The sequence below is a fragment of the Patiria miniata genome, unplaced genomic scaffold (genome assembly GCF_015706575.1).
Source record: "Patiria miniata isolate m_02_andy unplaced genomic scaffold, ASM1570657v1 HiC_scaffold_3, whole genome shotgun sequence".
NCBI classification, from domain to species: Eukaryota; Metazoa; Echinodermata; class Asteroidea; order Valvatida; family Asterinidae; genus Patiria; species Patiria miniata.
Window position 1 is genome coordinate 14,568,301 of NW_024037069.1, and position 112,641 is coordinate 14,680,941.

At 41.4% G+C, this 112,641-nt stretch overlaps 5 protein-coding genes and 1 non-coding gene across 9 annotated transcripts; 1 reads left to right on the forward strand and 5 right to left on the reverse strand.

Moving 5' to 3' along the window:
• Positions 1–9,000: 9,000 nt before the first annotated feature.
• Positions 9,001–42,084, reverse strand: LOC119737266 (phosducin-like protein). Of its 2 annotated transcripts, none has more exons than XM_038211464.1 (8): positions 41,929–42,084; positions 37,493–37,676; positions 36,842–36,967; positions 36,414–36,550; positions 33,846–33,948; positions 24,608–24,721; positions 21,184–21,308; positions 9,001–9,954 (listed from the first exon to the last, which is right to left on the reverse strand). In XM_038211464.1, exons 2-8 carry the CDS (start codon positions 37,664–37,666, stop codon positions 9,864–9,866), a joined length of 870 nt encoding a protein of 289 aa, XP_038067392.1. In that variant the 5' UTR covers positions 37,667–37,676; positions 41,929–42,084; the 3' UTR covers positions 9,001–9,863. The 2 variants fall into 2 exon arrangements, with proteins under 2 accessions (XP_038067392.1, XP_038067393.1); XM_038211465.1 differs by lacking the exon at positions 41,929–42,084 and adding an exon at positions 41,752–41,776.
• Positions 42,085–43,108: 1,024 nt separating this feature from the next.
• LOC119737267 (histone H2A-like) lies at positions 43,109–43,642 on the reverse strand. The gene has a single exon (XM_038211466.1). The coding sequence runs from the start codon at positions 43,619–43,621 to the stop codon at positions 43,244–43,246; it is 378 nt and encodes a 125-aa protein (XP_038067394.1). The 5' UTR covers positions 43,622–43,642; the 3' UTR covers positions 43,109–43,243.
• Positions 43,643–43,958: 316 nt separating this feature from the next.
• LOC119737268 (histone H2B) lies at positions 43,959–44,583 on the forward strand. Its single transcript, XM_038211468.1, has one exon. The coding sequence runs from the start codon at positions 44,008–44,010 to the stop codon at positions 44,374–44,376; it is 369 nt and encodes a 122-aa protein (XP_038067396.1). The 5' UTR covers positions 43,959–44,007; the 3' UTR covers positions 44,377–44,583.
• Positions 44,584–49,019: 4,436 nt separating this feature from the next.
• On the reverse strand, positions 49,020–53,726 carry LOC119738019 (peptidyl-prolyl cis-trans isomerase-like 1). Its single transcript, XM_038212734.1, has 3 exons — positions 53,474–53,726; positions 50,856–51,010; positions 49,020–50,649 (listed from the first exon to the last, which is right to left on the reverse strand). The coding sequence occupies exons 1-3, from the start codon at positions 53,518–53,520 to the stop codon at positions 50,360–50,362; spliced, it is 492 nt and encodes a 163-aa protein (XP_038068662.1). The 5' UTR covers positions 53,521–53,726; the 3' UTR covers positions 49,020–50,359.
• A 550-nt stretch (positions 53,727–54,276) lies between these two features.
• Trnag-ccc lies at positions 54,277–54,347 on the reverse strand. The gene has a single exon. It is a non-coding gene; the product is annotated as a tRNA-Gly (tRNA).
• A 6,981-nt stretch (positions 54,348–61,328) lies between these two features.
• LOC119738544 (fibrillin-1-like) lies at positions 61,329–100,728 on the reverse strand. Of its 3 annotated transcripts, none has more exons than XM_038213452.1 (26): positions 99,854–100,728; positions 92,467–92,523; positions 90,571–90,722; positions 86,320–86,412; positions 85,707–85,823; positions 85,116–85,232; positions 82,982–83,116; positions 82,477–82,605; positions 75,295–75,423; positions 74,570–74,728; positions 74,026–74,154; positions 72,373–72,540; positions 71,957–72,085; positions 71,488–71,658; positions 70,386–70,514; positions 69,675–69,836; positions 68,342–68,470; positions 67,505–67,660; positions 66,694–66,966; positions 66,369–66,485; positions 65,835–65,957; positions 65,349–65,534; positions 64,783–65,044; positions 64,223–64,470; positions 63,870–63,952; positions 61,329–63,440 (listed from the first exon to the last, which is right to left on the reverse strand). In XM_038213452.1, exons 1-26 carry the CDS (start codon positions 99,907–99,909, stop codon positions 63,300–63,302), a joined length of 3,750 nt encoding a protein of 1,249 aa, XP_038069380.1. In that variant the 5' UTR covers positions 99,910–100,728; the 3' UTR covers positions 61,329–63,299. The 3 variants fall into 3 exon arrangements, with proteins under 3 accessions (XP_038069380.1, XP_038069379.1, XP_038069381.1); XM_038213451.1 differs by lacking the exon at positions 99,854–100,728 and adding an exon at positions 99,389–99,498; XM_038213453.1 differs by lacking the exon at positions 92,467–92,523.
• Positions 100,729–112,641: the final 11,913 nt, after the last annotated feature.

Sequence of the window (112,641 nt, forward strand, 5' to 3'; positions counted from 1 at the left end):
GATCGAAAGTTGTCATTGGCCACTTTTTTTCTTTGTGAAAAGTACGGTGTTTTTTTTTCAACCAATCATAACAAGGTTTACATGTAAGGAAAGAGGAGGAGCTAAGCTATTCGATTCCGTTTACCCCCACACTATTCGATACTCTAGTCAGGAGTTACAGTCAAAAGAGTCGACGCGAGGGCGCTCAATCGGTGCGTTTACACAGGAAAATGATGAAAAGTTCACATTTTCAAAGCCGAAATTACGGGGATTTTTTTCAAGATAAAAAAAAATAACATATACCATGAGAAAGAGAAAGAGTTAAATTGTACAGAACCGTTTACCCCCATTGAAAAAGACCGCATGGTTATCAAACTATGACTCGAAACATCGAAAAAGGGGCCTTTTTACCGGGATTCTCGCCCACAACAAATTCATATATCCTCTCATGAAATCAGCACATTTGAGCAATAGTAACATTGTGTGCGCAAAATTGGCGCTGCTACTGTGGTTCTAACTCAGCTGTTACGTAATAACCCAAATGGCATGAATGTAGCCTTGCTTTCAAGTTTCAACCATACTGTGCAAAGGGTACATAAATATTCACAATAAGGGTTTTCTGGTTGGAGAGAAAATCAACTTCATGGAGGACAACTACGATGCAATCAGTTCAGACAAGGTGCCTTACACCTGCAATGATGGTGATCGCCGGCACCATGCCAATGTTTTAAAGAATGTGTGATGACTGTTTATAAACGGTCACCGACATATTTGACAAATTAGCATCTTCCAATATCCTTTCCAGCGAATGTACCGAAAACTCAAAAGCAGCTAGCTTGAACCGACCCGTGTAATTTCAAAGGAATGCAGCATTGTGCGATCACACATCGCGACTCCACAAGTGCAATGTCAAGTACTCAGTATACGGCTAATTTGCGGACGGGTGTTTACTTTTGAGACGGCAGTGCCGCCGAGGGGATTCCGGTAAATCATCCTGCCCCTGGATGGAATTATAGATGGCTAGCAATATACACAGAGCTAGAGAGCCTTGATCGTTAAAGGCTCAAGCGAGAGTGTTTTTTTTTTTCGTGAGAGATAAATTACGTCCGCCAGAGGTTAACCGCGCTGTCCAAGAGGCAAATACTGCGGGGATTGTATGCACAAGTAAGTCTACATCTGCCTCCTGATTCATCTCACCATGTCTTATTTCTCCATGATCTCTCCGTGCGGACTAAAAACAGATTTTGGTTGACAAACTTAGCAAAAGCACTTCAAAACAGCAGAATCAATGAAATCATCATCACCTTTATCATGAAGTATGGATATTTTTTAGCACAACATGTGGCTGCTTCGGCACGAGGGGTTTATCTTGCTATTTACGAATTGAAAGCCGTTCTAATATAAATTTCATCTCTTGCATCTAATTTCTAATTCATTCTAGACTCAATTCTTGCGACTTCCCACAAGTGACTGCTGACGATACCGATATGGATGTGTGAGGGTGTAATACGTGGTCCTGCCTAGCCTGCCCGGGCATCCAGTAACAATTGCAGGGACTGTCCATCAATACTGAACCCAATTCTGTACTTCAAGCAACCTGCTCGATAAAAACTGCCACAATATGACGAAATTTGGTCTGAATTTACCTAACAGCCGCCATCGACCCGGTCGATTTAGCAAATAAATTCGACTGAATTTTAAATTTCTAGGAGTTAATTTGAAAAAAAAACTACTGTCACTTTTTAAATGTTAAATCCGGTTTCCCCTTTATTTATGTTTTCACACGTTCATGAGATGTATCCCATCTTCTGTATAATTTACAACTCAAATTTAATAATGAATGGCAGCTGAAAGGGAAAACTGAATAAAGAGAACTATGTGAGTATTAGATGACTGACCTTTAAAATAAAGCCCAAGTCCACGTACATTGGTGATTATACACGCGATGGGGGCGGCACCTGTGTTGGATGTGTTCTGATGCATAAATGAGTACCTGCCATCTGCTACAACCCATGCTCGTTTGTGAAGTGAAGTAGGTGAGATGGACAGTTCCTTTAAAACAAGCGAATGATAGTACAGTTGTATTAGGCCTAAATGCAAGCATTTACATTGTTTAAACAATTATGTTAATTTATATTCCAGTTACTCGTGACAAAATCTTTTGGGAAATGGCATCAGTCCATTTTGTTTGTTTTTTTTTTTGGGGGGGGCGGTATAGGTCTATACAGAACCCATTCTCAACTGTTCTATCCCTTTCGGAAACTTTTCTGGTACTAACTCACCGTTTACAAAACCCAAAGCAATTGAAGTGCATCAGAAACTATCAACAAGAACCAACTTTAACAGCAATGTGCCAAATACTAGGTTTATGTTATTGCCATTTACGGACCATTTCAGAACCGTCTGAGTAATGAGTGAACAAGACACTGACCTGATTGGTACAGAGCCCTATGAACTATGTGCGGGAGCTACTGCAAAATTGAAAACATTTGCAGAAAAGCTTAGATTGACACGGACAATTTTTTCGGACATCTGATTTTTGGATCAACGTTCTCCTCTCCCTGGTTGTGAATCTTCCTTTATCCTATCACGAGTCCATGCACGGACCTCTTGAAACACAACCAACTACGTGAGCTGTGCGCACGAACCACAGAGGTAAACGAGAATTGTCACTGTCCTGAGGGAGAAATGCTGAGAGGATCTGGGGATGAGGGCAAATCTCCTTAAAGCTCATGGACTCTAGGGTTTCCGTCTCAGCGACGGCACTGGATCGTAAGATTGTCCCTTGACCGTGACTTATAATGGAATATGAAGACCCACGGACAATCGACACAGCGCAGTACATGATTGTTTTTACGTCAGTTCTGAGCACAGTAATTAGACCACGCTTGACGAGATTTTTCTATGATGTGTTTTGAAGGGCACGTAGCAAGAACAAGCCTCCAGTGTACTGTTACACAATTTCAATTTGGGCAGACGCCATGCCGCACGAGGGATTAGTACTTAAAGAGTGCAACGAACCCATCTCAGCTATAGCATAGACAGCGATCAAGTTGTCATGCAGATAGAAGATACAAGTCCAGGCCAGGCTAGTAAAGCTGGTCCAAGAATACACAATATTATATTCAACTGAATCATGATAGTGGCTATTATAAGTCTTGTCGTGCTAATGGTCTACACCATGGGCCTGATTTAGAAAGAGTTGTATTAACTCGACTCGACTCGACTCGACTTGAGTCACAACGGGTCGCTGACTCGACTCGACTGGATCACTGCGAGCACATGACTCGACTCGAGTCCCTCATCAGAAGACTCGAGTCGAAGGCTAATAACATTCGATAATTTTTGAAGAGGCGTTAACCTTACATTTAAACATCAAATTTAGCCAATAATTGACTATATTGGAAATGACTGAGAAATGTCTTAGATGCAAGATGAATATCAATTGATATTTATTTACCATTTTGGACATTTGGCCCAGAAATTAGTAATGTTTACTGTTTTCTCACCGTGTATTCATTTTTTTCTTAATCTCCCATCCGTCCAGAAATCCATTGCGAAAGTCATCGGGCTTATCAAGGCATTTTTTCCACGTATTACACACACTCCATATTATTTACCCAGAGGTAAATGGGTACCTGTGAGGGCAGAGATGGTTATTGTGATTGAGTTAGCTTCCTTGCGCCTAACAGGCTGCATCGAGCTGTATACTCCCCAGGGAGCTGAGATGGTATTTGGAATGTTTCATGGGCCCAATGAGCAGGGGTAATAAATAATGTAGCGCCTTGAGCACCAGTCCTGGTGGATACGTGCGCTTTATAAATATCCACTATTAAGATGAAATTTGAGAAGGGGTGATTTATATTCAAAATGGTTTTGCCCTTCGTCGACGTATTTTATAAACAGTGTATACTCAGTGTTGTCCCGAGTGATTGTGAGAAAAAAATCACAAACTACTTGGTGGGACTCGAGCCCACGACTTCATGCCAGGGACAACACTGAGTATAAAGTATTTACACGTCGGCGAAGGGGCAAAGCCCAATGTAAATCACTCCGGTGCATATTCTATGTATATGAACAGTTTGGTTGTTCACTCTGCTATATCAGATTTGAATCAGTTAATAGACTCCGGCCAGCTCGGTAGTCAAGTGGTAATACGCCTGCCTTAGTGTAGTAGGAGGTCGTGGGTTCGAGTCCAGGCCGAGTAGTTTGTGAATTTTGTTCTACAAACACTCGGGAAAACACTGCGTATACAATGTTTATAAAAAACATAACAGGCAAAACCCGTTGTTGGAGTTACAAGCAATTTCATTTCCCCGCCAAAAATGGGGAAAAAACATGCAAGGAGTTAACCTTACATTTTTTAAAAATCAAATTGGGCAAAAGATTGACTAGATTGGAAATGACTGAGAAATACCTTTGGATGCAAGATGAATATCAATAATTGAAATGTATAGGCTAATCATAAAATGGGCAAAGAAGATTCACTTTTGGAACAGAAATTAATCATTTTTCACTGTTTTCTCGCCACATATTCGACGCCATATTTCTTTTTAATTGCACCATCCAGGCATCATGAGGCATCTTAAATGTCCACCAAGTTTCAAGCAATTTCCTTTTTTTCGGCCGAAATTAAAACGTTGTAAGGGGTTAACTTTACATTTTTAATTAAAGTTGGTCAAAACACCGACTTGTAATTTCTGGTAACGAGTCAGATGCCTTTTGATGCAAGATGACTAGGCCTACTACTATAGTATATATATATATATATATCGATAGGCTAGTTATTTTGACGATTTGGGCCAAAGAATATCAATTTTGACACCAGAAATAAATATTTTCACTGCACTTTCACCAACTTCTCGAAGCCATATTTCTTCTTAATTGGCACAACCGTCAAGAAATCGCGGGAATGTGTTACAGTGTTTCATTTTATAGGAGAAACCATGCCTATAGGTATTCTTGATGTTGTGCAAGCAAGGATTCCACGCCAGTCTCATCGTTAAAATTCAAACCAAATGACCCTTTCCATGAAATATTGGCTTTAACGGCAGAGCGTTCGCTACACTCATTATGCTCGACCTGACAACACGCCCGTTCTGCACTGCAGTCTGTGGTTATGTCCCTTTCTTTCCACTAATCCTTCCTGGCATTTTGTAGCGTCACTGTTACTATGGTTACTTGCTAAAATACCCTAATAAATAATAAGGCATGTGCGGCATTCTCGTCTGCACGATAATAATAAGCATTTGCGAGCGTCGTCTTTAGCATAATGATAGTGGAGGGGAATCGTTACCGTCAAAGAAGGCCCTGGAAAAAACGTTATTGTGACTATCACAGTTTAATATGGTATAATGACATTGATTTTGTAGCACTGCCACTATTACCGGTATGCCTTTTTATACGCAGACCGACCACCTGGTAAAATTGATACGGTAAATGTGAAGAACCGTATATAAAGAGCAATGCATAATGCATGAAGACCTACATGGGTTACTCTGAAGCAATCTTCCACACAGGCTCCGCTCACGATGACAAATAAAATACCTCAATACAGCGAGAATTGAGTTCCCTGCCGAACAATTATTCAACTGATTATCTTCGAAATTATCGATAATTTTACGTTCACTTCACTCCCCATCTTCATCCATAGCTGTAACTGCATGTGTTCTGCGTTATTAGCTCTGCCAACTCTGCCCACTAGCTGACAATTAAATTAGTTAGAACCTATCACGTTGGAGGCGCATTATGTACCTTTGACATTTCTGTACACGAGCAAATTTCAAATTCTAATTTCCAAAGAGTAAAACTCGGGACCAGACGATTTAGATTGAAAATCACCGTTACTTCTGAAAAAAGAATCACTTCGGTCGAAACACTGAGCTATTCCATCGAATGAATGTGCACACTAGGTGCATATAGTTTCAGTGGGATGGAGTGAATTTGCACTCGATTTGATAGAATGGAATGAAGTTTCACACTTTGGAAACAAGATTTATCTTTGCAGTATTCGTTCTTGAAGATCAGTTAAAAAAACATCAATCATCCTCGGTCCAATAGTTCATTCAAAATATTTATCAACAACATGCGCGCAAACATTGTTTGCAAGTGCCTTCAAAAATTGTGACGCTAGAAGCAAGTAACGAGCTTGCACTTCCTATACACATTAAAGGATGTTTATTTCAGATCCAAAATACTGCTTATTCAAACTATACCGCCCCAGCGCGGGCCCGGGAGTTGGTGCACTACGGTGAACGTAAGTTATGTAACATCCCATCTTCTCAGATTCCTCGGAAAACCCTCGTCAGAACTTGAGAAACATAGGGCCTACATTTACCATAGAAGGAAGAAAAATCGAAAGAAAAAAGAAAAATCGAAAGAAAAAAAAGAAACACACTCAACCGCACCGTCACGGCTAGAAGTATATAATTCAATCTAAGTAGAAGCTGACGGATGATTGATGATATTTGGTACACATAACAGTAACAATCTCCTGACGATGACTAATGCAGGCTAGTCGAAACGTTGAGACCAAAGACAAGTTCTTTTAGAACTTAAAGCAGGACTGTTCTTATCAGAACAACACTACTTAGCGAAAGTTGATAATAAGCAGCACAAGCTCTTTTCAGAACTAAATATCTTCTAAGCAGTAGTTATTACCACATGGTGTTACCGCAAACCGAAACGATACTGATAGTAACAATCAAGGCCAACATCCAAATAAGGAAATTATTTGACGATTATGAATCGACAAACGTGACAAGAGTTGTCTCATAGATTGAGTAGCGGCTAACGGTACCTTGGGGTATGTACAGTTTATTCCACTGCACTTCCATACAACATACATTATTTCAATATACGACAAGGTGCAAAACCATTAATGGAGTGTACCTAAGGTCTGTTGCAAAACAATATAATACATGTCCATGTTTGTACATATTTTCCGATTTCATTAAGAAATTTTCTTTCAGATTCATCATCGGAAACCCATTAAAAAATTAATGTAGGTGAACTATAAGGGGGAAAACGGTGGCGATTTTACTCCGATTAATCTCCCAAGGGTAAATCAATCTACGTCTACAAGTCTCCACGTTTGTAAACAACATAACGCGTTGCATTCTGTCCAGCAAATGTACATGTATGCACCATAGGCCCCTGGTCACTGATAAACTGGATAATTTGGACATAATGTTGGTTTGTTGGGAATACACCTGCTCATCGTCCCCGTAGAAAACGCACTTTGCCCTGTGGTGCCAATTGGTGTAATAACTTGCCCCAATCGCCAATTATCACACATGCAAGGCAGATGGTCTGGTGACAATACCGTAACTTCCCCCAGGAGGAAGACGGGGAAATTGCAACCTGAACGTCCAATGCAACATCGCACCTTCCCAACACACAAACACCTGCTAGATCTCCATCTGCTCATCTTTTACCTTTTTAATTTTGTTTTGGAACATCAGTTTCAGATAATGAATTACAAACATGATTCGGAAATGCAAAATCTTTTTATAACTTTTCTGCAACGGCAAGCATGATTGGCGTGTTTCATATCAAGTCACGTGATACCAATAGAGCCTTGCACGGTGCGCCCTCACTGCGGTCCCATTTTGCTATTTAAAATACGTTACGATGAAAAGACAAAATGTCTACTAACATCCATATCACTGAGGAATAAAGACTTGTCCTCAGATGTGACGTCAGAGGCAATGGGTCTATTTTGTTCTCTTAAATCAAGGTGCAATGTTATGTACATGTAATTTAAAGATTTGTAATAGTTTTTAAAATAAATGAATTAAGTGTAGGTATATTCTTTTCCTCACTACTAAGTACATATTTTTTCTAAATTACTGCTTACTTACTTTATTTTTTTGACGAACCTGTTGATTCTAATACTCTTTGTCTATAGGAGGTATGGGATAAGTTTTTAAAACTGTTTCTGCGTTATCCCTGCTTTTGACACTGAATGGGGGACTCTCTATTTTTAATTTTTAATTTACAGATCTACATAATTACTTTTTTGTTTGTTGAGTCTAAACTAATCCATATCATTTTTATGTGGAAATTGCGAATACATGTAATTCAAAACAACTCAAATAAAAAAATTCATGCTTTGAAACAATGCCAAGACTTGTAAATACAGAAAACGCATTGGGAGAATTTAGATTTGGAAATGCCAATGAAGTTGGAAAAAATTATTATCAAATAATTACCCGACCCTGTTGCATGTTAGAACAAAACTCCCTTGCAAATATAGGTCATACTATGAATTTAGGGTCCAAAGTGTGACTTTGTTAGTGCCTCTGTCATCAAGAATGACTTTAAACGACTTTTTATAAGTTGAGTAGTTAGTTTGCTATCCATAATCACGGACGACTGCACCAAGAAGTGCATCAGAATTATACATGTCAGATGCAACAGGGACAGGAAAAAACCGGACCCCAAATATATAGAAAGGGGCACTTCATGCTTTTCCTGGAAAACTGAGGGCACTGTTGCTGTGATGTCATTCCAGGAAGACATTGTTCAGTTTATGTGTTTTCTGTTCAAATTGTGAACCGAAAAATTTGCTCATTCAAAACATGAGAAAAGTTTGCTCACTGGCTTACTGCCATGTACTGTACAACGAATCAGCAAAAAAACCCAGAAAATGAACATTGGCATCAGCATAAAAATCAGAAAGGCACCAAAATACCACTGACAATGGCGAAACAAAAACTTAAAATAAGATTTAATGCGATACAAAGGTGTATTTTCAAAAACTGCATTACAAAAAATCACTTTGCATGGGCCCTTTAACCTAATGAACAGTTTTGAAATCTGAAATGTTCAGACGAGGTATATATGCTCTGCCACAAAGGACCAATGTCATGACTAACCGTTTGCATGCTTTTTACACTCGTTATCATGCAAAATTCTCATGAAAGGCAACATCACATTCACAAAATATTCAAGATCAAGTCCTTCTATTGCTACCGTAACGAAAATAAGGTACTTTAGGGCTCCTATACGACAAAGAACTCATTATGTTATTGGATTAGTTTATTGGATTTGGATTTTTGAGGGCAAACGTGGGTAAAAAAAATGACCAATAACAAAACTGATGTCTTGCCAAAAAAGAAATAAAGTTATTCATTTGCCACAAAATTGATACAATGCAGAACATGTAGGCCTACTACTGCTACAGGTTGAGAAGGTTGTAATGGAGTACAAAACAGATTGGAATTGTGATCGTGAAGGTGCCCTAAAATACACCACCACTGAAAACAAGCACGGTGCAACATTTATAATTACATTCATATAATACATACATACATGTAAACATTATACATTCATAAAATACATCCACTGGACAATAATCCAACATTGTAATATCCATCTGGCAATCACAAATGGCAAAATAAATACATTCATTTAAAAATGAAAGAAAGTAAATAACTTAGTGAGTGGGTACAAAACACCTTAATTGCAAAAGGCTGAAGTACAAGTAGGTTCATTGGTATCTTTTTCCACTGACTTAAAGGACGACAACACATGAACCGGTCTTGCAAAGTGCATCTGCAAATGAAATAGCCGACACGGACATACTCAAAGCCTCTCAAATGGGAAAAGGGGCCGAGACGATGGATAGTGGTGAGTACAGATATTCAGTCTGCATCACCTGTTATGGCTGAAATGGAGAGCAGAGTAAAAAAACCAAAAAACTTCTGCTTCTGGTGAGGACCTAGTATAAGCAAAATTAAAGTACATTTGTAGGCCACCTGCAGACATCGCGGCTACAAAATAAATGCTGGGCCAATATTGGCCTTTAGTGCACAGCAGTGAGCCGCTCTTATGTTTCCTTTGAATTCATCTTGATGCTCAGAAGGAAATCTTGGTCATCATCAATCCAGTTCCAAGTCGCTGTCTTCGCTGTCCTGGGCTTCAGGACCTCGTATGAGCTGCTGCTCCTCCTTACTTGGCAGGTGGCTGTGCCTAAATGAATGGTATACAAGATGCCAAAACGTTATCCATACCTATCAACAGAGTTGTAACGAGTCACTGATTTTTGTGACTCGAGTCGAGTCGAGTCATTTTAAAGAAGTGACTCGAGTCGAGTCGAGTCATTAGGTCAACAAGGTCGAGTCGAGTCGAGTCGAGTCACAGAGTGTGGTCGAGTCGAGTCGAGTCGAGTCAAGTACTTAGCTCGAGTCAATTCGAGTCACAAATATTTGAACACTAAATTACAATAAAAAGCAACAAACACAAGAGAGAAAGAATACAAGGCACCAGTCTATTACGGAAATCCAAAAACATAAAGTATGCTGTATGGTACCCAACCAACAGTTTCCATTGCTAGCTCACGTCACCGATAAGAAGATGTGAAACTTCGGTCTTAAAACTGGTTTGGCTTCAGGTCTAGATTTTGTTGTTCGCTGATCGCTGACAACGTTAAAACCTAATTGCATTATACAAAACTGTTTCTGATTATTTAAAGGTGGGCCCGTCCGTATCCATTTTTTGGTGTGAAATCGGGACATGAATTTAGCCAGCATTCCACCAAGAACTTCAAAATCGCGCGAAACCAATGATGAAACCACGGATTGAGAAATGCGTTTTAAGTCTGGTTCCGGGTTTAGCATTACATGCTATAGAACCACAAGGTGGGAGTCCGCGACACGGTGTATGTTTGTTGTTTCATTATGGAGGAAGGAAACAGACTGCCGCTGTATATAAACGTACATTATTCGCGAACATTAAAGGGAATATACAACATTTGCAAACATCGAAAAATAAAACTACCAAGTTTTTGCGAAATACCTTAACAGGATGTTGGTAAATGACAGTCTAAAGCATCCTGTAAAATTATGGCACCTGGTATACTGTCATTTTCAAGAAAAGTGGTATTTTTGTATCAATTTCCAACGCTGATCGGCCGATCAGCGTTGGAAACAACTGGCTTTTTTTCAAATACTGGCCCCAATTAACCATTGCACTTGTTTGCAATCGATTACAAACCTATGAGCGGGTACGAGCCAGCTAGACTGGTTCCCTGACCTTACAATTCCCCAATGTATGTAAACTGCTCTGTTTCTTCTTATATGGAGTCAGGGAACCAGACTACAGGAAAATGATCGTTTTTCTTGGTTTTTATAGCATTTTCGAACCCAAAACCTCCAAAAAGTCAGTGTAACTATATTTGTTTTATATTTCCAACCCCCCAATTCCATCCATTTCTGAAAATTACAGCAAAAGCAAATGATGTATATTCCCTTTAACGTGACGTGAACAAAAACTGGCAACGCGAACGGCGCAGCGTAAGTCATTGCAAATATTTTTCGCAAGTAAGTTTTGCTTTTATTTTGGGACTCGAGTCTTATTAGCCTTCCTCGAGTCGAGTCGAGTCATTCTGATGAGGGACTCGAGTCGAGTCGAGTCATTTGCTGGCAGTGACTCGAGTCGAGTCGAGTCATTTACCCGTCCGGACTCGAGTCGAGTCGAGTCGCCAAAAAATGTGACTCGAGTCGGACTCGAGTCGAGTCATTGACTCGAGTCATTACAACTCTGCCTATCAACTTAAAAAGAACAAAGTGATGGTGCATATCACCCAAGCTTACTTAAGACACTGCATGATGTTATTTGCACTTAGGCGAGCCCTCAAATTAGAATCCCTCCCCGGACCGTTCGGGGTTGAGCCCGCCCAGTATGTTGAAGGGATTGGGACCTTGCATGGAACCGATCGGCCTGGATTAACTCCACCAGGCTTCTGCACCATGGCTCTGGCTCATCACAAAGGAACCAATTTGCGACGCGCTAATCCTCCAGTAGGCAACAATGACTGTGATGAGCTTCATAGAAGTTGCCGCGGGTAATCCAAGTGGGCCGAATAATCCTCCAACAATGGCCAGACTTCAGTTTATGTTGCCTATTGTGAAACCCTGAGTCACTAGTTTGGACCGATTGGGGTGTCACGCTTCAGTGACCGGGTGGCTTCTGGCTTCGTATCGATTGGGGTGAAAGAAATTAGCATACCGGACCCGGTACCCGAACGGTCTGTTATCTGATGGCTCGCCTTAACCGATGATAAACAAATTCAATTATTGAGAAAACAATACATGTACATTTGGTGCAAACAGGACGAGTGCAAAAAACTTGAGGAATTTATTGGTTTCATCTAATGATATGCTTCCTTTGACACTGCAGATGAAACTTTCATCTGATACTGAACATTGAGCCATAATAAATCATGTTCATGCGTGTATACAATAGGTCCTACATGTACATGTAGCTGTATGGTTTAGATTGGCATGATCTGATATTCTGCATTAAGTGTAGCACATATGATCAGTTTCTGTCAAGACATTCAAGAAGGTTCAGGGCCCATTGGAATGTCTGAAGAGCCTCGACCTACAATGTAGGGCATCAAGACGAGAGAAAGACAGATGCCCTATCAGCAAGGATAAATTCTAGGGTCACATCTTAACTTGTCCAATCTCAGATAACTCCCCCTGCTTGCCAAAAACAACATCCTGAGGGGGTGGGAGTGGGGGTGTGGTGGGGGAGGAAGAGACAGAATTACGGAGGGAGGAGGGGAGGGGGGAGACAGAATTACAGGGGGAGGAGACAAAATTACAGAGGTGGGGGGGGGGGGTGACAGGCGGAGATTACCTAGGACTGAAGGTTTACATGTAGATAGCATCAGTGTCAACAAGGTCTTCACCATAAGGTCATTAAGAGAGATCACTCAATGACAAAATTTATGGTTTTTAATATCAGGTTTTGTCCACTGATTTCCAAATTTACAACACTGAAAACTCGGTGCTGTCCAACAGCTTGCAAGGAATAAAATGACAAGCTGGGGCTGCTTTGTGTCATATAACGACCATGTGTTTAGTGGTGACATCTGTATGAACAAACAGTAACATCTTCATACATCATGACATGCACAATGTACATTATGGTACATGTATATCTGCTGTAGCCAGGAGGCTATGTATATTAATACCAAAGTCAACACCCAAAACAATTTCAGACCAGCTTGGCTCGTAGCCTGAGAAATGATCAGCACTGAGTCTAATCATAGAATTTCCTACCTCCATGGTGTAATAAAGCGGAGCAATTCTAGGGCACTTCCCAGGCTAAATATTGACACAAACGGTGCTAAGGATTGAACTCAGTGAGACTGTTAGTACAGGTTTCGTTTTATGAACACAATTAGAGGAGAAGAAAGCAAGGTAAACTTATGAAAATTGTGTGTGCACAGAATGAAATGTAAACTCACTTGTGGTGACACTGTGATAATAAAAACAACTTTGAAAGTGAAAAGATTGCAAATATGCACTCAACACACAGGATGTACACGTATGTACATAAATGTATTTGAAATGATTCAATCCAAATTATTTACTCTGACAAAAGTGGTTTGAGCCTTTAAATTGTTAGACCCGCTGGTTTCATGTACATAACTTTTGTTATGGGATTTTAATATGATAAGACACTCATTTTTTTTATAATCTGGCTAAGAATCGGGTGATTCGGGTCGGAGACCTCTTCAAGCAAATGAGTAGAGGCCTGTACCGGTGCATGTACACTGTTACAGTACAGTAATTGCATTACATGTAGTTTCAGTACAGGATGTGGTTTATACAATGGAGGAAATTTAAAGGTTTAGTTTGAAAATTCAAGTTAAACGAGACCTAAGGGTTTGCAGGGCGGACATGATGTCATGATCAATGAATGGGAGGTATGCGGTAGCAACATGTGAATGATATCTCTTAGTGAGTTGTGTGGTTCTGAGAAGAACCAGTTGGTTTAACTCCACGTTACGAACAGTGTGCTCTGTTCGTCATCAGGAGACTGCCAGACTCTTGCTGGTGTAGTAGTTTAAGAAGTGGATGCTACATGTAAGTCAGTAGATTGTTGAGGCGGGAGATTCTGGAACAGGAGGCTAAGTTCAGTGGACATCCACTACGTAAACTACTACACTAGCAAGAGTCTGGCAGTCTCCTGATGACGAACAGAGCACACTGTTCGAAACCTGGAGTTACATGTACACCAACTGGTTCTTCTCAGAACCACACAACTCACAAAGAGATATCATTCACATGGTGTTACCGCAAACCTCCCATTTGATTCCTATTTGAACAACTCTTTTTCAATGGTTTATATCAGTGATGGAGTGGCAGTTCAGATGGGTCGAGGGGTGGGAACACATTCTGAGAATCATCCAGGATCCCCTGCCCCAGCTAATTAGACTCACTGTTGCATCCTTCACACGCTTCATTACTTTTAGTTCTACATAATGTACTACATATATGTACATTTACGATCCCCTTCATCGTTCACCATCATCATCATCATCATCATCATCATCATCACTGACTCAGTGTAGCTTGAGTTGGGCACGGTGACAAACATGGAACACATTTCCGTCTGTCATTAGATTGAGTTTCCCCGGTTCTTTTCAGAACCTCACAAACTCACAAAAAAGATTTGTTACAAGGCCCGACCATAAGCTTTAGGGCCTACATGTATGTTATTGTATCTTAGCCATGGAAACCTTCATAAGTATACATATACATGTAACTTCTGTTCTATGCATTTACATGCAAATGATCCACATGTATTCATTGGCAGTACTAATTCTTAATGACCAAAGATGCCTGACAAAACAGACATCACATTGTACCGATAAGACCAGCCAACATGCTTGTCCTAAATGACATGATAAATAACTGTAAATGTTCATATATTTATTAAATTTATGTCTTCCTCTTAAAAATACTGTCCCAGGATTTGACTTGTTTACCGTTTAGCGGTAGCTCGCTAGCCAAATGCTAGTCAAATCAGTGGCGGGCTGGTCAAACTATTGCCTACATGTGTGAGTAGTCCAGCTGGCAAGTCAAAAAATGTTGGGCCACAGCAAAGATGCCAAGGACAGGAAGAAGTAAATCAGTAAATTCAAAAAGCAAACCTGTATCAATTTGTGTCTAATTTCATGAACTGTTTAGGGTAAAACTATCGGTTTATTAAAAAAACTGACAAGATTGGCTCAGGATGCACATTGCCGATTATGAGACACTCTATAAAAGAAAAAACATACCGGCTGGCGAAAATGCCCGCGGGCTACATGTAGTTAAGAATAAGAGTCTGTTTCAGTAACCCAGTTGGCAAGTGAATATAAAAATTAAGGTTGAACTCTGTGTCCACTGTGCTAAGCAACACCCCAGGTCTTGGATTTTTTTAACTTCTACCAGTAGATGTACAAATGTAGCATGTTGAAACATTTACCAGTAAACCCAAGTACATGAAGTAGGCAAGCCATAATGTGTGATGGGGACATACGCTGCAACTGTCACAGCAGGATTGATGTCCTGAAATAATGTGTCATTACCGCAGAGCATGCACTCTGCTGAGTGCACTGACTTGGCAGTTCTTATACCTTGTTCCAATTAAACTACGATGGCGCCAATAACTCACATCCACTCGCATCATTTGTGTTCATGTGACATTCATTAGGCTTTCTTCATACGAATACAGATCCAGGTCCCTATACGTACAGATACATGATGAATGTTTCACTTCTGATCAATAAAACCCAAAAGAATTGCAGCGTAAGAGAAGCTATCACAAATTCTCAAAGTAAAGCAGGCCTCCCTGGCTATACGCGTGACTAGCCGCATCAGGACTCAAGTGATGGGAATTAATTGCATGACCTGCTTTCCAAACTGTGAATGCTAAGGGGACACGAACTGCTTATTATTGGTGAGATATCCCCAGTGTGGTTGAATGTGCAGCGCTGTGCCGCATACACTGCTTAGTGGGCAATATTACAACAAATTGGTCACACAAGCTGGGTGATAATTTGACATGAAATTGATATGGACAGGCTTGGAGGAAAATATTCATGCTACATTCAGCATTTATTTTGGCAAAAGCCTCTGTGCACTGTATGGGTGCATTACAATTGAGGTGAGATATATATATTTTTTCTACATGGAATTTGTCTTCGCTATAAAAACGGCAAATTTCAGGACTGCATTCCCTATGTACGGTGCTCAATTGATTAACATGTTAGTGCTTGTATCCTGTCATTTATAAATCCCTTTTTAAGTTGTACACTGAACTGTTCTTTGATATGCCACAGAATGCATTAACACAATTCCCATTGGTTGTCTTGAAGTGTCCCATACCTAAACCGAGGGGTTTTCAATGCAGCAAATTCCAACAAACAATCCCCCTTACATGTATTCGCTTTTATTTAAGTGATGTCCCAATCAGGCAGGCGACCGACTAACACTGAATGCATTGCTAGCTAGCTCATCTCCAGTGGTTTACAGAGATTTATTAAACGAGGAGGGCAAAGTGTGGATATACAACCCAAGCACAAGGTGCCCTGAAGGCAGCCCCATTTCCCTCACACCAAGTTGGAGTGGCCTGGCCGGCCAGTCATTAACAAGTCCTGCAGACAAAAACCCAGCTGAATACCAATATACACGCAATATGCCTAGAACTAAATGCTCATCCACCCTATGCCCCTAACAACAAATTGAGTTACAGCTTAACCAGGCTCAGCCCTCATCTTGTGAGGTTCAGGACAAGTTCAAGATGATGGAGAAGGGGAGGGGGAGGAGAGTAATACCGGTAGTTGGTAAACACGAAGAGCAAGGAAACAAATATTGCGCTACTCGGACATTCTTGGTAGTATCCGGCGTGTGGAAAGGCAACACTCACATGATCAGTATAACAAATATAGTATGTACTTACGTTGTGAATATCCATAGAACAAGCTAAAAGCTTTAATTAGGTTGACTATGTAATGTGTAAGAATTGAGAACAATCAACCTCCTATAGACTGTCATTCGGTGAACAAGATTAGAATCCATTTTTGAGGTGAAACACGTGTTCTTAACTAGACAAGGCGTGTGGGCATGTTGGTAACCCGGCCTAATGGTCTAAGGAGATATACATGTGCTACCTGAGTGCAACTTGTGTGAGCCTGGTTCCACCTCAGAAAATGGCTGATGCTGAATACATGTAAGTCTATGTTCATGTATCTTACAGCCCCACGTTCCATCATAGAGCCAATTGACTCTTGAACAGCAAGCAAATTGTACAACAGCTTTACATGTAGCTGTCATTTATCATACAATGATGTAATAAGGCATGTACATGTATCAGTTCCATGATGTCATTGGAGGTACATCTTGTCTGTCTTCGCATGTATCCTAAACACATATATTTCTTAATGTCACGTCATGTCATGACTTTGCCAGCTGATGGTGATCAAGTTACAAATTCCTTGCAGCCTGTCATAATGAATTACTTCCTTGGGTGTCATAATTGGGGCCCTAGGAGACATGCTCTGTCTTAATGAAATCTATGGCCTTGCCTCAGGTTGCCTAGAAACAGATATCCGTGGGTACATTCACTGCTACCGGTACATTCTCTGGTATAGCTCCAGGCATGGACACTGTTTGGGAGATGGGGTTGATGTTTGTATCATACTGTATCATTGTTATCTGACAGTCCTGACAGAAGACTGCATGCATCATCAGATAACCCCGCTACGACTTGGACTCCATGCAAGTACAGCATGTACATGTACCCTGTACTAGGACTCCATGTACCCCACGTAACAAAGACTAAGTTTGGAGGGACTCATGAATAGTTGAATGCATAATGCTATGCTTTTTGCAAATGTATTGAGAAGAAGATTGTGGAGTGCTGTGGCCTAGTGGTTAAGGGCACTGGATTCGTAGTCTGTGGGTAAAGCTGCGGGTTGTGGGTTCGAGTCCAGCCTGGGGTCATGGTGCGTGTGCCCTTGGGCAAGGCACTTTGTCACTCATTGCTTCTCTCCACCCAGGAGTAAATGGGTATCTGTGAAGGCAGAGATGGTTATTGTGACTGAATTAGCTTCCTTGCACCATAGAGCTTTATGCTTGCACCTAACAGGCTGCATCGAGCTTTATACTCCCCAGGGAGCTAAGATGGTATTTGGAATGTTTAATTGGCCCAATGATCAGGGGAAATAATAATGTAAAGCGCTTAGATCTTTGTTAAAAGTGCTATATAAGAATCTGTTATTGTTATTATTACTTTTGTTGTTTCAAACGAAAAAAATGCACAAATGACAAACGATCTACATGTACCCTAACTTTAATGTGGCCTCATTCCTAATACCAATCCCCAGATTGGCTTGTTTTGTACATGTATCTACTGGTACATTGGGAGCACAATAACCAATGATATCAATCATAATATTTGTTTACCCAGGATGAGATAACAGTGGCATCCTGGTAATGCAGGGTTCAAGATAGGGAAGTATCCCATAACTATTTGGGTATTCTACATGTACATGTATGGGCAACCAATAAACTCATCAATGTCATTACAGCCATCATCTTACATACATTGTACATGTATGAATAGGCATACAATTAATGACATTTTGCAGGTTGAGACCCCTTACTTGAAATCATACATGATTGTACTATTTATGCACATTTACTATGTAAGACAATTATGTACAGCATACATACATGTACATTATAGTGTAAATGTGTAAGTACTGCATTTCTGTATCAAAAATTACCGCTGATCAAAAACCCAAATTCCATTTTTCATTTCCTAAATATAAGTATGTGTGTGTAAATCCAATTTTCCAGAGACACTGACGATCCTATTGAACTCTGGCTCAAGCACTTTCCCGATCATCCTGTAATACATGGCCAAACCATGCCAGTCCCTTTATAATGTGTAACAAGACTGAGAACTTTAAACCCCTGCTCTTATTAAACCACGCTGATAATATTTTTCTCCTCCCAAGTCCCAAAACCTCATTTCTCTAAATTAATAAAAGGTTTGCTGAAATGTCAAAGTTTAGTCTGGGTATTAGTGCCGTAAACCTGTTTGTTCTTACGTGGGTATATTCTAGGGCAGTATAATTGGATGATGAGGAACTAATAACATTCGTGTCATTGCTGTAGAAACCAGCGCAGAAATACGTTATACACAGTAGCCTGGGGTAGGGAAATGAAAATCTGTTATCGCTCAAAATATGCTGGTGTACATGTAGGCTTACATGATTGTACCAGATGTATCCTTCACTCTCCTTTATACAGCACATGTCCATGTACAGTGATGTACAATGGTCATGAACAGAACATGTACCGGTTTTATTGTTTGGGGTAATAATATTTAAACAGTCAATCAGTCTTAGGTAATTTTGTTATTGTACACATGTACATGTAAATGTACATGTACATACAATGCATGTTATACAATGTACTAGCTTTTATTTTGTTGTATACATGTACAATGAAGTATACATGTAGTTAAATATGTACCGGTACATGAATGTATGTAATTTTATGTTTGAGTGTGATGAATATTTGGAGAATAGTTTTTCTATAATGAAACCTCCATGTTCAAACATTGTACAGAAATACACGTGTAAACTGGTTCAAAGTCAATGCAGGCTGTAACGTTAGCGCCTTTAACTTTTTAACAGTTTTTTTTCATATTTTGAGTTCAATTCTTAAATCCTTTTTTTTTTTAGTTCCGTGACAATCTCATGTAACTGTAGTACAAAAAGTGTATAAGTACTGCTGCAAATGCTCCACAAATGGATTTCTATTTGAAAACGTTTCTGAAAAGAGAATCATTTGTCAACCTCCCTTTTCCGCACTCCACATGCAGCACACTTCAACCCAACAATAAATGATGAGTTTTTAATTGCTCTGTTTGCAATGTTCCATGCTGCAGAGAAATCCTAGCAGTTGGTCTTGTCACCATAGCAATATTGAAGTACCACGCTGTGAAAAATTGCCGCTGAGAGCACTCTTTGGTTCCCGAGGGGTGCAATTTAGCATTTTGAGAGGTGTGATTTATGGTCACCTTGAAGACAACATGAATCCAGGTGATTCACATGTCCTACATGGTTGTTGTGGGATACATACGTAGTGATTGGTGGAAATTAACGGTTGGTTTGTCACAAATTATCACACACTGGCAATCTTAAGCAAACACTAAAGTGCTTAAATAGCTGTGAAGCGGCTGGTCCTGCATTTCTTCCATTCTTAAGCCAGCAGATCGTCTAGCGCCCTCATGCATGTGAACCCAAGTACTGGTAGGCTTCACCATATGTAAGACATTGAAGTGCCAACTCACGTCGAGTGAATAGTGCACTCGCCTTAGAAGCAAGTTCGAAAGAGTTGTCTTCTTTTATTGTTTTGAAATCCAATCCTACTTTTAATTTGCGGAATATTTCATCTTCTTTTTCTAACTTGTGGCTCATGAGGATTTAAAAAAAGAAAAAAAAGAAGTAAAGTCCGAAATTGCATTAGGTATGATTCCCATCATTTTACGAGTGGTTCCGCACAAAGGCAACATTTGAAATCCTTAAGGGTAAACCATGAACTATAGAGAAAAAGGAAAAGGCATTCACAATGCCATCGCTCAGCGGTCTTTTTTTCCATGTGAAAAAAATTTGGAACTAAGCACCGTCGATATATCAATATTACTCGATTATTTGATATTATTTTGATATCAATATCGTCGATAGCAATTTTTTAATCATATTGAAATTTTAAAAATTTCAATATTGAGGAATGATATTAAAAATGCGTCAGATTATCCTCAAAAGAAATCTCCCATTTGTGCCTTTACTTTGTGTTTAATGTGTGCTGCAAAATGAAATAAAAGTTGGCGGCAACTCGGGCTTGTGACTGAAAATAAAAAAAAACAACATGAAATGCCAAGCGGCAACGCTTTGTGTTTTTCGTACCCCTTATGTAAAACATTAAGAACACCTATTCTCAAACTCTCAGTGCTGGGAGTTGTTAAACAGTGTTTGAGCAATATGCTTCAAACTGTCAAAGAAAGCCCTGGAAGGGGATAATCGATATATCAAATATCTTGATATTTGATTTCCGATATTTCGATTTTGCAAATTCTGATATCGACCATTACCTACGCATACATGTATGAGTACATGTACATACAATGAACATTTAGATTGAGAGAATCACACAGTTTACGTATAAATCAAAATGCCGACAGAATGCCAACATAGGGTTAGCTCAGTTGGTACAGCACTGGTACGGTACCATGTACTCTGAAGAATGTAAGTTTTGAATCCTGGGGAGGAGCGGCAGTATAATTTAAATCAAGTAAAGAATGGACAGGACTTCTACAACATTTTCAAGACTCAAGAGTACTTACTCTTGTAGGAATGTCTCTAAATCTCCAGCAAAGAAGTCCTCACCAAGTTGGTCCGATAATCTTACAAAGTTTCCAATCAGTGAACCGCCCTTGTAGATTTGTAATGCCGGCAAGCCATTTGAGATCTATAAAAGACAATTAGAAATGCACTGACTGGAATAAAGGATTGAATGTGCACATGCTACCAAATGAAGATAATGCAAGGCATGTAACTACACGTTGGTTTGTGTAAAAACAACAACTCCTCATCACATTCTGATAACAGTTTCATGTAATTATTAAGAGGCTTACTCGTCACAAAATAATCGATATAAGACTGGCGGAAGAATACACTCACTGGAGCGCATTTTGTACACAGGAAAAATCCACCTGTTATTTCAGACTTGAAACATTGTTTAATCTGCCAAGAATGAGCTACACTGTACACACTTGAAGCTGCCAAAAAGTGAAATCCTATTAAAAGGAATTTAAAAAAGTGACAATTTACATTGGAGCTTGTCAAATTAATATTGTCCCCTGAATCCACAGCAGACTCATTCATTAAATCCAATCCATTAACTCTGCGAGCAGGCGAGCAGGCGAGGCAGAAGAACATTGACTGTTTTAACCTTCTTGAGTTTGGGTAAAGCAAGTTCTGCGATGTACATACATTTAATGTTGAGCATATTAGGCTGGTGAAATGCCTGCCTGACTTACAGTTTTCACAAGGATGCTCCAGTGAGCCAAACTATAGGCTCGTGAATGATTAAAACCCTAATGTAATAAAAAAAAGGCTCATGGAGCATTATTTCCGAGTCTACAGCTTGCCTGCATGAGTGGCTTTTGGTAAACATGACTTGAAGGCAATGCAGGACATTTTCACCGTTAAATGGAAACTGTACACCATGGATACATCATGGTTGTGTACACTATTTCTATAGTTATCGTATTCAGAAAACTTTAGGTTGTTTTGTGCATGTATGTGTGATGCATTGGTCTTGTTTGACATTAATGTGTACTTTAATTAAAGGTTGCAAATCAATTGAGAGCAAGGAGGAAACTCCCCAAACAAGTGTTCTGGTGTTATGATCAACACTAGAAAGGGCGGCACATTTTTTTAAGAAAAATTACAAATCCCCCTCTCTCAAAACCCTGGCTCTCTTACTGCCCTTTTGGCACTTCTGAATTCCCATGATCCATCCTAACCCAAATTTCAGGAATATTTTGTCTCCATTCATGCCATTGGGTGATAAGCTTGTTAACTCAAATGCTGAAGAGATTTTTTAAAAAGGTTGAAGAGAACTCCCTTACTGAAAAAAATCCTAACTCTCACGTCATGTTAACCAGAAGCTCACACCAAAAAGCCATCCTTGCGCTGAAAACCAATGGTTGAGTTCAGCCCTTCAGCTTTTGTTTTTATCAATACTGTATACTCAGTGTTGTCTGAGGACTGGCAAGAAATAATTCACAAGCTTTCCCACAAGCCCTCAGACAACAAGCCCTTGGTAAATCAAAACCAATAAAAAATTAATCTCCCCGACGCAAATTCCATCTAAAAAAAATTAGTTTGATTGCTGTACTCGCTGCTACGTACATATATCCAAGCAGGATCAAATTGGATTCCCATAGTGTACACTTGTCTCCCCACTTGTTCTGTATTCATGGTATTTGTTGCTGAAATGTACGTCAGGTTCAATTAAATCCAGGGGGTAAAAAAGCACACACACAAAAAGAAAGAACTGCCCTAGTAATGAAGAACGGTATTCAACCGTGCAGATATAAGGAGGACGCAATCAAATATTGATAAATATCCACAGCGCTTTTGGCTCTCGGGTAGGTCATGTACATGTATTTACATAGGTTTGAGATGAATTGATCAACTGGCATAGTTAGTCTAACCTGTAGGCCTACATTTACATTCTAATCCATACAGATCACCACTGGGATTCAGATGTTGCTGCAAGTATTTGAAACAGAACATAGGCCTAACTGTTTACTCTTCTGCAATTTGAGCCTTTGAGATATTTTGGAAATTTCATTTTGTTTTTAAGACATTACTGTACACATAAAAATATTTCTTTTCTACGGTAATTATTATCTTGAAAGTGCACAAACCTTGCAATCTATTTATCTATTGCCTTTGTCTGGAATTGGTGTCATTGGGATCATCTAGTCACAGAAGTTCTTAATAGTCTTAATGCTTCTAAATTATTTTTTAAAAATGGCATTATTCTTTTGCCGGTTACCTTAAAGTACATGTAGGTTAGAATTAAACAATAAATTTGGGCTACATGTAGCATGTTTAAAGATAGTATGATTCAACCTAACAAGTTTGTACATGTACATGTACATACCTTTATTACCCATATGGCACACTCTTGCTATTAAACAATTTATGAGGGCATTGTGCATAGCAGGCTTGAGAAATTGCTTGAACTAAAGCCGGCCAGGGTGGCGTTCCGGCCCCAGAGTTAGTGTATACACATGTAGAGCTCAGCCAACGCTTGCTTTTATGGATGTTATTGGTTCAGCTGTGTGCAATCGATGAGTTCCCTCAAGCATTAACCTAGGATCTAAAGCCGCTGGCAGGAATATCCAATTGGCTTAGTTTAACAGGGGAGTGTGGCCTAGTGGTCAGGGTTTGTGACTTGTGATCAGAGGGTCAGGGGTTCGAATCCAGCTGCTGTTCCCATGTTGTGTCCTCAGGCAAGTTACATACTTCAATTCCACTTGCCTCCCTTCACCAGGAGAGGAGAATAAAGAGGTTCTGGCATTAGCTGGGGAATAACCTGCGTTGGACTGGTAGACTCTATCCCATAGAAATACATGTACATGTATATTCTTACTTGTTTCATGACAAGAGGAAGACAGAGGAAACAAGAAATAAAAGTTGGGCGAAAATAATGAGTCAATTTGGTTTAGAGCAGATTATTTTATCTGAGCCTTGCATGAGGAGAAACGACACATCCAACACTTTTATGTAATGCTGGGAAATGCATATACTCACTTAGGAAAAGTCAAACTAATTAAGTCATGTCTAATTAACATGGTGATGGACTTAAATACATGCACCCATTCAGGTGCTTATATTGCTCCAAGGGCTCAATGTTTTACAGGGGACCCTTGGTTAGCATGTAAAAACTAACTCTGAAACTTCAAAGAGTATACATTCACACCATTACTGTGACCACTGGGTGCAATACAACAGAGCCTGCTAAACACACAATATTTGCTTATCAAAATCAGTTACCAGCCAAGTGTCATGTAGTGTGTACAGCTTCTACTCAGCTGGTACCTGCTTAGCCATTATGTTAGCACACAAAGTTACTCAACAGTAGTTTCTGATAAGTAAACTCCATGAAATGGGGCTCATGGTCCAGCTACATTTTGAAAGGCAAAAGAAGGGGCAAGACAAGATGCCAGAGTCTTAAAGATTAATACTCACAAAGTTCTGACTAAGGTTGACATCTTGGGCATAGATGGAACAGAACTTGACGTGTGGGTACTCCTGGGCGAGGCAATGGAGGCAGCCTTCCATAGCCTCACATGCTGGCACTGACTGCAAGACAAATAGAGAAACTAATGACATTCGTAAATTATCAATTACATTTAAAAATGGACATAATGTTCAGCATTTGCATGCCAGCCACACCTGAGACACATTCTAAAGGGGTCACGACAAAAGTATATTTTGCAACAGTATATTTGGATTCATTTTATCAATGAAATAGTACTTGTACATGATGTTTATTTTGTTCTTACAGAACATATTTTATATTCGCCTGACTTGAGTGAAAACAAAAAATACCTTTACTGATGTTTGCTTAGCAAAAGTGGGTTACAAAGCATTTTATGACATGATGACTTTACATACATGTAGGAATGATTTCCAGCTGAATGTTTTCTCATTATGTTTAATTGCTTTGTAATTACCTGCTTAGTACACGCCTCTATGAAACAGGGCCCAGAGCTTTTTGTCATTTTTTTTTTTTTTGTGAGACAACTTAGACAACACTTTTTAATGTCGCACTATGCTTCCGGTAAAACATCTCATCTGCATAAATTCAAAAGGGAAACTTTAGCCAACAACGCAAAGAACTAGCACGGGTTGCTGTAGTTGTACTTGTAAGAAATGACAGGTTGGGTTTGCTACTGCCCCATCCTTCAATCCACACACTTCAATTGATCAATTTCAATCCCCAACTATATATTTCCACTTTCGTAATGAAATTAAAATAACTGTCTGTTTGCATCAGGAAGAGCATCTGTATGGGAGAAGACAATTAAACATCTGCTGTGAACTAACGAGATGTTATGATTCTCATGTCTATAGGAAATTACCAACTGGCAGTGAAGTTCACGGTACTCTTTACTTGTCTCCCCCTTTCACCAGTTCACTGATTGCCAGTAGGTGAAGACAACAAATCTGTTTAATTTTTAAGCACAGAAAGTGTAGTCCCTACTGCTTGTGAATTGGTTGAGGGATGTACTTCACTTCATAATACTCAACTAAGCCTAGCTGATTGTAATAGTTTGTGCTCTGATTGACCATGGCTGTTATGTGCATCTCCAAGAACTGACAGCCAAAAAATGGTTTGAAATCAACCTTTTGTATGCACGGAGTAAAGGCCTACCGGTACATGTACATTGTACAGGTACCGGTAGCAGAAGTTTCTCATACGTGAATTTTGCTTGTGAATATGTGGACATTTGCAAAGACATCTGGTTTCAGTTGTTCACACTTTAGACTGGTGTGATTCCATTTCATACACCAGCTGCTCATCAGGGTTAGTCCTTCCAATTATTACTGGCCAATAACCAGGCCCAAATGCAGGTTTTATGACCAAAATGTTGAAATCAATTTTCCTGAGGACCTTCTTTTGAAGAATAGTCTCAAGCACCTACATGTAGGCACCAGACTAAATACCTTTGTATACATGTACTAATTTGGTCCTAGAAGCACTGCCGGTATATACTTAATTCTATTTGGCCTACAATATGGAAAGCATTTGTAGCCATATACCAAACACTTCAAGATAAATGCTGAAACATTATAAGCATAAAATCAAACAGGGCCTACAGAACTGAGGTAAGAAATTGCTGGTAACAAATTGTTTCATAAAAGATTTTAAAATTAAGGGGAGAAAATTGGAACAAAAAATCCTACCATTAAATTCTTCGTTGTCTCTCGTAAAAGCTAACACAACTTTGTAACCCATAGGGGGCCTAAGGGAACCATTAGAATTATGTATACTTTGCTGATCAGTTGGGAAAAAAGCTTTAAAAACTAAAACAACCGTTGTACATGTAGCATGAATTTAGGTTTTATGAAATACGGACTCATTGGTGGTATTGCGCATGCTCATGCATGGATAATTAGGCAAGGGACCGGTCACGTGAGAGAAAAAAAACAATAAAAGGGAAAGGGAGTCTGATTTTCATACGAGTCCGATTTTCATATGACACCGGCATTTGCATTACCCACAGTGCATTAGGGCATGTCAGCAACACCGGTACATGTACATGTATGGGAAAACTTGTCATCCATTTTCAGACATTTCCAAACAATACCAATTTTTGGTTTAACAAGGACTCAATAAAAATGTTTTCTACAGTGTAGTTTTCCCATGAAAGCATCACTATGATTACACGAAAACTGAAGACAGAGTTTCAGATGCCTCTATTGTACAACAAAACTGAACAGAATCCAGATTGTCCAGGCTGATGTCTTTTAATCACCGGTTCGAAACACCTATAGGTGTTGCCATGTCTCAGTCATCAAGGCTCTGTCCAGACCATGGACAAGCTCCCTACAGTAGTTTATTCAGCTGATTTTCCCCTAGGGACAATTTTCTGATCTCCCAGTGTTTTGCTTTATTTCTCAGTGAGAGTATTGTGCTGGGCTTTTTTTTATTGCTTGAATTGCTCAGGCAGGGATGAGGCATTTATTGATCATCTGCCAGCCTTGGTCTAGTTGGGTAAGGCGCGCAGATCTCTTCATGAAGACCATACCATCCTGCTTTGCTGAAATGTCAGAACTGCTGTTCTTCAGCTCGTAAATCTGACAATTCCTCAAATGTCCGCATGAGGGTCAATCTTTAAAAAATGCTCATTAAAAGAAAACAAAACAAAACAGCCACACGTAAAATTATGAAGAATAAATTTGTTGGGCCTATCCTAACAAAGCAGTATATTTTATATCAATCAAGTGCCAAACACTTCAAATTGTCCATAAATTCAGCGTCATTTGTAGGGCTCGACAACTGAAGGTATCTCTGTACAGCCGTGACAGCCATTTCACTCGAATAAACAAAGTTACATGATTTTTCTGAAATTCCACATGTATGTAGTCTATTAATAAAAGAATACTTGAACTTGAACTTAAACGGAAAGAGGAATGTTGATTAGCTTATGAAATCTTTTAAATGTGTTTTCAAATGAGCACAAAACCAACATGTACTGGCCTCTAGAGGCAATCTTGCAGAATTTATATGATTGCATCTAAGATTCTTTCAAGGCCAGCCATGTTAACCATACATGTACATGTACCTCTACATGTATGTAGATAGCAGGATAAAGGGAATATACAAACATCGAAAAATAAAACTACCAAGTTTTTACAAAATACCTTACTAGGATGTTGGTAAATGACAGTCTCAAGCATCTTGTAAAATTATGGCACCTGGTGTGAAGTCATTTTCAAGAAAATGTTTTTTTGTATACATTTCCACAGTGGTCGGCCGACCACCGTTGGAAAAACCTAACTATTTTTCAACTACAGCTCCAAATTTACCATTTTTCAGTCCAAATTTTGTTTGCTATTGGTTGCATGTTCATGAACGGGTGCAGGCCAGCTAGACTGATTCCCTTGCCAAACAATTTTCCATCATCTATAAATTGATCCATTTTATCTTTTGTGGAGTCAGGGAACCAGACTACTTGAACATTTTTGTTTTTCTTGGTTTTTCCAACCTTTTCAAACACAAAACATCAAAAATGTCAGTGTAACAATATTTGATCTATTATACTAACCCCTCAAATAGTTCATTTCTGAAAATTACAGCAAAAGCCAATGATGTACATTCCCGTTAAATGTGTACATGTATGTACATGTATGCGTGATTAGTGCACATCCAATCGATAAATTGTTCCATGAATCCCAGGAATCATTACAGTAAATTACTCAGGCCACTCTGGCTGATACAGAGCAATAAAGCACATGTCATTACAGAATATGATTAATTACTCTTACTGAGTGGATGTTGTGTAGTAATGTAACATTTATCCATGCTTCCCGGGTGCTTCACAGCTACACTATCAATTACATGTAAGTCCCTCCCTCAATTACTCTAAAATGCACTCTGGTTAATTCTAGCTGAGTCTGTGATCAACACAGGGCACAGGTGTCGTGTGTGTTGATTCAGAAGCAATGAAATGAATTCTTTCTCATGGTTGAGGATTTGGACTCCATGTAGGAACAGTAGAGGGCAGTGTTTGGCCTAGTCATGACAGCCACTGATGAAGGGCTCAGCTTTTGCGTGTACTGGTTTGCAAGAAAGTGTTGCACAGTACAGTGTGCACAAACGTACATGTATAGCAGCAGTGTTTCTAGTCTCTTAGAAGTCCTGATGTTACAGTGTTTGCTATAATACCTGAGGCATAATGTACCAGGTAACGCTTTACAATGGATGTGTTCTGTGTATCGATATGTAGCTTGTTCATGGCTCTCATCCCAACCTACATGTACCAGTAGCTCCCATACAAAAGCGCAAAGAATGTAAACAAAACATGAACTCATTATTTATGTGCAGTATCTCATCACTACCGGTATATCCTCCACATGGTATTTTTTCACTGACAACTGGTCATGGACACACACAAAAACCATCATAAGGCCTATCCCATGACAGGGAAGCCCAAAACATGCTGACAATGTCACCACTACATTTATGCAGGATTTATATATTTTTGGGGTAAACTTATATTATTACAAAATCGCATGAAATACATTGTACATATATATGTACATGCTGTTGATGTGTGTAAATGTACACGTACATGTATCTGTAATGTACACGCATCAGCTTTTTAGCCTATCTACTTGTACCATGTCTACAGGTTGTTGCAAGAGGTTTTGGTGAGTTTCTTACTTTTCTGTGAGTCTGTGTCTATACGTACAAATATGTATCACAAAACTACCGGTAGTTTACTTGGGTTTATTACTTCAATTTTTTTGTCAATTACATTATTTCTCAAATCACAATCAAGTCGGCTTACCCGCTTTTAATAAGAAGTTAATGAGTGGCTTGGGTGAATGCTTGTCCTTCATTACCACAGACATCTGTTCCTTTGCCAAACACTCACGGCTTGCACAAGTGGCATTTAATCGATAGGAGGGACAGCCGGGAAAAAGGCCTCGGACAAATCAATGACTGGCCAAGGCTGTATATATGCAGTAACAAAATGGTCAGTTTGACCGTATTTGCCGTCGTATATTGACTGCTCATATGTAAAGCCTCCGTACACTACATGTACCGGTACCAAATCATTTGCATGATACACGTACCGCACTTAACACATGTGCAAACCTGTGGTGTTGAAACAGCTACACATCTTTAATTGTGTTACTGGTGTTTAAACACTTTTTAGTAATTAAAGGGTTTTTTTTGGGGGGGGGCGGAGGGAGAGGAGCAATATGTGGGTTGGGAAAGATTGACAAGTTTACTACTCCCCGATAGACTTGTAACTGCAGTCCATGTAGCCAGCAGGAAATACGTACATACAGTTATTATAGGTAGGTTTCATCAAAAGACTATGCCACAGTTTATCCAATCCCATTCAGTAATTTGGCCCCCAATTACCGGTAAAACCAATTATTGGCCTCCGACAGAAAATCGCACTTTACGAATGAAATCAATACAACTAGAAAACATATGCAGCGAAATCCCGATAAGTCAAAGCTCTGGGGAATGCGCTCAAATGTTGAGTTACATGTAAGCAGAGGTTTGAGTTAGCAAATGGATTTCCTTTTCAACAATAATTGACAGGAATAAATGTTTACTTTGTCCTTTCACTATGGCACAACTAATCTGTACTGACGACCGACTGACAGACTGACTGACTGAGTAAAGCGCATTGAGATTTGTCTTCAATGTATTTCATGTCCTAAAGTGACACTTTCAGGTTTCAGCTCAACAAGGCACCAGATTTATTGTTTAACTTGATTTTTATCTTAACGTTCTTTCCTCCCTCCACCTTTAATCTCTCATCACAAAGAACAGAGCAGTCTACTGTGCAGTATCCTTGCACTTCTCCAATGTTCCGGTATTATGTCACTGCCAATGACATCTACAGGTACGTTGCCAGCAATCCTACCTGCATAGTTTGTTTACCATGGCACTTTCAGGTTTCTGTCAAAATTTGATCTTTTTAAAAGGGACAAGAAACAAAAGCACAAATCACATCAACACTTTGGGCTGGCACTGAAGTGCAAAGCTCTCAAGTCATTTAGACAGATCAATTGCACATGTTTTTAGTGAGATGGCAGAGAGTGGCTGAAATCTGTTTTGTCGACAGGTTGGATCAATATTTACCAAAAAGCTGTCTGCCTTCCCCACCACCCCAGCAACATAATTCAATTATGTGTGAAGAGAAATTGATCCGAGGTAGTGATGTGCCATTGATTTGTTATTATTTTAATCTTTGAAGTGTAACATAATATTTGCAGCATCTGTTACATGTACATGTATGGTCTATGCTAGGCTCACAGTGCATACTGTACATGTATGCAAACTGGAAATTAAAAATGTTTTAAAGAGGTTGTGGAATGCTCGAAGACATTTCCGTCACTTTTTGGGTATATGTAGCCTAAGGTGGGATGAAATAAAAACGACTATTGTTTCTGTCATGAAATGAGTACAAAGGGTACTTTTGAGAGCTATTTTTCAGGTCCTGTTTCGACCCGAACGTGCAATTTGTGTAAAAGTCGTCGTTGCGGGCAGCAAACAAAACACAGTAAATCGTGACGTAATAAACAGAACTCGTTTATGCTACTCTGCATCGGGAGTCCTGTTTATTACGTCATGATTTACTGTGTTTTGTTTGCTGCCCGCAACGACGACTTTTACACAAATTGCAAATTCGGGTCGAAACAGGCATGACAGGACTTGAAAAACAGCTCTCAAAAGTACCTTTTGTACTCATTTTATGACAGAAACAATAGTCGTTTTTATTTCATCACACCTTAGGCTACATATACCCGAAAAATGACGGAAATGTCTTCGAGCATTCCACAACCTCTTTAACTTAAAGAAGCAATGTGCTGAAGTGTATGCTTAGTAGAATGGACACTGTAAACAGAAGAAAATGGTCCACACAAATATGTTTGAGTGAAATTTACCTCACAGCCCTTTATGACTCAAAACAAATGACTTCAAAACCTTTCTTTTTCATTGTCTGAGAAGTAACTAAGTAATATGTAAAGTTGTTTACTGGTACCCGATTCCATAATCTAGAACCGGTCTCTGACATTAACAGCCAGGTACCGTACTCGGGTACCCTGCTCTGATGCACAGTTCTAACTGCAAGCATCGCAACCAATTAAAGGGGATGGCACTTTTCATTTGGGTGATGTAGCAGTTAGATGGAATATGGTTAAGTGGATTTGTAAAAAAAAAACTGGGGTTTTTAGGCAAAAAATATTGATTTTGGTTGGTCATTTTGGCACAATATGGGAAACTTTCAAACGCAGGGTGTTTCATTTGTTGCCATGTCACTTTCTTGTAACATGAATTAGGCCTACTAATAAAAAGCTCACATGTATTGCCAAAGCAACAACACAAGTTTATTTCGTTGGCCTTTTAATAGTTTAGTCACTGACATTTTGTAATTTCAAAGGATCGTCTGTGACAACAATCCACCCTCAATGTTTTGACTTTATAGGATAACAGCACAGAGTTGACAGAAGACTCCTTCTAAATGTAACGTGTGTTACCATGGGATTGCTTATGCCAATTTGGCCAGTAAGACCCACATGGTTGCCGTAAAAGTATGTAGTATCTATCTGCAAATATTATCATGTGGACAACATGCATGTTAGGTAGTCTCTATACACATGCAGTGTAACCATTTTTCTCCCCAGTGAGAATAATTCCACATAGAAACATAAGACAAAGGCGGAAATATACGACAGCATCCCACCTATCTCAACTACAGTAGCACAGCGCAGAGCCCGCCTTGCCAGCCACTGCTACGGAGCCAAAGAGCAAGTTGTCTCTGACCTCATCTGCTGGAGATTGCCTTGCCCCAACAGAGGGAGGAGACCCCTCAACTACGTTGACACCGTATGCAGTGATGTGAGCCAGCACGTTGATGACATCACCATGGCCATGGCGGACAAGAGAGTCTGGAAGAGTTTGGTTGCATCCATCTCGGCTGTGGCCGCCCAATGATGATGAACAATTCATGCAGTATTTTATGACCATTTTCCAAATCTAAGCTTGGTCTACAGCTCTGGTTTGTCTGGACTCTAGAATCAATGTTTGTAGCCATTACTGCTGAAACCAAATGAGAAGAATGTAATGTTTGGCCTCACATTAAAGGATTTGATGTTTTTGTACCAGAAAATGGAGCAGATAATCCAGGCTTGAAGGAGGTGAATGAAGTGTGAAGCCTTAAAGCTTTAGATGAAGTCAAAGTGTAAATTAAAAACCCTCCTCTCTCTTTGTAGGGAAGAGAGGGCGACATTGCATGTACATGTAGACTTGACAAATGTTGTGTTTACTTGTACATGCACAGGAAACAAAGTAAAGAAAAACATGCATGAAATTAATTGCAAAAAAAAAAGAAATTACCCCCAAAGAGCGTGTCTAATTTCATTTTTTATGGCTGTTTAATTTGTTCATTCAATTTTACTTTGGATTAAAATGAAATTAACATGTAGATCCAGTTGGAAAAGCACTTGTTTTTATTCTTTGGGACAGTTGGGACAGTCCCAACTATAGTTGGGACCGATGCGATAGTTGGGGCGTAACAGGCCTACGTTGACTAAAAAAAAAAAATAACGTAGCGCATGGAGGAATATGTGTAGCATGTGTCATGCATTGTGTACAGTACAGGACGGGGGGCGGGGCCCGGGGGGCAAATTTTCTTTTCCCAAACGACATCCGCATACATGATTGTTTAGCGCCCTATACAATACTTTTTCGATACGCACGCAGGTATATAATTATTTGTTTCCCCACTTTTTGACGAGCAGTGCGACAGGATCAGTTGATAGAGGGTAGGATTTTGCACCGCGAGGTTGCGGGTTCGAATCTTGGTTTTGCACCCGAATTTTTTTCCTTTTCTAACCTGAGGCTTTGGAAGATTTTTTTTAAAAGGGACTCCATAATGTACATTGTATTCTGAATCACTTGCAAGCTATATGTGGGCAGTTCTGAAATGGGGCTGCTTAGCACAAACATTTGCCAAACACAGATAAAATTTTGCTTACCAGCCAATATTTCATGCACTGTGTATGCCTGTGAGTGGTTCCCTGCTCATTTCTGCTAAGCATGTAAGCCTGCTAAGCAGTATTTCTGTTAAGCAGTTCCACGATATCAGGACCTTCAAATATTTATTTTATAAGATAAAAGATCTGAAGTGACTGAGGAGAAAATGTATTTAAACAAAAATTGCCTTACCGGAGATCTGATGTGAATGAGAACAGACACACTGTTGTTTTCCTTGTCGATAGCATCTACAAAGGTTTCCTTGGTCAAATGGATGACTTTACCAAACTTTGGTCTGTATCAAGAAAACGGAAAAAGTATAAGATAATGTAAGTACCGAGTGGAGAGATTAGGGAAGGGGTAATTAAGGGGTCCAACCCCTCCCCTTTTTTTTGAAGGACTGTCCGAATATACGATCATCAGCCGAATATCTGAATAGCTTTTTGCCGGTTAGAATATTTGAAAGAAAGAAAACCCCACACATACACCGTGATGTTCTTTAAATCATAAAGTTACGGCGCTTTATTGTCTGATGCAACTTTTGTTGTCAGGCGATGGTTCATTGTTCCCATCCTTTATGCAGGTCAAGCCCTGGACTCTCATCAAATCCTTACTGTCAAACACTCCACTGGTCCATAATATCGATCACCGCACGCACATTTTATCCGGCACACTTTGCGTGCAACCTTTGACCGGGGCGGCACATGGTTGCAGCTGGCATGTGTAAGACTTGATCAGAGAGTTTCAAATAATTGAATATTCGGTGAAATGCAGTTCAAATAACCAAATACTAATTATTAAAAATGGACAGCCCTACTTTTTTTCACAATTTGCTGAGCTGTGGTGCAGTACATCACAAGTCAATAATAATTATTGTCATATGACACAAGGGATGAACTGAGCAATAACAAGGCAGTTTGTTTAATACAATGTACGTACACAGTTGAACGTCGCTATAACCAACATCGTGGGATCCACAGAAATTGTAGCGATCGTTCAGTATAGCGATTTTCACACATTAGTGGCTCCCTCTTTTGATCATTGTTATTGTGTAGTTGCATTAACAAACCACGCGCGGAGTTGCCAAACGCATCACTTCGCCAAGTACGCCCTGGTAGTTACTGAAAGACGACTTCGAACACGTGCGACTACTGAATCATGTAATTACACAGTTTTTGAGCTTACATGGGTGGTTTTTCCTACTATTGGTTGGGGAAATAATAGCCATTTGTCGCTCTTCTGTTGACTTTTCCTACAACAATGTTCAGTAAGTTTTGTACACAAAAAGTAGGAGCCAAGTCTGATGTTGGTATAGCCGACTGTTTGGTCTAGCGGTGTTCGGTGTAGCGACGTTGCACTGTACATGTAACTTGGGACTGGATGACTTGTGATGGACTTGTTGGGACTAGACCATGACTCTGACAATGAGGTGGATATTGAAGTCTGTTTAATAAACACAGGGAAATTCTCACAGTAAATACTGAAGTTACATGTACTTCGAGGGTCTGGCATAGCAAAGTTTGTTATCATACAAATGTACATGTACATGTAACATTAAACTGTGCTTTTGCAATGAAAGAAACTCCCATAATAGGCCCATCCATGAATCCCCAGCGTATGGCCAACAGGTGGGCCTCTCCAAAGCCACACTTTATATTAAGAGTCTGCTCGCCACAGGCATCATACATTGTACATAGGTGCACACAAACCAGACTTTGTTGGACATGATTGGTGAACACATCACGATACAGGGCTTAATCCTAACTCTCTTCATCACTATTTGCCTAGAAATTCTGCTCAACACTAGTTTAAGGATCAGACATTCACGTGTGCAGAGCCCTACAAACATCTGATATATCTGAGCATGCAAAGTTAATGCAACCCCTCGCCAGCCAATTGAAGTCGACTTTAGAAATTAAGATGTTGTTTCGATCAGAAATGTGGACTAAGCTGTTGATTGGTCAATTTGGCTGTCATTTTGTAAAACAACAACAGATTACCAAAGAACCGATAGAAGGAACCTGCTGAATGGTCAGAATCTCGACGTCAAGACGTATTCTTGTTTTGAACAACCCTAACCCTCCTCACTCCTCCAAAATCCTCCTAGCAGTTTCGGAAGATTCTAGAGGATTGAGGATGAATGGTGATTGAATCACATGATGATTTTGGAGTATTGAGGATGAATGGTGATTGAAGCATACATGTAGGAGGATTTTGGAAGATTGAGGATGAATGGTGTTTGAAGCTGAGGATGATTTTGGAGGATTGAGGATGAATGCATTTTGAGGCAGGACTGTCTGATGATTTTAAAGGATTTAGGCGTTGGTTATCTTCATTTAAACATGAGTGCAAAATTTTGGGATGAGGAGGATTTGGGAGGATTGACGATGATTTCATTTTGAGGCAAGTCTGTCTGAAAATTTTGAAGAATTTAGGTGCTGTTGCAAAATTTCAGAGGATTATGGAGGATGAGGATGGCTCTTAGGAAAAAGGGCCTAGGGGGTTAGGGTTCCCAAATCTGTGCGAATATCATAGTCTTGTGTGCAAGCACCTATTCCATGGACTAGTTCAACACATCAGCAATAAAAATCCAACAAGTTGAAATCATGAAGAATGCAACAAGACCAACAGAAAGACCAAAAGATCTTTACTTGTCTGCCTGGTGCAACAGAGCCCCACAGACATATACTCCTGTTACATGTTGTTGTGTTTGGCATGGTTAAACTAAAATGAGTCAGTCTATTCCGAGATGGAACCTGCCTGTTTTGTTGCAGCGTCTGCGTCATTTCTCGGATCCTCTGCTCCCTGTACTGCTTGAGGAACTCCTGGTCAATGCCTAACATCATCATCTCGTCTTCTTCTGCTTTTTCATCTTCCTTCGCTTTCTCATCGTCGAGCTACAAACAGAGATAAACCCCAAAGACCAGGCAGTGCATATTACATGTACAAGACATCTTACAACTTGGCTTCCACAAAGGCAAGTGACAATGTCGTAGTCTGGTACATCATAACTCCATCACTGGTCAAGTCACAAGTAAATAACAAGTCCAGTCACAACTTACAGGGAATGAACGATATCAAAGGAATTCTTTAGTCATGGCTGATTTTAATAGTTTGTGGGCTAAATTGGGACTGGATGACTTGTGTCAAACTCTTTGGCAAGAGCACTTAGAATGCCATCAACTTACATAAGATCTGCAGGTAAGGGCAAGATGCTTAGCAAGAGCCAACCGTTCAACTTCTTTTTCTTGTCTCTTCTCTGTCTCCAATTGCTTGAATCTCCTCCAATCTTCTATCACACCCTTGGGACCAGTCTGCCAAAAATTAAAAAGCATCACTGATTACAGATGTAGAGAGGGTTAAATTTACAGCTCTCAATTGTGTAAGTTCACCTCAGTACCATCATCTTATCCTTGGTCTCTACTGATGTTGAGGTGGCGTAGATGGCAGTTTTGGGGGTGGCATGTGATGGTGTTGGTGGGCAATAACATTTTTTTCTGATGTGATGGCAAATAGGCATTCCTAGGACTGTACTATCGCCAGATCACATCCAAATGTTACAATGAGGCTGTTCATGAAGTCCTACAGCTGTAGTTACTTGGTCTTGACGTATATGCCATAAACTGACTTGCACACCCCCTTCCATTGTCTCCTTGTAGATTGCAGTTCTTGGGTTGCAATGTGATGGTTTCGGTGGGCAATGATTTTTTCTTGACATCTTGGCATAGACCTTCCTTTAAATTCCTAGGACTCCACTAGGACAGCCCTAAAGGACGTGAAGATCCAACGAAGGCCACAAAATTGGGTCCTTTAATCCAAGGACAGGTACATTTACTTACATGTGTAGCAGCGCCTCCCTTGAATTCCTCCTCCGCTGGCTCAACTACAGGTCCCTTGATTGTCTTGGCTCTCCCATCATCATCACTTGCATCGTCGTCTGCATCTTCCTCATCACTACTGTAGTAATATTGGTCCTTCTCTCCCAGAATACGATCATCAAACCTGTCAGCCATGCTTTAGATTCTGCAAAGAGAGAGAGGTTAAGATCTGAACATAAATGCACTTTCATCTACAAGTATAATCCCATTCACAATTCCAATCGCACATGCGTGAGATCTGCTTGCTGAGAGATACAGTGTAAACAAAGCAGATGAATGCTGAATGAATTTATAAAAAAAAGGGAAGAAATAAGAATGTTGCAACCTGACGCTGCATTTTTGTTCATATGGGGGCCTATCATCTCAATGAAGGTCCGTCAATGCAAAAATAAATGAGACGTGAATCTGGGACGAGAAACATTTCCAATTTTGTAAGGAATACTATATGGCGATCGTGTATCTACAGGCCCAGTTCCTATGGGAACAAAATCCACTTTTAAATTATTTGACCAACCAAACTAGCTTGCGACATTAAGAACATAAAAGGTAGGCCCTATGTCCATGGAGCTACCACCCAGCGTTTTACGAGCGCGGCGTGGGAGCTAGTTTCATTGATCTGCTAGCCGTTGCAACTCTTTGTGTGCTCTCCATGCTATCATGGCTATGTCATAGATAAAGCCAGGGCAGGGTTTTGAATTTTTGAGGGAAATTTGGGGGTAAAATGACGATGACAACGACAAAACGCAACACGAAAATAAAGATGGAGATCACCGTGCGATGTACATGTAACATGTGTACCGTGAGCACGCAAGTCGTGCTGCAAGGCACCAACCGGCACGTAAACGTACGAAAATCATAACTTTTACCCCAAGAAACTGTTCACAAATTACCAAAAAAGGGTGATCGTGTGTAGCGCCCCTGTTTTGTTTTGATCAAATTAGAGTCAAAAATGTTTTTTACTGCTCAAAAATCAAAGTTGCAATCAAAAGCAGACTTTTCTCAATTCTAATGCCACCCGTTTTGCAATTTTGAACAGTTTTTTTTGGGAAGAAATCACGATTTTCCTGCACGGTTTGTGCCTTGCGATTCAGCTCGCCGTGTGTGGTCACGGTACATCGAGCGGTGATCGCCATCTTTATTTTCGGGTTGCATGTTGTCACCGCGCTGTCATCATTATTTTACCCCCAAATTTCTCTCAAAAAATTAAAAACCTGCCCTCGATTTATGACATTCCCGTTTATTGAGAATGTCGCTAACTAGTTTGGTCGGTCTTATAAAAAAGTAATAATTTAAAGTGGATTTGATAACCGAGCACCCAACACTACACGATCGCCCAACATTGCCCAAAAACCTCATTAGTTTACATCATAGTACCTTGAGCATGTTGAGAGAAGTCTGCTTTAGGTTGACGGGGCCGTATCATACGTCCGACGCCTCATAAGTCTGAAATTTCGGACTTATGAGGCATCCGACTTATGAGGAATAAAATTTATTTATCCCGCCTCATACTAGTCCAACGCCTCATAAGTCCGACAACGGAAAAACGAGGTGTTTAATTTGTCGGACTTACGAGGCGTCGGAGCTATGAGGCGTCGGACCAATGAGGCGTCGGACTTATACGAGTACAGGAGCATAGATCATTTTCTTCCTTCCTTCCTTCCTTACAAGTGCAGATTTCATGGCTGAAGATAATCGCACTGCCAGAAACGCCAGGGCGAACCCCTTCTCTTAGCGGTAAGTGTACTGGGTTCTTTAACGTGCATTACACAGCACACGGGACCTACGGCTTTACGTCCCATCCGAAGGACGAAGCAATAATGGTTAAGTGCCTTGCTTAAGGGCACAAGTGTCCGCCTGGGCTCGAACCCACGCAAAATTCTTAAATTTCTTTCCTCGTTATGTGAATTATTTTCCCTTTAACCGCTATACCATTTCTTTAACATAATTATGCCGTGCAATGTTTGTTAAGATTGCGCAAACTTCAAAAATTGCGCACGTGATATTCCCACGCAATCTTAAAGAATGAGCGCTCATTCTTCAGATTACCTGCTCATTCTTAAGAATGCGTGCTCGTTCTTAAGAATGCGCGCTCATTCTTAAGATTGCGTGATTTGCAAGAAAGCGCACAACAGAGTCAGGTTGCAACTAGTCCGACTGCATCTGGCTGTACAGTACTATCGCAAGCTCTGTAGTATGGCCAGACCGCCAATGCTCCCCTACACGCTGAACTCTGATGTACAGCGATTTTGCTACCGATTTTGATCGAGATTATCTTCTCATCCAAGACAGACATTTCCAAAGTTAAGGTTCCTAGTCGTAGAGGAACTCATACCTTTTCAAAAAAAGTTCTTTATTCAAAAATCTAAAATAAAAATAAAATAAAAATAAAATAAAAATAAAGGACGACTTTCAGTCATCATCTTCCACGAATATCGTCCCGAAAATGTTCCTCCATGCGATTTCAAAATGGCAGCCGCATTGTAATGTATGCATTACGCAGGCGCGCTTTGGCAAGGTTATGAATATGCATTATTCAGTTCATGACCTCGTGCTTGTATGGCCAGCTGCGCTGTGCGCCCGACAAACGTCATGAACTGCAATGCATATTCATAATCTTGCCCAAGCGCAACAGCATAATGCATACATTACAACACGGCCGCCATTTTGAAATCACATGGAGGAACAATTCGGGACGATATTTGTGAGAGATGATGACTGAAAGTCGTCTTTTGGCCAGATGGATGAAGATTTTGGGATAAAAGAACGTTTTTTTCGAAAAGGTATGAGTTCCTCTACGACTAGGAACCTTAACTTTGGAAATGTCTGTCAAGTGTCATGTCTGTCCTGGATGAGAAGATAATCTCGATCCAAATCAGTAGCACTAGCAAAATCGCTACATTAGAGTTCAGCGTTTTAGGGGAGCATTGGCTGTCTGGCCGTATGGCCAGATGCAGTCGGGCTAGGTTGCAACATTCTTTCCAAAGCTATTATAGTCCATAATTTGTAATTAGTGCATTTTGTTCGTTTGAAGCAACAAAAGGGTTCAAAATCTAATGAAGGATACTGAACAACTAACCTGATGAAGTTTCAGCTAAGCTTCAGCTGTACATATCGAGAAAAACAGCATTCTAAGATCTCAATTTCAAATCAAAAGTTACTGAATCATGTTTTGAATTGTTTTGAATTGCAGCCATACGCGACGCAGCGCACTGATCCGACGAATTATAACAATCGCGCACGCGCGTGCGTCGTTCCAAAACTTGTGCGCGCTGCGCTGAATAACAAAACGAACTACTAATTTAAATTTTCCTATGGTGCTTCTTAAGAATCACAGTTGGAAATGCCATCTTTCGTTGATTACTTCAAAATGACAGCTTCCCAGAAGGAATAATTTCACAGGGAGTTTAGTTCCCTTACTATCTTTCAACCAAGTTTGTTTTTCAACTTAATTACGCCAGTTACTTTTCGGATGGCTGCAAATGATGGACTATAGCTTTAAACAATAACATTAACAATAGGCAGTGTATATTTTGCCGGAGACGGCAAACCTTGAGTAAACGTTAGTTTGCCGGACAGGCACTGAACATGCGCAGTTACTGGTTTTTTGTACTTAAACATTTTCCGGTGACAAATTTTAGTCTGGCTCCATGCCAAAATTATCGTTGTAACCTCGTATTCACAAGATGGGATTCAGACCATTTTATAATTTCGGACTTTATTTCCCTTTAAAAAAAATCCTCCAGAGCCACAAATCTGAAAAAGAAAATGTAATACTCTGCAAAAAAATGTTTGAGACATGTTAAAATAATAAAAGAAGAATATTCTTATTTATTTGGGGATGAGAAAAAAAAAACTTTAAAATGTGCTGCGGTCGGAAGCGAACCCGAGTCATCCAGCTTACCAGAGCCTTTGCTTAACCACTACACCAACATGACCAAACTAGTCCGAGTAACTTGGACCCAACTTATCGCCTTTTTTAACATTTGGACATGGTCTGGCGATCGCCAGACCATGTCCAAATGTTAAAAAGGCGATAAGTTGGGTCCAAGTTACTGGGACATTTTTTGTCGGACTAACAGTAACACCAAACGTGCTACACAACTCTTGGAGGGAATTTAATACATCTTATAATTCAGCCCTATCTTAAAGAGTACAGCGCCCTCTGTTGATATGGATTGCCGCCGGCAAACCTTTAGTAAACGTTAGTTTGCCATCATTACCTCCGGCAAAATATCCACTATCTTAACAATAACATGCAAAGCTAAATCCTCCACATCTCCAGACAGTGCCCAGGTGCCAGACCAGCATGACCAGAGTACGATCAGAAAAGGAAAATGTAGCTCCTCTAAGTACATCAATATGTCATCACTACCAAACATTAGCCTAACATTGCCTACCTTATGAGATTTGAATGAAAAGACCTGCAAAGAACAATGTGCTTCATTCGATTTCAGTTATCGTGTTTTAGTTTACCGAGTGATAATGCATTTTCAACAAGGAAGCGGCCATGTTTTGGATTCCAACACAAGGTGGCGCTATATCGAAAGATCGGCGATACCATAGACATGTCTATGGGCGATACAGCGAGCTGTTTACGTTTAAGGTGCATACATCTCTGTATAATCACCAGGAGTGCATTATACCTTCCTCTATGATTATACCCAATAAATTATGTCCTTGCGGCCTATAATTGATTGATTGTAGAAATATTTATGTAAATCAAGTATTTGTGACCCAACTTGTGGGCCTATTTCGCATATCAGGCGGGGGTTACACGGGACCTGGACCATTGGCAACCGTCTTGGGGACATGGGCGTCGCCAGGATTTTTTCTAGAGGGGGGCAAAACATATTTTTGCCAAAAAATGCCTGTATTTCTCCAACACATTCTCGATTCATCAGTTTTAGAGGGGGGCAGGGACATTTCCCCTTTCCCAACATTAAATTTACCCCACTATGACTTCGCGCCTCTTTTTCTTTTCTTTTTTTCTCTTTTTTTTTCTTCCTTTGTTTGTTTTTGTTTTTTGGTTTTCCGGGGGGCAAGTGCCAAAGCATCTTTAATCAAAATTCTGTAACATGTACATGTAATATCATTATGCCAGATCACTAATCAGCTAATGTACAGTACGTGTGTACTTTGAAAGTACATGTACACACGTACATTAGTGATCTGAAATAATACTTGTACGGTAAAGAAAGCTCATTGATTTGGCTTTCATATCCTAAATTTTGAAAGTTTTACAGGCAAAACTTCATTTAAAAATTGGACCCGTCATTTGGTTTTTTTGTTACTGACCCTGTAATATGTTTCCTGACCTTTGGAGTAAAAAGCGGTACCTAAACCCCCAAATTATATTTCATATTTAAAAAATACACTCATGCATAGCACTAAAAATGACTGGAAAGCCAATTTCCTAAGCTACTTTTAGATGAAAAAAAACCTGAAATTGCTCAATTCGTCCAAACATTTTCATCATTTTTGCCCCCCCCCCCCCCGAAAAAAAGGTGTTCTGGCTTTTGTTTCTTTTCTTGTAAATATATTTTCAATAAGAAAGTTTCGATATTTAATGGCAATTCGTGAATTCCGTGTTGAGTTTTATTCAAGATAGAAAGAAATGGACACAGTACAGACAATGACAATTCAATCTCTTTTTTGAATTTGTTGTGGCTCTTAAAAGAGCCGGTTGTTTTTGTTGAGCCGATGATTCAGCGTCTATTTGGCAGCCTTGGCGGTCTTCTTGGGCAGCAGAACGGCCTGGATGTTGGGCAATACACCACCTTGGGCGATGGTGACACCGCTGAGAAGCTTGTTCAACTCTTCGTCGTTGCGGATGGCCAACTGCAAGTGACGGGGGTTGATTCTTGTCTTCTTGTTGTCGCGGGCAGCGTTGCCGGCCAACTCGAGGATCTCAGCGGCCAAGTACTCCATGACGGCGGCCAGGTAGACCGGGGCACCGGCTCCCACACGGGCAGCATAGTTGCCCTTGCGCAGGAAACGGTGAACACGGCCCACGGGGAACTGCAGACCAGCTCTGGATGATCGACTCTTGCCCTTGGCGCGCGCCTTTCCTCCCTTTCCACGTCCAGACATATTGATGATTGGTTTCTTCAGTGATTCTTGCAAAGAAAATTGAAAATTTGCGCCTTCAGTACGACCATTTATACGTTTCTGATGGATTCCATCCAACCAATCACAACACTGTCCAATAGAACTAATTGATCGATTCACCTGTTGCTAAAAGTTGATTCATTCGACGTCCGCATACACTTCCCGAAGGTCAGCGGGTGGGGAAATGTTAGTGTCGTGCGCAACACGTATCCAATCAACACACGTAATTGTGCGCGGCAAATTTTAGCGGGTATTGCAGGTGGTACAGTCTAGAATCCAAATTTGCATACACGAAGGTATAAATTGTCAGGGAATTCTTTCAACAATATTCGATTTTCTTTCAGTTCGCTAGAAAATAGAAACTCATCATGCCTCCCAAGCCAAGCGGAAAGGGACAGAAGAAGGCCGGTAAAGCCAAGGGTGCACCAAGCACCAACAAGAAGAGAAAGCGCAAGAGAAAGGAGAGCTATGGCATCTACATCTACAAGGTGATGAAGCAGGTGCACCCCGACACCGGCATCTCAAGCAAGGCCATGAGCATCATGAACAGCTTCGTCAATGACATCTTCGAGCGTATTGCCGCCGAGGCTTCCCGCCTGGCCCACTACAACAAGAAGTCCACCATCACCAGCCGTGAGGTGCAGACCGCTGTCCGTCTCCTCCTGCCCGGTGAGCTGGCCAAGCACGCTGTCAGCGAAGGCACCAAGGCCGTCACCAAGTACACCACCTCCAAATAGACGGTGTACTGAAAACCATCAAACCAACCGGCTCTTTTCAGAGCCACCACATTTTCAAAAAAGAGATTAGAAATTCATGTCTGCTTCCGTTTCTTTGCTAAAGCTATGTCTGTTTTTCCTTTTCTATGTCATTGGTGATCAAGGATGGATACGCACAATATTTTCATTGCGTTAGAATTTCAGGGACCGAACACTACAGTCTTTTTAGTTTTGTAGATGATTATACATGTATTCATTGAATACGAATAAATGTCTCGAAGTAATAGAAAACATTAAATAAATGTACGTACATACATTTTAGTTTGTAGTTGTACTTGTAAATTGCAGAATTAAAAAAGGGCCTCCTATATGAGGCTTGTAACATGGCTCGTTCTAGCATACTTTCTATAAACAAAATCTCTTTTTGAAAAAAAACCCGGGGCATCAACTAGTGTATTTTTTTGTTATTGGCCTCATAATCGCACAACTGCATGAAAGACCAACACAAGTGAGAACGTATGATTATCTTTGGAAAAATATTGTAGTTGTACAACGGCTGGACATTTTCTATGAATGTCCACTTCGCCCCATTTCCACGTCGCCCCATGTCACTTCGCCCCAAACCACTTCGCCCCCATCCCCACTTCGCCCCATTCCCACATCGCCCATCCCCACTTCGCCCCATCCCCACTTCGCCCCATCCCCACATCGCCCCAGCCGTTACATGTAAAAAAAAAGAAAATCTCATCTATTTTTTTGGCTTAAAAACAATAATTTCAACAGATTCACTAATTGCTAACCAACGGAAAGAATTAGCCCATCACCAAATGAACAATTCATAACCAACCTCTCAAGCTAGGCTCTCCCCTACCGAGAAAAAAGCTTGAAGTAAAAGATCCAACTTTGTTCCCAACCCGGCTATACCATGGAGCTATAGCTCCATGGCTATACCAACCCGTCTCCCACTTATCTGAGAATGACAATACCTTTGACATCCTAATTTCACTCTTGGAGGAACCAATCTCATCTTAATGAAGTTGTAAGTGTCACATATTTTGACGGAACATTTTCCTCGAGGCAGTGAGTTCCTTTTAACTCACTGACCCATACCTACGGGGAGTACGGATTCTTTTGAATCCAGCGGCTGATGATTTTATTCACAAGCCAATAGGAGAGGCGTCTCTGAATGGGATCACTCATCTCTCATCTGTGTCTCTAGCACCACATCAGAGAGTTTGTATTTTTCCTGAGTTTCTAGAATTGGGAGCATTTATTATCTGGGGTCTTTGGCAGTTTATTTGGTCTGCACCCCTAGACTAGCCTTCACCTTTTTCATACTACATGGGGCGAAGTGGGGATGGGGCGAAGTGGGGATGGGGCGAAGCGGGGATGGGGCGAAGTGGGGATGGGGCGAAGCGAAGATGGGGCGAAGTGGGGATGGGGCGAAGCGAAGATGGGGCGAAGTGGGGATGGGGCGAAGCGAAGATGGGGCGAAGTGGGGATGGGGCGAAGCGAAGATGGGGCGATGTGGGGATGGGGCGAAGTGGGGATGGGGCGAAGTGGTTAGGGGCGAAGTGACATGGGGCGACGTGGAAATGGGGCGAAGCGTCCGACACCCTTTTCTATCATGAGCCATGCAGCATGCACCTGTGGCTCAGATAGTTCGGAATTCCGACATTATAACGTCAAATTCATAAAAGCAGACGGTCCGTGATGAAACCAACCAATGGCGTATTTATTTGCCGGGAACTGGCTCATTTCATTGGCTGAGATACTATCATCACTGTTTATCATCTAAGAATGTTCAAATTACTGGCGGCAGCGCAGGTCCTCATCAAAGGTGGCCTACAGCTAGCTGAACCCGAATGTATATACTTTGTAACGAACATGAGTGGCATTGTATCAATTTGAACAATGCCGCTGTCAATCATTCTCCGGAAAGGCTTTTTCGGAGCTTGATTTTATTCGGCATTTTTTTTAATTCAAAGACCGGGGAAAAGTTTATAACGAAAAGTTAGGGAAACTGGAATAAACATGGAAATTCACCCCTGTAAAGGGCCTGTATCGTGTTCATGTACATCAAAATTGAACAGAAAATCAAAGATGATGAAATGAGCAAAAAGTTGATGTGCCAGGGTGTCTCGAACACCTCATCAGAGAGTTTGTATTTTTCCTGATTTTCTAGAATTGGGAGCATTTATTATCGGGATTTCTTTGGCTGTTTTAATATTTACTGATCTGCACCCCTAGCCTTCACCTTTGTACATGGGGCGAAGTAGATATGGGGCGAAGCGGGGATGGGGCGAAATGGGGATGGGGCGAAGTGGTTAGGGGCAAAGTGACATGGGGCGAAGCGTCCGACACCCCATGCTCATTGATGCAAAATTGTTGAAAGTACAATGTACATTATATTCATAAACTTTTTATTTGCAGAAAATACATTGCTCCTTCATTTGAATGATGGCTACCATTCATTTACGTATAACTGCAGTACCGGTCCAATTATGTTCCAACAATGAAACAATTGTAGAGTGGAAGTTACCAAGCCTTATAATATAGGTCTTCCCGTCCAATTTTGCACTTAGTGCATGCAAAAGTAAAGATAGGTCATTCAATTTCGCACATAGTGCATGAGAAAGTATAAATAGGTCATTCAATTTCGCGGATAGGGCAGCCAAAATCACCAATCGGCATTTAAATTCGCTATGGGGCAGCCGAAATGGCCAATCGGCATTCAAATTCGCTACAGTGCAGCCAAAATGGCCAATTGGCATTCATAATCGCGTTAGGGCAACCAAATTCGCCAATCGGCATACGAATTCGTACATAGTGCAACCAAGTTCGCCCTTGAAACCCCCTCGAGCTAAGTTGGAGCATTCTATTTCGCCATAGGGCATCCAATTATACAATTTGTACATCCAATTTAGCACATGTAATTTTTTTCTATTTTTTTTTTTTATAGCTTTCTCATGTTTATGTCTTCTTCCACTTTATGAGCTTGCTTTGTCTATATTAAGTCGCCGAATACAAATCATATTTATCGGATGGCCCAAAGGCATATGAATCAACAGAGGGAAAATGTCCTTACATTTCCCTCTGTTAATTCATATGTTTTTTGTTTAATCTTTGTAAATTTTCCTTCTTAATCTATATTTTCTTGTGGTCATTTGCACCATCTCTTTAATTATATGCATTGACTAGAGACATAAATCATAGCATGTATACAATATCATGATTTTCTTCTTTCATATTGCATATATGTACTTTTTGTGTTTTTTTATCTTGTATCTGTTTTCATATGACTTTAATCATTTAAAACAATCTTTCATCACAACTTAAGACATCGATTACGGTTTTCTTCCCTTATAATAATTCTTTGTTGAACCTTTTATAATCTTTTAAAAACATAATTATAACTAAATGTATATACCTCATATGATATCGCAACTGCAGATGGTTATATTTACTGATCTTTGGTAGGAAATTTACATGTTAAAGTTCAAAGCTCAAAACTCAGTCATTTTTTTCAGCCATTGATGTTAATTGCGTAATGTCTGCCAATGTAAATTCTCAAGCTGCTGATAATTATATGTGGAAAGCAAAAGGTGAAATGCAAAGAATGCATTACCAAAGGAGATGAAAGAAATATATATACAATTTGCGCCAAGGCGCTGGTGAGGAACAAAATAACTTGCTCAATAAGCAGGCCAATGCTTGTATAATTTACATTTTTACCTCTAGGAGACAAAACAAATACAACTATCGAAGCCCAGGCATCTGTAAAAAAATAATGTAAATTGTCCAGTGAAGTTTTATGAATGGTCATTGGTGGCACACATATTGCAGGTTGGGAAAAACGCGCAAAGAATATTTGAATATGTATTACTGTATACAAGTCATGTAAATACAGTGCTAAATTGAATGCACTAGTTATGAACATGAATACCCTATAGCGAAATTGAATGCTCTATCTTTAGTCACGTGTCCTTCCGTGCTAACTTGAATGCACTATGGCGAATCTGAATGCTGTTTTACACTTTTGATTGCTCTATGGCGAATCTGAATGCCCATTATGAATTTTTGGCTGCCGTATGGTGATTCTGAATGACTGTTTTTCTTTTTTGACTGCCCTATGGCGATTTTGAATGACTACTTTGAATTTTTGATTGCCCTATAGCAAAATTGAATAAACTATTTATACTCTTGCATGCACTAAGTGCAAAATTGGACGGGAAAACCTATAATAATAAAAAAAAGTCTCCGGTTTCTGGTATGCGCGCGCGTCGCCGTAGCCATGCGCGTCGGCAAAATGATAAAGTTTTTTTTTTCAATGAAAGATGATATCTCAAAACCGCCAAACTCACTGATTTGACTGGAATCCTGCTGCTGCACCATTTTAACTTGTTTCTGGATGGGGTTATATGATCGAGAATAAGCTTTATGTGGCCTCTCTGGACTCCCATATATTTGCACTAAGTTTAGTTGGGCACCATTTGCAGTCATCAGCCGACATTTGAGGCAAAAAAAAAAATCAGGTAAAAAAAAAAAAGTCACCGTGGGATTTCATTGAAAATCTAAACTACAAAATTTTTTTTGGGGGGGGGGGGCACAAACCTCCTTACTCGTCCAAGCTTCCAACAAAGAACACACGGTTCATAATAATGTGCATGTTATAAACGTAAACAAAGCAATGGTTTATCCGATATCAAGCATGCAATATTGAGAAACAAACAACACATGTACATGTTCATTGTATTTACATTGTATTTACATTACATTGTTTGCTCAGTAAATTCAAAATTGGTGGCTGATGGGTCATTCAAGGGAAAAATTACTGATGGCCAGATATGGGAATCTTTCCAAAATGTAAATCATAAAAACCTAAAAAGTACATTAAAACAGATGGGCAGACACACATTACATGTATATTGCAATCTACATGTACAGTACATGAGAAAATATCTCCTTCAATTACGAAATGCGTACACAGACGAATATTAAATAAACTAACGGTCTTAAAAATCTTTACGTAGGCTGGTTGCAGGTACATGTGCCAAGGAATCATACATGTATTTTATAGCAGAGCCTAGTACTAGTGCTAGAGGTCCATTTCAAAATGTGCAATACATCATGTATAGAGGACGTTTTGCACCACTATCTGCGGAAGTGTTCTCACTTGAACTACAAATTCAAAAAAGGGATAAAACAGATAACACAAAAATTACAAGGTAACAAAAAAGTAGCCGCTTGTTTTAGCAACAGGCATGCAACCTTCAGCTGATTTCCCCTATTATTACTTCCCGTGTGTGCAACAACAATAGAAACACTCCTACAAAGTCTTGGAAAATTAAAATTTCCTTTTTTTGTGTGTGACTTCACAGTTGCATGCCTGTAGCAACCTAACATGTAGCAAATGTTTAATGTTTGAGTGAGTACATCTGTTTTTGTTTGGAAGAATACCTGTACAATGTATTGTGAAATTGCTGGAAAAACTGTTTGATGCCTGTAGTGGCAAAATTAATCCATGTTGAAGACTGGGGGATTGATTGGCCCTCCTCCCCAAAATAGAGACTTTCCCAGAGGCTGCAAATTCGAAAATCTGGGGGGGGGGGGGGGGGGGGGGGGGGGAATGGACACCATTCGACACTAGGTGGCGCTGTTCTGTAAACTGCATAAAGGCAAATCTGCGACATTAGTGGCACTGTTTTATGAGCACTTTACAAATGTTACTTTTTTTCGGATTGGCTACAACAATTTTTTTTAAAAATGTTCAACACCAAAATCATGGGGGGTGGGGTTTCAATAGCCCCCCCCCCCCCCCCCCCGGATTTACGTCCTTGAATGTCTGACGGTAATTTCAACCTTTTTTTCAGTCTGAGTCACCCTATACATGTACATTTTTTGTTCAAACAGTGTTTGAGATGCCAACAATAGCTTATTATAAGCCATTGTTAATGCCTCCATTCAGACTACAAAAGGAAATCCTATTATCCGACATCAAGGGTCAAACGACTGGATATGCCCGCATGATCTTCACTTCCTCAGTTGGTCTATCCTCTGTGTTCGTGTCCACCATTCCCATGCGCTTCACCACCCCAAGTCCCTCCGCAACACGGCCAAAGATGGCATGTTTACCATCCAGCTCCTGGCAGGGAGCCAGCGTAATGAAGAACTGACTGCCGTTAGTGTTGGGACCAGCATTGGCCATGGACAGGACACCAGCTCCAGAGTGGACAAGATCACGATGGATCTCGTCTGGAAATGTCCGGCCGTAGATTGATGCCCCTCCACGCCCTGTGTCAAGTAAAACGAAATTATGTTTGTGTTTATACAAAATATGTACATCTCCCAACCACAAAATGCCATCAAACAAAATAATACATGTACATTGTAGTTGAGAGATTAGACTTGATCTGAGATTAGTATCTCCACCATGCAAAGCCTCAAATCTTACTTAGATTAGACTTGCATATATAGAGCTCAGCATGCAAACAGCTTACCTGTGCCCGTTGGATCACCGCCTTGCACCATAAAGTTTGGAATGATGCGATGGAATATGACACCATTATAGTAGCCTCGTCTGGCCAGCTCCACAAAGTTTTTGCAGGTTTTAGGGGCGTGCAACCAGTACATTTCCACTTTTATATTGCCCATGCTACAAAAGAAATGCAAATAAAGATTTTGATGGTTTCATAAAAATTAGTTACAAGTTGTTTGGGTGTTTTAGCACAGAAAATATAAACTTTGCACACTCTATCATGAGGTGCCACGTGATTGGCCCATCTGACGTCACCCTCGATATGCACTATAGACGGTGTCTGTGGGCGGTTCCCAAACCAAAAGACTCTGACTATTTTGACGTCACACCAACAACGCTTCGCGTGCCTGTTAAAACATTAAAACTCAAACTGTAGCTTCGCTACGGAAATGGGACTGTTTTCATCATTTTTTGTGCACCATCGGGATCGATTCAACCCTTAAGCGAACAGAACGTATGTCAAGAAATACTGGGCATAGTCTTGGGGTAAAATATACAGCTGCCGCTCCAAAACTCACTTCCATATTATTCGTAGAGTATACAGCATGTTCGCGTTGCGTTGATATGCCTACCTATGGGGGCACAATTGCAGAATACCCTGCCACTCGATCTATGCACCTCATAGCCCCATAAATGTGGCCAATTTACTGGACTACCTCCATAAATAAAGGCCACACTTCCACCATGTACAAAAAAATTTCGAACTTTGTCAAATTTTGATTTTCACATTTAGGCTTAGTTTGTAGTTTATTTTGCTTTAGACGCATACTCACCCTCTTTATAGCTTAACCCTTACCCTACTAGACCCTCCAACGTATGCCAATATGTGCCTCAAGAAAATCTCCTATGTTTTTTGCATGGCCCTCCAATATCTGCCATGTCATTTCAAGGGTAACTGGACAGGCACTCCAATACATGCCACAGAGAACAATGAGAGTCCTCTGATAACAAAGTGAGTGCCCCCAGCTGGTCAGTATCAGGCACCCTCCAGGGCCTCCAACTCCTGCCAATTGGAGCCTTCACTGTCAAGATAGTTTATCTGCCAATATACTGCAGCTGGAGGGCATTGGCATAACCAACTGACATGCAGTAAACTACCCTCAGAGAGTAAGGGTTAATCAAAAAGTGCTGCCCTTTTCAGATATCTATTTTTCGTGAAATTTCCAGATTCGTTTGCACACGTTTGCGTATCAAAATTTCAACATGAAATTTCACGAAAATTAGATATCTGAAAAGGGCAGCACTTTCTGATCAGCCTATAAAGAGGGTGAGTATGCTTTTAAAGCAAAAATAAACTACAAAATTTGACAAAGTTCGACATGTATACATTAGCACATGGTGGAAGTGTGGCCTTTATTTACAGAGGTACATGTAGTCCAGTAAATTGGCCACATTTATGGGGCTATGCACCTCGTAGCCGGCTACGGAGTCACGGTTGATTGCCCTTATAATAACCGTCTCAGCGCTACATGTACTGTGTCATGTTCCACTGCACTCCCACTCCGTATCCGCATAGCCGGCAACAGGGTACATGTACATGTAGTTGGTTTGGAATTTTGTCAGCAACTCCCATCCATTTTGTGTTGCTTCATTCTCAAGCCTTCAAGGGACCCTAGTCCGAGTAACTTGGACCCAACTTATCGCCTTTTTAACATTCGGACATGGTCTGGCGATAGTGGGGTCCAAGCTAATCCTTATATGCCGAGCAACACAATTCTGTCATTGACCCAAAAACCCAACATTGCCCAACAAAAACATCAGATTTCACCCTCAAAACGGCCTCCAAATTACTGGATACGCCACCTGAGGTACAAGTAGACATCGATAATTAAGATGGTTGTACTGAAGTTTACTTACGATCCGGATGAAAAGTAAAATTTCCTATTCAATTCCGAGAGCTTCCCTCGCGATCGTGAACACGTTAAATTTCCGACTCGTGTTTGAATTGCGATATGGTCTTCACGCCCAGCGTTCATTCGATGGTCCCCGTATCCCGAGTGCGATTCCGTTACCGAGCGCGTGCAATGCAACCCAGCGCGCGATGCGTCGATTATGATAATGAGTAGACTGGATCACGTTGGTATACACAAATGCATTTCGAACGATAAAAGGGAGTTGGGAATTAGCTTGAACGTAATCGCACTCGAGATACGGGGACCATCGAATGAACGCTGGGCATGAAGACCACAGCGCAATTCAAACGCGAGTCGGAAATTTAACATGTTCACGATTGCGAGGGGAGCTCTCGGAATTGAACAGGAAATTTCACTTTTCATCCGGATCGTAAGTAAACTTCATCACAACCATCTTAATTATCGATGTCTACTTGAAGTTGTATCTCAGGTGGCATATCTAGTAATTTGGAGGCCGTTTTGAGGGTGAAATCTGATGTTTTTGTTGGGCAATGTTGGGTTTTTGGGTCAATGACAGATTTGTGTTGCTCGGCATATAAGAATTAGCTTGGACCTTACTATCGCCAGACCATGTCCGAATGTTAAAAAGGCATGCCAAATCGGTGGAGCGTTTGTATGGAGGGGTACCCGTAATTCAACGCTCCACTAAGTTAGTTAATAGACCTACCTTGTGTGGAGAACGACAAATGCTGGTTCTTGGTTGGCTGAAGACATGGTGTAAAACAGAGTCTGTCTTGTTTTTACACCTCTATCATACACTGCCTTTCTGCTTTTTTTACTTAATTAATTCGTCCGCTAAATGTTCAGCTCCTTGCGCTTGATGTATGTATCCCGCACTTTTACCGCAGCCGCATGCAGCACATGCAGGAAAATTAGACACGTTGTTTTTGTAAGAATGTCGCCCTCTATTGTTATCAGTTCTTCAGGTCGCAAGGTGGCGCTATATTTTGGTCGACGCACGCGTCTCTCGTGTGTAGATTTTTTCCTTCCCCAGCAAAACTCACCCCATCCCGCATTAAAAAAGAAGAAGAAGAAACTAAGAGACAAATAGGTTTATTCATGTAATTAAAGAAAACGAATTATCAGGATCCCACACCCGAAGGGCAGAAAATATGAATTTTAGTAGCCACTGACTACCCGGTATACATGCAAATGTAAAGATGACTAGTAAAACTGGAATGGTAATACATGTATTCCTTTTGAAATTTGCTCATTGCCTTAGAATACAGGAGAAATAATCGTAGATTTCAAATTTTCCGGGGCAGCAGGCCCAAGACCCTCGGCCCTAGCAAGAAATAATAGATAAATATATAAAATCACGGCCCGGGTCGTAAGAATAGGAGTCTTGCATGATATCACTACATCAGCAGTGCTCCTTGGAAATTGGTTTAAAAAAATGGCATTTTATTGACATTTTAGGAAACAAAATAAACCATTTGTAATCGCTGAAATAAAATAAAATAAATTAAATGCACTGCCCGGGAATCGAACCCGGGTGGCAAGAATGGGAATCTTGCATGATACCACTACACCAGCAGTGCTCGCTGTTCATTCATTCTTCGCATACATCTAGGCATTTTTTGATTTTTCAGTTTGCGGGAGGAACACAATTATTGGACAGATTACAAGATAATTGTCAAAACACAAAAGCTCAAGTAGGCCATCAGCCTCGGTCCAAAATTTTGGCCACCGGTATCAAATGAGGGGAATAATCGTCGTAGCGATTTTTGGCAAGGTATACACCTCCGGAGTTGGAAAATATGTGATAGCATTGCAGCGGTGGCAGCTTTTTAAGTGTTATCACCTTTTTTTTCAAAATGCCCATCAAAATGCTTGTTACCACTCTAGGGGCGGTATACCTTGTGCATGCGCACTATAATCATTTATGCCCTGATTTGATACCGACCAAGGCTGATGGCCTAAAGGGAAAGTTAACCAACAAAATGGAGTAGCAACTTCTATATTTCCCCCTATATATCTGACATGTATTAATTCTGATGCACTCCCCTAATGTATTCTTTCTCAGCTCCCTGGTTAGTGAGTCTTATGAAGCAAACCACCTACCCTGGTACCCAGCAAATAAAACAAAGTTTGAAGTAATTTGTAATTCCTTTTAATGGCAAATTACGAAGTTCGGAAGCAAGATGGACAGAAAAATGTCACACTTTGTACCCTGACCGTTGCGCTTTCGTGGAGCTGTTCAGCCAAAATAAAAATGATGCTCATCAACAACTGGTCTATGTACATGTAATACAAAATAGACCACGGCGAACGCCATGGCCGATTATCATGCGTGAACAGATTCGCTGATTAATTAGGCAAGACCCTGCCTCTTGACCTCCTAAATGATCAGCGGGTGCTTTCTAAATAAGAACGCTGTCTCTTTGTTTTGGTCACTTCAACAATGAACACGGTCTGCAAATAGACAAACAGAAATGTAATATGATTAAGAAAGGTTGGTAATCCTCTATCTCCCCCCAAGTCTTTGGCACAAAATGTTCCTATGTGTCCTTTGGTGTGACAAAGACTGAGAACATGAATAAAGAACATTATTAACGGTTAATCTAGACAGAACATGAATCAAGAACATTATTAACGGTTAATCTAGACTAAACTGTAACACCAAAAACTGGAAACGTAAGGGTAAAGTATGATCCAATTAATAGGATCACATATCATAGTCAGAGTGCCAGGCAGGCTTGTTAGTACTGCGACCGGACCGCCTGGGTGCAGCAGCTGGGGTGTCAACTGCGGGAGGGGTAGCGGGCTTGGTACCAATGACCTGGGGAGGCAACATCGAAGGTACTGGGCCGCTGGGCCTGCTGGCTTGTGACGACTCGTCCATAGGTGGGGGCGGAGCATCAACAAGGGGCCGACGTTCTTGACTCGGAGGGTCCTGGGTCATTCTGGGCGATGTGCCAGGGTCTGTAGCATGTGCCAAGGGCAACGAGAGTCGCTGTGGAGTGGCGCCAGTTGCGGTGGGGGAGTGTGTCGACTTGGGCACTGGGTTAGCAGTCGGCTTTGGTGGACAATGAACCTCCTCGTGACTGGTCGGATTTGTCTCGTACACAATGCCTTGGCGTGGGATGATCCGGCGAACTGTCGGCTGACGCACTCCGATGTCATCATCCATTGTCAATCGTGGTGTGCGTATTTGTACGGGAATGTACCTTCTCAGGAATTTCCTATTACGCAGGGTCACTCTTCCTGAACCATCAACCCTCACAACGTATTGGTCAAACTGGCGGACTTCAACTATGATGCCAGTTTTGTCCCATTTAAGGGGGTGTGGCCCTGTCTGATTCTGGATGCGGACGTGGTCACCCACGACGAGGGGCAAGAGCCTTTTGGTGTGTTCGGACCAGCGCTCGGCACCTGTCATGTGGCGATTGCGGAGAGCTTCTTCTCGAGCCGCCAAGGTCTCACGCCAAGTGTTATGGGGCCTGTATTTGCCAGGTGGTATGGGGATGAAGTCCCGAATCGGGCGTCCAAATATGCACATTGCCGGGGAGAGTTTGGTGTCTCTGTCGGGAGTATTTCTATACTGGAGCATTGCGCGTTGGAATGCGTCAGTATCGAGGTCACCATTACTGCTGGTGTTGTCCATGATCAGACGTTTTACGGTCTTGACACCAACTTCAGCACGACAGTTGCTATGTGGATAAGCTACTGAGGAAAGGCGATGATGTACACCCCAGTCCTTCAAGAAGTGACGTGTAGCTATAGCCGTGAATTCAGGACCACCGTCAGAGGCCAGCTCATCAGGAATACCAAAGGTGACAAAGGTGCGTCGTAGGCAATTGATGAGCCCAGCTGCGCCATGGGAGGACTTCTCGACAATCGGCCAGTTGGAATAACGGTCGACCACTACCAAGTAGTTGCAGCCTTTGTAGGTAAAGAAGTCGGCACAAACACACTGGAATGGGTAGTCCGGGGGCGTCAGGGGGGTGGGTGGTGCGCTCGGATTAGAGGGTGCAATCCGATTACAATGGTTGCACCCAGCGCGAAGGGCTGCAATGGCAGGGGTGATACCAGGCCAGAAAATAGATGCCTCGGCTCTTGTGGTCATAGAGGTAACCCCTTGATGGGCAGCATGTAGATTGGCTAACACCTCCTCCCTCAGAGAGAGGGGTATAACGACACGGTCCTTGTAGAGTATCACGCCGTCAACGGTATGTAGGCTATCCCGAAACTGGAAGTACTCGCGAAGGGGTCTAGGGAGCTCATGGCGAAATTCAGGTATGCCAGATTCGATGAGGTCAACAAGGCCCTGCATGTTGTCGTCACTGGCTGTAGCGGTACGAACCCTGTCCCACGTAACAGATTTGAGGCTGAGTGAGTCTAGGGAGGACACAGCAGATGAGAAGATGCATTCTTCGATGGTGTCTGTGTGTGTTGCTGGGGTGCGCAGGCCAGCTATGAGACGTTTAGAATGTGCCAAGATGACGGGTGCGGAATCAATGGACGCTACATCGTCAGGGAGGATCAGTTTGACAGGCTCGCCAGTAGGGTGACGCGAGATACAGTCTGTGGCACGATGTCTAATGCCTGGCACATGGATCATGCGAAATCGGTATCGCAGGGTTTTCTCTTTCAAGTTCCTTAGGCGAGGGTTAGGGATGTCTTCCAGGCATCGGTCAGTGAAGATCTTCAAGAGGGGCTTGTGATCAACAGCAATTATAAGGTCTTCGCATCCCAGTACGAAGTGTCTGGCTTTATCTAGGGCATCAGCGACTGCAAGGGCTTCACCCTCCACTGGGGCATAGCGTGATTCAGCAGGGTGTGTGAATCTGCTACCGACGAGCGTGATTTTCCATCCCGAGTGACAACAGAATGGTTCCATTTTTGTGCAGGAACAGTGTTTCTGTAGTAGCCAGAAGCCAATGCCATTCTTGGACCAATCTGTTGCCAAACACGTAGGCTTGCTCGGGTCAAAGATTTGGACGCCCTCTTCGATCTCGCTGGCTATCACAGCTTTCGATTCCTCAAATGCATTTTGGAGGTTCTCATCCCACTTGAATGATGAGCTAGGTTTCAAAAGTTGCCGGAATGGCAGCATCTTCTCAGCCATGCTGAAGGCGTACGAAACTTGGTTGACAAGCCCAAACCAGGAACGTACATCAGTGATGTCCTTGGGTGTTGGGAAATCCAGGATGGCCTGTAGGTACTTCCTACAAGGCCGGACGCTGTCAGGAGTTATCTCAAACCCGGCGAATTCTACAGTGTCTTCACCAAACACAAACTTGTCAGGGTTAAGGGTGATCCCATTCCGTCCACAGGTGTCGAGCCACTGAACAGCTTGAAAGAAGCAGTCTGCTAGCGAGTCAGCCCAAAGCAGGACATCATCTACACACTTGGTTTTGTTTGGGATGTCTGACACAAACTCGTCATACCGCCTCGTGTATCCATCGCCGGAGGCAATGTACCCTTGAGGGGCCGTTTTGTAACGGTATCTACCCCAGGGTGTTATGAATGTCGTCAAGTGTCGGTCCTCCTTGCGGATGGGAACACTGTGGTAACCGTTCCATGCATCGAAGACGGTTTTCTTTTTCCCGCTTGGGACTGATCTAGCCTGGTGAAAGGGTGATGGCGTGTGGTGCGTTTCCCGCGTGGCATGAGCATTAAGAGCCTGGAAGTCGACAGTACGTCGTGGTTTGCCATTCTTCTTTGCACAAACTACCATTCTGTGGCACCAGGTGACAGGCTCGCCAATGGGAACTGGCTCAAGCACGCCCAACTGCACGTCATGGTCTAACCCAACTTTAACGGCATCCTGCCAGTGGAGTGGGACGGGTACCGGTGTGTGATGCGCAACCGGTTCGGCGTTGGGATCTACCATCAGTGTCATGGGGGGGCTGTCCATAAGAGGCAAAGTTTGATGCTCACATGTGTTAAATGTGCTCGACTTGTAGTAGTCAAGGAGATACTGTTGTAGCTTCATACGGTTAGCGTCGATTGCAGGAAACGGCAGTTTCGTTGGGGGTGGTGGGGGTCGCTGACGCCGAGGGCAATGGCAATCTGAGGTGTGGTCTTCCTGTAGGGCTGCTGTCGTGTCCAGCTTGCATGCTTTCTGAGTTACGCCCATCGAGGGGAAGCCATCCGGAATGATTCCAAGGGCGATGCAGGCCTCTTTGCTGAGGAAGAGCTTGTCAGAACTGTCCGTGACGTAAGTCATTTGCCTGGTTTCAATGACCCGGCCCCGTCCATCTTTGCCTGACAAGCGGAGTACAGTGGCCCCAAGGATCTTGATGCCTCCATTGGTGGCGGTGTGCATCCTCATGGTCACTGGGAGGAGGTCAGATTTACGTAGACCGAGGTGGTGAATGACCTTCATACCGGCGAGGCAACTCTGGCACCCTGTGTCTGCCATGGCGGGGACAGAGCAAGTCATGGTGGGAGTGGGAAGGTCAAAACCGAGGGCTGCGTAGTCTTCCGGTACAATGTTGATGGTTACATCGATGAAAGGTTGTGGCGTTGATCTTTTCCTGAGCCACGTGTTGGAGAGGTTGTCATATATGTGATGGTCTAGGGGAATGTTCAGTCCTTGGTGTGGTTTTTCCAAGTTATTGACAGTAACTAACTCGTCAAATGCACACCCATTGGGGTGTTGTACTGGATCAGAGATGGTACATAAGGCATCAAAGACAGCACCTTCACGGTCATCAGGAGGGGCGGGTGTCGAATGTTTTGGTTTGGCCTTACTGCGGCACACACTCTCCATGTGGTGGTGTTTATCACAATGCCCACACCTGTGGCCATATGCTGCACATTCGGTTTTACGAGCGCGGGCCGGGGCGTTCTTCCCATGTCCTTTCTTGCCACAGTAGGAGCATGGGTCATGTTTCTCCTTGAGGTTCACTTGCTTGGCTTTTTTGTACGTGCTGCTGGTCGCATCCACTGAGTGTGAGTCTAGTAGTGATGATGCAGACCGTTTGCCTGCCTCTTTAGCTTCAATGAATTGGAAGACTTCCTCCAGGGTCATGTCTTGGTTCTTATCGCCAAGGAGATCAAGCTGGATTTCAGGGTCTGCGATGCCTCGGGTGAGTACATCCCGTAGGATTGCTTCTGTGTAGTTAACGTCAATGTCACAGCCAGGGCATTTTATTAGGAACTTGCAAATTCCTGCTTGACCACGTAGGCGAGCTCCGAAGCTGCGCACTGTTTCATCACGATCCTGACGCATATTGTGAAGTGTCACTCTGGCAACCATAGTGTTCTCTTCACGCACAGCAAGTTTTTTTATGGCAGCCAGTACCTCAGTTTCAGATTTGTTGGTGAGGCTACCACCCGCGGATCTTGTGAGGTCCTTGCGCAAGGGTTCATCACAGCATTCAAGTAGTTGTACTACTTTGTCCTTGCCGGCTATCTTGGTGGCATCGACGTAATCTGACCACCGTGACTTGAAATAAGCCCACTCTTCACTGGAGCCAGCAGCGGCAATCGTTGGCCTTTTGACCTTCTCAACCTTGGCAGCATGTCCAGAGGTGTGTACAGCGCTGTGGGCAGTGAGGAGTGCAGCTACGATAGCGGCATCGAAATCCTGAGTGGCGTAGTCACAGCCGGGGATGGGGCATGATACAACAGGCATTGTTGTGTCTTAGGGCTTCCGTGTTCATAAATAAGAACGCTGTCTCTTTGTTTTGGTCACTTCAACAATGAACACGGTCTGCAAATAGACAAACAGAAATGTAATATGATTAAGAAAGGTTGGTAATCCTCTACTTTCTATATCAGGTCTTTGGTCATTCACCCGTTGTGCGTCATAGACAAAGGATAAAACAAAATGTGTCACTCCCTCCGTATCATGTTACGCGATAACGCGCCCGACTGTTGCATTACAAAACACCGTGTTCGAATTGACCAATCAAACCATTTAGAATGAAATGATGTCATGATTAAGTAAAGTCGACTCCGATTGGCTGGCGCGCAGCTTGCATATCTGCATGTCTAGACATATCAGACGTTACGCGTTACATACAGGAGACATGCTCCGTGGATAACTGGTGATTCTCAGGGGCGTATCCAGTTTTTGATGTCGGGGGGGGGGGGGCGGCAACTGCACTCGCACATTCGTGCCGAAATGTAGACATTTTTTCTCCGGATGCTTGGCCTCCGTAAAATAAAACCAAAAAACAAGGGGGGGGGGGCATCTTCCAAATGGGGACGCGCTTCAAAACTAACCATACGGTATAATGGAAAATTAGAGGCCACTTTCCACGGCGCATTGTAATGGTTTGGAGCTTGGTTTACTTTTTTATGTCAGAACTCTATAATCATTTGTGGAAATCGTTAAATGTCATTAAAAACAATCTGCCGGGGGGGGGGGACCCCTTCTGGATACGCCACTACTCATCAACTTAGTAAACGCGCTTAGCTTGAATTAACCACTGTACATGCACAGTACATGACATTCTGGCTGCACACGGCGACCTGTTTGGGAGCTGCTAGGTGGGCGAGGATCAGGACTAAATAATGAAATCCCAAGGTGGACACTACATTGAAGCTGGAAAAGAGGACAACAATTAGACTGAAAAACCAACACAAAGCGGAACGTTTATTAAAACAAGAATGATCGTTACATGGCTATATCCAACAAACTCTTCACCCATAATAATGCCAAATTACATGTCATTACTTTTCTGCAGTTTCCTGAAGTTTACATTAGATTTCTGTTTCACTTGATTGATAGTTTACCGTACACGTTGTAAAGCGACACAAAAAAAATGAAATGGCTGCATCTGGATTTGAACCTTCGACCTCTGGGACACCATATACCGACATCCCATCAACTGAGCCAGTCTGCTTCATGTTGACAGTCTCCCATTTTTTTTTGGGGGGGGGGGGGGGAGGGGGAGGGAAGGGAAGCTAATTACAAGAAATGAACCTATTTGTACCATGTTTCCAGAGATCGCACCAAAGGCCACAATGCTATAGCAAACTTAGCATTGCTGCGCTCTAGAAATGGCAGTCGGAAATTACACAGAGATTATACAGCTTCTTTTGTATAAACAATCAGCAATTACAAATTCCGAACGCAGGAGAATCGTTTTAAAAAAGTATTTCTATTATAAATTGATTAACGAGGCACTGCTTATATTAGCTACTCTGCAAATCGCGCACAATACTTTCACAGACTCTACCCAATATGGAAGACATGATTCAGGTTTACATCAGTCTTATGGGAACAATAAATAATACATTTTAGTAACTCCCTTTATTAAATTCAGAACAAAGTGAAGCTGACTCTGGTGCGGTCAGTCCAAAGTCAAGATCCGTTAAAAAAATTGATTAAAAAAAAGCTAAAAGTATATTACAAGTGCTAAGTTTGTTTATATACAGTTCTATTCTAAAACTTTTTTAAATAACCTGTCGTTGCTTAGAAATTAATGATAAAAAACACCAATACGTAACGTCGGTTGATTAAAAGGCCTCATAAGTTGAACTTCAACTGTAGAAAAATGCACAAATTAGCCAATATTTGTTCATTTCCTTTACAGGCACTACTTCCACTACTTCTGAGATAGAAAACGAAGTCCAAAATGTTATCCAGCACACGTTGACGAGGGGGGGGGGGCCGCCACAAACACATCACAAGGGCTACGATCGTGTTTAGGATCATAGGGATTAATTCCACCAATGCATGAACTCGGGACGTGTTAACGGCTAATAGACAGACTTGTCAAATAGAAAAAGCAAAATAAGCTCAATTTTAAAAGCACTTTTTTGGTTAGTATAGGTCTTTGCTTAATTTCTAACAAAGAAACATTTTCAACAGAATTGTTTGGTAAAATTAATAAAGGGGTGCAAATTTACGTGGTACATGTATATCTAAAAAAAGAAAGATAAAAAGTGGCCCAACCTGTACACAGTGGTTTAATTAAATTGCAGAAATCTGAATATAATGGTTTTTATGTCAGGTAACAACATTTTGTGTCTAGATTCAGTTGTCCCACTGTCATTCTATTTCTATGGCTTCACAAGGGACGGAAAGCGTCATGATAAACAATGAAGACCAATACACATCCGATTCCGCTCAAGTATTGCCGTTGTTTCTCATGCACTGCAGACTGGGTGTGAAATAAATGACAAGGCAGCAGGCATATTGGGGATCTTAATTTAGCCACTCCTCCAATGGACAGATACAGCACTGTTTCTATTCAGCATCACGGTGTCTATGAATTCAGTGTCATTTTATGGGATATGTCGCCAGGTTTTAACCAAGATTTTAGCCTAATATGATTCGTCAAACGGCATCCTGTTTTAAGGCTCATTCGCAAAAAATCGTTCAACCAACACAACCATTGAAACACCGAATAAAAAAAGTCGCACACGGTGCAGAAAATGAAACGTATTAAAAAATAAGCAACATTAAACTTCATGTTGTTAAGAAGCCAAAGCTTTTTATGTCAAAAATTATTTGACTTATTGCTACATTTAAAGCGATATGAGGGGATATCGAAGGTCTTGGAGAGATGTTCCCACAAGAGAATCTTTTAGCGACCGAAGATGGAAGAGAAGTCAGATTCAATCATCCCGAAGCAGGTAGGTTCAGTGCCACTCCACTCGCCGCACTTCATGCAAACACGCGTGTTGGTTTCCAGTGTGGAGGCTGGATCTTCGCACACGTATATCACCTGCAAAGGGAGCACGCCACCAAGAGATGATTAAAAGCTACGTTGGGTTTCAATTACAGTGTAGGTGTTAGTCGACGTACTTGTAATGGATCACAAGCCATTATTCATCCAGTGCCAAGTTAACTCACACGGTCTTTAAACGAACTGTGACAAAGGCATTTCTTTGTTCTTCATCCCATGTTACTTGCGACGAGACTTGTGAACTGACTTATGATTTACATAATTATCGATTTGTGATAGCTTGTGATCCATCACTAGTACCTCGATCAGTTTTACAGTTGCATGTCTCCTTAACTATATCCCCATTTACATTTAACTCCCCAAATGTTCATCCCCAACACTACGCCCTACCCGATCTATGATCTGGTAAATCAGCTTGTATGAAATAAGTCCACGCAGATGGCCATTACACGACTGTTTCATGCTCACCTCATTTCCATGAGTGAAATCATTGCCGAATCTGATGGCTCCATCCACTTCACCGGGGTCACCACACGAATCTTGCGGTTGATCTGTTGAGGGTAAACACAAAAGTCACAAGTTAGCCGATGGAATCATGAAATTCGACCAGATTTGCTTTCTATGAAACCAGCTGCAAGATTAGCCGACCTAGCGCTTATAGCATCAAGAAAAAAGACAAACAGTGTTGTAATCGAGTCAATCACAATAACATGTGATTGACTTGTCATGTGATTGACTTGTGAGGAATTCTAACTGAACTTTTGAGGGATCGTAATGGCTCAACTAAAACACTGTCTACAAGTAAATGCAAATAAACATACAGGGGAAAAGGAAGTTTTCTTCCGCGCACACTCCCACCAGGCCATCTCCCTTCTTGGCGAGTACATCCTGATTTGTATCAGCGTTGCAAGAAGACGGAGGCATGGAGGACGCAAAGGGTACCTCCTTCTGCTGGTTGATGCAGGGAGCCTTGAGCAACACACGACCGCCAGTCTTATATGGAATGCACACGGTGCCGTCTGGGCCAGTCTTGCGGGACGTCGTGTAACGGAAGTCAATACCATACAGTCTGCAAAGGAACGTTTTAGTATCATCAAATGGCCTTTGAAACACAGAGAGAACTCCAAATTGGATTGAAATGGGGGTCTCAATGATGTCCTTTGAAGTAAGGTTTAGAAAGGAAAAGTATCGAATGTAATACAATATCAATGAAAGGCCCGGCTCAGCTGAAATAAGTCTAGCGAGTTGTAGTTTCCTTTTAGACTAATCCCTGTAGCAGAATTTCACATTTTACAAATTCAATTTCACTCAAGTTAACCATCCAATTCCAAAGTTGGATCTTTATTATCAGAGGCAAAAAAAAGTAATGATGTGAACTTACTCGATGAGTGCGTTCTCTACTGGGAATCGGCAGGCGACATCGTAGCAGGCACTGACCCGCACGCAACTAGTGTCCTTCCAAGTCCGTCCAAAGGCCCACCAGGCGTACCCGAAATTCCTAGCATTGAACTGCCACATGAGTCTGGACGTGGTATCAACGGCTTCTGCCGCGGTAATGTCGGCTCGCGGCTCCAAGACCGGCTCTGTGTCTTCCGAGGCTACGCCTGCCACGCCAGCTACGTCACCCTCTGCGACCCAGTAACCTGTTTAGAGAGATAAATGAATACGAGATTTGATTGTCGAGTTCCCATTACAGATACCTAAATCAGGCTTCAGCAATACATGAGCAGCTATATTGAATTCCTGAGAGCAAGAAGGGCCTAACTCTACTAAAAAATATGTTTTGCACATAAGGGGAATATCCGAAATACTGGGATATTATATGATTTGTTAGGATGTCCCTTATACAAAAAGGAACCTCTGGTGATCTTCGATCTACAAGCCATGGACCCTAAGTTAAAAAGCTGGAGCACGAAGCCAAAGCCGAGGACTTAAACCACGACTTACCCTTGTCTTCGTGGTATCGCCATGCTTGCATAGGTATCTCAGGATCCTCAGCCAGGTCATTGACGGCCATGGAGATCGTGAAAGGTGCCAGGTCCCTGGGAGGCCTCCTGATGCCACGTCGGTTCCTTACTAGACACTTCAGCTCCGTCATGCCAAACACCTCTAAACCAGTCAGCTCAATCTCACCTGCAAATCGAGAGCATTCGGAGGATAATTGAAGATAATAATTTATGGACAGTTCTTTTGTTTCTCTGCGTTTCAAACCATGGAGTCTCAAACTGTTGCTTACTTCGGATGGTCATAATGTCAAAAGTTTGACAAGATATAAAATAAACGGCCATAAACAAGTTTTTGGAATTTATTGAACTTTTCTTAATTAATCAGCAAACGAGATTCAAAGATATTTACAAGTACAAGTAATTATACGAATTAGCAAAATGAAGGCAATATGAAGTCATCTGTCTGTTTTTTGAAACGTTGTAATACCTGTCTCCTCGTTCAGAATTCCTGCGACTAATTCAGGTCCCTCAGACGGTGCTTCGATGACTGTTATGTTGAGAGGTCGGCATTCAATCGACACCCGTTCTCCATCAGGAACCTGTAGACCACCTGATGCATGCGAACAAAATAGAGTTCAAAATGAAACAGTCGTCAAAAATCGTCTCCTGCGACTGTAATTTTTTAATATCTATTTCGAGAATTTTCACCCATTCAAGTTTAACAACGAGCTTAAACTTCGAATAGCCAAGAAATGTCAAGTCAAGTCGGCTCGAGACGTTGCCGTGAGGCCGTCTTGAGGCGAGAACGATGCCTGACGCGCCACACCTCCCTTGACTCCATGCAGCTGGCCAACTCCTCCTTCGTCTCGTCTCCTGCATCAACGTCATTAACATAGTTGTCCTTGGGCGTCCAGGCTCTCGTCTGCCATGCGTTGGTTCCCAAGCCACGAGCTTACTAGCAATGTAATGAAAACTGTTTCATAAAAGATGATGTTTTGTTTATTTTGGAAATCGTACAAACCTTTAGGAATGTCCAGTCTCAGTAGATCGCCAAACTCCAGAGCTCGGCTTGTCTTCGGTCTGTACAGGAATTCGGTCAGTTCATCAAACTCATACAGTTCCAAAGTCAGCGTATTGTCTAAATGGCAAAGAATGAGGATAAACAAAATGAATTAATAAATATAAGCACTGCGAGAAACAAAGGAAAAGGACAACTTTCAAGGTTGTTCTTAGCAAAGGAATAGAAAAAGTTTTTTTTGCGGGAAAAAAATAACTAAATTGTTAGGACATTCTGACCTTGAAGGCCTAATCATTTTTTTTTTTAGAAAAGACATCACGATTCTTACTTGTTGATAGATAAGCCTTGTAGGATGCCGATTTGGACAGGAAATCATCGTGTTCCACACCGATCAGTACAGACTGGTTATGAGGAACAGCAACCTTAGTGATCCCATTGAAGGCAGTGGTGGCGGCCGCGTAGGCCCTCGTACCCTCCTTCTCGTCCGGGACATAGACCGTGACTTTGGCGCCTGAGATCAGCGGCTCTCGCACGCTGACTGCGTCCGTCACGACCACCGTCAAGTTGACATATTTCGGGACGACGATGGGCGGAGGCAGCTCTATAAAAAGAAAAACAAGGCTATAAATGTTAATCTCTAACTGCACTCTCTTAGTGAAAACATGAGGCGAGACAAGAGAGTGACTTACTTATTTCGACCTGGCACCTGGTTTTAATTAAATATCTCAGAAGAAAGTTCCATCTTGTGAATGTGAAACGTTGTATAGCTGAAACAAAGGGCGTTCTTGTAAATTTTGTAATAGAGGTGACCGAATACACACTGCAATCGGTCTTTTATTAAATTCACCCACATTAAGCTATTAGTCTTCCTTACACGCAAAACCATAAAAAAAGGTCCGTGTCGTCTTTTGATGTCTTTAATATTATAACAATGACCAGGAAATGTATACCAACTCCAAACATTACTCCAGTAAAATATGTAGCCTATACCAAATCATGCACTTCAGATTTTATCAGAATCGACGTCAAGGGGTAGAGTCTAAAATTTACTGTAAGTGATTATCTTTTGTGTTCAAACCTTGTGTCATCCTCGCCCCCAACCAAGAGTGGTTTAATACACCACAGTATTTATGACTTACTTTTGCATGTTTCCCCGTCCCCAGCGTATCCATCTGGGCAGTCACCGCAGGCAAACAGTCTGATGATGGGTAGCGATCTCCAGTCCAGGGTATTGGGGTTAACTTCGGTGCATTCCACGCCCTCAAAACAAGGCTGGTCCGCACAGGTGCGAGGATCTGTTATGAGAATATGATAATCAAGGTAATTGCAGTCATTTTGCCCCCTTTTATGGGATGATTGTTTGCAGGATAGATGTACAATAACCTGCATGCCCTAGCAACTCTCTGAAACCCCTTTCGTATGCTTGGATGCTAGATAGGAGAGAGTCTGTCTGCTTGTTAACTTGCACTGCAGCCATGTTTTAGGTGCGTACTTTGTTCCACGGATTCATGCATCAGTATACCTCTTGTGCATGTATTGTTAATGAATTAAAACACCTTGAAAATAGCTGCTGACTGAAAGTGGTCTTTTGGTATTAAATTCATGCAGTCGAACCCTGATAAGAAGAGCACTGTTAATACAACGTCATGTTTATACCAAGCAAAATGTTAGGTCCCAAGCCTTTCTTTTTCTTTGTTTTCCAGTACTGTTAATACAACGTACCTGTTATAACAAGGTAATTTGTAAAGTCCCAAGGACCTTGTTATAAAAGTGTTCGACTGTATTTCAAAAAAAAAAGTGGAACAACATTCGCAGATCAATATTACTTATCAGTAAACAATTCGTAGACTCAAGATCGCACTAAACCTAATTCCCGGTATTTTTTTCAATTCAGAACTCTTCAGCTTTCCAACCTCTCTCTAAAGCTTCATCCTCACCTTAGATCAAAGACTAAATAAATGAAGACTGATTCTTACCAAGCGGTATGCACGTCTGTCCATCGCCAAAGAATCCATCTTTACACACGCAATCATAGGTTCCTGGCACATTGACACAGGTGGCATTCTCGTTACAAGAGAACAGCCCTTCCGCGCATTCGTCAATATCTGCCATTATAACAAAGAGACATAATTATTCATTGAATTTCAAGTAATTCATTTTAATCATCTGATTGCAATTTTAAATAGCATTTGATGAAGAAATGATTTTGGAACGTTGAAATATGTCTATAGTGTAGGTATACTTCTGTTTGTTTGTTAAAATGGACAGAGTAATGCAGTTGCGTTATCAGATTCGTTTGATCATTTTTAACAGCATACTAGTGTGGGAAAATGGGGGAAAGCAGCAAAACAAGTGTAATTTTACACAAGATTTATTTAGTTTTGTGGTGGCCATGGTGTATAATTTAGCACAGTGTTTATTTTGGGGTGTTTATTTGACTTGGTAATTATTGATTTATTTTGAAAAAAGGTACTTTATTCCAGTGCTGAATGTCTGTAATCCTCTGAAAAAGGAATTTCATTTTGCGCACTCTGCCTTTTATTGTCTCATTTGTCTGGCAGTCAATAATTTCATGTTTGTGAAGAAATAATTCAATAACTAAACGTCAGTGGATTTTTTTCTAGATGTCTCATTCACAAGTGAACACCTTTTATTTTCTAGGAAACAATGAATTGAAATAAACAATTTATTTTTTCGAAAAATAGCATGGGGGAAATATCTTTAAAGGGAATATACAACATTTGCAAACATCGAAAAAACAATACCCCAAATTTTTACGAAATACCTTACTAGGATGTTGGTAAATTACGGTCTTAAGCATCTTGTAAAATCATGGCACCTGGTGTGAAGTCATTTGCAAGAAAAGTGGTATTTTATTGTAAATTTCCAACGGTGGTCGGCCGACCACCGTTGGAAAAACCTAACTATTTTTCAACTACTGCTCCAAATTTACCACTTTTTCAGTCCAAATTTTGTTTGCTATTGGTTACATGTTCATGAACGGGTGCAGGCCAGCTAGACTGGTTCCCTTACCTTACAGTTTTCCGGCATCTATGAATTGATCCATATCATCTTTAGTGGAGTCAGGGAACCAGACTACTTGAACATTTTAGTTTTTCTTGGTTTTTCCAGCATTTTTGAACACAAAACTTTAAACATGTCAGTGTAACAATATTTGATATATTATACTAATCCCTCATATTGTTCATTACTGAAAATTACAGCAAAAGCCAATGATGTACATTCCCATTAAACACTGATCATGTCTCTCAAACCCTTCCTTGACTTTCCCGAGCATAAATTCCTTACCGACACAGTTGACTCCATCTCCTCGGTAGCCAGGCGGACATCTACCGCAGGCATACAGCTTGACCACCTCGGTACTATCCAGGTCAATATTGTTCCTGTCCAGCGGTATGTCGGTACACACCACTCCCGAGAAACAGGGATTGTCACGGCAGGTTGTTGGGTCTGTGAGGTAAGAGAGAAGAAATAGAACCAGGAAATGTAAAGATGAAATGCCGGTCAAATCCGAGCGATCGTTTAATTGTTTTGGTTAAACTGTGTTGAGTTTCGTTACTTTAGCTTTTTTTCTTCGTAACAAACTGTTTTAGCAGAAGTGTAATGGACAAGCAAAGAGGAACAGCCGTTATTTTTATTGTAGGAAATACCTTTTTAGGTCTGTGGAATCGATCCTTGGCAATTACTTACAGGCATTCTCTATGATTATCGATACCTTTCAGTAATACATCACAGCTAAATGTGTTCTTACATAAGAACATTTATCTTGTTTCAAGAAATATTTTCTTGTTATACTCCCTAAAAAAAAATTATTAGGGAAATGACAAAACAATATATCTTGAAACAAGTAAGACAATAATTTTGGCAGTGTATATCCCTATACCGATAACTCATTATGTATTAGAAAAATTTATACCTCTGAGTAAACTACATGTATCCCTATAAATTACTCAGATGTATTGATTCTTCATGAAAATCGATAACATTCCTTTGACATACCGATCTGTCTACATCGCTTGCCATCTCCCACGTATCCAGGATCGCATAGGCACTGGTAGCCACCCTCGGTGTTGATACAGGTCGCATTCTGGTGGCACTCGAACAGATTCAGGGCACACTCGTCTATGTCTATGGAGTTGTTGAACAAAGAATTGAACACAGAAAATAACTTGTTTGATTTGTTTGTGTATTGGCCTTTTACATACAAAAACCCTTTTAAAGGTAACCATTTGCAAAAATGTGCTTTTGCCGATTTGAAAAACAACAATACAATCAATCAAAGCACTTTAAAAAAGTACCTGACGAGTTTCAAATCAGTAGATATAGATTTCCTTTCTCGGAAAAGTGTGAAAATGAATTTTAATTTTTCTAGACCCAATGTTTAGTTTTCCATTGAAAGCACTATATGGTTTGGTCCTAATCATCGCGAGAAAATGGTGGTAAATTCTCTTGAATTTCTAACTAAAATTACAGCTATATACCGGTACTATTCGCAATGATTTCACAGAATGTATGAAACAGTTTCATTGTTTAATGTTTTCAAATGGTTTCCATTGTCTGTAATGAATGCAGATATGATACTCGTGCAGATATGATCTTCGGAAGTCATCTTGTAATATTAACATCTTAGCTCTTAAATTGCGTTTCCTGGTGTCACCGCTATCGTCGCTATACTATAAAGAAGATGTATTGTGAGTGTATGTTCACGAGTTGTTAACAAGCTGCTCGACCACGCGGTTGACAGTCGAGGATCGTCACCTTTCGCTCGGGAATCGGTCGAGAGGCGGCGAAGCCGCCTTCCCATGCAGCGGGCGAGGCGGAGCATCGTTAAAAAATACCGGTACGGTGGTAAATTTGAATGCGATTTTCCTTCTACGTTTCATGTCACTTCTGAAGGAATGTGGTATATCCTGAAGTCACTTATTTACTGGAGTCCTGAAAAAAGTTTCTTAAAAGGCCTATTTTCTAGCAAAATTGCAAATGCTTTTTTAGCCCCAACTTGTTTTTCCCCAACATCTTTTTAGGGAATGACCATCACAATACTGCATTATAACCATTAATATTCGATGTAACCAAATCTTGAACCCGATTTGGAAAATACCTCGACAAGTTTCTCCATCGCCAAAGTAGCCTTCCGGACACGAACCACACTCGAACAGTTTAATGAGGGCGGTGTTGGCGAGATCAATGGTCTGTAAGACATCCTGCAGGGCCAAGTCTCGACATGGCACTCGACCATTGAAGCAAGGCAGGTCCGCACACACTCTAGGATCTGAAAAATGAAAGGGCGCAACCGGTTTGCAAACGGTCACCAGTTTTATTGTTACCATTGTTATTAACGTTTATTTTCTCTGACAAAACGACATGACTGGAATAATTATTACTCTGTCTATTCCAGAAAAAAAAACGGTGCTCTACCACCTGAGCTATCAGCCTATCTAGACATTTTGAGCATTAATTGCACAGTTGGTAACCTAACGGAAATGCAAAGGTCAATGATTCAAATATCTCACAAGTAACAGTTTCCTCATTTATTTTAAATAAACCAAGGCACATTATCTGCTTCTTACCGATAGGTACACAGAGGGTACCGTCCCCTGCAAAGCCTGGGTTACACACGCATTGGTAACTCCCTGGCGTGTTGATGCATGTGGCGTCTGCGTGGCAGTTATCGAGACGTCGTGCACACTCATCTATATCTGCAGTTATGGACAAGACAAAATGAGTATGAAGACCATGATGTGATCATCAAATTAAAAGGAGTCAATGCATCCTCTGAGATTGTGTTGACCAAGTCGGGATGGATAGAAGGTGAACTGAAGATCGTTCTTTTTTCTGGCCAATTAACTCAAACTGTTCTAAAAAAACAATCAGTTACCACTTGACAAATTACTTTAGCCTCTTCCCCAAATTTAAGACAGTGAGCCTGCGCCGACCTTCTCCCACTCAAGTGTGCCCCTCCTATAATTGTCCTCCAATTTCATACCTTGGCAATTCTCCCCGTCTCCTTGGTAACCTGAAGGGCAGGGACCGCATCTGAACAGTTTGATGATGTCCAATTGTCGCCAGTTTCGTGAGTTGAGGATTCTTTGCAGTGGAATATCCTCACAATCGACACCTGGGAAGCAGGGCCCGTCTGCGCATGTGCGAGGATCTACAAATAGAGAGAGGCCAAATGGGGGAGTGCCCTTGGTGTCAAGTCCTGTATTATAGGAGGCTATTTCTGGCAGTTTCGATTGAACAAAATCATTCAAAAGCTTATGGGTCCCTCTATACTGGACATTGCAGTCGTCAAATGTAAGTATTAGGTATGCCATTACTATATGTATGTGCTCATGTGAAATCGCCAATTCGGTGTCATTTCATAAAATTCTAAACCTATTTCAACAACAGATGCGGCATCAGTACATTTTTTTTGTTAGTTTATAACAAATAATTCGCGCCATATTTCTATTCAAATTCTGTAGGTGCAGCATTTTGAAAAAGTGCAATCTTCAGCTTGATACTCTCATCATCATAAGAATAGCAGGGTGGATTACTATCGGCACGTGAATCATAAAATCGTGACTTAAGGTTCATACACCAAAATGAATTTGTTCCGCTAAGCGTCAGATACAAAACGTAACGACACTAAAGCAACATAGCCTTGGGTTGGCTTAAACAGCTTAGGATGCTTACACGCATCCTCCCTTGTATTGCCTTGAAAACGGACATGTAAGTGTCATGAACAGTTGCGACCTATTCATTTATTGTATCCGGCAAAAGCCAATCATGCACGTTTTCTTGAGAATTAACCCTCAATTGATGATATGGCCTCGATTTATGATATGGCATCTGGAAGAAGAAATGTTCATTCGAAAGAAATGTTTAACTTTTGAGGTTTTACAGTCCTTGCCAACGCAGTAAGGTGTTTACTGAAATAGGCTTTATAATCCATATATTTTCAGGGGAAACTCCAGGGGAAATTTTCAGAGGTTCAACATTCCCGTCCGGGGGGTAAGGTGTTGACGAATGGGCGAGGTCGCGTCATGTCACGGCCCAGGTCCGCGGTTGATGACTAGTTTCCAGCTTGTTACACTACGGATACCGCAAGGTAAGCGGACACAGTAACGGTTATATAGCTGGCCTCATGCCTTCCCCCTCCCCCTCCCCACCCCAGACCTCATATAGCATGACACTGTTGATGTATGACAACGCCATCTATTTGACGACATCGATTACTGCAAAAACACCAGGCGACGTGAACTGACCATAAGAACTTTCTATCGACATAAACAATGGAGCGCACTTTAAAAAGTTTTTTTTCCCGCCACACGACAGATGAGAATAAAACGATAGATCCAAATAATGAAGGTCAAAGGCTTTCAAAATCCAACTGCAGCGCAGAAAATGTAGCACATTACTTCAAATATCGTTTCGATATTGTGCTATCATTGCGGAAAAGTGTTAAGGAATACATCATTAGTGACAAAATATAGGCGTAAGTTTCAACTTTGTTGCGATATCACACCTGCAAATCATCTCACCTCTGCATGGCATGCTTAGTATGACTCGAAATAGAACCAATTAAAGACAATCGACAGTCCTGAGGAACTCAGGGGCTAGTTACTGAGTGAATGCAAGAGATTGTTATCCTTACCAAGAGGAATGCAGACCCGGCCATCACCGGCGAATCCTTCCTTACACTCACACCTATAACTGCCTGCGGTGTTGACACAAGCTGCATCACGGTGACAGAGGAACGTCCCTTCCTCGCATTCGTTCCGGTCTGTTGCAGGATTGAGGAGGAAATGCAAGTTACTTATCTTGTTCGTGCTCTAGTGAGCTTCTCAAGATTTCCCTAAAGAGACTGCAATTATCAAACTTGCAATCAGGACATCACAAGAAATCAGAGGTCATCACAAATCATAACAATTCAATCACAAATTATCGGGCCCGTAGACAGGATGAACCGTGATAAAGACGTAATTGCATTGTCATTGTTCATTTGGTTACAACAGTGGAAACTTCTGTATACAACAAAAGCTTATTTCCTTCGGTTACAGGAAACGCAATGTAAAATAGGACTACTGCGTGTATCCTATTGTTGAGTGATGCACTACGTAGCAAAAAGTTTCAAAGAAAATCTGTCGGCCTCTATATTATTGGTGAATAATGATTACAAAGTTTACGCTGTCATATACCTGCGCATGTCTCGCCATCACCCTCGTACCCACGTGGGCATTCCCCGCACTGATAACGCTTGATGACGGTTACACTGCCGAGATCGATATCGCCACGGATGGGAATGTCAAAGCAGCGAACTCCCTGGAAACATGGACGGTCAGAGCAAGTTGTCTGGTCTGGACATACGGGAAAAAAATGATACAAGGATGTTTGTGAAAATAAAGATTCTGTCCTTCATCGACGGAACGCTATTAGCACGTACACCCCACGAACAGTGATTTTAGAGAACTTATATGAGAATAAAATCTCATTACTAGGGTGGGACTCGAACCTGCTGCCTCGTGTTTACTACTACAGACGTCGTTATCAATTCCCAACTACAACAGCAATGTTTCGTTTAAGTCAACATGAGCACACGTGTAAATTCAACGAGTAGCCATAGGCAAATCCTCCTGCAAATTCTCAATATTATTTCACCCGTGAATCAACCTATGCACTCGAATCCATTTCAAAACACTCACACAATAACCTCACTTTCCAAAGTCTACTTGAATCAACGATAAAACAACAAAAGATTAATGAAACAGCCTGTTGTCATTTTTACAAATATCGATTTCGTATACATGTATTTTAATTTTGAATTCCCGCCACACCTTGGCGAGCTATTTGTTAGGCGTTTCATGTGTGTCCGTTTGTCTCTCTGTTTACCTGGACATCACATTCTTTACTCGTGTGTTCTTACCGACTGGAACACAAGTCTGGCCATCGCCGACGAATCCAGGCTTGCATTGGCATTGGTAGGAACCAGGTGTGTTGATGCACGTGGCGTTTGCGTGGCATTCATACTCGCCGGTCTCGCACTCATTGATGTCTATGGGAATTGAAAAAAAAAATATTGAGAGTGGATGCTTCATTAAGTTAAGATGGGTAAAGGTATACATGTAATTATTAAAAAATCCGGTACTGACAGTAGAAAAACAAACATCATTGACAGCAACCTCAACAGTACAGCAGTATCATGCTATCGGTTTTTAATTTTGCTACTAATTTATCCTGTGAAAAAAAATCAGTGGACCGAAATGTTTCTTATCGTGTCCAGTTTCTCGGCTTTGTTTAGTCCACTGTACGCTTTGTGCTGCTTTCTCCTGTCCATACAGCTGATTCCTTAGAATTGAAAAAAAAGGGTTACCACTCTGCCCCCCCCCCAAAAAAAAAGCCGATCAGGATTGAACGCCTGTGACCTGGCCCTGCGCAACTTCCGCTACTCTCCTTTTAGTCATAAGTCCTTTGTCCCCTGAAGCGGCGGACATGCTCGCTGTAGTAGGCCTATAATAGTGTACGCCCATTTCGGAAAGGGGTATCATCACAATCTCATGGGGGTGGGGGCTATTGTCAGTAAATGAACTAGATCTACCTAGAAACATGCGTAGACCGATAGTTCTCTATTAAATAGAAATAATCCAACATACTGCATGCGCGCTTGGCTATAGTGCTGAAACGGGTGAGTGTAAGGGGTGTAGAAGCTCATGCATCGACTGTCATGCTCTCTGTCGTTGAGGGCAGTGTAGTCTGCCTCTTTCAGTGACTAAAAGAGGACGGTATGCAGACGGGTCCTTTTTGGCTAGCCAACACTATTTGAACATGCAAATCTTCGAAATGAGCCATCTTAAGCCGATTCACTACTCGCTTCGTGCAGTCCCATGCAACTGGATGCACCGTCCGCATGCTCTTCTAAATCATGAGATATTTGTCCTAATGATAGCATACACATAAATATAAACATGAATTTATATTTATTGGAACTACTTCTTCAAATGGTGACGTTAAATAAATATATTTGGCATAAAGCCGCAGCATAAGGTTCCATCCCTTTCCGCAACGAGTCAAACTTAATGAGTCAAAGAACATCAATCACTTGTCATGTGCTTACTTTTTATTCCACAAACACAGCATGCAAATCATGCTAACAAAAAAAGCGTACAACCAAACCACCCCACCACATGCCAGAGCCGTTGAAACGGCTCCAAATACCGCTGCACACGAACATTATAATGTTTGACATTTTGGTCATAATGAAATAAACCTGTCTTAGTGAGTAAGGAAACAGACGTTAATTAATCTTTCACGTTGTTTCACTACAAGGCCGCACCCCGGACATAGTAACATGTAACGATTCAAAACTATTTTGGGTTAATTTAAGCCTTTAAGTATACTCTTCCAACGGTTGGCATTTTATTGGCGCCAATGTCTTTTAACACCTTCTGGATTTTGGCGTCAAAACTGTTGGATATACTTGGGGTTGACCGAGAGCCGTGGAAACCAACGAGTATGATCTGACCGGACCTGGAAGTCGCTGACACTGAAGTCATCGGTGGAAGGTCAGTTCCTGTGAGTTTGCTTTAACAAACGTCACATAACAATTAACACAAGTGGTTCGTCTTGATCAAGTTGAAGATGCGCATATAGTCAGTGACCTGTGACCTCGGTCAGAGTGAGGTCATTGCAATTGATATGCATATGGTATGCATTAAAACTTAAAGTAGTTCGTATCAGATGAAGTTGTCTATGATTGTGAAGGCTAAATCAAGAGTTCAAGACCAACATGTGTGACAGGACTAGATGGAAAGATTAGAAGTTTAACTACAGCCTTCGGAAATTCACGGTGGTTGTCATAGGATAGGAGTGACCGGAAGTCGTGGATGACCAGTTGTCATGAGGAAACTCAGACCGTGCAATGACTAATCGAGGGCCTGCCTCATCACACACGACCGCCATGCGAGTAAGTCCGAGTTTGCAAAACTGTAACACAGCAAGGGTTTTGAAACACAAGATGGCCAAGCACCGGCTAAGGCAGAGGCGGATACCTATAGCCTAGTATCTGGGTCACGTCTGCAATGCCACGAATCATTGGGCAGAAGCGAACCATGACTGATCTATGCTCGGCACATTCCTTAGCAAAAAGAAAAAAAATGTTATGTAATATACATGTGACTGGTTCTCATGTACGCTTAATATAGACATTTGCTGAGCAAAATGAATTTTCTGCTTTAGCAGCTCCATACCGTGCGTAGAATACCTGTTACGGCTCGAAACACGTCTAGGCCCATGAGGAAGTAAGTTACGTTGCCCCCCATTCTAAACTTGCGATAAACGTGTAGAATCAAGTAGAAATAGGACAGAAATAGAACAACTTGAGGGAACAATGACATACCACATTGAGATGAAGTTAATTTCATCCTTGACATCGTCACAAACACCTCCCCGAGGATCTATCCCTCTACGGGGAATGCACTGCGCAGAAGCGCCAATTAAGACATAACGGAAGATATATGATTTTGTCATAAAAATGTCATAAGATGACAAATTACCCGAAGTCAGGGGCTGGGTATCTGTTCAACGTCTCGCTTTTCAGCCGCAGTGACAAGATCAGATATGAACCATTTGAAGGACTTTTTTTATTTTATATATTTATGATTTATACGTCTAGAGCAGACGACTGTGAGAAATAGAAAAGGCAAGTCAAAACTCGAAATATTAAGTTCTGCGATATTGCTTTGTGAGTACCGCCAGACAGATTGTGTACATTATGTCCAATGAAAAATAATTTCCAGACGCAAGAATTTCAGAAACGTTTTTGGTTCACGAAGGTCAACGAACCTTTTGGATGGTAGAGACAGAAACAGTGTCCAAAGAAAACAGAGTACCAACTAAGTTCGGAATACATATGTACATCTATTGAACTCCAAAAAGGTGAAGATGTGCACCAGCGAGGATAGCGTCCAGGCGCCATCATCTCAAACGCCACGATTGTGAAAATGTCAGAATCCTGGAGCCTAAATAATTACTCGATTAATTGATCGTAAAGCAACGTCAGAAGCTTCGGATGTTGAGAAATAATTTCCTTCTGATAACGACTGTTTAAGTTGTGGATTGAAGCTTAATTGGCATAGTTCCCTTAGACATTTGGCTTCGACGCGATAAACTTTAACACTGTTGCACTGGCACAGTGGAACGTTCAAATTGCGCTCGTTGAAAACGTACCCTTAATATTACAAGAATATATAGACACGCCCATCAACCTAATTGGAACGTCCAGTCTAAGATGAGGTTTCAGTCACACGAATCCCACAAGTCTGTGAAACGTCTTCAATTTCCTGACCATTTTCCGAAATCTTTACCAAAATATCACCTCGTAATGTTTTGAATGTCTATTAGATTTTGATCAAAGCATACAAAGAAAACTAAATTAATTTTATATATCTGATGACCTGGGGATGATGATCGGCAAGGAATTTGTTGTTTGTTTTCACTGACTAACTCGGCATGCAGCACATTGTCTGCCCTCTCCTCGATGTTTAAAGTTTAGTGTCAGAGGGTCGAATAGTTTATTTGGTCTCATGGAGTGATAGACGACTGGCGTATAACCGAGGCCAAAATATCAAGTTCTTCCAAGCTTTATTAGGCAAACGACACTTCAAGAGGATAGACCAAATGGGAGTCTACAAGGCACGCAATCAAGACTTATGCCTGAATGTGTCTTGAGTCTGAATTATCTAATGATTCATGAATGCTGTTTTCAATGGTGTTATTTATTATTATTATTATTATTTTTATATATTTTTTTGGTACAAATTCAGGGTGGTATAATGTTGTGCGTGCAGGCTGTCACTTCGCGACTCCGCGCGTATGAATTACATCGATGTATTCCTTTAGCACCCATGTTTTCTTGCGGTTTATCAAACACCCCATGCAGGGATTCAAGAGTTTCCCACATGATGATGAATGATAAATCATAATAGACAGACACTTGAACGTAACACTCAGTGAAGTTTGCAACTTATTCGTTAACTGGTTAAAAAAATGGTGTTACCCCCCCCCCCAACATGCATAATTTCAAAACAAAACATTGCTAAAAAAACCCAAGATACATGTACTAGCACCGGCCCCCTTTCCCCCTTTTTTGGAGGGGGGGGGGTCGACAATATTCATATCCCATCAAGTGTGATTTCGGGAGAAGCCCCTGTTCAATCTGAACACATTTAAAATTGATGTCAATGTTTCAGTACAATAAATATTTAAAGCTAAATTAGTATGACTTCCATGATTTCTTCAACGTCAACTTACATCATAAGCCGATATGGAAACAGAGATACAGGCCAAACAAACTGGAAACACCACGCAATCTTTCGTGAGTCCCCTGGTGAGATTAAACTTTTCCAGAACTGAACACCGGCGCTTCCTCTGACAGGAAAACCCAATCATGATTACTCGATTTCTGACACCTGGAATAAATTGCGTATTATCACCCACCAACCTGACCTGGATTGATAACACGCACACTCCTCCTGACATTAATTGAAATATTGCTTATCCCCACCTCTGGGGAAAAGTACGTCTCTTTTTACTGTCCATCCCCACCTCTAACCCACCCCTCTGAAAAGGCACACTGACAGGTGACACAATATGTCGGCTAAAAATAAACCAGGGAGCTTGTTAAGGATGACATCTTAATTAAGTGCCCGATGACGAAATTTACAAGGTACTACAAATTGTTGACAGGTGGATTAGACGACTGTTGCTGTCCATGGGACGTGTGATACAACCACGGGGCGAAAAGCAAACACACACGTGTGTGTCATCATTGTAATATCTCATTTTAGTTAGGTAAACTTTTCAAGCTTTTATTTTTTGGCCTTTCCAAAGACGTGCGACTAGTATATGTACCACGAAAGAGATTGGGAATTGCCCCATAACAGCACGATCCTAAAGTCTCTGCAATCTAACATATTCCCGTGAATTTCCCAAAATAAGTTAGTTGTCTATTTTCAAAACTTTCCTTAACTGACAAAGAATTTATAAGATCAGAATCTAAACAATAGACCATCCACATATCCCTCACATGTCAATCTCCATGGAGAGTTACATGCATTGGGATTATTTGAAAGTTTACGGTCCATCATAGAATTTAAGAACATTTAATAAAGACAATTACTGAAATAGTGTTATTCAATCAATTTAGTGTGATTCAAGAGACCTCAGTCCAGAATTAGAAAGTTGACTCATGATTGAACAGTAGGAATGCCGTGCCTAGCTGTGGGTGAACAGGTCCACTAATTATCTCTGGGGTCCACCATACGAAGCATTCAATCTATCAACGTGGACAAATTTATCAAAATCATCTTAACAAGAGGGCTGTCTTGATTTACAAGTCAATTTGGATAAGGAAGTATCCTGTTAACTCGATGCTTCGCGAAGGCTGGATGGACAGCTTGGTTCTAGTTATGTTGAACATGGCTTCATGACAGAATGCAACGGCCAACATTTTGCCTGGGGAAAACTCTCGGCGTCGGGTGGGATTAAAAAATATTCGTGATTACATGGTGCATTTTTAGCTCGACAATAGCGTGATCTAAACACATTCCTTCTGTGTAAGTATGTTTGACAAGTGGCATTGAACTAATCTAGTTCGTTCCTTGCTTGCAACCATCGCTTCTAATGATCAGCTAATTCATGAGTTCCGACTTGGACTTGATTCAAGTCGCTTGCTGACGCAAATTCATCATCCCGTGATTTCTTTTATCACGCTCACCAGAGCGGTATACCAAAGGTGGTGCGTGCGATGCAAGTCAGACTGCTGTGAGACTCAGAATTTCACTTTTTTCGGTTTGTAACTTATAGGCTTTTTTTGTTTAACAGAGAATCCACATCATGTAGAACAAACAGCCACTTGCACAGTGTCCAAAATGGACACTGTTGTTTTACGGCTATGGCTATTCACAATTCAAATTGCAAAATGATAAGTCATAGCCACACACACACATTCCGACATCTCCCATATTTTATTAGAAAGCAGCAACCCTCGCTCATCAGAGCTTGCATGGCAAACTCTTCAAGTGGAGGGACTCGAGGTAGTTATTCGTTTCGTAAAACGTGACAACCAATTAAAGCATGCAGGGTCGTGCAGACACATGCAGCCCAGAATGTCTAGTAAAATTCTTACCAGTGCATCGCACCCCATCCCCACTATAACCAATGGGACAGGGTCCGCAACGGTACAGTTTGATGGGATCGTCCGACGTGAGGTCAATGGAGTCGAGGTTGAGCCTGATATCGGTACAGACGACCCCGCGGAAACAGGGTCTGTCTGCGCATGAGCGGCGCTCTGGGTTTGGAGGTGGGTTATGGGTATCATGATGATGAGTTTATAATGTTCATAATGAAAAAAGGAAGATGTAAAGTGGTTAATTACGCTATCCTACTCTCAATGGAGGGCGCCCTCTCGCATTTCCAGCCAGACATTGGCAGGCAAAATTGTCGGTACTCTTTACAACACATCCTGCTACATTATATCATGGGCAATATTCTGAAAATATATAATTTTTTTTTTAATGGTTGGCGTATGCTTAAATACTTGCATCACAGTTTGACATGAGAGGAAATGCCGCCTGTCAGCTGACAGACTGACGTGAATAGAGTCTGCCTCTGCTAGACTTAAAACGGTAGAGGGCGTCCAGATACTTTTAATTGGTTTTAAAAACATAAGGACATGGAATCATTCAGGATTTTTTTGCGAACATTACAATAATTATTTGTATAACCTATGTCTACAAACTTCATAGTTCAAATGATGATTAATGATGATTAATAAAGGCACACAATGGTATCAAATTATTTGAAATATGATTATGTACTGATACATACAAAAGTGATGGGTTATGACTTTATATGAGATGACAAATGACTGAGAAACAGCTACCGGGTTTTCTGTTTGTTTTGGCGGCTGTAAAAGGCCATCAGACATTACAAAGAAATGATGTTTGTGAGTACATTTTGCGACACCAAACTACTTCCAAAGAGATCTATTTTGTGATGTCTGGTGTCCATTTAGAGCCACCATATATAGTGTGCTCAAGTGGTGACTTACCGACAACTAGACAAGTCTGACCATCGCCGACGTAGCCTTCGTTGCAGACGCACTTTGCGATGGCTCCAGTCTCATCACAGTAAGCGTTCTGGTCACAGACCAGGCCTTGGGCAACACACTGATTGCGTTCTGACGAACAATCACAATATATTTAGTCAACAATATTTAACAATGCGATGAAAAGCCAGATAAATAGACTCAAAGTCCCACAATCTTTGGAGATTGTGACACAAAACAACATGATGGTAATTTCAACTCAAGAAGTTCTTTCTTGTAGGCGAAAAAAGGTGGTGTACAACACAGTACTTCACGAATTCGGCACATTCTATTCAAGCAAAGCCCCGGAAGCGGTTGACATTTTCTTTTGCTTTGCAGGTCCAGAAAATGAATCCATGTAAATCACGGGTAGTTTTAGTTGTAAACACGTGAATTGGATTCAGTGGTTTTTAATGTTAGCTGGTGTTGATATTTTTTTACCCGTTTCATTTCAAACATGAAGGCTTACCTTTGCAGATTAGACGACGGTTGATGAGTTGGAAGGCAAAACCCTCCTTGCACATGCACATGTAGTTACCGTACGTGTTGCGACACCGCTGGTCAGATGGACACTTGACCAGACCTTCTGCACACTCGTCAATATCTGACGCACAAAATAATGAATCGTTTTATTTAAGGCCAGTCTATAAACAGAGTTAGCACCGACTGTGAAATGTTAAGAATATCTTCTTTTTTTCTTCAGTCTACCAATGCAAAAAATACCCGTTATACGATAAGACTTTCTGCTGTTTGCTTTATGCTGGGGGATTGGTTGCTATTAAAATTAATTTTGCATTTATCAATTTTAACTGATTATTACAGGTACACCTTTTACGTTTCTTAATCAATATTTTGTTCAAATGGCATTATGGCAAACTTTGGTCAACCGAAGAATGAATTATCTGTTTGTACATTGTCGCATTAGGCTCCATCCACGTCGCAGGACAATTTTTCAAGGAAATTGGTTCAAAAACTAAATCTAATGGAACTCAGGTGCGGATAATGTCAAAAATGACCAATTAAAAATGTTCAAGTAGATCCTTGCGATTTATGTTATGGAGGACATCAATCAAATGCGGGAGGTGGAAACCGAAAGGCATACATTTCGACCTGCGAACCTATCTCACCTAGCGCGGGGCTTCACTATGCTGACATTAAGAACAGGAATGCTGCGCATATTTCTTATGAGAAGTACATGACGAATGTTCACACGCGGTTTGCTGATGTACATTGTGCAGAGTGACATCGTCTGCTGTGGTTTCTGCCTGCGAACTTCTACAGCAATTATTTCTACATTTCGCCTGGGATTTGGATTGCGGTTAAACTGTTCAATAGTGCTCCCAGGAGCGTATTAGCGCTACGCCTTATAGACAAAAAAAAAGTTCCAAGTGTCTTTCCTTCGCCGACAGATGCCAGGATGTATCCTTTGGGGCCGCCGCCGTTCTAGGTTAAGCACGTCTTGAGCAATTAGATCATCGTACAAAAATAGCAGAGGGCAAGATTAAATGTGTGATGAGATATCATTTGGGCAAAGATGAAATCTTTGTATTTTCTACCGACAGTGGGCTTGTTCGTGCATGTACGTTGATTGCACAAAATAAAAGGGCTCTCTTATCTGCACTTTAATGCGTATGCTAATACATGTATAACAATTTTCTCTTCCCCTCAGAGCGACACCCTGCTTAAAGTAGCCAGAGCCGGTGTTAACAATGTTTCCTGTAACTCTGTCTGGTCACCGACGATTTGAAACACCGAATGTTGTTTATCCTTTTACATCAATAATGTGGTCATCATTGATGCATGCACTAGAGGTCTGATGGTAAAGGAGTGTGCAACAAGGAACGAATGCCTAGCAATTAGATACATTGAAATGTTCTAGAACCAGCTCAGACTGAAACAACGAAAGCAAAGCACCTTGCTCAGGAACAAAAAAAATGACTACCTCGTGGTAGCTCTAACTGACTCGTCTCTACGGTATAGGCTCATCTAACGCATGCATATTGGAAATATTTTAACACAGGTCCCACAAGACACGTATGTAGTTGGACTTCGGAGCCTCCAAGAGCCCCCCCCCCCACCCCCCCCCCACCCCCATCACACACCGTGGCCAGGCTCTGTCACCACCTTGCAAACCCTCCCAAGGCCTCCTCTTGTAACTAATTGACTCATGCTTCCAACGGAAGTAATTTACTAGCTAATTTCCACTTACTTAAACGTGCCTCCTGTGATTGAGAGCCCTGGCTGTTGTTTTAAAGGCCTTTTTTCAGGTCACAAGCAAAAGTACGCGTTCTTTGAAAAGGTGTATGCGTGTAGCTCCTCGCACTTTTTTGTTTAATGCAAAAACCGGAGCAGAAGTCAAGTACACGACCCTCCTTCCTCTTGCAATACGGAAACCAACAATTAGAACGCAGCTACGTGCACATCCTGACCTTGCACTGGTCTGCTGTGCCAGATGATATAGCCTTATCAGGTATTTTCTTATTCTGTAGATTAAAGAGATCTTAGAGATCTGTATTGTTACTTTATCCAACACATCGTAAACGCTATTAGATAGACTGGTTGGTTGACTTTGAGGAACTATAGGCAAAGATGATGACAATTACCTTCACAGTGGAATCCGTCCGCTGAGACCTTCAAGCCGTCAGGGCAGAGACACCTGAAGTTATAGCCGACCTGCTCGCATCCATAGGCGCATCTATCTGGGTGACACCTGTAATCCACTTTGACAATAAATACGAACAGGGATGAGATAAGTCATTCAAAATACACGTTTTGACTTGGAAGAGTTTAGCCATTTGGTGAGAACAGAGTTTCTCATAGTAGTCAGTGACGGCATCCAAATGAGATGTATGTGACCAACATGTGATCAGCAGGGCCTATCCCATCCAAAATACATCCTTCCTAACCCCTTTCACTTTTTAGACCATATTTAGGAAACTATAAGACATCAAATAAAACAGACATCCCGAATAAGCAACTACAAAAAACATACGATTAATGCAAAAACATTAAAGTGTAATTATATTAATCGCATGAACAGTCCTCAGATCTTGAAGACAGGACCACAGCAAGAAACCAATGCTTCATACAATAAAAACAACACATTTCACATTCCGCGTCAAGATGGACAATAATCTTATTTTTAAAATTATGTTAATGAACGATGCCGAAGACGACCATTTTTAAAAACTTACGGTGACACGTGACCTTATCCTCAAGCAGCACGTGACCTGTCGGGCAAAAACAGCGGAAACTGCCGATGCCGTTCACACATCTGTGCGAGCAGGGTTTGGTACTACACTCGTTAAAATCTAAATGCACACAAATAAAACGATAACAATGCTATGTCACACTTAAAATGGTCCTGAGTACCAAGAATCAATATTTGGCCGGACTTGTAATTGCAGATTCAGATGAGTACGAAAGGCAGTAGCGGGGTATGTTAAGCGGAGCACTGGTTGCATTTGGAAGTGGGAAATGCCGATATGCCAAGTGTTGGTAAACACTTTCTGCGTTTATCCTCATACAATATGCACCTACAGTTTACTCAACCATGGAGGAATGTGTTCTTATTCCTCCATGACTCAATACTTCAACCTTCGAGGGCAACCTAACGTCATAAATGTCACCAGAAAAGTTTTCAGCTTGAAACTAAATGCATGAAATTAACTTCTCTTGAGTAATGACTGGGTGAAGAACCCATGTTATCCTCGCAAAGTTTCACTCATTAATACTGTTCTGGTACAAATACTTGATAGAAAGGTGAATTGGATCCATAAGTGTGTGAATACATGACTCAGTTTTTACCTCGATCGCATGTCGCGCCTGTGTAACCCTTATCACACTGGCAGCGGTTTGGCCCAACACATTTACCATGGTTGCATCCATCTTCACAGATTGCTGTTGATATAACAAACATAACACACAAATGTTAGCTTTATAAAATGATAAAGATAAAAATTAATGTGAGTGCATTTAGTGTGTAAACTGGCCTCCCCAAACCTTTGCTTACCAGGGTATAGGGCCTAGGGAATATTTAGGGAACATACAGAATTGAGGTAAACATTGCCTGTCCAGTTAAACACAGATTTTCACCTTGGTAAAAACAGCACCATACAAGAACCAGTGCCTGTTATTATGTTATTTAATGCTAAACTCAGCAACTTTGCTCATCTTCTTTATATTTCTACGAAACCCTGGCAACGTATATTTATTAGTTTGCCACATTTATAACACATGACGGAGGCTTCGATTCCAGAGTTGAAGGTTTCGGAAGTACGGTGCATTCCAGGTCGGAGCACGAGCATTATACGCAGTCAGTTTTAACTCCTGGATTAACCCTGTCGATGGATTGACCACAGAGGTGCCTTCCCAAGCTCACCGCGCCCCCTCCCCCTGCTAAACCAATTAAAGCGACTGATTCTTGTGAACTTATCACCTTACTTCGTTTTTGCACATGCTCAGTCCATTTCAACATCCACTGTGTTTTCTATGTGGATTCAGCAACTTTTCTTCCATTTTTTGAGGTATATACAGAAACGGCAATACGTTTTTAACGAACTACGGGCACCCAGGTTAATGCATTGTATATTTCCTTTCATTCATGGTGATACTACTTACATTCCCGGCTGAGGCCAAACATTGATTTTATATGTTCTTTCCCCATTCTCTCTTCCCTGTTCTTCTCTGTCCTCCCATTTTAAACTTCAGGGACTTCGGGGAGACCATTATATGTGCACACTGATCGGTTTACTCTGAACATCAACGTATCTGTCTATTGAATTGTGAGGTTTAGACTCACTTCATCCGCACTATTAGGCATCATGGCCTTATTTCCAGCAGCAACAAGTGCAATCAACAATAAGTAAGTCGGAAGCTCCAATAAAAGTCACCGAAATAACATCCTCGAGATCACCTACCGGAAAGCCGTTATTGCTTCAGAACATGGAAGTCTCATTAGAGTCAGGTGTCGTACATGCGAGAGATTTCAGGGGAACATTGATGAGAAACATGACTGGGGGCTGACACATGGGAATCATGTCCTGGAAATTGTTCGTCACTTGAACCGTGAAATCCAGACGATTGCTGATCCGGTCCACTTCCCGCCCAGTCTCGTCCGGGTCTTTTGTGGCGATGATGATCACTATAACCCCTTATTATTATTGAGACTGACATCCAGGCGAAAACACTTCCGAGAGATCTATGTATGACATTTGTTGTAATAAACCTTGGATATTGCACTAAAATTGCTGGGATGTTATCAGACAAGTGCAGAAATAAGCTTCCCTCCCTCATCCAACCCAACTGAAAATCTTGAATTGGCGGACCAAAAAAATGTGCACGGAATCATTAGAACCGAAAGAATGATTTATAAAAACTGCTCAACAATTTCGAAAGAACCCATCATTTCAAGTACAAAATTAAGGTTGCCAGTGTTCAGTAATCCACTATTCCCGTCTGATATCTAACGTTCGACAGGTGTTTCAATTCAGTATAGATATCACACGGTGTAAACTGAACACCACAATTTTTGCAGTAAAGATGACGAGAAAAATAGAAATTGTTTTGTTTCTCAAAGATCACAACGGATGCTGAGGGATTTCAGCGTAAAGAGGTGCGGCAACCAAAGTAGAGAAGTTAAAATAACAATCAAAGTTTCAGAATAGATTTGATATTCCTTTTCGATCTTCCGCAAGCACGTAACTTGTTTACCTCTTCAGGCTAATCAAATCGCCCTTGAACTAGCCTCTGGCTTCAATTTGTTTGACACCAAATTCACCAATATTTCTACAATCTGTGATCTCCTCGTATTCATAAACAGAAAAAATACGCATTTTGGTAGAGAGCGGTTGGGTGGCATAAGGAAACAATATAGCGTCGATCCCCCGGTCGTATCAGTCACTGAAACCGTGAACCTGTGCTGATGGTACAAAATTCAAAAATGTGTAGGACTTATACTGAGGATTATTGTCAACCAAACTAATAACGCTCTTTTCCCTGATAAGCCTAATGCCAAAACCGATGAGATATGTTGGCTTAAATTTCAGACGTCTGCGGCAGAATCAAATGTGGAAGCCGTTAATTGTCTCAATCGTCTCTCGAGAACTATTGGTGGGCGAATTATTTTCCTTGGAAGTAAACTCGAAACCAACAACTAAACTCCTTCAGTGTAAGCGCGTAAACGATCTGGTTCCCTATTAACGGGTCATGTTATCCCGATATCAACATGATTATTCATGATAAAGCGCAGCAGGTTCCACTCTACCTGCTAAAGATAGACAGGCGGTCTAGACTGCGGGGGGAACTTGTTAAGGAAACGTAGTGGCATTTGTCACCCCTTCCCCTCCCGTATGATGGACCCAGTGTGCCTCCAAAATGTATCTGGTAGAGGATACCGCGGTTGTGTAATTACTCTAGGAAGTGAAGCCGAGCGGTCATGGGCGCTGACGGTCAGGTAATGTCTAGCCAGTAAATATAATGAGGATACCGCAGAAAAGGGGAAGCTCTTCTGATTTCAACATCCCAGACGCTAATTTGTCATGATTTGGGACCACAGAAAATATCTTACATCTCTAAGGTTTACCGAGACTTTCTGACACTGATTATATCCCGCAAAGTCTATTTTATCTTATTCCATCCGATTTGTAATGAAACGCAAGCAGAGAAGATAAAATAAAAACACAAAACTACTAGGTAATGGGAGGCCTTCTCTCTGCTGAAATAGACAAAAGATACAAAACCGACATGGCGCTTTGGAATAGATATACATGTACTATTTTTTATTGAAAAACGGTCTAAATCGTGTCACTATAATATGTCTGCAGCATTTCACATCTAATTATCAGTTCACTTCGAAGAATATAGAACTTGTTCTTCACTTTGGTGAAAGCAAAGGACTGCCTTAATAAGCCTTTAGATGGGAGATGGAAAAGGGGTCCACTTATCTGATCTCACAAAGTCAAGGTCAAGAACGGACTTTTTGCCCTTTTAAATTTATTTGATAATCGTAACAGCCCATATTGTATTCCACACTAGTAAAACCATCCACCACATGGCAAACTCGTGATGAATCGAGGTCAGTGAGTTTGACTTGGCGGTTTGGGTGCTCAACACGCTTGAGTTTATGTGAGCCTCCATAAAAACAGGTCCTGGAAAAACATCTCGGAATTTTGTTTTGTCATGCCGCACGCGATAGAGCTTCCTGTACGACACTTTAGTGGTTGATGGCAAGGACTGAGCTGTGATCGCAAACTTATTAGCTTCTAATTAAAATAACACGAACTTTTCAACGAGGGAAGAGAAACATGCTTCCTACACCGTGCTCTTTAATTTTCACCCTATAACGTAGAAGGTTTCTCAATTGAAACAGGGGAAACACAAATTTACACTTGCTATCCCGATACAAACAACTCATTGTAACCCCGGATCTTTCATTTATTACGGGTAATGTTTCGTTGCCATTCTTCAAAATTCCAACTATATATACCCTCTATTAATTTGTAATCCGCCCCTTGAATAAATGTCATTGATCATGTTGATATGCGGTTCCGATCCGTAGAAACATGTTTGTGATTAACAAAGTCTGGTGCCTTCGACACTTGAGGTCCGTTGAATCGGCCCACACATGAACGCAACCACGATGGCTCTGTGAGCCCTCAGTCTACAATCCTGGCCAAATCTCGCTGGGCACCCAACCCCCCGGCCCCCTGTTAATGTTGTCTCTCATTGCGCGGTGTGTGCTCCATCAGCTGGAGAGAACAACATTGACCGGGGGAGCGGGGGAGTGGGTAACCGTGAAAGGCTAAGGTTATTTCCAAGTGTCCCAACCATTTTGGCCGGGATTGTAGCTCCCAGTCTCTTTGGCAATAGGCCCTTCCCCAGGTCACACTTAGGCCTACGTGATTAAGTTGTTGTTCACTTGAACCGTGACCGTTGGCCTGAACTTCTTGACCCACCCAGGGATGACCGCAGGACCCTTCTATTTTCGGACAGCGGGATCCTTGGGCTTAATTATCACAATTATAGCCAAGTTTCCAAATATAAGATGGTTCGACTCACGTGCACATTCCGCTCCGTGGTACCTCCATCCGTAGCAACACTCCCTTCGACGGTACTCTCCGTATCTACAGAACGCGACCCTGCTTTGGATTGGATAACGATGCCTCCAATACTGCAATTGATACCGGGCCCGTAAGGCACCGATGTCGGCACTGGAGTGGGAAACAAAAATGTAACACTTTATTGGGAAATGTGATTTTTGTTCCTACCATTTTATTTAGAACCTGTATTGTGACACTGCGATGGTCTTAATCACTTGTAAAGTTTGCTTTTCTTTCTCTTTCCCACTTTGTTTCACCTAACTGTGTAAATACCACCTCAGTGATCGGAAAGTCTTAGACGGCGGAAGCGGAGGGGAGGGGTTGCTCGCCAACTTTTAGATACCTGCTACCGAACAGACATAATTCGCTCTTTGCACGCTTCCGCTATCAGCATGCAGAGCCTCGATCGGGCAACTTTACACAATGAATAATATAGCCGGTTCAGTGGTTCCAGTGTCGGGGGGGGGGGGGGTTCCGTGATTCCCGTGTATCGTGTATACACGGGAATTACTAAAGGGGCTATTTTTATTGAGTAAAGTTGCCAGATCGAGGCTCTGCGTGCTGATGGCGGAGCGTAAAAAGAGCGAATTGTGACCCCACCGCAATTGGATAAACGTTCCACCAACACTGAAGTCCTTGTTGTGAAATATTGATGAAATTGACCTAAATTGGCCAATTTTGTTACACAATTTTTAAATTGGCAAGCGATGACTTTAAGACAACAGGCAGACAACCATTAACTTGTCCAGCGTTGCTTTAAAGGGCGTTTATATCTGCAATAAAAGGGTGTTAAATGTACAGCGAAAAGGGTGTTAAATGGTCAAGGTGTTGTTACTCTGGATCCAAATCAAATGTGTTAATAACCAATAGTGTACAACTTCTTCAAAGTGGGTGTGAAGGGTTTTGTATATTTGTAAGTGGTGACATCGATTACCAGTATAGGACATAACCATCACCAACAACCAGTTATATTGTGTGACGGAATCAAATCATCAACAATTTAAGTCCGCTATACGAAAAGAAAATAATCTAGGGGTTAATTATACTACTACACTTTGTCTGAGAATGACACTGTGCATTTAGTCTCCGCCATGAGTGCATCTCTCTGCCACACACAAATAACAATTATTACATGAACAACAAAACCACAACCAAAAATTAAAAAAGAGGTGGGCGCAGCCTCGGCGTTTCCTGATTCATCCGTTTGTATAATCGTATAGGGTTTTCGTGAACCTTTTCCAATCTTTCAAAACTTACTTTGTCCCCAATTCATTTTATTTGATGGTGCTATTTCCAAGATATTCCCAATGCCACTCCTACATTCATAACAGCAATAATACGTGATTCTCAGATTTCCGCTGATAACTTCTAGACAGGTGATTACATGTACCTTGTTTTCTAAACCCTGGGATTTGCGCCCTGGTTCTGAAGTGAATCACCGGATTATCTAGGCACCTAGTGGTGTGGCTTATCATCACGTACGTCATGATAGACTGAGGTTCTTTTTGAAATAAGAAAAAGTCGATCCAACTTGAGTTCAAACACAAGCCAAAGTTTGGTGCGAAACAAAAAATATAAGAACCAATATGACAAGCTGCATGATGAGTACAAGTGCAATCCATCTTTAAATAATGTGCAAATCAGTATTATTATTAGCATTATTTTTTTTAGAAATTCCTTCTTTTGGCCAAAAATTAGTTGATTTGGTCAGTATTGGAGTTCAAATCCAATTATTGTCTTGTTATTCAAATAGTTAACAGAGTTAACACACAGCGGCACGATGTTATTGTTAGATGTGCATCTATACGTCAGTGAACACTGAACACGGTGGGAAATGGTGGGAATTGTACTCAACCTTTCATCTACTCCTGTAATTTCAACTGCCGCGTCAGCTGGGACAGGTGGATGATCGCTGTTTACACAAGATTAATACATCGGGTAAATATTAATGTCATTCATCAAAACAGCCTTGCAATTGCGTCAGTTGTATATGTAGGCCTTCATGCAAAGTTAAATATGGCGATGAAAAATTTAACGCAAATGTTAAGTTTGTAGGCACGGGATGCAAACATTTAAACAACGGTAAACACTTAATGGTAACATTTTCCATGCATATTACAGACAAAAACCCCACACATGCTATACAAACGTGATTAGGCAAACTTTAATACGAACCTTAATTTACCTCATCTCAATTAAAAAAAACCTGTCGAGGTTTCACATGTCTTTTTCTGACATGTGATTGTAGAATCTTAGTTTTATATGACAACCGCAGCTTGCACGTGGCAAGTTCACATTTTGAATTTCCCGCACTGAATGTTGTTTCTACATGACTTGCATTCAGGCATACACGCTTACGCCATATAATATACAGCAAAGAATTTGATGTATAAAAACCCATGCTCACAAATAACGACAAATAAGTACAATGTGGCGCCCTAATGTGATTCATGTCCGTTGTGAACAGTATAGTTTTATGAATTTGATTACTTTGCGACCAACGTTCAGATTTGTATCACGTTAGAACACAGTTCAACATATACTGTGGCCCTATATCAAAGGACGAAACTGGGCTATGCAACATGTATTTCAAACAAAATCTCATACAGTATCCCTATATTTCTTGAAGTATGACCACAAGGATGACTATGATAAAAGTGAAGGAAATTAAGGCGCAAGTGATTGATCAAATATCGAAGAACTTCCAGGGTGGAGTTCTGTCGTCATGAACAGCTGTCCAGAAAGAAAAAAATAACCAAAGAAAAATATCAGCAGAAGTCGCTATGCGTCATCATTGGACACCCATCGTGAATCACGCTGCAAATGCCCACTGATGACTTGCAAGGAAATTAGTGCATATGTGATCTTATAAATCCTGAAAAATAAATATTGATGGATTTATCGACGACATACCTTTCCCCTTGATTTGTGGTATTAATTGTAAAGACGAATCAGAGTCCCCAAAGCTGGGCAATAAATATTTAACTGTCAGCTATATGAAGTATATACGTTTTGTGTTCTTTTTGCCCTGTTTGTGTTGAGCTCACTGGACACTTGTTTCCCAGTAGTTCGGGCCGACTCAAAACTCACCAAACTACATACATGCATAAGCAGTTGGTGTTTGTACACTTGTTGCTTTGGTTTTTGGGCTTCTCGGGCCAACTCAAAACCCACACAACAGTAGATGTGTATAAGTTTGCTTTGGTTTTGGGAGCATGCATACGGAAGTCCAGATGGGACATACAATTAGCAGCCGCGCCTGCATGATGTCCATCACTACACGGCTGGATAAAAATGCATCAACGATTGAAACAACCAATGCCAATTACGACGAACATTTTGATACAGTCAGAAACTTATTTGAGTCATACATGTACATGCAAGTCACGTCAACATTGCCTAACCACTTCACGAGATACATTTTTTTTTTTAGATCCTTCAGAAGGAGGGTGCCAGACTATTCGTCTTGTTTGCAACAATAATAATGCATTCGGACCCAGAACGGTATGAGGTGACACTTTGTTATACTCCTTATTAATTGTATCTATTTCATCGTTTTTATTCCCATTTATTTGTGTGTCTTTAAACAAACTTGCAGGGTTCGCCTCATTTTCAATCCAAAATGGCGGACCCATGAGCCAAATAATACGAACATGTGAATCAACCATTGCGCGAATGACTTTGTACGAGTTAATAAACCACCCATCCCTACCAACCCTCAAAAAAGGGAAAATTACCAAGCCACGGAGCTGTATATATCATTTATATGTTACCGGGGAAGAGTAAACGCTACCTTGAGGATCCGTGAGCGAATAATCCATGGGCTTTTGACCGCACTAATCCATGTAACCCGGACCAAGTGTAAGTTAAATTCTAGCGATTTGTATTAGTTGGGTGCATAACTCGATTTTCTTTTGCGTGAGTGAGCCAGTGCGCTTGGAGCCCATCTATACCATGTCATAGATGACGTGAGTGAGCCAGTGCGCTTGGAGCCCATCTATACCATGTCATAGATGACATATTTGACATTTCCCGTCTGGCTAGCCACAGTCTCCTTCGAGCCATGATTCATTGTCACGTTCTTGACACTTTGCTCCTATCCTGCCCAACCTCCATAATCATAATGTAGTCCATAGTCATCTACGTGACCTGCCCCTGCTTTGCTCCTTCGGTCCAAAAATATGTTCGGAAAATATTCAATTTTTCAAAATTCAAAAAGCTGAGCCTTAATATGGCTTCTTATTTGGCAAATCACTCATGCAGCTGACTAATAAAACGAACAACCTCAATACCACTTGCTACAACTACAAACCTCGGTGGCAGGATTATTAGGGAGTATTATTACTGATGAGAACATGTAACTTATGTAAACCAATCCAAATTGAATGTTTCATGGCGTCGAATCGTCTTTGCATTCGCTTCAAGTATAATCCAGACATTCTTATGAAGGAAATTATAATAGAAACTTGAAATATAGGGCTGGACACACCTGGGGCGTCAAACACGTGTGCAACCAAAGCCACGATGACACATCTCACGACAAATCTCTAAATCTCCTCACAATCCACCTCGGCGTATAACGTTGTCATGCTTATTTTCTTGCGCTTCCTGTGTTACCTCCTGCCTCATACCCTGGACTCCCAGGACCCTCTAAACTTATACTTGATTTCAAGTCGGTAAATTATGTTTTGTTCCGTCGACTCTGCCGGTTATCTATCAGCACGCCGCCGCTTTACATGCACAAAATGTGAATTGATTTGTGTTCACTATCGTCAGCTTTGAGTCGAAGATCTCGCAGTGAGTGGGAATCGTAGGGAATGAACACTGGTATGCTGCACTATACACATGATTGTGCATACGCGCTAGTCCATTCCGGACTTGAAACCAAGTCTACTCCAGACCCCTTCTCAACAGCTGTACACTTGTCGACTTTGCGCCAGCTTACAGAGGGAATTCCAGCTTCAGTGATGTGTCACAACATCGTCATGTTGGGCGTAATTGGTGGCGAAATACCGAAAGTGAAGAATGATTTCTCATGGGCTAAGGGCGGGCTCAGAATGCTTGGCACATTTTAACTTTGAATTCTCCAGACCAAAGACACTGTTGCTAATCACAAGATTCGGGGCAAGCTCTTGCATAGTTACGTAACTTCGTAAGAGACGCTCAGCACCAATACATGGCACAAAGACACCAGACCATGCCGGAGCTGGGGGTTGCTAGCATAAGGCTTGCCCCGAATCACGTGATATTGTAACAGTCTCTTTGGTCGGGAGAATGCTAGGTTAAAACGTGCAAAGCATTGTATTAAGTCAGCGTTCCAGATTTTATTCAAATTTCAAGTGATAGGCGGTGAGATAGGTCCAACTACAAAGAAGACACCGGGCTGGCCCTTTGGGACTTGCAAACATACTGACATTTCCCCATCCAACAACCTCTTGATCATGCAAGAGTGATGAAAGTAATATTGCGAATTCAATATTGAATCGTGTACATGTACCTATGACCTCGAGACGAGGGATTCATAAACGGATCGATCAGTTCTTGACTGTCTTACTATATACATGTAGTATTACACAACTCCTCGTGATGGCGTTCTGCTTTGTGCAACCACACCCGCTGTCCGCTATGTGCAATCTTTATGATCGGGTATTCGACTGACTTGAATTGAAAGGTAGTGTCAATGCCTGGAGGATGTAAACCCACAAAAGTGAACAAGAGGACATACTATTAGACGCTACGTGGGGTACCTTACCAAACAAAACAAGCAGGGTGAATGAACTAAACAATGGCCATCCTGCCTATCCAGTGACACAGGATGCGTTAAGCTTAATCAACCGAGGAAGAATGCCTTTGTCTGCTTTTGCCTGCCATAGTTAATTGAAAGTACAAGAACCCCATCTTAGTTGAGGTCGTGAGAAACTGAAAAAGAACAGAAGTTAATAAAAAGTATTCGACTCCGTAACTTCGGGACCTTTATCAACAGGAACAAAAAGTAAGTCACGATTCCGCACTGGCGCATATAGTATTAAAAGAGTCAAAGGCCATTCTTCCTCTTTCTATCAGTATGAAGAGGGATTCACGCAGTCAGTTGTCAGGACAGGAAAAAAACTGAGATGAATAAGCCATTTGCGAGTAAACTATACCCTTTGGGATTTAAATTTGAAAAACATCTGGTACACTGACTTGCTCAGAATGCTTGGCACATTTTTACTTTGAATTCTGCAGACCAAAGACACTGTTGCTAATCACACGATTCGGGGCAAGCTCTTGCATAGTTACGTAAGAGACGCTCAGCACCAATACATTGTTCACAATGGGTGAGAATGGCACAAAGACACCAGACCATGCCGGAGCTGGGGGTTGCTAGCTTAAGGCTTGCCCCGAATCACGTGATATAGTAACAGTCTCTTTGGTCGGGAGAATGCAAAGTTAAAACGTGCAAAGCATTGGATTAAGTCAGCATTCCAGATTTTATTCAAATTTAACTCGCAAATGGCTTATTATTACAATTTGAATTTGTTTTCTGACAAGAACGCCATTTGTAGTTTATTGGCCTTCTGCAACATATATGTCGAGGATCTCTGCAAGAGAGATTTTAGGCTAGGTGGAACGAACATTTTGATAAACTCGATTAATAATAAGTAAAGGTGATATCGCGGTGCTCGTCTGTGAATTTACTATGGGTGAACATCGTCACTGCTTTAGGCCGCATTATGCAACTTAGACAATTATTTGATACTTCCGATTTAGACACTTCAACCATCGCAAACTATCGTCAACCATCGCAAAGTCTGGTAACGAGTTGGTGCATGTGTGAAGCAGGCAGTTGGAGTTTGACAGAATGGATTCGGAAAAATGACATCTCTTGAGTTATTGTTTGCAGATTATACAGGAAAGACCTCTGTATCTCTGAGAAGGCTGCGAATTTCCTCACAGAGTGACATCGATCATGTAGTCTCACTGGATTTCAAACAGATATTAAAAGCTCTGAAATCAATATCAGGGATTCGATAAACAGGAATCCGTATAGAATTTAGAAAGCAAGTTTGGCAAGAAATGAATAGGTCTCAACCGCAGCGGAAAGTGAACCCTATACCGACGGCTTCATGCTACATTGCATCCAGACATAACTGGTCAGCAAAAGCGGCCTCAATCACGAGCCACTGCGCCACAACTGGCTTGCGATTGGCTGAACGGCGTGTAGTTACTGCATACAGACGCACGTATCTAGTCAGGAGTTATCACCCACTTTATCATCCGTATACTTAATGGCAAACGACTTTTATAGTTTTCTTTTTTTATCGCATCCTGACAACAACACACATGTAAATATTAGCCACTCCATTCACAACTCCATGTTAAAATTGATGTTATCTTGGCGGTATCAAATCGTTGGTTGATAACGGACAGCAGTGACCCATGAACAGGTGCATTGTTCCCCATTCAAAAATGGTTCATAAATTAGATGTCACCCTCAGTGAATCACGTTAATTTGACATTTTTCTCTCTAAATTGCATTGATCAATATGTAAACGTTCAAATGTCAGTCTGCATACTAATATCCAAGAAAAATGCATCCGGACATTCAAGTAAAATTCGTGTGATGCATAGTACATTCAAATTACAATTTTGTGATGAACTTCAATGATCGGAAGAATTACATAACCAAAGAATACGTGTACATTTATATCACTGTTAAGTGCCGGTGCTTGATACACCACAGATATACAATCCACCAAATAAACTATTAAGCCACACCCAGCAAGCACGTCCTGTTTATTTGTGTTTGTATTATAGCCAGCGTGGCACACTGGCTTGCGACCAGTAGAGAACTTGTTGGAGGCATTCCATTGTGTAATAAATCATAACCTGTATGAATAACAAGTTGGAAAATGGTTTGATTGATAGTGGAGTTACAAGAACTATCTGGGTTGTCTTAGAAACGGTTCGAGAGCTCAGCCTGTATACAAATCGCATGCAAAATGAAACGATGTTTTTGTTGAATCTAGGATTAACCCTTGTGTATGTTGTATCAATAGGTTGCGTTGATGAGGATTGCAGGTTGCACATGTACCTTTGCTACTACCTTTGTTACTTGAGGGTGACTTATTTTTTTGGTTGCGATGCCAGCACGTCTTGAAAGTATTTATTTATTTGAAGTGGGCTGTTGTGCAAATGCTCAAAGATCATCTTGAAAAACCTCTGCATAATACTAGCTGAAAGAATGTTAATTCCAAATGTAGTAAGCATGTGCAGGCTAACGAAAACTTACGTGGTAAATTAAACTCCATTTTGAAATAACATGTACATATGTAAATCAATGACATTGTATGTTGAATTTCAAAGATGATTCTCAAGCCAGAATTTCCTTCAACTCATTCCAATACTTTGGCAGGTCATAACATTATACATCGCCAACATTTTCTTGGCACAGTAAGATATGAAATGATATCACCAAACGAAAAAAACCCCCACAAAAACAAACGCCCCTCCTGTTAGACGCATTAGTGCCTGTAATCAAGTGCAAAGTAGCACCAAAGCACTTCCGCGCCCTCCAAATAACTAGTCGTAAATAAAAATATCACCAGTGCAAGTATTGTCGCCATAAAAGTGAGGGTACACTTGCCTGGGGGAATTTCGCTCAATCATTGAAATTAAGTGTCCGATGATAGACTCAAGTCCTGCAGTTTTTAATAAACGACTTTGGGCTGGTTTATCACCCCACTGCTAATCCTCACTAGCCACAGTGTGCTGGATTCTGACTGATTTTTCCTTACCATCTGTTGACACGGTTACAAGGCAGGTCCCAAAGGAATTCCTCAAGTAGCGAACATATGTGCGAGTTTATATAAAACTGACGGGCCCACTTCATCTCCGCCTAAAGGAAGTGAGGAACAAGCCAGGGCCATCCTATTTACACTCGCCGGGGGAGTACATGTAGGCTGGTTTTTCCCCACTGGACTTGTTTGACAAGACGTAGGCAAGACCCCTAATTTCACCCACGACACATTAAGATCAATATTAATGTTCTCCGCTTTGACATGTGACTGGCCTCATCACTTCTTCATCGGAAAATGCTGGTGCTGCCACTGAAATGCCCAAATAAGTTATTGTATTTGTAATGTAGGGTACCCGTTTTGAATTAGCAGTTGTTTTAACTTCAATCATGATCATGCCTCAATACACTACCGTATATAAAACAAAATACTTCGAAAGAAACAGGGAAATATATTTCAACTCACCCTTGGCATAGACATGCGAACAATCCCACACTCAGCAGGTAAATAGAAACATGCATCTCGCTGGTTTGCAGTATACTTCTGTCTCAATTGTCTGATTGTTAAAGTCAGTAACTTCACTGCTTCCCTTTTGCGGGCGTGGCAGCTTCTTCCAGCGCTTTGCAGGAAGACGCAAATAATGCCAAGAATGTTGCCTAGAGCTCTAATTCAACAATCCTAATTGTCGCTTCAGTTGTAGTGGACCGTGTCTTTATTCGAGTTAGCGGCTTTATTAAGTTTCCCGACCTATAAGATGTATCGAACGGCAAGTCATTAGTTGTTGCCACTCCGCCGTCTAAGGAGAAACGAAAGCGTTAGGAGAGTTTATCGACATCTATGGTCACGTCGATTACAGAGCGACTTTCTCTTGCGATTGACTTCTTGAATTCAGTCCACCACGCTCCAGTTGCCTCCACTTGTGTTTTGTGACAATGGACCAGCTCTCCCAAAACGTCTCTTTGTTCAGCGCCTTAATTCCAGCTGGCTTATATAGTAATCCCGCGTCCTTGCTTAAGTTGCAATTACTGGATTGGCTGTTGTTTAAAAGAAACAAAGATACTGACGAACTTTTGGCGTTTCCCTCGCAGGGTTCGACAAGGCCTACAATTTGGACTATAGTGATGGCCGCTCAGTTTGCGATCCGGCGATAATATATGTACAGGCATGCGTCCTCACACAGCCAGAGTGACTTGGAGACTGACGAGCTGATCAGGAGTTGTATCCGGTCGGTCGGTGGGTTGGCGCACTGGATGGACTCCAAGCCGCGCACGTCAGTTCATTAACCAATGCCTGCACGTGTTCCAACCCCCCGTGTCATTCCACACAGCACCCTTCAGAATTCATTACACGTGATTCGTATGCAAGAGCACTGCGTTAAGGAATGTTCAACTATTGTATGGAGCCAACTGATATACATGTATAAAGAACTTAAACGCAGGTCGTACCATTTTGTAATGAAACTAAAACCAGCAGTGGTCATAAAATGGAATCTGTTTTGCCGTGTTTTTTTTTGTTTATTGCAGGGCCTGCCTGAGATACGAATCCAATGGTGACAATCGACTATCACATTTCTGCGGTGAAAAAAAAAACACCTACAAGCTTCCAACGCCCTACTTCCTCTTAAAGTTTGATAATTACAAATGGTTTATTGATTAAAGAGATTGACATGGCAGCCCAGGGGCTGAATTACAACAAAATTTACATATATTAAAAAACATAAACATTAAAAAGACTAGTAATAAACAAGGAATATTCAACCAAAAAAATATAAAATAAATACACACTTGCAAGTAGACAAGAGATAAAAGAGAGACAAGATAAAACAAGACGTAGACAAGACAAAAGACAGGACAGGACAATACAGGACTAGACTAGACATCCAAGTACTAATTAACTAATTTAGAACAAAAACCTGCAAGTTATTAAAAGAAATATCTTTAAAAAACACGCCAATTTAAGAAAATATATATGCACCATTGAAAACAAAAGTTAGCATCAAACAAGTCAAGGTCAAGACAAGACAAGACTAGACGTCAGCACGAGTCCTGTTTATATGTCCTGAACTAAAGAAGGAAGACGATGAAACATTTGATTGATTTTCATGTAATTTATTTAAAAGTAATGTTTACGCCCCAATCAGACAACACCTCATTATGTCCTGAATTAGAATACATTCATTAATTGAATATAACAATAATCACCTCAAGTTCGTAACATGTATAAAGGCTCGGAGTAGCGAGATTCAGAGAATACTTTACCCATAACATCCCTTTATCACAAGTTCGGGGATTAATGCAATTCATCCATTTCACCCCGGTCCCATTATATATCAAGCTGTCAGATTCTATTCCAAGAACCTTTTTGATTGAGCCACACATGTATTATATTCTATCGATATTTATTTGAGAATCATGAACCCGCCACTCTCTTTCTGAATGCTGTATGGAGAAGGGGCTCACATGCTCATGGTTTGAACTCGATCTGTCCTTGCAGACAGGAGAGTGACTCATGATGACGTCACGGGTACCCTCCCTCCTTCTTGATTCGTCTGATGAGACATCGTCTAGCCGAAGACGAGTTCTAGGTCTTGCGTCCCCGGACTGACTTTGTGTACTGCTGCTCTCAGCCAGGTCAGACCGTGAACTTTCAAAGCTGGAAAGTTTAAATGATCTGCTTTCGATCTTCAAGTGACAACTGGTTTTATGAATAAGATGTGTTCTTCTGGGTGTGGGCGGGGGACATTTGGATACGATCAAGGATTTTTGCTGCAAGTGAGGCAGGTTCGACCGTCCTCTATCGTCATACCACTTCGTCTTCATCATTGTCATTGTCATAATGTCGTTTAGCGTCGACGTTGTTATCGACAGCGCTGATATGTTTGTCCTGTGTCGTCCATAATTATCGCCATGACTGAATTCTCGGCCACATTGACGTTACTGGAGAGGGGGGGGGGGGGGGGGGCAGGTGGCGTGACTATGGGGGTGGGGGGGGGTGGGGGTAGGGGCGCACATTACTCCCCCAGCGGAGGTCCATCCCCCCCCCCAGGTTGCCCCCATTTGAAATCTTGAATTGCACACAAACAATATATCAGTTGCCTTCAGTGACCCCTTGAAAAACTGGTGTACCTTCAAGTGCCCCCTAGAAGTTTACCCCTATATACGCCGCTGCTCTGCCATCGTCATCGCCATCAACACAATCATCACCACTGTCACCCCATCTTTACCATCCCTACCATTGTAACCAGCATCATTATCTCTCAACCTTCAAGCACATCACCATCACCATCACAGTGGAGGATCCAAGGGGGCGGTTGGGTCGGTCCCCCCCCCCCGCATGTTAATTATTTACATAATAGAAAAAATCCCAAATTGTCCTATGTCCCTTAATAACGTCATCACCAAATAATGCAAGTATTGATTCATTGTTTCAGGCCTTTGTTTTTATGCGTTGACTGCAGACTGCAAGTGCAACGTCTTATTCCCCAAATTGAAATTATAAACTTAAACACCCCAGCAACCCCCTTTCACCATCTTTATCATGTGCATGTACATCACCTTAATTAACACCTCCATTTCTAATTCTCTCCAGACACTTCTCGCCTATTATCTCCACCATTTCCTTCTTTCATTTTCTTATCATTATTCAGTGATAGCTTCATCACATGGCGGATGAGTTTACCACACCGTTTTGCATTTCCTGATCCCGTAGACTGTTTTTTTTGGTGATAAACAAGTTGCATTATTTTTAAGTCGTGCCTGTGGTAAGCCACAGATACCATGATGACGTCAGTAAGAAAGATTTTACCATCTTTTCTCCTTTTTGAGACCCGGACCGGAAACCGCTTGGAAACAGCATAGGCATATGTCATTGCAATCGTGTTTACTCAGAAAAAATAGTAATGTTCACCACATGTTTTTGAAGAACAAACAAACAACACAGAAGTAAACTGTCTGTACAAGCATGCCAGTTAAAATATAGTCAGACTTGAAGATTGACAGTGTGGCATTTATCAATCATATAGAAAAGAAACGCAATCTTTGAGTCATTAAAATAAGAATGCTTTATTATCTTTTCCTTTCCCGAGTTTCCAAATCAAAACTACAACTTTTTAACTCGAAACAGTGCTGCAAGGATACTATTTCACCAATCAACTGCTGGAAAAAAAAAACATCCTCGACTCCAAACTCTCACGTTTCGCCAACTTGAAATGTCACTTTTGTCACTTTTGCCTTTTGCAAACCAGAAATCAACCTCTTTTGTTTTTGTCGCCACAGGTGTCACCCATCAGTAAGCAGGTGGTAGGGTCCAGGGTCGACACCTGGCAATCAACTGTAAATTCTCCAATTAGAGCAGAGTATTAATAATTGCCTTGTTTATAATTCAATTTCGAAGGCGGTTATTAACACCTCCAGTATTTCGTTGGGTGGCTGCAAGTTCTGTGTCAAGAAAATGCGACTGCATAAAGCCTTAAAATAAATTATTTTACAATTTGCTTCCCACGCAGTGATTATAGACCGCGAAGACGTCATGTAAACTAGTCTGCTACATTTAGTCGTGCACCCTTGCCCTTGCAGTTGCACCTCCTTCATGGGGTTTTGTAGACCGTTTGTTCCAGGGCGTAAATTCGGGGTGAGGGGTGAGGGATGGGGGTATATATCCCCCCACACTTTTTGACCGGGGGGAGGGGAGATGGGCTATTGAATCAACCCCCCCCCCCCCACACACACACACACACACACTTTTTTGTGATGAGAAAGAAAAATGCGGTTTTTGAGGTATTTTCCGAACCCCCAACTTTGGGAGGCTAATCATCCTTACTCGCAGCTGGTATGCTGAATTGCGAAGGACGCGGCTACAACGTGGTTGGGCCACTGGCACGTAAAGGCGCCTATGGCTGCCGGCCACATCGACTCAATATATGACCACGGAGCACAGCCTGAGCATCGAAAGTGTGTGGCGATAGCTCCATGGTGAAAAGAACTGAAAAGTGGAGAAACAAAGTGCAAAAACTGTAAAAATGTAAGCGCAAGTATACATCTTAATATATATCTTTATCCTGAAGAGCGGCCCTAGTATATTGTGGTGTCAAGCCCCCCCCCCCCCCCTTACCCCCGCATTTCGAATTTCCACGGCCGGGCAATTTTAGGATTTTGGTCATCCCTATCCCCCGGTCCCCCACTCGCCGGCACAGATTTACGCCACTGGTTTGGTCAGGTTCGTGCCCAGTTGAGGCAAGGAGGTTGCAATTCCCCCCCCCCCACCCCGCCACTGCTCCCTCAATGGCTACATTTGGCCTGTGTTTTTTAACTGAAGACATCAACATTTCACAACTAGAACTGCCCACCAGCGTGTTAAACACAACTACGGCCAAAAAATGTAAATGTGTTTTTCAGGAAAAAAATGTAGATTTTACTCCCCCTATTCCTTCCTCCATGATTATAGCCTACATATATACACTGAACCAGATTTATGTTGAGGGGGTAAACTTGAAGTAACGACATATAGCCTAAGAGGTTAGATGGGAAGGGATGGGATTTGTCTTCAAGACTTCATGAACCCCCTTCTCGCTTTCCTGATGCCCCGCCAACCATTTTCCATAGAGCGGTGAATTGGCGTGCAGCAGGTGCATCAATACACATACGAAATTTGTTATTTTATACCTTGAGAATGTGTTTTTACTGAACACAGAAAAGTAACGGATTGATGACTTGTTTTGCAGATAGAAGGCTGTCTGATTTTCTACTTGTTTATGATTTTTTTTAAAATTTGTCCCGACTTCAGATAATCCGTGCCTGTCAGCTTTCTGGTTTAGGATGACGCACCATCTTAATAAAGCCAGATTGAGGAAGGGGTGGCACAGGTTGTCATTTCGTTTTTACGAGTTGCCGTTTCACCTTAAATTTCAACCTGAGTGATGTTGGCAGGGGCGTGCGACCGATTGCTTGCCAAGCCGCGAAGCTTCTGTCAACACTTCGGACACCTACTTAAATAAAAACAAAACCAGGCAGCAGTCATCGACTACACCGCCAAGGTCCAGGGACGAGTCTTGTCATATCGGTTTAGTATTTCTGCAACTACACTGTCCAGTTAACGGTCATCCTAACGATGCATAATCTGCGCCCTTGTCCTCTGCGTTTCGGTCACGGTACAATTTTTGGGTATTTTTTATTTGTTTAAAGCTTTACTTTCACCTTGCGACTGATCCTTATATTCGAGGCTGTAGGAACAGTGGCGTTGCACTGTCATTTTTATTGGGGGGTAACAATTTTCTTGAAAAGGGCACTTTTTTCCCGGGCACTTGTTGGCCTCCGTAAATTCAAATAGTTGGGGGGGGGGGGCTGGTAACATCTGTCGATGGGGGCGCTGTTCAAAACTGCTCAAAAAACACACTTCTTTTGAAAAAGGGCACTTGTTGGGGTGAAAGGGCACTTGTTAAAGAAAGGCCACTCTTCACAAATATTTGGGGGGGGGGTGGTAAGCGCTGGGGCATTTGAATGGAAAAAGGCAGTCTTTACAAAATATTGGGCGGGGGGTTAATTACCCCCCCCCCCCCCGGCTACGCCTATGGGGAATGTCTGATTCGCTGAGGCAATCTGGTTAATTTCTCTGTCGAAAATATCAGCCATACTTCTCATCTTAATTGTTTCAAAGTCACGGACGGTGGCAAGATACCCTGAAGACATCTATCAAACAGACCACGAGTTGAAAAGTGTGTCCCGTTATGAAAATAATGTTTTAATGAGTGACAGTTGCACTATGGGGAGGGATGCAAGTGACAGGCTGACTGAGGACTTGCACAGAAAAGGTGGGGTGGGGTAATTTTCTTATGGGGAAAAGGACAGTGAAAGAAAACTTGCATGTCACATGTCGTAGCTAGCCAGGAGGCAAATCGGTTTTAATTATTTCACAAAGAAAAGTCGCCACCTATTTCCTTAAATCTGTAGGAATGAAAAGAAAACAACAGCAGAAAGCGAAGTACGTGTTTCGCATCCGTTTCCTCACCAAAAAGTGCATGCGGTCCTTGGAAATTACTTGTTTTTTTTATCTACCACAACGCCTCCAGAATGTTCTAATTGCATGTTCCTTCCTGTTGTAGCCTGCCTTTACACCACACATTGCGTGTATTCAAGTAATTATAAAGCAACACTACTGATAATGCGACCGGTTCTTCGAACAACCATACAAGTCAGAAATGCATTACTATGGTGTTTCATATTATTTGCCACCTCAATAACTTCATTAGCCACCTTTATAAATGTAGTTTTCTTCACATTTGATTATATCGAACTTTACTCTGAGTGAAATTTACAGCCAAGACATTGTTAGTATTTATCAAGAACACAAGTCAGAGTTTAAAAAGTCGGTCGTGTTGAACTTCAGGTGTGTTAAAGGTCGTTGGAAGCGTTGCTAATGCCAGGATGCAAACGACCTCCCCGGATCAACTATGCTAAAGATCAAGCGAGAGTTAAACCTATGTCTTACGCTATTACACAAGGGGCTACGGGATAGTTGTCCTCATTTTGAAAGTCATAGATAGGCCTCTGTCACACTTTCGTACCGACGAAAGAAACAATCACGGCAGATTTTATCACATAAAATGGAAACAAAGAAATTCAAATTTTCAAATTGAAAAAGAAATATCACATTCTGGAGGTGATAAGGCAGTGCATTTTACAATGATACATTAAATTGTGTAAGTACAGAATACTATTTAGTAATTAAGTGAGTAACCTTAACTATTCCTACCGGACGGGTGGAATCATCCGTATGACATCAAGGTCAACATCGGTTTGAAATCCAAGTTCAGTTCTGGCTAATTTTTGTGTGTAGTTGTTTCATTTAAATTTATGACCATTTTCGATATATTATTTTCCATGGTTTCTAAAGAAAAATACTGACGAATTTAGCATTTCCACCGTGTTAACACTTCTCGTTTTCAGCAATGTGATATTAGGCCTAAATGAATTGTGCGCTTATTGTTGTCTTTGAGCAAATATTAGTACCGTGGACACGGGTCTGGAGCATTGAAATCTATACGTTTCGGTCACGGTACAATTTTTGGGTATTTTTTATTTGTTTAAAGCTTTACTTTCACCTTCCGACAGATCCTTATATTCCAGGCTGTAGGAACAGTGGCGTTGGACTGTCATTTTTATTGGGGTTATGATTTTCTTGAAAAGGGCACTTTTTTTCCGGGCACTTGGCCTCCGTAAATTCAAATAGTTGGGGGGGGGGGGGGGGGCTGGTAACATCTGTCGATGGGGGCGCTGTTCAAAGCTGTTCCAAAAAACACACTTCTTTTGAAAAAGGGCACTTGTTCAGAAGAAAGGGCACTTGTTAAAGAAAGGGCACTCTTCACAAATATTTGGAAGGGGGGTGGTAAGCGCTGGTGAAAAAGGGGCATTTGAATGGAAAAAGGCAGTCTTTACAAAATATTGGGGGGGGGGGGTTTAATTACCCCCCCCCCCGGCTACGCCTAAGGGGAATGTTTGGTTCGCTGGGGCAATCTGGTTAATTTCTCAGTGTAGAAAATATCAGCCATACTTCTCATTTTAATTGTTTCAAAGTCACGGACGGTGGCAAGATACCTTGAAGACATCTATCAAACAGACCACGAGTTGAAAAGTGTGTCCCGTTATGAAAATAATGTTTTAATGAGTGACAGTTGCACTATGGGGAGGGATGCAAGTGACAGGCTGACTGAGGACTTGCACAGAAAAGGGGGGGGGGTGGGGGTAATTTTCTTATGGGGAAAAGGACAGTGAAAGAAAACTTCTACAGTCCTGAATCCTCCAATTTTAATATGATTTTGCTCTCCCCTGGGGATTTAGGATTAGCATGCATGTCACATGTCGTAGCTAGCCAGGAGGCAAATCAGTTTTAATTATTTCACAAAGAAAAGTCGCCACCTATTTCCTTAAATCGGTAGGAATGAAAACAACAACAGAAAGCGAAGTGCGTGTTTCGCATCCGTTTCCTCACCAAAAAGTGCGTGCGGTCCTTGGAAATTACTTGTTATTTTTATCTACCACAACGCCTCCAGAATGTTCTAATTGCATGTTCCTTCCTGTTGTAGCCTGCCTTTACACCACACATTGCGTGTATTCAAGTAATTATAAAGCAACACTACTGATAATGCGACCGGTTCTTCGAACAACCATACAAGTCAGAAATGCATTACTATGGTGTTTCATATTTGCCACCTAACTTCATTAGCCACCTTTATAAATGTAGTTTTCATCACATTTGATTATATCGAACTTTACTCTGAGTGAAATTTACAGCCAAGACATTGTTAGTATTTATCAAGAACACAAGTCAGAGTTTAAAAAGTCGGTCGTGTTGAACTTCAGGTGTGTTAAAGGTCGTTGGAAGCGTTGCTAATGCCAGGATGCAAACGACCTCCCCGGATCAACTATGCTAAAGATCAAGCGAGAGTTAAACCTATGTCTTACGCTATTACACAAGGGGCTACGGGATAGTTGTCCTCATTTTGAAAGTCATAGATAGGCCTCTGTCACACTTTCGTACCGACGAAAGAAACAATCACGGCAGATTTTATCACATAAAATGGAAACAAAGAAATTCAAATTTTCAAATTGAAAAAGAAATATCACATTCTGGAGGTGATAAGGCAGTGCATTTTACAATGATAAATTAAATTGTGTAAGTACAGAATACTATTTAGTAATTAAGTGAGTAACCTTAACTATTCCTACCGGACGGGTGGAATCATCCGTATGACATCAAGGTCAACATCGGTTTAAAATCCAAGTTCAGTTCTGGCTAATTTTTGTGTGTAGATGTTTCGTTTAAATTTATGAACATTTTCGATATATTATTTTCCATAGTTTCTAAAGAAAAATACTGACGAATTTAGCATTTCCTCCGTGTTAACACTTCTCGTTTTCAGTAATGTGATATTGAATGAATTGTGCGCTTATTGTTGTCTTTTGAGCAAATATTAGTACCGTGGACACGGGTCTGGAGCATTGAAATCTATACGGGTAATTCTGCAGTCAGGTTATGGGTTCTATTCCAGTCTAGGGTTGTGGTGCGTGTGTTCTTGGGCACGGGGCACTTTATCAATCAATGAATCAATGCCTCTCCCCACCCAGGAGTAAATAATGGGTACCAATGGCAGAGATGGTTATTGTGATTGCATGATAGCTGCTTTGCGCCGAAGTGGCTGTATCGAGCTGTATACTGTTCAGGGAGCTGAGATGGTATCTGGAATGTTTCATTGGCCCAACGATAATGGGAAATAATAATAATGTCAAGCGCTTTGATCTTAATTAAATGCACTGTTTAAGTACCTTTAAGTTTGCAAAGTCAATCTCCCCCATTTGAAATGTGAAAGACAGCAGTCAAAAAATAGAGTTGTCAATGTATCACCAGCAATAGTTATCCTAATAATATCCCTTGATCTTGTTCTTTCAGGTTCATCAACCCATAAAGCAATGGAAAATTACAGTTTGTGATCATTAACACTCTAGCGAAGAAGTAAGGACATGTCCGTCATGTTTTTTTGTTCCACAAATTAATATTTCAAAGTTGTTACCACTAGCAGTATAGCCCAAGTCAGCAGGTCATTTCGTCCCGTCGGGTCCCCCGGAGTCCATCAAGTTTGTTCGCTGACGTCGGTTGGTGTTTCTTAGGCTAAAAATGAAAACGAGTTACAAATTGGACACATGCCCTTTCCCTTTGACATGTGCGGTCAATCAAAATAGCCAGCGGGCCGAATATGAAACAGTCCATTGTCAGAAAAACTAACATTTTTGCACACCCCGCGGTGCTATCGAAGGCTGCAAGCTGGTCACAAGTTGGGGCCGAGTACCCCCCAATAGCCATTGAATTGGTAATTAGCGTTTGATTTTGATGGAGTCCTAAACTTAACAGTCTCGTTTTACGCAGAAATATAAACAGGATGTTCCAGAATGCTTCCAATGCACGAAACCATTCAATGATTGTTATTGTTAGCAACTTCCTTCCTCCAGTGATTAGACGCAGCTCACTTTACATCCCATTGAGAAGCATTGCAAACGATAGAAACATGCCAATCGAAGACAATGCATTGATATTTGACTTAGTGTACATTACAATGGAAGACGTTCATTGTGTAAATAATTATTTCCATGCACCATGGAGTTGAGCGAGGCGCCACTTACGATGTAGTTTTATTGCCAAATATTATGTAATACATACTATTCCCGATCGATGGCTTTGATTTCCAGGATCCATCTCCTACAAGCCCTTCGTAAGCGATTCCCGCCACCTTCATCTTCATCTATTGTCATGTCAATGATCTATTTATAGTTGTGTCCATCTCCACTACAGAGTCCTGTTTCTCGTCGTTTCTTGGTTGCCTTCTTCTGACTGACTAGGTCTTGGAGTCTAGATCATGTACTTCTTTTCTCATGTTATTTTGTTCTAAACCTTTGTTCCCCCCCCCCCCCCCCCCAAATACGGGTTCACAAGCAACCAAAAAAAATATCGAAATAGGTAACTCGCAGCGGCGAATTACTTCATCGCCTCGGGGAGTTACTATCTGGGAAGTCGCCACGCGAGATACCAATTTGAGTTTCTTTTAATTTGCTTATGGCACTTTTACTCTTCCGTAGGCTTCTGGTAGATATTATGTGAATCGACTTTTAAACTCTCACGAAGTGGGACTGTGACGAATCAGAAGGCGTTTCAGTCGTTAAGTTTTGATCAAGCTTCGCAGATGACAACCACAGAGCACTAATTGAAACCATCATGAGGATGGACGGAGCACACTGTTCGAAATGTCGAGTTCAACACTCAACCAACCAGTTCTTTTTGTCTATTTTATTAATTGAAACGTCCAGTTATTTTCCTCTGCTTTTTAATTCTTCTCAGAACTAGTTTCTTTTTGAGATTTGCGTCACTTCAAATGATGCGTTCGTAACGTTCACCGAAATTATACTTGCCTCTTCAAAGTCTCGAATCGTATTGATTAGTCAAGTTGCTTTAATAATAATTAAGAATTAAGAATATTAATATTCCCTTTGTGGGGCTAAGGAGGGGTTACCAGCGACTTCCTAGCTCAATGTTGGGCGCACCCTGCTCCATTCCATTTCCTTGCCTTTCGGCGTAGAGAGTAACAGGAGCTTCTCGTTATAAGACGTTCCCCCACTGTTTAAAAGTGCAAAATCATCCCTTGAGATTGGTCAGTTATAGCGCAATTATTATGAGAAACCTCCCCGGGCCAGTTGTAGCCGAGATGATAATTGATGATGCTTTTGTCTCGCCCCGCTCCCCCATCGGCGATTTCCCTTCTTGGCAATAAGTTTTCATTTCCCTCCCTACCTACCTGCTAACATTAGCCCCTATTGGCCATTGATGACTCGTGTAAAAGTGTGTGTGGTCAATGACTGGGAATATACCCCGGCGGGTCCCCAGGCTTCACCCCGGGCTTTCCGTTCGGGTGACTTTCAAGTTCCCAGTTCATCTAATTTACTAGTGGCCCGCCGGGATGTGCCAGTATAACACGCGTAGGGAATCGGCCTGTATATGCGGTGACTGACAGAAACGACTTTTGATGCAAATTGGTAACAAATGTCCACAGGGGCCAACCACCTTTTCATTTAATTAATAATGTACGAAACATGGAGTAACATAATCGCGTCTTCTGTCTAGTCCTCTTCTGTGACCTCGACAACTTTGGAATTTGGTCTGTTCTATTTTGGCCGGATCAGACATAATGTTATCAAGATGGACAGGAACGGATCGATATAGTACATTGGAGACGAAGGAACCTTCCACTTTCTCCAATTTCGTTCAACTTAGACAAGATTTGAAGGATTGCATATTTTTTTTTATATCAAACACTCACGCGTCTGACATATCCTAACGTGCAAATAATATTGTATGCGACCACGCGCACCGTTGGCATCGACTTTAGAAGTGCGACATCATTCGCGCAGAAATGTGGACTAAGCCTTTGATTGGTCAATTTGGATGCCATGTTTTTGTAAGACAACAACGGGTTACCGAAGACCCGATATAGAAGGCACCCGCTGAATGGCCAGAATCTCGAGGTCAAGACGCACGCAGTCTTTTTTGCATAATTAATCTCCGAATCTGCTCGCATATCATAGACCCTGGCTTTACCAGCGGGTATTCCATAGACTAGGTGAATATAGCAAAAAGATCAAGTTTACGGTAGCACCAACGTGCAATTATCTGAGGTTCTGAAAAAGAACCTGTGGGAACTCAACGTTTCGGACAGT

Coding starts and splice junctions, on each gene's coding strand:
- LOC119737266 (XM_038211464.1), bottom strand. CDS start 37,666: ATGGCTGACAGGTTTGATGATCGTATTCTGGGAGAGAAGGACCAATAT. Junction 36,551..36,841: donor CCCTTACCTGCAGATCTTAT/GTAAGTTGATGG, acceptor CTCTGTTTGTAG/CTCGACGATGAGAAAGCGAA. Junction 24,722..33,845: donor TCATTCACATCAGATCTCCG/GTAAGGCAATTT, acceptor TTTGTCTTGCAG/TCAGTGCCAGCATGTGAGGC.
- LOC119737267 (XM_038211466.1), bottom strand. CDS start 43,621: ATGTCTGGACGTGGAAAGGGAGGAAAGGCGCGCGCCAAGGGCAAGAGT.
- LOC119737268 (XM_038211468.1), top strand. CDS start 44,008: ATGCCTCCCAAGCCAAGCGGAAAGGGACAGAAGAAGGCCGGTAAAGCC.
- LOC119738019 (XM_038212734.1), bottom strand. CDS start 53,520: ATGTCTTCAGCCAACCAAGAACCAGCATTTGTCGTTCTCCACACAAG. Junction 51,011..53,473: donor TTTGTCGTTCTCCACACAAG/GTAGGTCTATTA, acceptor TTTCTTTTGTAG/CATGGGCAATATAAAAGTGG. Junction 50,650..50,855: donor CGGTGATCCAACGGGCACAG/GTAAGCTGTTTG, acceptor TACTTGACACAG/GGCGTGGAGGGGCATCAATC.
- LOC119738544 (XM_038213451.1), bottom strand. CDS start 99,483: ATGAAGTGGGCCCGTCAGTTTTATATAAACTCGCACATATGTTCGCTA. Junction 69,837..70,385: donor CAAGCGATGTAGACAGATCG/GTATGTCAAAGG, acceptor CTTACCTCACAG/ACCCAACAACCTGCCGTGAC. Junction 64,471..64,782: donor GTAGAGAACGCACTCATCGA/GTAAGTTCACAT, acceptor GTTCCTTTGCAG/ACTGTATGGTATTGACTTCC.